The 140,468-nt window shown below is 33.4% G+C and overlaps 2 protein-coding genes across 2 annotated transcripts; both read right to left on the bottom strand.

The window, feature by feature from the left end:
- Window positions 1-19,672: 19,672 nt before the first annotated feature.
- LOC129218992 (zinc transporter ZIP3-like) lies at window positions 19,673-20,752 on the bottom strand. Its single transcript, XM_054853311.1, has one exon. It carries the CDS (start codon window positions 20,750-20,752, stop codon window positions 19,673-19,675), a length of 1,080 nt encoding a protein of 359 aa, XP_054709286.1.
- A 15,316-nt stretch (window positions 20,753-36,068) lies between these two features.
- On the bottom strand, window positions 36,069-100,630 carry LOC129218476 (battenin-like). Its single transcript, XM_054852758.1, has 15 exons — window positions 100,412-100,630; window positions 90,765-90,816; window positions 84,799-84,889; window positions 78,888-78,950; window positions 72,924-72,997; window positions 70,948-71,033; window positions 70,780-70,852; window positions 66,605-66,636; window positions 60,572-60,680; window positions 52,763-52,901; window positions 49,133-49,201; window positions 47,899-47,960; window positions 46,330-46,423; window positions 39,412-39,552; window positions 36,069-36,802 (listed from the first exon to the last, which is right to left on the bottom strand). Exons 1-15 carry the CDS (start codon window positions 100,557-100,559, stop codon window positions 36,665-36,667), a joined length of 1,371 nt encoding a protein of 456 aa, XP_054708733.1. The 5' UTR covers window positions 100,560-100,630; the 3' UTR covers window positions 36,069-36,664.
- Between the last annotated feature and the right edge of the window lie 39,838 nt (window positions 100,631-140,468).

The following is a 140,468-nucleotide window of genomic DNA, read 5'->3' as shown; positions in this document are numbered from 1 at the left end:
TTTTTGAAATCTACATTTCTTTCCTTACAAATTTTATTCTAGCTTTTTAACTACACAGGGGAACAAAAAAAAAAACTTTTTCTTTGACGCCCAGAGTTTGAGAACGGCTTTTAGATAGTTTTGAGGCTCTGAATCAAAATATGGAAGTAGTTTTTTTCTAGTAGCTCTACTTTTTCAGATAAGTGCTGCTGTTATACCCAAAATATGCATGCAATTTTATGCACTTCTAAAGCAAGTATAGGCTTCTGAAACTAGAATTAGTTCCAGCATATTTGCCCTATTGTCAGTCTGCAGTCCAGTTACTTTCAGGAAAATTCACTACATGGAGTAAATGTCTGGCAAGTTTAGTAACAATGCTTAAACGAAATTAGGTCAATTTGCAAGTTCTTGTTTTGCATACATTCGCTTCTTGTGATGTGTGACAAGTTGTATCTTTGCATATAATATTTTCAGGGCCCGATTAATATAGTGGGTGACCCGAAACAGAAATTTTTTTGGGGGTCCTCTTCAGTCAAACCTTATAAACATAAGCATTAATGGAGAACCAGGGGTGGTGGTTTAAAGGGTGTTGAGGTGTTGAACCATTCATTCAAAATACTTGCTGATGGGGAGCAGAGCATCCCATACTTCTTGTACACTTAAAAAGGTAAATAAAGAAGAGTACCTTAATTTTCTTGACTTCTAAAATTTTAGTCTTTTTGGGGCCCTTAAAAATCAGGGACCCATGGCCAACAGCCTAATTAGTCTGTTTGGTAATTGAGCTCTGATTTATTTGTGTAATACAATAAGATTAAAAATTCCATGTTTCGTTTTTTATTTGATCTTTGCATGTAACTCAAACCAATGTCACATATACAGGGTGTGGCGCAGGAACTTCCTTTTTCGAATTTGGAGCACAAAAAGTGTGGAGCATCACCGAATGCTAAGGAGAGGCTCAACCAAAAGATCTGAATGGGAAATATTGTTAAATTATGCTTTCAGTTGCCATCATGCTTGGGTGGAGACAGTATCATGCTTTTACTGTGAAAGCATATTTTTCTAACAGCTGCTCGATTGGAATAGGGACTTAAACTGGCTTGCACGCTGGCATGATTTAGCGCCCTGTGACTATTTCCCGTGGGGTTATCTAAAGTCGCGGGTTTATAACGATCGTCCATGGGCCCTGGAGGATCTGAAGAACTGCATCCAAGCTGAAATTGCCATATACCGGTCGACATGCTCCAAAAAGTTGACCAAAACTTCCGAGTTCTGCTGAATCAGTGTATTGACAATGGAAGGTAACACAATATATTGTTTTCAAAACAATGTAAAGCATAATCTCCCATTATGTGTGACAGGGAAAAGATAACAATCAAGAGTTTTTATGTAAGTAAAATGTTTTATTTCATTTTCAAAAACAGAAGTTCCCGCGCAATTCCTTCAATATGAATTCCTATTGGTTGGCCCTCTTTGGTATAAATACCGGTGTCCACTTGGTTGTTGTCAGTTCTCTCGCGACTTTTGGTTGTGTTGGTGAGCTTTTTGCACTGATGAAGAGGCTCCATAGTAGCCTTGAAATAGCTATATGCTGTAAATTCTTCAAAATTTGTGCTATATTTATGTTGGTTTTTCACTTTAATCAAAATGTATTTTATGCTAAGGTTCATGACTACAGCACAGTGCAGTCTAATAAAATGAAACTATTTATTCAAAGAATTTCTAAATTGTTAAAGCTTAAATATTTGGTGCTACCCAGGTAGCACATAGATTGTTTTAATGTTTTTAAATGATTGTGATGTTAATAACCACTTTACAATGTTAATGACATGAAGTGTGTAGCCTGGGTAATTTCTTTCAATATAATTACTGATTAGAAAGTAAATTAAATAACAGTACATTCCTAATTTTATTTTTAAATTTAAACTTGAAATTTCCTGAACAAAAACTTTTGTCAGATGCATCATTTGAGTTTTGGCTCATACACAAAGCCTAACAAAAATTTAAAAATTGAGCCAGGAAAAATTTTTAGGTGCCACAACAAATTACATCAGTGTTTTTAAAATAATTCAGTGTAACATGACTTCTGAAAAGTTCTTGCTCTGAAATAACTAGTCTCCTACATAGTTTTTTAGTTGCCTGCGCATCCTGGTGCGGGAGATTTGTAGGATCCAGCTCATGCATGAAAATTAATAAAATCAAAATTTCATCACATTAATGCATAAAAATACTTAATTTTTGTTAAACTTTGTATGCATTAGAATTTTGCCTTTAGATTTTTCAAAATGCAATAATGTTGTTGCTAATACTCATACAGGAATTGTTAGTGAAAAAGAAAAATATTTTAGAGCATTTATGCTATAGTATATAATACTGATTGGTTCCGCTTGATACACAAGAGATTTAGTTGATTATGAAAAAAGGGACGGTGAAGTTGGGAAATTATCAATCCCTATTAAAGTATAAAAGTAAAAAATATGTCATACTTCAGGAAAATGTATAATAAATTAAATTATGAATCTTGGTTAACATTTCTAATGCTATTAAGTTACAAAAGAATTGGCTTGTAGGAATAAATTTAAAAATATACTTCAAAATTGAGTATATACCCACAACCAGGGCCATGCCAAGAGAAGATCGCGTCCATTGCGAATATTTTCTGACGTTCCCTTCCCACTCACAGAATGGTGGGTGTTTTTTGGAAAAGTATTGACCATTTTAAATCAATTATTAAATAATTGAACGTAAGTAATCTTGAATCTAATGTGTTAGATTTTAAAAACTATTTTTAAAAAAAAGAATAATACTAAAAAGAATTTGAAACGTAGTAAAAGCTTATAGTTTATGGTGCCTGTGGTGATTGCCCTGCTTGCTTTCCTCTTCGGATGGCCCTGCCAACAACAGAAAACATCTTTTCATCGAAGAGAAATTTCAAGAATTATTTTACAAAAATATCGAACATTTTAACATAATACTGATCATTAGCTGCAAATACAAAACTTCTACAAAATATCTTATGCATCTTTTTAACACCATCACTGTTTTATTCACATTAAAACATACACTCACTAAAAGGTAGCAATAATTACAAGTTATTTTTTTATTGTATAACTAAAACCAAGTTGTAGATTTGTTTCGTAACGAATAAAATGTTCTATGAAAATTTAAAATGTTCAAAAGTGATCAAGTTACTCTTCCTGTTAAAAATATTACACAGTGTACTAAATATATTCCAAGGAACATGAAGACATTTTTTTACACTCGTATTTAAGCAAATTTTATAGAATGTTGTGAGGGAAAAAAGGGCAAAATAATCTTTTAAGTAATTAAGAATCAGTACATAGTAGGCTGTTGAAATACTACTAGGGAACTGCTTCAAGGGAATTTTGAAGTGGAGCAATCATCAAGAATACTTGATGTATGTTCTTAACGAAAATGTAGAAAATATTGGAAGCAAGCATTTAACTTCTTAGAGGAAAATAATATTTCTTTAAGCAAATAAAATGCTATTCCTTCAATAATTTCTAATGGAAAATTTTGAATACAATGGTATAAAAATCATTCTATACAAGCTTATATAAGAACCGTAGTAAAGTAACAAAACATTTTATCAGCATTAAAGTAAGAAAACACAACGTCAGATACTTTACTGTTCAGCACAAAGGTATTTATTTATCTTATTTTATCAGCATTTCTGAAAAATTGAAATCACTGAGGAGGCTTATAAAAAAAATACTTTTAAAAAATATATTTTAAGTTTTATTAAATTATTTATTCCATTTATGAAAAAGATTCAACTTTTTTATTTCTGTTTCTGCCTTTCATTGAGCATTTAATTTTTGAGCTTGTACCTTTTTTGTTAAATTATATAAAATTTTCACCCGCTATTGAATATTTATGTATTGTTTGATACATAAACATACACATTAGTTGCAGTTTAGTGTTTTAATTCGTGTTAGAGTAATCAACTTTGTAAAAATATTGCTTTGCATAATGATACTTGAAGTTTTCAGAGCACCTTCCCTACAATTCTGACTAAAAAAACCGAAACATTCTTAATTATTCAGTCCCACCTGCACTAGAAAAGCAAGTGAGATATCAATCAACATCGATTAGGTGTAGTTCTATAAATTATTGAAATAAAATTAACGTAATATGGCTTCATTCATATTAAAATGTACACAACTTCAAGATTCTGATTGGAATGTCCTTTTTTATTATTATTAAATGGATTCAGAATGCTTAAATTGCCCTAAGTACTCAAGTGTTAAATAGTATTGAAGTAAGAATGAGTGTTTTGGTTTCTTTTTTTTCTCCACTACTTTACATTGAGTGCTATGCATGAAGCACTTTATATGCAGAAAATAACATTGTTTTCCTCAGGCATTTTTAGAAGGGCCGTGCCCCCTTTCAGGCAACATTCGTGGCACCCTGTACTTTTTGCATTTCTTAATGTGCTCACTCTGCCCCTTCAAATTTTATCAGTATTTGAACTGAAAAGCAAATTTTCTTGCTCAAAAGGTAAAAATTCACTCTAGCATAGCTTTGAAATGCAACTCTTGTTCTCCTTATCCACTAGAATGAGCATGGGAAGATTATGCAGCATATATTTGTACTTTTTTACTGCATAATTATTTTGATAAAGTGTCCTTTTAATTGAAGGAGTGCTCTTTCATTAGAAAGCACCCTCCCCCTTTTTAGATCTAGGGGAAACGCTATAATACATTACATACAATGTATAAAGCATACAGCATAAGCATAAAATATATTTATAGAAGCTAAAAAATTAGTTTAAGTCACTGTATGCACAAATAAAATGAAATTATTTCCCACAGTATTTATAAATATACATATGCTATCAAACTATATTGAAAAATTATGCTATGCAAATGTGCTTCATGGAGAAAAAAATATATCTATGAACTTTAACAATTTATAAAAAGTATAATTGAGAAAATATCCCAAAACGGCATGCCTATTAGATCGGGATATGAAGGGGGTTGAGCATGCATGGAAAGGATGACGCAATATTATCTCTGATTATTGTTACAGGCATGATGGTGATTATGAAACCACATGTCGTCGCCCCCCTGGGTGGTCGACAACCCCGGGCGAGGGGGGAAAGCAGTGGGGGTGCCGTTTACTAAAACACTCATAACTCGCGAACTATTTGAGATAAAACACTGAAAAAAGTGGCAATCGACGCAACAAAACAAGGGCTCTATAAAAGCTAAATATGATTATGGACCTATCTTTGTTGGTTTCTGAGTAAAATTCCATTTTTCGCAAACAAGCAAAATTTTTGAATAAAATGCGCAAAACAAACCTTTTTTGACCAAAATAAATTCCAAATCGAAATTGTTTGATTTTTTTTCCAAATAAAGTCATAAATATCATTATTCAGTTTGTTAAAACTATTTAAGTACTGTTAACGCGTTGAAAAACAAAATGACAGTAGCAAGCTCGAACACGATTTGCAGTATAGTTCAGGATCTGAAGGGGGGTTTTGAGCATGCATGGAGACCTGACGCAAAATTATTTCTGATTAATGTCACAGGCACTATAGTGATTATGAAACCTTATGTCGTCGCCCCCCTGGGTGGTCGACAACCCCGGCGGAGGAGGGAAAGCAGTGGGGGGAGCCGTTTGCTAAAACAATCATAACTCGCGAACTATTTGAAATAAAACACTGAAAATAGTGGCAATCGATGCACCAAAACAAGGACTTCATAAAAGCTAAATATGACTATGATCATATCTTTGTTAGTTTCTGAGTAAAATTCAATTTTCCACAAACAAGCAAAAATTTTGAATAAAATACGCATTTTTTTTTTCAAATTATCAAAGTTATTTAACTGTTTAGGGAACCAATAAAATCTGAGATATCATTATCCAGTTTGTTTAAAATTATTTAATTATTATCAAAGCGTTGAAAAGTGAAATAAAAGTAAGCTCAAAAAGCATTTGAGGTAATTCACAAAAAAAAAAAAAAATGCGGAATATACCTCGTAAGACTCGACATAAACCAAAGAAAATTTTGTGGCTCTCCTGTTTTGGCGGTTTTATTTCTTAATATTATTAAAACAATGTCCCAGTTAAGTAATTACTTAATTATTTAACATTTAACGCATTATAGCTGCTTATTATGAGTCACAATGGCACTTTTTAAAAAATTAAAACATGCAAGTTTGCAAGTACGAAGTAATTACGGAAAGGATAAACTATCAGGATAACCCTTTTGCAGATTTTACACCCGAATTATGAAACATAGTGAGCGAGGCTATTGCCACATAAGAAGCATCAAAATTTCAGTGGAACGTTAAAGAAAATGTGAATAGTCTCTTATCCAGAGAAGTTTTGCAATGGCAATGTCTTCAATAGCGACTGCAAAACAGCAAAAGAAAACCAAAAAAAACATTTAACCGGGGAAACATTAGCTCAAAAGTCATGTTAGTACAACTAAAAATCATTCCCATACAATAAGCCCAATGCTAGGTTAGGTTCATCAGAATGGTTCACTGAAGCAAAGCGAGAGGTCCGATTTCGTGAATGTAATTGAAAATGATACTTCTTGCAGCAAAGCTCTAGAAGAAGCACCCTATTTTAAGAACAAAGTTCAAGTTATCGATGGAATGACTGGTCCATAATGTCCCAAACACTACTTTCAAATGCAGCAAAGATTTTGTAGGTCTCCAAATAAAAAATAAAATTTTCTCTCCAATAGTCAAACTACACGAGTGGACCTTAAACACGATCGGTACATCTCATTGTCGTTTTCATAACTTAAAAACCAGAAGTTCAGGAAAGTCTCCTTCGCTTATAAAAAAAATCACTAGGTACCAAACCAGTGGTTTCGTGTCATAGCCATTCCTGAAAATAAAAAGAACCTTTAAAAGTACATTTCAGAGTATGTAATATGTAACATATCCGTTCCTGCATCCAATCAGCTTCTGGTGTCTGGTAACTCTAAAAACGAAAATGAATATTATTTAAAATCTGAGAACCAAGTAATAAATTTCTCTGAAATGCCCGAGTCCAACCAGGACGAAGCATGCAACAGAATCTATCTTCCTGCATATGATTCAATAATTTCTTGTCGTTTCCATCAGAAATAAATATAATATCAGCTCTCTACCATGCTCTTGCAATTCTTTCCAACATGTGCTAAGAAGTATTGCTCAACTGTACTATTGAATCAATTTGCCTGTACCTTAGCAGTGCCTTTAGATGTAACCAAGTTTGGGTTTCACTTGAATGAAAATAAAACAATAAAGTCCCACACCTTATGATGCAGCCAGTGTTACCAGAGAGTTTAATTCCACCCTGCGCAGGCAAGAACTGTAAATAATCTTGTAAATGTTTTACTAATAATTCATCTTGCTGTAAATACTGTGCTATTAAAGCTAAAGCAAAAACCCATAAACTACAAAATACTCGGAAGGGAACGATTCAACAGAACAATTACAAGTCAACAAAAAAGAGTATGATCCAGCTTTCAGAATTTCTGATATATATTAATGCTTTATGTATGCATATTGATATTCTGCAATTATTTTTTAATACGCACTATTTTACTAATTTTATTTAATTAGTTCTTTTAGAACTCTAGTGTATAATTTTATATTTATATTCGTTTCCATAAAAGCTCAAAGATGCTTCTCATTTTTTATATTTATTTAGAACATATTATTTCTTGTATCAGTGTTCTTTGTTGGGTAAATTATAAAAAACAATATCCGCAAAACAACACCCACAATATTCTTTTGTGCAAATTGAAATTATAAATTAATAGAAATAAATAAAAATTATATTTGAATTGAAACTACTGTGGGCCTGGTGTCCTAGTTCCTCTCAAATTTAAAGCAGTATATAACAAAATTAAAGCCATAATTGAATACTTTGCAATTAGAATAAGTTTGTAAACTGAAGAATGAATAGTTCGTCATAAGGGTAATAAGGCTATTTTTTTCTCCTTAGCATACTGCCGTTTTATTCAATGCGCTAACTTAGGCAGTGCTTGCATTTTCTATTTCGCTTTTTAACTTTCATGTTGGTAATAATTAAGTAGTTTTAAAGAAACTGAATGATGAAGTTTCAGATTTTATTGATTCCGTAAACGGTTAAGTAATTTTAAAAAAGAACTTAACTTTGGAAAATAAGCTTTTTGTATTTTATTCAAAATTTTTGCATGGCTGCTAAAAAAGGAATTTTACTTATAAACCAACAAAGATAGAACTATAAACATATTTAGGTTTTTCAAGCCCTTGTTCTGTTGCATCTTTTGCCACATTTTTAGTGCGTTACCTCTACGGTTCCCGAGTTATGAGTGTTTTAGTAAACGGCGTCCCCCTACTACCTTCCCCCTCCCCCGGGGATGTCGACCGCCGAGGGGGGGGGGGACGACGACATGTGTTTCCATAATCACTATAGTGCCTGTTACAATAATCAAAAATAATTTTTCGTCAGGTCTTCCATGCTTCTCAAAACCCCTCTTCAGATCCTGAACTATACTACGAATAGTGTTCGAGCTTGCTACTGTCATTTTGTTTTTCAATGCGTTAACAGTACTTAAATAGTTTTAACAAACTAAAAAATGATATTTAGGACTTTATTTGAAAAAAAAAAATCAAACAATTTTGATTCGGAAATTATTTTGGTCAAAAAAGGTGTTTTGCGCATTTTATTCAAAAATTTTGCTTGTTCGCGAAAAATGGAATTTTACTCAGAAACCAACAAAGATAGGTCCATAATCATATTTAGCTTTTATGAAGCCCTTGTTTTGTTGCATCGATTGCCACTTTTTTCAGTGTTTTATCTCAAATAGTTCGCGCGTTATGAGTGTTTCAGCAAACGGCTCCCCCCACTGCTTTCCCCCTCCCCCGGGGTTGTCGACCACCCAGGGGGCGACGACATGTGGTTTCATAATCACCATCGTGCCTGTAACAATAATCAGAAATAATATTGCGTCAGCCTTTCCATGTATGCTCAACCCCCTTCAGATCCTGGACTATATAAGGGCGTGAATAGTTTTGTAATTTAAATAGAATGTATTGAATTACTCTAGTAGTGTAAATTAAAGTTATTCACAAAAGTTCTACGTTGGAAAATTTTGATAATTAGTGAAATTCTTTTACTAAGAAAAATATTTAGATATCTTGTTTGTTCATATTATCTTTCAGAAAATGCTTTAAAAAATTTTAATTCGTACATAATTTTAAATTTTACGGGATAAATAACATAAAATAACTTTTGAAAAAGAACTCAACATTTAAAAACATCTTCCATCAACTTGTAAAAAAAAAAAAGATGTCCCCTCTAAAACACTCTGAAAGTAAAAAAATTGGTTACCAGAAGATTTGCCACTTTTGAGCATTTTCACTGAAATAAAAAAAATAAACCAAAATATGCAGTTTGCTTGGCAGTAATTTATTATTGTCTATTCCAAACCTGTGTTTGGTGCTGCCAAATAGCTTACTTTTTAATTTACATCTAGTCTATCCTTTCTGTGAGCACAGCATAGATGTATTTCTGTTAAAATAATTTAAATATTCTCCCCCCCTCCCTCCACAGTCAAATAAAAATAAGTATATTTTGAATCACTTTCTACAAACATTTACAAGTTTTCACACATATCACACTCCAGTAAGAAAAGTGACACAACTCAAAAAAAAAAAATAATAATAATAATAGTAGTGGAGGAAATCAAGGTTTTCTGCAACAGTAGTTAAAAGTGATTTGTCTCAAACATTATATTATGTGGGAAAAAGTTATGATGTGATGTTTACTGGTTAGTACTTGTTGTCTAAATTAATAATGCATACTACTTAAAGTGCAAAAATTGTTCTTCTAAATTATGAAATTTTAATGATGCGTCACTATTGATTGTATCGTTTTGTGCGATTTTTGTAGCAAGAAAGAGTATTAAATTTGTATTGTAAATCAATAGTTAGTACGTTTTTCCAAAATTTTGAGTTGTGTCACTTTCTTTGCTTAGTGAGATATATATATCAATCATGATCAGAAATGAACTAATTCAGAATACATGAAGAAAAGTTCACATTTGTATCAATTGTAATAACCTTCATGTACATTTTGCAGTTACTGCACATATCTTAACAAACACATCATAAGTACAAAAGCAAATACAGTTATTTGATAACATGATTTCAAAACATCAACAATAATTTTGAAGTAATCGTTTCCTTTTTTCCAAGCATTTTTTAGACATTGGTTTCAATGTTGTAATCATCTTAATTGCATAAAATTCAAAGGTGCAAAATGTACAATGTTTTAGAAAACAATCAGTTTTATACATTTCTGAAATGATTTTAACATTTTTAAGCTCCTAGACAGAGCCGGCCTTAAGCCAATTAGAGCAAAAGAGCCCAATGGGGCCCCGCGCCAGCAGGGGCCCCGCTCTAAAAAAAAAAAAAAAATTCCTCTTAAAAATAAACAAGAAAATAAAGGAAATAAAAAGTTCAAATGAACTTAATTCATATTAATCATAATATGCATAACTGAAATTTAATTTGGGAGCATGAAGCTACTTTCAGTGCGATTGAGGGAGTAGGGAGAATTTCCTGAGGCTTTTAGCATCCCTATTAAAGTTAGCAAATATATGTCCAAAACTACTAGTCTCCAATAAATTTCCAAAAGAAAAAAATAAAACATATACCCAGTTGAACATTTTTAAATCAATATGTAAGGCCGTACCCTCTGTACCCTAAAGCTTCCGGTCAAGAGAAAGGAACTAGGTAGTGGGGAACCAAAATACAAATTTTTAATGATTAACAGCAGTTAATACGGTCCGCTATAACGTAAGGGTCAAGGGCCCCCTATCCCAGGAACTCACTATCACATGAAAAATGCGGAAATTTACCCGAGACTCCGAAATTTCAGGAATTTCCGAAGTTGACTTTTTAATTTATTTCTTTTATACATTTACTTTTACTATTTTTTACTTTCTTTATTTGTGTTGATAAAAAATCTTAAAATTCATCAGCAATGACAATTTTTTAATACACAATTAACGCTAACGTAGGTGCAATTCTGAAAAATAAATGAATAAATGATAAACTTCAAATACTGCGTGCTTAATAAGCGTAAAACATCTCCAAAACAATTTTAAAGAAAGCATATTGCCATTCATCTTCTAACGTTTATACACATAGCCCGGAATTTGGTTTTTATATCTTCAAGGCCAAAAAATTTCTCGGGGCAGCCACCAAATCCTGACATATATCTCCTAACGTAACTAAAGATGCGTTTTTAAGACTTCAATTTCAAAAAAATCAAGAGAAGGCTACTCATTACTCAAACATCCACTCTTACCTCTACTTTATCACAAAAAACTGACTAAGATTACATCATTCACTATTCAATTTCAAAGGATTTCCAAGGAAGGAAGATTCATAAATTTCACGACCCTCCTCCCCTTCTTCTCCTCTAACGTCTCCAAAGGTAGCCTAAAACAGTGTTTTTAAGATTTAAATTTTTAAATATTTCATGGGGAAGGTCTCTGAAACATTTTCCTAACTAATGACCCCTTTATTTAGCATCAGCACAATAGCTTACAATTTCCCTTTTAGAAAATACTACCACGACAAATCCCTAAAATTGATTTCAGTTCCGAAAAATTTCCGGGAGGATTCTCCTCCCTTTTCCTCTATTGCTACCAAATAGGGCCTAAAATTGAGTTTTTAACACTTCAATTTTGAAAAAATTTTCAAGAGTCAATGAATTCATTAACGTCACCCTGATAGTCTAAAATTGCGACTTAAAGCTCTCGATTATGAAAGTTTTCCGCAGAAGATCACTAAATTCCCTCCTTCTCCATTTTCTTCAAACATCACCTAGTTGAGACTAAAATTTTGGACAAAGTTTCTGAGAAGAGCCCCCAATTCCCTATCGATACCAAAATTCATATAAACTTATTTTAAGTTTTAAAAATAATTCGGTAGGCAGGGAAACTCTGCCTCTTCCCATTTCCCTTCATTTTACACAATATTGTCCAAATTTACAATTTTAGATTTCAGCTTTGAAGATTCTTCCGGGGACCTTGGGTAGTTTATCTGACCTATTACCTAGTTCTCCCCCTCCATCCCCTAAAACCTCATTTCCGTACCAAAACTGCTTTTTTAAACTTCAATTTCGAAAAATTTCCAATAAGAGCTCTCCCGTTCCCTGCAATTCCGTTCCGCTTCCGACATCCCAAAGCAAAGACGTCTGGTTTTTTGCATGTGTAGTCTAAAATTGATTTTTCAGAACTGATAGATTTTGGTGCATTTTCCTTTTCCGTCTACGCTATAAATTGCTCACATAGACGGCTCGTACGAAAGGGGGGGGGGCAAGCGCCCGCTCACTTCCAACGGTGAAGGGGCTTGCCCCCTCTCCTTGAAATTGTACAAAAATGATCGATAAAAAATGATTTTTTACTGGATGGGTTGAGTTATTCAACGAAAATAAAAACTAAAAATTCCAACTAGACTTTTCTCAAGTTATTTCACGACAATCGAACTTTGAATTGGAAGAGCGAAGTCTACGGTGGCCATTTGGAGAGGTTTTGGTTTTGGAGGCCATATTTCACATGTTTTGAAGGTAATTTAATCAGTCATGTTAAAATTTCATAATATCGTCCAATTTTAGAAAAAAAAAGGAAGAAAAAATCAGTATCAGGGGCGCCATTCCCTAACCTCCACACTTCGTTTGACCCCCTAATTTTCTCGTGCACCAACCGCATGTGATTGGGCACCAAGCTTCACAGAGCTACTTTTCTTACGTTCTTAGAATTTACACTTATTTTTGTGGCCATTCATTCATATCTTAAGAAAAAAAAGAAGCAAAAACCAAAAGTAGAAATTTGAAGGAAGACGGATAATTGCGGCAGTTTCGAAAAATTGACCGAATCAGAAAAATCGGTCGGCACTTCTCAAATTTGGACAACAATTCTGCAAAGGGCCCCGCCAGATTTCTCCAATCGGGCCCCTCATGTGCTAAGGCCGGCTCTGCTCCTAGAACCAGTAATAGTTTTATCATCCACACTTTAACATGAAAGCCAAGTATTTTTTTACTAAATCAATTTTTATGAAGCATAATTATTGATCACACTAGAAATATAATCTGATACATGTAGAACAAAATATTTATTGCTAAATTTAAAGCAAAGTTTCAACTCTAATTTAATTTAACACGTTGATTGCATAACAATTCGTAACATGAGAGTCAGTTTAGATTGCTTAAGCTAGCTTTAATTTTAAAAGCAGCCTTTTTTTTAAATGATGTTTAAAACCAATTAACATTTAATTTGCATAATTTTTACAGTATTAAACCAATAATATCAGGGAACAGCTTACTTACTACAGCACCAACCTCCTTACTACAGCACCAACAATGACATTTAAGAGTTGATAAACATGTTTGGAAACATGTATACTTCCCACAGACTTGGAAGGGCTAGTTAATCAAAGCCTCTAAACTTCCTTGATTGAAAACACATAAATTATATTTATTTTATTCTCAAAAAGGGTGTGTAATTGAGGAGTTTACTTTCAAAATGGATTACATCCACTTTTGGATTTCTCCCCCCCCCCACCCCGTTTTCAGAATTTTAAATATAAGCCCTATCAACCTATGAATTTCTTTCTTCTTGAAGTGGTTTCTAGCTACTGTTAAAAAAGGCGTAAACATTGGTTTTACCACCTAAATGGTGTATATCCATCGCCTTATTCCTCACCAAGTCTTTGGCAAAGTGGAACCTATCTCTTATTTGCCGTTAACATGGCTGGGTTTTTGACATCAAAAACCTGACGAAAACTGCCGAAAACTCAAATATACAGCTTTTATTGACATTTTTTGTAAACATGAGATTCCTCATCCTCAAACATGATTTTATCATAATTTATTTTTCTTATCACTTAAGTAAAATAAAAATTAAATTAAAAAATTTCATTAAAATAAATTCCTTAAAATTAATTTGTATGCTACAAAAATAGTTACAAACATTAAAACTTACATCCAGTTTTTAAAGTGGTTCTCTGTTTAAATTTTTTAATAACTATTACTTATAAGTAATTTTATCTGTCTAAAAATCTTTCTATGTAATTACTTATGTAATATCCTTTTTCTTTTGAGTAACAGCAAAACTAGAGTGATGGGCAGGCAATGATTAATTATAAGTCAGCTAAATATTTTTTATGATTTTTTTTTCTTTTGTAAATCTAGAATAGAAAAAATATCTCTTTTATTGAAGAAAATGAATGTCTTCCACCAAAAGGTGCGGGTCTTAAGAGAGTTCGTCTCCAGCAAAATTATATAGATAACTATGTAATATAAACTACTCTTTAACACAAAAATGATAGCTTTTTAATCTGATTTTTTCTGCATCATATCCAGGAAATTAGTTCTCGGTTCAGAATGTCTCTACAACAATAAGGTTGGAAAGGTCTGAGAAAACCCAATATTTCTGTCAAATTTGTGCATCTCATGGTGCATTTACATTCAAGTCCATGTTGTTCAGCATTTATTGAGAGGATCTTCTCTTCTTTTAGACTGATCCATTCTAAACTTAGTAATAAACTCGGTATGCAAAAGGGTACAAAACTGCTATTTTTCTACCGCATGCTCCAAGGGCAAAAATATTTAGAATGAGACTAAATAAAATAAGTGACAGTTAAACATATCTATTTTATTAAATCTGTTTGAAAGTATACTAGATAAATGATCAATCTTCTTACAGCGTTGGAAAATTTAAGGAATTAATAGTCATTAAGTTTAATTTTAGCTATTTATAATTATTTTCTATTCTATAACTATAATAGCTCTTTCATATATCTATTTTGTTTTCTACAGACGAGCAGCCTGTTGAATTGAAATTATGAATGAGACTGTTTACTGCACATCATTTTATAATTCTAAAACTCCAAAAATGAATTGTAGTGTCTGAAATCAAAAACCATAAAACTGTAATTAATTTTTTTTTATGTATTTTTGTAATAAAAATCAAACTTAGGCAGGTTTTGGACAGAAATTTAAGATTTTGACAATTTAATCAAAAACCATGTCAAAAAAGGTTTTTTGACACAACGGTAAAAAACCATGGTTAAAACTGGATAAAACCTCAGACTGTCAAAAACTTGCCAACCCTGGCCGGTACCATTAATTCGCTTCCATTTCAAAAGGGCATATATCCAAATTTGAATGTACCACTTCTAATTCAAAAATAGTCTATACATATAATAAAACAAGATGTTTGTGTGTGTGTGTGTTTGTGGCGCGCATCCTAGGAAAACGGTAAGGCCTAGAAAGATGAAATTTAGTACACAGGTGCAGTTTTTGCTGAAATTGTGCACCTCGGGCTTCGATTTTTGATATTTTAATTAGAAAAAGAGTTATTTAATGTTTTATGTTATTTTTAGCACTTTTTAGTACTTTTGGCCTCACAGATCCCGTACCAATCGCGCCAGACGGATATTTTTTGTACTATTGTGTAGGAAATTTAATTTTAAATATGATGAATGAAAAAATTTTGAAGATAGAGCAATTTTTGTATTTTTTATAGATTTTTGAAAAAACCTTTATTTTACATTTTTTTCTGGGTTTAGTTTTTTTCGAAACCCATCCTGCGACAAGTATTGAACCCTCAATTCTAAAATTTTAGTTGGTAATAGTAAAAACATTCCGCCCCCTTCAGAAGAAAAAAGTTTTGAAAAATACGCAATAGTTTTTTTTTTTTTTTACAATTTTTTTAATGGCAGAACACAACGCGAGCTGTTCGCTTGCCGGCTGAGTTCCGAGCTTACCTCATCACGTGATCGAACTGAAATCGTTTGCCTTATCTTCACCTTTTTTTTTTTTTGCAAGCGCTACTTTTTGAAAACTACGGGGAACATAGAGCCTTTATTTTTGAGGGCTATTTTGATTAAATAAATAAAGCCCGCGTTTTTTTGCATGATCTTCGTTTCTGTTACGAATTGGCGGTAGGTTAGGTAGATACAGAGATAGATAAAGGTTGAGTGGACAAAAAATTTTTTTGTTTTCGAATTAATACTTATATAAATAAAAAAAGAGTGTACTGTCAGGAGGTAGATATGCGCAGATCGTATAGATTGATAGATAGACAAATATAGAGTTCGATATAGCAGATGGACAGCAAGAAAGAGGCAGGCCCGTTATTTAAGGAATTTCAACGGGGTGTCAGTGCCCCCCCCCCCACACACACACACCATGACTTTGAAAAAACAATACTTTCACATAAAAGTGGAAGTGCTTTTTGTTATTTTTCGACAAAATTTGCATGAAGAGTACGTCGTTTGTGTCTCCCCCTCCTTTAAAAATATTCTAAACGACGGAACTGGAGATAGATCTAGAAAATATTTTATTCAAACTACTAATGATATACATAGATATAGATTGATTGATACCGCCACGAAATTTGTTTAAGCAGCCGCCGAAGGCGGCAACATCGGTGTAAAAAGGCGAATGATAATATTGAGAAAAAAGAGAAAAACATTGATTAATGCCGTCACTAAATTGTCTAAGCAGCCCCCGAAGGCGGCAACTCAGGCGTAAATAGGCGGACCAGCTGGTCGCCGCAAGCGGCTAGTTCACAAATAAAATAGCGGAGCAAAGCACTGGCTGAGCATTTCCAATTAAGCATGATACCCGTCCATATTAAGAGATCGTAGCACCTTGCGCAAGTCTGTTATCAGTTAGGCAAGCACAACCTCAAAAATTGCAATTAATAAATTAAATAATATTATTATTAAATTATGATAAATTAATGATTCAATTGTGATAAAAATTGTGATCTATTAATACCTATATATACAACATTGTTATTTGAATTGGCTTGGGTGGTTTTATTGTTTATACTTAATTGGATCGAAGTTCTTTTTTTATTTTTGAAAAGTTCAATGAAAGGAATAAAGTAAGTAGGATGGAATAAAGTAAAGTAAAAAAAAATGTTGAATTTTGTTTCAATCTAATAAAGTTCATTTCTAAAGAAAAAAGGTTTTTTTTTTTTTTTTGCAAAAGGAATGATATTCAGTTTTACACCTAAAAAAACATGGTATCCAAAAAAAATTGGCAATTTAGGTCTGGTAAAATTGAGGACAAATTCCTAGACTTATGCAAATAGTCACTTGTTATTCTACAAAAACATTGTGAGAAATTCTAACAGTTAGTGTTTGTGCATAAAACTCTTTTTTCGTTTTGCCAAAAAAATTTAAAACTGTAAAAATTCATTTTGAAAGAAAACTCCTCAATTAAGGAATATACTTAGTATCTTTCAAAAAGTATTATCACAGATTTTTGAAATTTTTTTCAAGTGTTTGCCATATGCATTCAATTGAATTATATATTTATGATTTGGCACATAGTTCTTGCTCTAGGAAGTTATACATTTAACTCTGTAATAGTTAAACCTCGACTAGTTAGTGACAGCTTAATAAATAAGTATGAAGTTTGTTAATTTTGTTGCTGTGCAAATGGCAATAAAATAAATTACAGTATAACTTCGATTTAACGATACCCGATTTAAAGATTTCCTCAATTTAATGTGATGCATTTCACTAGCCTGTATTAAACTGCATTAAATGTATATGCTCCTCGATTTAACAATAACTTTTTCCAGTACCTTGACAATCGTTAAATTGAGGTTATACTGTATAATGGAATAATATGATTTGCACTCTTTTGTTAAAAATAGTAATTTTATTCTCAGACTTTATAAGCTTATCCAAAACTGGTAACATTCTTAAAATGTATCATATTTGAACATTAAGTATTTTTTTTTTTTTTTTTTTGCATAAGTTACAGGGTTGCTGCTGAGTTTTGTTTCATCTCAGTCAAAAAAAAAAAAAAAAAAACAGGCATCCTGTAAACTTGGGCTCTTTCAAGAGAAAATAGTCTTATTCATGAACTGAGGTTTTTACATTTCCTTTTGTAACTTCAGGGTGTTAGATTAGGTGTATCATTGTACACTAGGAGTACCCCCCCCCCCTCTTCTGACCACACATGCAAAGTTAGCACATTACTTCAAGTCATCATGACTATAATGTTAAATTGAATGATAATGTATTCTGCTTTTGTTATATCTGTATTTCTACCTGTGAAAGAGTTTGTAATGTGAGCAAATTATTTTTATATATTTGAGCTTTAAAACATTAGATACAAATATTGTTAGGCAATACTGCCATGCTTAGCACAAAATGTCATACCTAAAGATAGGAACGGTCAGAAAAAAATTATATACAAAACCTGCCGACCTAATATCCGCCAACTAAATTGTAATTGGTTAATATTTCGAAATTTTTATTGTTTTATTTCTTCAAATTTAAGATACCTCTCAAAGTTAGTTTCTTTGTGGCCTGAAATCTGCGAAATCCTAAAAGCAGCACAATCATTTCTCCTAAGTTGCTTGGATTTTCAATCCTCCACTACTTAGGGAGAAAAAAAATTTCTTTGAATGGTTTATTTCCACTTTAGAAAAATTGAAAATTTCGAAATTTCTAGCACAAAATTACGTGTTCAGAAATTTATTATTCTCACGTTTCAATGCTTTTTTTGTTTAAATATTTCTATGTGCAATATCCGACATGAAAATACTAATTTTAATAATGAGAACTGTAAGACAATTTACTTTTCCTGCATGCCAAAATATTACTTGCTACTCTTCTTTTTTTTTTTTGTTATCACAGGCTCCAAATTCAAATCTTTTAGTGGTAATCCAACTAAGATAATTATCATTATGTTAAAAGTATTTTTTTCTACTGTCAATTTTTTTCTTTTCACTGATCAAATTGTATTCATTACATTGAAGCTTCTTTTAGCTTCAGCAGAACTTACAGGGGTGGTTTGAGGAAATTTCTGGCTTCTCGGTTAATTTTAGGGATAATAATATAGATTTTGAAATTTTTATTATTTTTTTTATTGCTAAGTTTTGATTTTTCAAACAATTTGTATCTCTATATACTGATTTGCAGAACTTAAGAAACTTTAACAACTGGGTCACGGAACTTCGAGAATTTTTAAGAATTGGTTCGCATAAACGGGTGCATAACGACTGAATCCTATTTCTGGTACAATAGTGATAGGATTCAACCCCATTGTGTAAACTTATGCTTTGATGTGCTGTGAAGATTCAAATATACAACATTTGGCATAATTTTGTAATGTAAATATCTTCAATTAGTATTTTGAAAATGCTAACCATTGTGCGGTTTTGAAGCCAAATTCTGATATTTAGAAAACCCCAATTAAATTCAAGGAATCTGGATAGAATGAAGCATATTGTTCTTAAAACGTTATGAAACCATTAGCTTATAATTATTTTCTTTTTCACCAAATTAAAAAGTATAGCTCCACATAGTTTCATCTAATTTAAAAGTACATAATTTTTTTAAAGGCATACAAATGTATGCCCCTTTCCCCCTAAGAAAGAAGGAAAAAGGTTTAAAAAACAAAAAGCTGTCACTAACCTGCAGCTGAATACACATACATAAACATTCAAATTATACAATCTTATGTAACACATTGCTCTTTAAAATTAATTACTTAAGCTCTAAAACATAAATAGCTTGTATTTAAAAGCACATAAACCTGCATATGCTGCATGATATTTTAAAAAAATCATTAAGTCCAACTTATACATAACTAGCAACATATATCTAAAATAAAATGAATGTTTCATATAGTAAATCTAATGAATGAAGTAAGTTACTGAGGCTATAATCGTAAAACCTATAATTAAAAAAGATACTTTTAATATTCTGTCCTGTCTATTAGAGAATTCAGATGGAAGAAAATCTTGAAAAGTGACATGAAGAAATATCCCAGCGGATAGTCCTTGCAAAACTGCAGAAGCAACTTCACCAGCAGTACCAGGAGCATGTCCAATGAGAATTCCGATAATTACTCCAGCAGGAATTGCTGCTGAAAACACGATGGCAAATTTAAAATAGGACAGAAAAGAATATTTCAATCGAGTTGAATTGATTCCCAGTGCAGCTGCAACCAGACATTCATGAATGATTATTGCGACAAACAAGTGAACTGCTTTAGTCACATTAGTCTGCAGACCTAAAGTAACACCCTCAAAAATAGAATGTAATCCTGTAGCCAAAGCAAGAATGAAAAATGGAAATCCTTTCTCTCTGTGCAACAATATTTTAAAATGATTGTGGCCATGATCATGATCAATATTATTGGACATAGATATAACATCAACATTCGAGTCATTTTCACCCGACTCGTGAAAAGATTTATGCTGTAATTCCTCAACTAGTCTTTGTTCATGATCATCACGCAATCCAGATGTGTCGTCAGATAAATCTTGCATTTCGCATTCCTCTAGAAGACCTTGGTTTTGTTCCATATCCTCCTGCAAACAAGATTCTTTTTGCTCCTGCCAGTTTAAAATAGACTGTTCTAACAGAAGAGTAAGAATGAACCCTAATACAATTATGCATTCTGTCAATGGAAATTTTGTATCATATCCTGCATTTTTAAGAATTGAATGAAACAATTCTTGAACATTGGGGAGTAAACCTAAAAAACACATGGCTAAAAATATTCCAGTAGCTGTGCAATTGCACCAACTTATCAACCTATAGAAAAACTGTTTATTCTTCATGGCTCTACTGGGAGAGGAAATAAGCTGTGTCTTTGATCCCCAATATTTAGTTATCAACACAGGTGCTAGGTAACAAGCAAGAGTTAAGAAGTACAAGCAAAATATAAATGCAGCTCTCAACCCCTGCATTAATAATGAATTTTCCATTTTTAACTTTGTATTGATTTTAAGTACCAAATAAAAATGCTAAATTGATTATCAAATTCCATTGCCTGTTGTAAACCAATGCGATCGCCCGACACATTTTTAAGCATCTTTACACATTTTGGTACCTTGAATTACCACATCAATCATACTCTCGAATAATACAAATAGTTCGGATGAAAATTTAGATATTGACATGGCTGTCGAAGATTAAGTATCACAGATCGGAGAATGAAAACACAATCGTTGTTAAAACTTTACAGAAATATATATCCATTCAGTATCTGTTATCACAATGTTTGAACCTTACAGTTAGCAAATTGCCATAACTTTAAAGTCTAATTTTCTTGTTTGACAATCCAGACGGCAGTAAATTTCGGTTTCAGTATGTCAGTAAGGTTCAGTCACAGTGAAGTAGTGCATTTGGAGATGAATAGTATAAGATAAATAAATACCTTTGTGCTGAACAGTAAAGTAAGACAAAACAACGTAAGCAGAAGTACAAATTTGTAAATTACAGCAGACACGTGTTTCGGCGTTACAGGGAACGCCTTTTTCAATGCAAAAAATAATGAGCTTATGGATGAAAAGACATCCGACAAAAGCCGCTTTTGTCAGATGTCTTTTCATCCATAAGCTCATTATTTTTTGCATTGAAAAAGGCGTTCCCTGTAACGCCGACAACACGTGTCTGCTGTAATTTACAAATTTGTGCTTCTGCTTACGTTGTTTTGTCTTACTTTAATGAATAGTATAACTTCAAAGGTTGCGTTCGCATACGTCTACCGGTAACTAACGCTGTGTTCTATCAGAACTACCGGTTAACTGGTTGCTACCGATGTCGTTCTATAACAGCCTTACCGGGGTAGATCTATAGGTCGACCGCAATTTAAGCTAATTAATTGAACGAAAAATGACATTTTTTACCAATAATTTTCACCTGCGTGGTATTCGTCTGCGCAAGTAACCGGTAATCAACCGAAAGCGTTCGATGAAGCATTGGTTGGTAAACAACGATTCTTCCAGGAACAGGAAAAATGGGCGTGGTAGCCTGATCGGTAAGGCATTGGACTCGGGGCCGGAGGGTCTCGGGTTCGATCCTCGCTGGTCGAAGACCCTCCGTCGTCATTAAAGGGGACTGGGCGACGTTAAATATGCTCGTGGTCTCAATGTCCTCCAAGTGAAACGATACCTCTGGGGGTGCTAGCACCAGGTAGCTATTAGCTCTTGGACTAGTTCTAAATTCTCATTAACTGTTCGATCCGGTGATGGTGCTGCCATCTATCGGTATATAAATTAATGGAGGCAAGGCACTTAGTATGCAGTCTCGACATAAATACAGTTGAAGTCAGTTGTGACTCTGAATAGGAATAGGAACAGGAAACATGCCAAAACGTTCACACCGGAAACATTAGGCGCCGAGAAGTATTTAATATTTCAACATTATCATTGCCCAAAATATTCCCGGCTTCCAGTGTTCCAGGCGCCCAATCTTCCCATTTCGTTCTGAACACCACAGCATTGTCTGGTGCCTTCTAACGCAGGGTTTCCAAACTTTAACGATTCGCAGCACCTTTTGAAGAATTGAAATTTTCTCACGTCATCCTAGTCTAGTTTTATATACATAATTATTGTGGCTATGGACACTTCGGGGTCGAAATGGGAAGATTGGGCGCCGGGAACTTTGGGCGCCGAGCACTTTGGGCGCCGGGAAGCGAATTTTGAAACCCTCATTACAGTGCATTGGCGAAATTCGAATTCCAAAAGCTTCCAAAATGGTTGGCGAGAATTTCGCAGTGCAGCTTTTTGCGGAGCGCAATGCTGCTTATGCTCTGCCCGAGGCCGCTGCTTGCAACCTGTGTTTGAAAACAAAAGTTCATTATAATAGTCGCGATTGTCATTGTCATAAAGTTCGGTATTTTTTAATCTCTGAACGATATTCTTGGTCTAATTAAACAATTATTTGAACACAAGATGAATCAAATTTTTAAATGTTGCAAGTCGTGGAATTAGTTAAATTTTGTATTGAGACTTATAAATTTTGTTTACAAATGCTCCGTGTGCAGTCGTGAAAGCTTGGCTTCATCTTCATACGTTATGGCTTTCATATTTTAACTCGTATTATATTTAGTATTTTGCACAATTAATTTGTGAAAAATCCTTGAAACTTATGTTTTGTCACATACATCTTATTTTGTGAAACAACCACGAATTTTGTTAGCCGTACATACTAAAAAGTTGTTATATTGTTGACTAATATAATGTAAAAAATATATGAATTTTTTTGGGATATGTTTGACATTTCTTTTAATTCAGTATTGATTCAATGTATTTTAATTCGCAAATATACTTCAGTTTGATTTTTCTGTGTGTTGAAGTTATGCATAATTCAAATTGCAGACGATATTCCATTTATATTTTCCGAAAAATATGAAAATGCATTTTACTTATGAGTTAAAAACTAGTTGGGTTGTGGAACAGTCGAAAAATGTTAAGAATTGTTCCTCCTTTCCAGCAATCCTGCTGGTGATTAAAAAGTTAAAGTTGAAAATAAAGAATGATAACGGAATATCCATTCAATTTATTTTAAATACTAATAAAATCTCGGTTGTGTTTCTTTAAAAAAACCCTATATTGTCCCCTCAAAGCAGCAGTAAGATATCTTAGTGTTATATCTGGGATTAGATATCTTAATGTTGTTCTGAAGCTACGATGTATTTTGGTTTTGCATTAAAAAAATCCGAATTTAGACCAGAATATCTAGGACAGCATCAAGACAAAAAAAAAATTCTAAAGATGCAGTGGCAGATCTACCATGTTGCAAAATTGTAAGGGGCTCCCAGGACCATAATTCTATAAAGATGATTCAAAATTGCAGCCTTTTTTTATTTTATTTTTTAACTTAGTTCTATGATAGACAAAGGCTTAATAAACTTTTTAGAGATATCAATATTTTGAAATTTACCAAACTAAACAATGAGATGGGCTGGTCATCTCTGGAGAATGGAAAATGATAGAGCTTCGTTGACGGTCTTCGATGCAGTCCCTTTTGGACAGCGATCAAGGGGAAGACCAAAAACGAGATGGGTCAACTGTGTGGACACTGATTTTGATTTCATTAAAATCAAAAAATGGAGGTCAATGACAAAGAGGAGAGCAGCCTGGCGGGATCTCTTGAAGAAGGTCAAGGCTCGCAATGGGCTATCCAGCCAATTATGATGATAATTATAGACAAAAGGGTTCCCAAAAATATTTTTCAACTGGCCCCTTAAGCCCATAATACAGCCACTTAGAAACTGATCTTCTGGTAACTTTGAAGTAATTTGAAGTGAATATTTACCAAATACTTGAACTACCTATAATGTGAAAAGGTAATTGTTTCTTATTCACAGTAATTATTACAACTGGCTAAAATCACATTGGTTTGTTCAAGACATGAATACAGGGCCGGGATTAAGGATTTGGAGGCCCATAGGCAATGAAAGTGATGGGGGGCCCCCTCACATATGCATTTCAGCATTTCCTAATAACAAGTCTAAATAACTAAAATAAGGGGATCATGAGGAAAATATGAGCCCACAAATCACAACGGAATAACTTTATATATCCTTAAAAAGAGGCTTTGCAATGCAAACTTAGAAGTCCATGTAAGATTCCATTTCAAGCAGGGAGTATGGGTGTCCTTCCCCAATTTTTTTTTTGAAATTACAGTTCAAAAATTGTAATCTCAGACGGTCCTCTGTGATGTTTCGGCCTTTTTTCGTTACGTTAGGGCAATTGATAATTAAGTAAATAGTTTTTCTTTTAATTTAAGTAAAACTTAGTTGCCAAGTATAGTTCTGCAATATATCTCACCCTTCTGCAGCTAAATATGTATAACTATGCATTGAGAAATTTAATGACGGAAAGAACGGTTAAATCAATCTGACAAAGCTAAACATCTACGGTAATATCAGTATTTCTTGTGTAAGGAGATTTTTGATGAATTTTATCTTATCGCTTCACTATAGTAGTAGAATATTGCTGGATTACAGAATAGTCTTCCTTTAATATATAATTAAAATATGTAATTCTTTGGTACACACACACACACAATTTGTACATTTTGAAGAAAAGTCTTTGTTCATTGAGTGTGATCTTGTTGAACAAACCTTTTAAAATACCATATGAAAAGATCTTGCACTTTTTTCCGCATTTTATGAAATTCAAAAATTGCGCAGAAAATAAAGGTCATTATTGAAAAAAAGAAAGTCTGTAAAAGAGATAAATTTCCTCAATTATTTTATTTTACTCATTTATATAAATTTTGCCCGCCCCCCCCCCCCCATTTATTTGTTCTTCGGGGACGGATAGTTATTTAGAACCCCTCCCTTCTCCGTGTATAAGGTAAATGTAAATAAATAGTATCTTGTTGGGTTTCTCCATTTTTAACTTTACTTCTGAATAAAGGAAGATGTTCAGACACTTTTTTTAACAGCCGAAGGAAAAAAAAAAATGTCAATTTATTGCCAAAACTGTGGACAATTGTTAAGGGCGGAAAAACACATGTGGTAGATTTCAAATACTAACTAATTAAGCAAGATGATTTTGTTCAAAGTATGACTTCATGTTTTAACTACCCACTTGAATAAAACTGATGTTGCTCTGATTTTTCAGATTGCCATTACGACGAGAATAATCTACCTCGTTGTTTTTAATATTTATTAAGAGGATAAATTTTCGTCGTCATGGTTGAAAATCGTTTGCGTTCATTCAATGCTTAACTTAAGCAGATTTAACTTTTAAAAGGGGCAAGGGTGTAAAATTACGTTTCATTCAGGAAAAATGCCATTATAGATGAGCTTTAAAAAAATCTAAATATTCATCTAAATACAAAATATCCAGATTACTGTTTCCCATCATTTAAGATTGATAAGAAGTAAAATACATAATGTTATACGCTGTAATTAATCTTTATGATAAGTGTTCTAGTGGATATCGGTCATAAAATCTTTATCTTTATTACCGAATCCTAACCATCATTTTTTTTTAATGGATATGCCTTGTATTACCTATTCTAGAAAACCATCAGTTTTATGAGGGTGCAAAATTTCTTCACCTTTTGCATTCCATTTGTAGAAACAAGAAACCCACATGTAGGGTTTTATTGCAATTTACGATTGCGAAAAGCGCAATTTAAATTTTAAGTCGTAAAAAATTAAAATGAATGCTCTATGTTAATTACTTCTACTTATTTTCCCATTATTTCACCTAAACGTAGCGACATTTAAAAGGTGAGAAAAAGTAATTCTGCTTGTGAGAGAAAAGAAAACGTTATGACTCAAACTTGAAAAGGAAAAGTACCTGAGCAGAAGGGGAGGGGGAGAAATAAGTAAAAAAAAATACTTTGAAAATACGGTCGATGTTCGTTATATCGACTCGTCCATATAACGTCGTCCAAACAAAATTGGAAGTTGTTACGAGAAGTCACTATAACGTAAATGTACTACAAGATACAGAGAAAATGGTTAGCCATATCTTTAGAATTACTGGAGTAACTTTTACTTATTATACTTCATTTTAAAAGATAACCAAAAAACTAACAAAGTAATAAATAATTGCACTTAAAACTAATTTTTAATTTTAGGTTTGAATACTATCTCACATTTGTTCGAATACATTTAGCAAAATGTACACTGAAAATAATTGACAGTAATTTGTAACTTAGAGACCATGGTTTCCTTCTGCTTTGTATGAGATTGTTTTCAAAACCATAGTTAATTCTTTTTTGAGAAATTTTAGCTGCTTTCCGTTTTTTGACTTTTTCAACAACAAAAAAATAAAGAAAGAAAAAAATATAATTTCATACTGTTGATACTGTGTGCAATTCTTATCAACTCTTTGAACACTTCATTATCAAGTAACTCCGTTCAATCAAAACATTTAATCTTTAGAATTTAGGAATATAAAATTGTTAATTATCAGTTTTCTAATTGATAGTCTTGAGAATCACAAAATAGTCCGAATTTAATTTTTACGTTATACTTGGACTTAACTGTTCAGTTTGGACTTACTAATGGACGTTAAAATAACATTATATCTATGGATTAGTAAACAGGACTTCATGCATCGGTCGTTGTAACGGAAGGGTTGTAGTAATGGAAGGTCGATCTAAAGAGCATTGACTGTATTACATACAAATTATCCTACCTTCATCTTTTTAGCATTTTGTCCCAATGTATTTTTCTTTTACTCGCCATAATAAAAATTAGTTTGCTTGAGTGCAAGTAAAGTACAGACCTTCAACTATCTTACTATAATGCAGTTTAGATTGCAGAATAGAAAAAACCCTTGTGGAATAGTTTTATGACCAAAATCCGGTAGTTAAGACCGACCACATCGGAAGTGTTTCCAGTGCATTCAATTTTCGAGAATAGGGAACTAAAACAATCTACATAATGGTCCAAGTCATAAAGTTTGATTTCTACTCCTAATTTTACACCTGCATTTTTCTTTTATCCGATTTTTTTTCCACACGGCCATCCGCTCATCCGCTCCGAAATGCCAGTTCCTATCTCTTCTCATTGATTCTAGGAAACCGGCTTCGGCTGCTGGATCAAAAAGCTGACCACTTCACCACTTGTGAACTCTTGAGTCTTGAGGGATCCTGGGGTTTTAAGCCGTTTGGCAGCAGTAGCAATGGAGAGAGCGGGTTGGGAAAGAAAGAAAGAAAGAAAACAGTTGGAGCCTAAAACAATTTTTTGTTGGAATTTGGAAAAAGAACTTTTTTCAATTTTAAGATCGCTTGGGGCCCATCAAAAGTCTCGGGGCCCTTAGACACCAGCCTAAGTTGCCTATTTGGTAATCCGGCCCAGCATGAATAAGTACAGAAATTCTTAATTTCTTAGAATTCCTGAACTGCTAACACTTCGTCTAAGCAGGCTTGTCATTTCGAATTTTTCCAGGGTTTGAGGGGTGGGGGAGGGTGTTTACTCAATGCAAATTTTATTGCAAAAACTACAACACCTTATATGTAACATTAATTTTTCAAAGCTAGGGGTGAGGCAATTGACCCTCCTAAATGACAGGACTGCTTATAGGAAGTTTAAATTTCGACAGGGTCAACAAGAGGCCATGTCTGCCTGGGGTAAACCTCTGTAATGCTGTGATTAGGATTTGTGTAGCCTTCACAATATTCCCACGTTAGGTTTGCCCCAACTATAGTGGGCCAAACTTGGAATCTAAATGTTTATGGAGGGCTGGCAACCCCTAGCTGACAAGGGTTCTACAGTGACTCCCAAAGGTCCTTGAATTTAAATAGTAAAAATTAATGCCATTCAAATTGAAATCTGTTTCTTATTTAATAATTTTAAAAATTTTATATCATTGGCAACCTAATTATAATTGAATCAAATTTATTAATTTTGAAAAAGGCATAATGAGTTGTCAAAATTTTCAACTTCAGTTCATTACTTCATAAAAAAGGGTAAAAAACAATGTGCACTATTATTTATTTAAGCTTACAAGAGGTTTAAAAAGTTGAATTGAATTCTAAGAAAATACTCAGCAGACAATGAAAAAAGATTTAAAATATACACTTTTCTTATACGACATAGGAAAATAAGAATATTTTTGTACAAAAAAGATTTTTGGGCTCACAAAGGCCCTTTCATGTCAATGAAGTTTCAATGCCATCAGAATATAAACATGCAAGATCTATATAAATTTAATAAATAAAATTGGACTGGTTTTCGACAAACTTAAGCTTTTGTAATCAAGGATAGTAATGAAGTGATAGTGTTTCTAATGTTATCCTTATGCATAAAATTTAGTCCTCTTTTCAGAATTGCTACATAATACTAAATATCGTGCATAAAGACTTGGGCACATCCAGATGGTATCGAGAAAGAGCAGATGTGTCCCCTTTCAAAAATAAAAAACATTAAAAAAAAACAAGATATTTCTAAAAATTAATTGATTGATGGTTGTTTCGATTTCAAGTTTTTACTGACGAGTTTGGCACTAGTAAAAATCAGTGCACCTTCAGACATTTATACTGCAGTGGGCAGGTAAATGGCAGTATCTGCAGAAAGTAGTTTTTGAGATTGATTTGAAGCAACTTGTTTTATATTCAATACTAACAATAGGGAAATGTTGGAATAAGACATTTTTTTTTTGTTTTTTTTTTGCACTTTTTTTCAGCATGAAACAAATATGCAAGCTTGTAAATTAAAGCTAACCTATAACAGGCGACAAAAATGCATAAACATCAAAAATTTTCAGATACTTCTCCTTTGGGAGTTCATTGAAAAGGGAAAGTTAATGGTCTTTTGTTAAGTTGAAACCGCCATGGATGTAATACAGCATCAAGAACATTTCCCTTTTGCAAATTCTCCATAAAAAAAGTCATTTCTTTTGCAAAAGTGTGTTCTCAAAGCCGGATTTAAGGGAGGGCAGGCGGGGCTACTGCCCCGGGGCCTCCACAACAAAGGGACCCCCACAATAAAATTTTTACAAACTTTCACGGGTCAGCAAATTTTACGTTTTTTTCTCCCAGATTTCTTTTTTTTTTTCTTTTTTTTTGTATTTCTACAAAGAATGCTTGCCCAAAAATATTATTATTGAAATATAAGAAAGCCCTGATTACAAGTATCCATTTACTATCAATTTTTTATTTGATCGACCATTTAAGTGGCAATATATTTTTTTTATTCATTTAATTTGTAATTTGTACGTATGAGTTAAAGAGAAATAAAGTTAAGTAAAAAAAAAAAAAACGAAAATGGTTAACTTTGCTGGTCATCCTTACAACTTTTCTTTTCTTGAGCTCAAAAATTAAAAATTATTTGACCAAATGACTTGAACGGAAATTATTTAAATCGAAAATATCGGATATATACATACATATCAAAATATTTGGATATATATCAAAGTATCGGATATTTTCAAAAATATGATCTTTTATTTTGAACCCTGATTAGGGGCCTCCACTCCTTCGTTGCCCCGAGGCCTCCACACTTCTAAATCCGGCCCTGTGTGTTCTAATGTGACCTTTGTTTTGGGAAAAGTTTTATCAAATGTATATCTAGTGAAATCTAAATAATGAATAAAGTTCTATATCATTCATATATTTTAATGATAGTTAATTTAATTGAAAAAGTTGCGCTTTAAGCGCTCCTCCTCATGAGCAAATGTAAAAAATGACATTAATTAAATTAAAAAAAAATCCAATTGGTACTATACCCCAGCAAAATCAAAAGAATAGATGCGTGTAACTCATGCATGCACATTCAAATATACGCACCTATTAAATTAATATTTTTTGACACTTTTAAAATGTTTTACAAAAGTTTGGTACTTTCAAATTCGAAAAAAAAAAAAAAAAAAAGATGTTTTGTATGTAACATTTGTAGGGAACTCTGATTGTTTTGAAACAAATGATGTTCGCAATAACTACAATAAAAATAAATACTGCAGTTAAAGCACCAAGGTGGTACGATTCTTCAAAAATAATACAGCGTTTACATATGATACCAGTGGCGTAGCCAGGATCCTGATTCGGGGGGGGGGGGGGGGGGGCAGGCAATTTTATCAATGTACTACCAAATTAACTATTTTTCGTTAAATCGCGAATTACGTTATTAAAAATAGATTTCATCATGCATTATGTGCATTATAAATTATTACTAATAATTCATTAAAAATCAATAAAAATTAATTGCACCCATATTTGTGGTGCTGGATATTTTCGATGATAAATAACATCAAGATTAATGCACCAGTAATATGCTAAAAAATGTAAATGCTTTTAATTTGTAATCAAAATAATGAAATGTATTTACCATAATGTTAATTAGCTATTTAAAAGTACATAAAAATTATCTTGTATTGAAAATTTAGTTGTCGTCTTATTTTTTAAAAATTCTTCCGCTATTTCTTCATCTGAAATTTTGAGTTCTCTGTGTATTGACATCAGGGCAAGTCCATTTAGACGTTCTTCGCCAGTAGTGCTCCTTAGATAGGTTTTTACTCTTTTAAGGGTCGAAAATGTCCTTTCTACTGCTGCAGGAGACGGGAAGAGTGGGCAGTATTAAAAGAAGAATATGGACATTTGGGAAAACTGTTTTCTCACAGTGTGCTAGTGCCTCCACCAGGGCTGTGAAGTCGGAGTCAGACTGATTTTGGGGTAAAGAAGTCGGAGTCGTTAGAAAACATGCCGACTCCGACTCCGGGCTTCTTTTTATCTTTCCTTTTCACTGACTCTCCTTGCATTTTTTAAAAACTGACTACCAATTGGTTCGATTACATTTATAAAAAGATACCAATGAGAATATAACTGCCATTATGGCAATCAGCTAGCTTGAATGCTTATCGCTGTAGCCGTACCCTAGTTTACTTGCTTTTTAACTTTACTAATAGCAACTGTCAGCAAACGGTTTTGTTGCCTAACATTTTCAAGTAATCACTTTCAAATAAAAATAGAAATATAGTGTTTTGTTCGATCTCAGTTATAAAATAGTAAAAGAAACGTAACAAATTAGTAAGTCGAGGCCCGTAGCTAAGGTTAAAACGTTTGAGGGTGATCGGCAAATTCAAAGAAGTTCTGGCGCGAAAGCACGAATCCAAAAGATTCGATGAAATAATCTAATGTTTTTATCTTTATTAAGACTATTTCTATAAGCTTGGTTCTCACTAAAAAGTATGGAACAAAATAAGTGTAAATGATTTCTTGATTACACCAGTCAATAATTGCAGTTAATCTTAAAATCTTCATATTAAGGTTAATTCTAAAGCATCCAATAAAATTTAAATTAAAAATTTAGTGAACAAGAAATATAGGTATAGTAAAAGCTATTAGTGCAAATTTGTATGCCGCCGCATTTTGTGTAAAATTAGCTCCTGACGTATATGTGCCCTATTTTCAACGAAATTCAATTTATGAAATACTAGCAGTACCCGAACAGCGATGCCCGTGCTAAAAATTTAATGGTAGTCCGTTGAATTAAAAAAATTGACGCCCCCTCCACGTCTGATGTGAAATGATCGTTTTTCTTTGTATAAAATGCGTACACACCTTTTCAAAAAAAAAAAAAACTATTTAAGTTTCTTTGTAATTTAAAACTTTTCGTCAAATCATTAAATTAGATTTACAGTTGCTTTAAAACTCTATTTAGCGAGTGAAGCGGTTTTTACTGCAATTTAAAATATTTCGCCAAATAAACAAAAAAAAAAAAAAAAAGACATCAAATAATATGTTTCAAATGTAAAAATAAAATGGTTGACAACCTGAATCGAAATGACATATTTCGAAACTGACTTAAAAACGCTTGTAACTTTTTTTTCTTTGAAGATAGAAGCTAATTTTTTCGACCATGGGTCGAGATATTTCTGGCGTAAAAAATGTCGCTTTTTTCAATGGTGTCAAAAAGAAAACTGTGGGACAATTCCTTCACTTTTTATTGATAGATTTAATGAAGAAATTAGTGCCTAAATTTCAGCTAAGCCTAAAAAAGTTTGAGCTAAAAACACAAATTGCTCCCGTCGTAATGAAGTTAGAGCATAGAAAGAAATTGCTTAGAACGCGGAAAATTCTACCCTTTTCAACGATATATAATATCAATATGTGCAAGTAATTTTTCACCCCCTTTAATAGCCAATAATAAGCAATTTACGTGAAATTTGGGCCTACATTAGTATAAAAAAAGAAATATTTATCTGTTTTTTTTTCGAATTATAGCCTATGTTACTCAGTAAGAAAGTACCTTTCATACAGTGAAAGAATTTTTCAAATTGGTGCAGTGGTTCCGGAGATTACCTCGAACATATAAACACACAAAAATCCGTCCTTTCTCTTTATAATATTAGTAAAGATAATTTAAAATATAGTCGCAAAAATTTTCAGAATTAAAATATTTATATTTTTTTATAAACTCTGAAATTAATTTTGAGTGTCATCTATCAGATGGGTGTAACCCGGGGCAAACCACCCCCTCTCAAGAACTTGGATTTAGAAAAAAAGCTTTTTTCCTCTCAAGTTACAGCTTTCTAAAATTTAAAGTACACGATTTGATCAATATCTATCTGTTAAACATTAAAGGGGGGAAAAATTACAGATAATCCTTTTCAAATTTTTAAAATGGATTTTTAAGTCATCTCACTTTTTAGCTCGTAACTATTGTAAAATTTGATTTTTAAATTGAATTTCCAACGTTGTATGTGTCTTGGGTTTACAATAAAAAACAAAATTCGAAATTTTCATAAAAAGAAATTAATATTTCCATCTCTGTTTAGAGGTTTTCCCCCTTTCCCTGAAAGGAGAGAGGGAGTTGAAAAAATACAATTTAAAAAAATTAAAAAAAATTCGGGGTCGGAGTCGGCCATTTTCCTTCCGACTCCGCAGCCCTGGCCACCACGGCATATTATATATATATATATATATATATATATATATATATATATATATATACAATATATATATATATATATATATATATATATATATATTGTGTGTGTGTGTTCCATAAAATTGTTCAATCATTTTTCATGATTAGTATGTACCCTTGATCAATTGAAACAAGATTCGGATCAAAATTAAATAGTTTAGTTCACTAAGGAAATATCGAGAAGGCTTCATTCAGAAGTTCAAGTTTTTTTAAATTATATATATATATATATATATACATATATATATTCTTAGAATCCCGTAAGAGATCTAAAGAAAACTTTAGATTTGATATCTAAATTGAAATCTTAAGAAACTAATCTTTTTAATTATCTCATTAGTTAGAAGAGAGCTGATGAAGAAGGAAGCTACTTAAAATAATATTTGTTTAAAAACTAAAATAAACAGAACAGGAGCTATTATGTACCATTAATTACTTCACTGTTAGTGTAGAATTGGTAAAATATATTTCGAAGAATTTCATGATGCTTAAGAAAAATATTTAGACGTATTTAAATAAAATTTAGGGAAAAGAAACTCACATTAAACTGAATTATAAATATTATGTAATACGTTAATCAATTCTTTTGTTCGTCACTACATTGTTTTGTCTGAAGTTTTCTCACTCCACTTCCCCAGTAAAACAAATAATTGTTTGGTCAAATGTGCAGCTCTATTCATTTTTATTTGAATTGTCATATGGTTTGTAAAAAAAAAAAAATTCTATTTGTTTTTAAATCTGAAAGGTAATTCAATTATTGAATAGTAAAGCTAACTAGAATTATTAGCTAAACCTAATTATCATTTTTGGTACGTGAAACTATTGTATGGCTTCACATCTGCCAGAAAATAAATTTTGTGTCAATCAACCAAATTTTTTTACTTATTCTTTTTTTTTTATTTATATAAATTTCGAATAATGCTGTATCGGCAGTAGCAAAATTCGTTACTTGTTAAAACGATACTTAAAAAAAAAAAGTCATTTCGTCGACTATTTGCAAATAAGGAGTACAAAAATTGGGAACTTAGAGGGACAAAACCAAACTCTCATTCTTAAGAATGAAATATCATAAAATAATTAAATTCGAAATAAATAAATAAGAAGCTTAATAATTATAAACAGTCGTTTTTTTTTTAAATTAAAGAATCTCTTTCCTTATCCTCAAGCATAAGTACAAAATGTTTTATTCGTGACAATCTTGATGGGATATGCATTTTTCAATGTAAAAGTAGCTCCTGTAGTAAATCTCCTCTCGAAATTTAACATATGCTTTTTTCTTGAAACCAAATCCCCCCTACCCCCTTCTCTTTTAAGAATAACAGCAATGAAATATGAAATAAAAAGTTAGCAGTTCATAAAATATTGCAGGATAATTTACCTCATTTATTTGTAGAATCCATCAAAAATTTCTCTTTGTGCACTCTTCCTTCTGAACTGAAAGAGAACTTTAACGTACAGCGGAATCAAAAAATAAAACTTGTGTTTGGGTAGAGAACTGAAAACGACTGATTCTTATCCCACTGCATCCAAATAAATTTCTCCCTTCCGTTATTGTAAAGTGATTTAACTAATGTTTTCTGAAAAACGATCCCTCTCCACTGGATACTTTTTTGTAGATGCTTCAGGACAAAAAGACCGAGCACCGAGCCAAGAAGGAACAATTTGGAAGTTGTATTAGGCATCAATCTTCAAGGGAAAGTGTCAGTGGATTTCTGTGACAAGTTGTTGTCGATTTGGGTAATTTGCGCTTTCATACGAGCCGAAAGCACTTCTGTGGCAGGGGCAGGGTCCGTATTGTGGTCTGGTGATTAGTGCAATCTGTTTAGTATTGTCCAGCTCGAGGACAGTGCGGGTGGCGCAGACTATCTATCTGACAGATAACTGGGCAGTAAAACTGGGCCATTATCAATTTAGATGCTGTCATTCCTGGAGCATACATTGCATAAAGGGCCCCGTTGTTTACAATAGAAGACTGAAGAATCTGCTTTAGGGCCCTTCTACACTCGACTGGTAGTACGCCCAGACCAGACCGGTTAAGAATCCCCATCATTAGATGGGGCGGGGGGGGGGGGGGGTCAACGAGTCATCCGACAAGATTCAGTACGGATAGCTCAGGGGACTTGAAGCGGTGATATCAAAGGCGTAACACTTAAAATTTTGCCCCATCCTAGCCTTGGTTTCTCGGAGATTCGAGAGAGAGGACTTTAGGTGGGAATAATTGCCTCCTCTCTCCTTGACTTACAGAAACATACTGTACTTTGTTCGTGTTTGGTATTAGTTTTTTTTTTTTTTTGCATCCTCCCCCCCCCCCCCCCCCCCCCCCCCCGTCTACACCACCGCTGTCATACAACCAATTTTTTTTAAACCAACTTTTTCGCCACGAAAAAGTTGGTTAAAAAAATCATTTTTACATGAAATATTATTATGTCGATAACGAAAATTTCGGGGGGGGGGGGGGGGTACTTTTCTGAACATACATTTTTTGTACACTAAAATCAAGATAAATCTTTTTATTTTTGAGACAGAAGAAATGATAGTTCTGTATGCATGTAATTTAAATGTGAGATGCTTTATAGAGGTTTTACAAGCCTGATTCAAACCTAGTTTGTTTTTTAAAACATCCCAAAACTTAAAGGGGGGGGGGGGTGTACTCAGTAGGTACTTACATAAACCTAAAGAAAATTTAACACCAGTCCAACTCTCAAGAGATGCCTATTTGAATGATTCAATAGACAGATGTTCTAAATGGAAACATTATTACCTGCATTTATTTGAAAATAAAGTTAAAATAGCACATACAGAAAATTTAATGTGCTCTTAAAATTCAGGCAAATATTACAATTAAATATTAAATTAACAAAGTTTTAAAATTTTTATTAAAACAAGTTTTAGCATAGTACAAAATGAAGAGAAAAATGATAATGAATTGCTTGAGTACAAAGATTTTACATGTTGCTGTAAAGGCATTTATAATATGTTATACAAAAATACTAGCAACAATTAACATGGTAAACTGCTTGAACATACATCAAAATTTTTATGACTAGGAACGCATCACATAAAAATATATCTTAATAAGAAAGTCAGAAAAGGCACTTAAAAAACATGTTTAAGTTACAAACTAAGTAAATTGAGCCAAAACTTTCACATGGCAATTGCTTGAGTACAAAAAATTTTACATGTCGCTGTAAAGGCATTTATAATATGTTATACCAAAAATAATAGCAACCAGTAACATGGTAAACTGTTTGAACATACATCAAAATTTTTATGACTAGGAATGCATCACATAAAAAGATCCTGCGTTTCCGCTCGTCATAAGATAATATAGAGAATACCAGAAAGGGCACTTAAATATGTATAGTTACAAACTATATAAATTCAATCAAAACTTCAACATGGTGAATAGTTCATTGCTGTATAAAAATAAACAAAACATCACATATACTATCACTGTCTGCATATTTCAAGTCTCTATATAAGTGAGGGGAAATCAGACTGGTTTAGTATAAGCAGGTAGTTTACACAATGCATCATGGGTATATACTGCCACAGCTCCAGCAAAAGCTATGCCCATTGTATCTGCCAGGGATGTCACGCCCATTGAAAACTCCCTATCTTTTTCAGGTATCTATAAGAATGAAATACTTTGATTATACTCACAATGTCTCAAAAAAACAAATAAAGTAGTCTCTGCTCAATGTGATAGTGGTTTTCACTCGTTTACTGTTATCAAAATCCATCAGCCCTAAATTTTCTGCTTGTATGCTAAAATTATTGCTTTCTACCATCATTATATCATTTGATGTCATCAGTTCTCGAACCACATCTTAACTACCAAAGTAATATTAACTATGCATTAAGAAAGAATCCATTTTTCTTTTCCATATGCTATTGTATGAATTTCCAAGAATTCTTCCTTTCACTCTAGGGACGGATTCATTTTAAGAATTCATAGAGATATTCACATCTGCAGGTGGTCAACAGTTCCTTTTAAAAACATTTGTTAGATAAGTAGAAGGCAACATAACAGTTGGACTGAAAAGTTCGTAGGCTAGTATAGTAAAACATTATTTTGGTAAGATTCGATTATGTTATTTAATATGGTTGCCTTTGAGGGCAATACAGCGAATATAGCGTTCATGCAGTTCTCAATATTAGTTTTATTGTATGATTTTTCTTTTGCCTCAGTTTCGGCTATTCCCTCTACAGAAGTGCTTAATTTCTTTCCAGCGAGCATTCTTTTAAGGTTTGCAAAAAGGAAAAAGTCACTGATGGGCTAAATCTGGAGAATACAGTGGTTGGGGAAGCAATTTGTAGCCAAATTCATGCAATTTTGCCAGTTTTCATTGATTTGTGACATGATGCATTGCCTTGATGAAACAGAACTTTTTCTTCTTCAGATGAGGTCGTTGTTTCGTGATTTTATCGTCCAAACGCTCCAAAAACCTTATATAATAAATGCTGTTGATGGTCTGACTATTTTCGAGGTAATTTAGTAATATAATACCATATGCATCCCAGAATACTGATGCCATAGCCTTGCCACCTGACTGTTGCGTCTTTCCACGCTTTGGATTCGATTAAATCATGTTCAGTCCATTTGGCTGACTGTCGATTGGATTTAGAGTGTAGTGATGGAGTCATGTTTCATTCCATAGTGATATACCGACGGAAAAATTCGATTTTATCTCAGTTGAATATCGATAAACACTGTTCTGAATCGTCATTACGTTGCTGTTTTTGGTTGATTGTGAGCACTCGCGGCACTCACTTTGCACACAGCTTACGCATGTCAAAATATTCATGCATGACATTGCATGACATGCCCAACACATTTCTTTATCTTAAAGGTCTTGACAACCTCAGTCAACTTCACTTTACGATCATTCAAAATTATTTTGAGGACTTTTTTGATGTTTTCGTCGGTAACCTGCTCTTTTGGGGGCATTCACTGCGTGCATCATCTGCGACGTTCCTTTCCTCCCGTTTAAATGTAACAAACCACTTTTCAATAGTTAAGTTACCTTGTTCAGAGTTCAAATAATGTATATCAAGCCAAACCTTAGCTTTAACGGTATTTCTTTTCGCCAAAAAACATTGCTTCATTAACACATGAAATTCTTTGTTACTCATTTTTTACACAATAACCAAAGTTGCTTCACTTTCAACACTATGTCTCACAAACCAGATGTCCAACAACTATGAAATAAATAAGTATCTCTATTGAAGGTTGGTACTAATTAAAAACATCATGAAGTTAACTCTATTAACATCCTCTATATGTCACCCTATGAGCTTTTCAGCCCACCTGTTATTATTATCTAAACTGTGAATGAAAGAGTTGATGTTATATGCCCTGCTTGCTTACATACAGTTTGATGAAATGGATAGCAGAAAGCAAAGGACTTAACATTAAAATATAAGATCAGTATTTTGAATCAATATGACAGATTTCTAAAAATGAGTCAACACAATGTTACAGCATTATGAGCCATTTCTCAGCCTCTATAAAGCAAAATTTTGGAAATCTCGATGGATAAACAAAAGTGCAAACAAAATAAAACTGATAAGTGGCAAAAATGATTTAAGTTGAAGAAGCTCCAAAACTGTGGTATGAAAAAAGCGGAAGAAATCATACTTCAGTCAACAGACCATTTGTGCAACAAAAAGAAGAAAATTTGGCTGTTCAAAAGGATAAAATATTTTACTGAAGTAGATGGTTGGTACCAGCATTGGATGAAAAATGAAAACATAATTCTTTGTGGACAAAATGCAGCCAACCAATTATCAGCGGGAAATTGGTAACCGATTTATTGTTATCAAATTATTGTGTCTCGAAGTGAAGCAGAGACTACTGTACATTCAAACTACTGAGATTCAAACAATTAACCAAAGAAGTAATCATGAATCGTAAGAACAATGTAACATTCAAGATTGTTTTAAAATCATTTACATAGCATTAGTTGAATTGCATTAAATTGCTTAAATTAATCCACACATAAGATCAAATATCTATTCTAAAGTAATTAACTTTTGTTTTGTTGCTTAAAATGATAGGTGCATTATACCATTTAAAGAGTATGAAGTTTCAACACAGCATTTATAATTTCAAACAAATTATTTCACATCCTCGAAAAATCCTTGAATGAAAGAATTTAAGTGATATACAAAAGAATGAATTGCACATAAGTTAAGCATCAAAATTCTTCGAATTCTAAAAGTAATTTTATACATTACCTCTGTAGTAACTGCAAAAAAAGAATTCACGTAAGTTGCTCCACCAACAAGTCCTTCCCACAGAACAACAGCTAATACTATCCAGATAACAGGAATAAATGGAAAGAATACTTGAAATAACAACACAACAAGATTTATAACCTGCAAATAAAAGAACATAATTTAATGAATTAAAAATACAAATTTATAAAATCAAAAACAAAAGCCACTGAAATATGAAGTTGAACTTTCAACTTGAGAATTATAGATGCAACAAATAAATACCCTTGTGCTAAAAAGTAAAAATATATACAGTATGCTCACGATGTCTCAAACTTCGACATCTTAAAAACCTTTATATGATGCAAAATTATTTTCCCCCTTGATTTTGCTATTTTGTCTAATGTTAATTTTCATTCTTATTCGAAGAGTTTTTCATAAAAACCTCGTTATGTCAAATATTTTTTAAAGTAAAATATAGTTTTTTCCAGAAAGAACACAGTTTAGTGTCTCAAAGCAACTTGAGGAATGTTTTCAAAAATTTTTCACACCCTTCAATATTTCTCTCAGGGGTTAGAATAGGAATGATTCGGAGAAGCTCATCTACCGACAGTTTCATTTTAGAGCCGGGGGGCGGGGGTGTCAGAAAATGTAGCTCCTGAGAAGCCTAAAAAACCTATGTTAAACTTTTCATCCCCTTCTCACTGCATTTTGTTGGACCTTTTGATGACTTCCTCTTGCATAAAAATAGGAGATGAACGGAAAACCCATTTAGAGACACAGGGAATGGTGCAATCCTTTGTCCAACTTCTTATGTTTGCTCGCAACTCGTTTGAAACCACTTTGCAACTAAGTAATCCATATCTTCGATAAGTTTAGCTGTGGTAAATCACTACATTTCGCTACTTCACAAAGAGCATTCATTTTTACTCTTTATTCTCTATCATTTTTGGCTCAGTTCAGAAATTAAAATGTTTTTTATTGTATTAATAATTTTTTTCAATTTTCTTTACATGTTTCCACTTATTTTCAACTATCATGACTAATTTTTAGAATATCTTTTCATTATGATTATAACCTTGTTATCTCGATATCTCGAATTTTTTTCACGGTCCCTTTGACTTTGTGATATTGAGAGTATACTGTACAATAAAGAAGCACACATTTTTGAAATTATTATTTTTATTATTCACGTGTTTCAGGTTTACAAGGAGCTCCTATTGCAATTATTTATTCATTGAATTTAATTCAATGCAAAAAGATATGAGCTTATGCACGTTAAGAGATCTGAGACAAAACCCAGAAATTTGGCCCTTTCATCAGATATCTTTACACATATACAGTTCCAGATCTACAAATTTTCCCTTGGGACAATTGTGGAAACTGCTACCCTTACCCATCTTCCTTCAAGTTTTTACATCAAGTTTCTTTGAAAAAAATACACAGAAATAATGTAAAATTGGTGCCAGAAGTCCCGCATGCTCCCCCTAGATCTGGGATTGCATGCATAGCTTACATTTTTTAGCCCTGAAAAAAGATTGTAACTATGAAACAAGTGACTGCAGTTTTTTTTTTAATGTTGCATAGATTTTAACCATAAATGTATTGGAAAAAATTGTGCTAATGATTTTGAGAAAGACAATTCATAATATTAAGAAATACCATTGAATAAATCTTGAACTCTAAATTTATAGCAACAAAACCTTTTTTTTTTCTATGTTTAATTTACCCCAATTACTTTTTAACATTAGATTCATCCTGTAAATTAGCCTCAAAAGTGTTCAGTTGTTTTACCCCATGACTGTAGTAGATTGACTACCCATGGGGTAAAATAGGGCATACTTCAACAATGATGTTACTATAAAATGTTGGCAGATCTATTTTTTAAGAAAATAACTACAATAAACAAATGCAAAAATATGACTTTAGGAAAGCTTATTTTCATATAATACTAGCTACGTGCCCAGAGTGCATGGGCTACCTCAAAAATGATAGATGTCAAGTTGATGTTTTTGTAACACTCTGACATTAGTTTCTGACATGTTAAGGATTAAATAAATGCGTGCAACACAGGTTTTGCAAAACACCATTAAAACATTTTTCGCAAATATCTCATTAACGTTAGTAATGGTTGTTGTAACATGGTTGTAATAACAATAAGCTTTTTACATAAAACGACAGATATTGCTTGGTTGATTACATGAAATGAAAGCATCAAGACTTATTAAATAGAAATAATTCCCTTTTTTGAATATCAAGCAATCAGCTTCCAATTAAGATTTAGTTAAAATCCTTAAAAGCAAACTTTTTTAATTCTGGAACTTCTGTTTCATTCAAATAAATCTAAACAATCTTAGTTAACATGTTCTTTTAACAATACAAAATGTATTTCAAATGTTTTTGAAAAATGAGAGAAAAAGAGTAATTATAAATTCAAAAACTGGAGAAATGTAAAGGGAAAAAGTTCAGCAAAATAAACATAACTACTCGCCGTTCTGATTTACAAAAATATGAAGCTGGTAAGGGTAAACTTTTACTGCAAAAACATATGTAAATAAAGAAATAACTTTCATATGCTGAAAAGAGTTAAAAGCTTAAAGTTGCATTTTTGAAACTTGAATGTCAAAAAATTTCTGGAACAGCTCCTGAATTCTGACCATTCTATCTAACATCATCAAAAGTATCCTGAATTGTGTTGTTGAGGCTTCATTCACAAAAAGTTTCCGAAGAGAGCATCTGAGCCTTTCTCAGTTCTTTGACATCACAATTGATTGAAATTGAATCTAAAATTGTAGTTTCCAAACTGTAATTTGTAAGGGGAAAAGCATTTGAAGTCATCAAAGATAACCTTAAATTGATTTCATTACAAAAAATAATTTAAGTGAGAGAATTGCAACCCTTCTTTCCCTTAATTTTAGTAATATTTCTTGCAAATTTTGATAAGGATTTTGAAAATTTCTCTGAAGATGGACTTGAAAACCTGTCACTCCAACATATCTAACACCACCAAAGATTGACTAAAACGGTTTTTAAGACTTCTGTTTGGAAAATTATGGGGATATCACTCAATCCCTATATTTCCATCCTCCTCCTATTTTACAGACAGTCAAAAACTTTTAAGGACTTGTAGTTTTTGGTATCTATATTTTTTTAAAAGCAAAAGTTTTTATAAACTCACTCATTTTCTTTATAAATTAAATGTTGATATAGATTGTCTTGCCCCTTCCTAACGTTAATCCTGGCTATGATCATGCTACTTAGCACTTATTCAGAAAAAAAACCCATCATGGGGGGGGGGGGGGTCATGTCAACTTACCCATCATATGCCAACAATCTCACCAACTTAACCATCAATACAACCTGAAGTATTGTTGGATTGTTGGCCTGCTTCGCCTCCAAAAATTTACAATCTAGCTCTTGAGTAAAAAAGTTAGGAGAGCCCTGGATTATCAGATTCAGACACTAATGCTTCAAATAATTAAGAAAAAGTGAAAGGATAATCTTCAGACTTTTCTACATTTTCTGGGAAACCTTCAGAATCTTTAAATGAGTCATCTTTCAACTTTTGTGTTTCTAAAGCATCCAGAAAATCCACTTTTCTATTAGGGAAATTAAGTCATTTTTCTGAATTTTTATTTTGAATCTTAGATCAAGTAATGAAGCAAGGCGGAGTGCTTTATTTTCTATGTATCAAGATAATCTTGTCATAACTGAAGATAGTTTTTCAACTGTAGTATGATAAGGGTAAATGACTACTTATGGGCACCCAATCAGTAATGGGCAGGTTTCTCTTGTATTGTCAATATTAAGTTTGTAATGGATATTCCAAGATAACCATTAGTGGGTTCTCAAAGTAGCATCAACTCAAGAACACACACACATGCACAACCCAACCACATTTTTTTCAAACATAAGATTTTATCTTTAGTGTAATCTATTACCTTACTGCTTCTCAGTGACCAATAGTGAAATTTCTTAGCATTTTAGTTTTCAAAGGTGTTCTCCCTTAAGGACCCAACACTGCTGTTTTTTTTTTAAATGGCAGTTATATTGGTACATACTCATTCCTTAGCTTGTTTCTATCATATACATACATTTCCCCCGATTTATTACTTAAGATTCTATCAAGCTAATGAGCCCGTACGACCATAATTGATATTTTGGCGATTCTTACTCAAAATTATTTAAAATTAATGCATGAAACATAAGCTAAATTTGGCAAACAATAAACAAAAAATGCAGCAGCAGAACAGCTCATTTTGTTATATTCATTTATTTATTTTTGTTGTTTAGAGAAACTTTTCAAAAGTGCTTTGTCAGCTATCTACCCATTTTTTAAAAAAAATTTTAATGTTTGAATTGGCAAGTGGAAATTTGATTATATTGTAAGAAAAATAAGTATTTTTATATGGTGAATACATTTGTGTATTTCCTGAAAATAATTAAATTCAGCTACCAAGACTATTACTAGTTTTTAGTATGCCCAACAATTAAGCGAGTGTGACCATAACTGGCAAACCAATGTATTTCAATTTATTTCTGAAAATAATATATAAATCAGATTTTTACAGCCATAAAAGTGTAATTTTTAAGTTCTAACACTGAGAATTAATTTTTTCCATGAAATCGAGCTGCAACATCAGTTTAACAACGATAAAAAATGCCCATAACTAGTCATTTTCCCGATCTTATAATTTTCATAACTAGTAATATGTTTGAATTTAGTATCCACCAAAACCAAACCCTATGGCACGACAGAATGCGAGGGTCAAGGCCTACTGTACCTAACTCAGTTGTCTCGACAAGGGGCTCTAGGATGCAAGACAGATGTTCTGGCTAGGTGGTCAGCCTAACGTGGAACCCCCCAGTGTTTGGTTTCCAAGTACGCTTGGTACTCGTTTTATCGACCCACTCAAAGGCTGTACGGCTGAGTCAACCACGCTGAACCTGGGAATAGAACCCAGGCCTGGAGCGTGGAAGCGCTACGACTGAGCCACTGGGCTTCTCTTAGTGTCCTCTAATATTAATTTTTTAAAAAAAGTTTGCTCAATCCTTTTGCAGTGTTTTCTTTATGCATATATTTGCACTTAATTCCAGGAATTTAGGCTTTAGTTTTTATTTTAATATATAGTAAACTCTCAATGATTGGTCAGATTATCCACAGGTCTTTTCACATTTCTTTCTTTTTTACTTCCTTTTAGAAAAAAGAAAGTATTGTATTCGCAAAAAAAAATTTCACTCAAAAATTGACCTTAATTTCCATTTTGCTCACCCCCGAATGAATGTTGAGTTTATTTTTCAACCCGACCACACGTGGATAAGTGCTTAAGAACGTATAGACACGCGAAATATCCATTTTTGACGATTCTCGAATTAACGAGTTTTCTTGTGACATCTGCATGTACGTATATATGTGCAGATGTATGTCACATAACTCAAGAACGGTATGTCCTAGAAAGTTGAAATTTGGTACGTAGACTCCAAGTGGGCTCTAGTTGTGCACCTCCCCTTTTGGTTGCACTTGGGTGTTTCTAAGGGGGTCTTTGGCCCCTTTTTAAGGGGAAATCATTGTTAATTTCGATATAAACTCAAGTATTGTTACAATTTGGCGGACACTTGACGATGTATTGCCAGTCTTTTAGTCGCCAACTTGGCGATAGATTTGGCAATTTTTTTTTTTAAAATCTGGTTTCAATTTGGCCACTGTTGGTGATATTTAGAGTAAACTATTGAATCACATTAAAATTACCAATAATGGGAAAATGACAAACTGGAGTAAAAGGAAGTCATGTGAGGCACACATCAGCTCATTTTAAAAATCATCATTAAATGTTTCTTAAACTTATAGTTGTGTTATTGTTCGTTTTCAGCTTTTACATATGTAATTTTTTTACATTCAATGTTAGTAGATATAATGCAGCAATGTTTTTAGAAATAATTGAAATGTCTGTATGAGTGCTATTCATAATTTTAGCTATTGTATACAGTAGTATCATTTTTTACCTATTATTCAAATTAACTGCGGTTACTGTGCCACGCTATACCGCAGATAATTGGGAGTTTACTGTACTTGAATGAAAGAAATCATTATGTATCTTACTACAAAGTGTAAGTCTTCTGAAGATTACTGGAATAAAATTCAAATGTTCAGTAAAACTCCTCCTAACGGACACCCTTCTTATGCGGACGATTTTTAATTCCCTGATTCTAAGGCAAAAAACATTGTTAAACCCAGTACTGCAGACATCCCTCTATTGCAGACAAAAAAATTTGTCCTGTTAGTGTCCGCATTAGAGGGTTTTCACTGTATATGTAAAGATGTCACACCTGCAACAAAGGATTGAGCAAGTTTTTAAATGTCTGTATCTAACTAATAACACAATGAAACGTCAAACAATGATATGGAAATTGGCTCAAATTGAATGAAATTTTGAAAATAAATAAATAAAAAATAATAAATAAATGAATAAAAGTCTCAGAAATATTCAATAATTAATGATTTAGAAATATTTAATAATTGATTATTTAGAAATTGTCAAAAATTGTAAAACAAATGGAGATATTTTAGTATTAAAAATCATTATCATCATAATTAATCATATGCGCTGATTAACCGGCCAATTAAGTGGTAATGGACCATTTTGCTTATCTGAGCATCACTAGATTGAATTATATTGAAGTTCTTAAGTTACTTTAAGCATTCATATGCCCTCATCCTGTATTAATGCCATTTAAATACTTGTATTTTGACATAACATTCAATAAAACACCACGGCATAGCATTGAAATGAATATAAATGAGACTACCACTCCAATATATATATATAATTTAAGGTCCATTTGCAGTTATTATATAAGAAACAACAGCATCTAGTACCATTCTTAAATCCAGCAAAGAAATTAATAAGACAATATTGGAAGAGAAATATTAATTCATACCTGAAGTATTGGAAACACCCATACGGTCTTAATTCTGAATAAATTTACTGATGAGCGAGAAACAAGGACACCGAATTGATAAGTTGTCATATACCTGAAAGGAATTTTTTTTACATAATTAAACAAAGACTTTTGGGTAATTAAATACATTAAACTAAACTATGAGAGATACAAATAAATGAAATTATAAAGACACATAAAAATGATATACACAAAAGGCAAAAAAAAAAAGAGTCGGAAATAAAAACTATGACAACTATATTGTTAGTTGCCGAGTTTTAAGGCTCCTACTTATGGCAAAAGCTGTCATAAGTAGTCAAGGCCTAGACATCTCTCCATTGCTATTACATAATGTTTGAAAAGGGCCTATTGATCAAGCCATTTTCACCCTGATACTTTCAGAATATTTTGTATTTCACCACAAAGTTGGATTATTGGATTCTATACAAACTCATTGCAGATCAGTGAAACTTATAAATACATTTGCATGCTTTCCTTTAACAAATATGAGATAATTTTGATACAGTTTGCAACAGGAAATGATAAGTGGGATACTCAGGGGTGGAAAATCAAAAATTCATTTTTTATCAGCTTTGTTGAAAATGCCAATTTTGTATCAGAATGATCAGTTTTATATCAGATGAGCTTACACTTTTGTTACAAAATCTTTAATTCTTTGTAAGATTTCTGCAGAATTTGAAGCAAATACAAAACATTTGCAGCAAAAAATACATAAATAATTTTTAAAACCCTATTTGGGAGCAGTACTTAAAAAAAGTGTGTTGAGAAAAGATTTTTAGTAAGTATATGATTCATCATAATACACATACTTAACACTTTAATTCAGTTCTTCTATAGCGTTTATTACAAACATTTATCATATTTTATTTATAGCATTACACGACAGAGGCAATGTATATTCAATCTATTTGCACGTGTGTGGTTTTTTTACGCATGTATTTGCACTTAATATTCAGAATTTTAAACTTGGGTTTTAAATTTTATATACTTGATTGAATATAAGAAGCATTATGTCTCATAATATGAACTATCAACTTTTCAGCATGATAGAAAAATCAATTCCAAAATAGCGTTAAAATGTTAAAGATGTTTTCAAAGTAGGAGCTCAACTTATACGCCATATACAGCAATAGTTTTTAAGGTAGAATCAAAATTAATCCAAAACTATTGACTTCTTGAAATTGCGATTATAGTATGCTAATTATATAAAAACAAAAGAGCTAACAGTCTAGTCTAGTGCAGCTGGAGACTGTTTCTTCATTGACAATAGAGCTGTTTATTTGACACAGCTTGAATCGCATAAGAGGAAAATTTGAGCTATGTAAAATAAACAACCATACAGGCAATGAAACAGTCCTAATTGGTGAATCCTGTTCTAAATTGAGGTTCAATGCATTAGGGTTGAGAAAAGAAAAAGCACAGGCAATCTGCGGCAGCGTATAATCCACATTTCATTACTTTTACTTTATTAGCAGATAATATGTGGATCATATGCAGGAAACTTTGTAAGACATAACTTTTAAATGAAAATGATACTAAGAAAATTACCAGCGATATTGTTGTTTATGATTCAGCCACTGATTCGCATTTCTGAAGTAGAGCAGTTCCAGCTAAAAGATATAAGTTATAAAGGTAACATAATCAGTGTTTTATGAAATTATTAAATATGTAAGAACAGTAAACTCCCGATTATCCGCCGAATAGGATGGCATAGCAACCGCAGATAAATAAATTCGCGGAAAATCCCCAAAGTACATAAAAAACGATGTTAGTGCACGCAATAGCTTTAAAAAGATCAATCAAACTCGCATAAATTTAAACTACTGCCAAAATGATAACGGTGTGTAAAAAAATGTAAGTGAAAGTTTAAAAAAGGATCGCTCGTTATTACAAATGAATTACACACATAAGAGAGCATATTAACTGAAACAAATCAAACAAGGTTACACAAAAAATTCTTATGGGAGGGGAATTTTTTCAGAACAAGACTGGTCCAGTCACTCGACTATGCGAGTAAGTAATGTATATCTAAAAATCAGTAAATAGTATAGATTTAAAGCACTTGGTAGTGTACATTTAGAAATCAGTAGGTAAATAGTATCGATTTGAAACAGTAAATTTAAAAATCAGGTTTTAAGTAATCGAGTTTCCGTGACCAAGGTTTGATGTCAGTGGAAGGGACAGAGAAGTTTAGAAAGATTTTGCACTTGTTCAGTCAAAATGTTGCCTTTATCTATGTTCGGTTTGACTTAACCACAATTATCGGGAGCAAACTGTATTAAAATATAAAAGTAAGCAATTTCGTCAATGATTGTACTGCACATTTAAAATTGCTAAAATGAAGATTATTCTAATATCAGTTTACAAATTCAAGCTAAAATCAAGTTTTATTCTAATTTCAGCTTTTTGAATCCAAAATCTTGCACACTAGAAAAATGAAATAAAAACTTATGACAGATATAAGGGGTTTTAGTAGATGCTTACTTTTAAGAGAAAAGAAAGCATAATTTTTTTTTTAAAAGTACAAACAAGTGCAAACAATGACATTATTAAAAAGTAAAGCTAAACCAAACATGTATGAAAGGCCAAAAGTCTTTAGTTAGAAATTTGTCTTCAAATGCAAATAGGAAAAATATGAAAAGTCATACAAAATATGGCCCAGAAAAAATAACAAAACTAGTAAATAAACACAGAACTTTCCTCAGAAAAAAGGAATATTTTTACTGTTAATTAAGCTTTTAGTAATTTACTAAACAAAAACTGAAGACTTTTCAATACTCACTAAGCCTTGGTTGATGAAATACTCTGCAAAGTACACTATGAATAAGGGTACCATGTACTTAAGCAGTGGCTACAATAGGAATGAGAAAAATATTGTTACTTTAATTTTCATTTAGTTTTAATGATACATTTTAAGCACAACAAAACAAAACGGCAACATGAACTTTGTAGAAGTAACATGCAGCTAAACTTGGTTTCACTGCCCACTGAATTTATTACCAAACTTACACATATTAATGAGATGACATATTTATGACATGAATGATTATGGCATATTTATGATATTTTTATAAGAACACATCTACCATATAGGAAGCATTTGGCTTTTTTTAGCCACAATTTTGATTGATATTTTTACGATCACAGCTTTCTCTTCAAATATAATCTATAAATCACACATCAATATTTTACTTCAGCTTTCTCTTCAAATATAATCTATAAATCACACAAATATTTTACTTATTCTTTATCATGTTTGAAAAAAATAAAAATAACAACCTGGATCCGTAAGTAATAATGGTTAAATTAAAGTCACCATTAAGTATTAGCACCAACTAATAACATTATTATATGATGCAGATTCTTTCTTTCTTAGTTAGTAGAGAGACAGTACTCGCCTTTACAAAACCCATTTTGAGTATGGTGGCTGGACAGCGAAAAACATTGGTATACCAATTTTCACACACTAAATTAGATGCAGATTAAGATTGCTTAAAGCCAGAAATTTCTTAATGTTGATGATTTTATAACAATAGGAACACAATGTTGAAGTCTAACTGAAACATGAATAAGAAGTTGATAAGGTAAAGTATGAGATGTAAGTTAATAATAGCAAGGTTATGAAATATCTCACATGAAGTGAATAAATGTCTACTAATAGGGAAGTTATGATCAATTTTATTAAAACGTCCTTTATCAAAAAGATTCATAATTAATCTCACATTCACACTAAATCTGTTTATTTTGGTCGGATTGACTGTCATAAAAAGAATGAAGAAGCTTTTTTGTTTGCAAATATCTCGTTATTGTAGAGAAATAATAATAATAATAAAAAACACTACATACATACAATTAGGAGATTTATTACTTTCTTCTTCATGCCAAAGGTTGATTTTTGATTAATTTATTTTTCAGACATGAAAAATAAAAACCGTTCTCACACTGCTGTCTTATACAAAAAAATGTCATTGATTGGAATGTAGCAATCCAAAAAAGCAGTGGTAGCTGAATAGAAGTTGCACCATGGAAAAAAAACCCATTTTAAAGCAGAAATCAGACATACACGGTCCTTTTACTAGTTCAGTACTAAAGCTAAAATTTAGATGTTGCCTTCTTACTATGGAAATGCCCTTCTTGACAAATTTTGGAATTCGCAACTCTAACGAACTATAGGGGGCACTGCAGTCACTGTCTAATGGCGGAATTGAAAACTAAAACAAACGCATGTGGTAACGAAGAAAATGCTAAAAGTGTTGTGATTTTTGTTCGTATGTATGATTTTTTCGCTTTATTCATTTGAAAAGATTTTTCAAAGTCTTTTGGTTATTCTGACCCATATAGAGAGAGATTAGAAACCAAAAAGTATTACGAAAGTAAACAATTAATGCAGAACACACAGTAAGTTGTTCTGAAGCAGCCATTTTCACGATGTTGAATTCGGAATTCATAAATTTTTGGTTCGCTTCGAACGGCATTTTCATTTTGTACCGTTTTTTCTATACATTAGTACATATTAAGTTCAGTTTCGTGACATTTCCAGCATTTGTTGACATTTTTGTCACATAGTGCACATACGTGGCAGACTGTCAAGAGTAACGTTTAACACTAGATAATTTATTTCTATGACTATATGATTGGATATCCAAAGAAATCATGCATTTAATTCATTCGTCATGGAAATGATTTACCTGATATGCGAAATCTTGTCAAGATACATTATTCTTTCACATAATTTTAAAACCATAAGCCTATAAACAGATTTTTGGCGAACTTTTATTTTTTATTGTTCAAATTCTTAACGTTCTTTCTGGATTTTTCAATCTGTTCTGCGATAAATATTTTCAAGAAAATTTATTTGCATACTGTCTATTTCAGTAGGATACTGTAGTAACAAAGGTTATTTAAATCATTTATGTGGAATTAGGTTAAGGAAAAGTGTCCAGTCAATGTTGTTAAGTTCGTTTTTTTTTCCATCGAATTGAAAAACTGATTCAAATTCACTCAGAACAAAATAAATAAAATGTGTACTCACAGTTTATATATGGTGGTAGTTTTCTTTTCAGTTGATTGACCATTATTTCTTTTTGCTTATCGAATTCTGTAATCTTACTATCATTTTATTCCACTCATGATAAAAATTAAAAATGGTTTAACTAAAAATGCGAAAACTCGCCAAGGCTACTTTGCTTGCACAATACTAAAACTACTATAACCCTAAACAAATTTGGCGAAACCTTTCAGCTGAGAATAAAAGGAATAAAGTAAATTCTTTCTCGGTTAAACATTTTTCATTTTGTTCTACGATAATAAATTCAAGAAAATATTTTGCATACTGTCCATTCCAACTAAATGCTGCTGTAAAATATGATTAGTTAAATTAATTTAAGATTAAAAGAAACTCATATTCTTACAAATTCATACAAAACAATAAAAAATTTTACCTGGTATTACGTTATCCAATTTTGTTAATCCAGACTTTTCTTGTTTACGCTTCCACCATTTAATACTTTTTTGAAAGAAATAAGAAAAACTAACATTATTTTGAGAAGCTCGAGAATACTACTAAGGGACGAATTAATTTCTGTAGCTGAAAGCAAACTAAGACACATCGATTGCGTTAATAAATACTCAAAACAAACTGCCTGTGTTTACGTCAACAGACACACGTGATGCGCAACGTGGCAATGTTTTAGGTGCAGACGCAGTTTTATAAATCACCGCAAGGTAGCGTATTCGAGCGCTGGAGTTCCGAATAGAGAGTGTGTTCCATGCGAAAGCACTCTCGCACGAAGTATGTGCCATGATTATCAATAATTCAATTTTGGGGGAAAAAATGTAGTTTGACTGGTTTCTGAAATAAATGGTTCAAATACATTGGTAATACAGGTAATAAGGAAGTTTTAATTAAAAATAAGGATTATTACAGAGAAACTAGGAGCAGAGTGAGAGGGGTCTATTTCCCCACCTCATTATTCATTTTAAGCCATACTGCCAATCCTAGTATGGTAGTATATATTCTTTTAGGACTGTCATGACCAAAAAACCTCCCTCAAGAGAAAATTCTGGTTTCTTATGAACCACTCGAGAGAAAATTCTGACTGTATTAGTGAAAGAAACAAAATGCGTTTTAATAGAATAGAAAAAAAAAAAAAACCATAATTTAAAATATTAAATAAATCAGAAAACACTCTCAGATTTTCAAACAAATGCTTGTCAAAATAATTTTCATAACATTTGATTTTAAAACATTTTGCTTAACTTTCATTCATATTGTTTTGTTGATTTTTTTTGGTAAATAAGGCATTTATTCCTCCATATTTAGCTATAATTACTAAAGTATGTAATTGCCAAGATCATAATGATTCAGAATTTTCAAGACTACTACAGCAAAAAAACAAATGCAGAAGATTACCTTTATCAGATTAATCTGTTCTCGGAATGTATGCTTCAGTTTCACAGCTTTGTTGGATTTTTTTGTAGGCTTATCTGACTTGCATATTGTGGAACATTTAACTCTCATTGAAGGTGGAGGGTCCAAAATAAAAATATATCTAAAAACATAAGCAAAAGAGATATGATGAATAAAGTTTAGCATATATGTTTATTTATTTTAGATTATTATTAAGACTATGATTTGCAAATTGTAATATACAACTTAAAAAATAAGATAAAGGAAAAACGTTTAAATACAGTCGAACCTGTCTATCTCAAAAAACTGCATATCACAATTTTTTGAGCAATCACAATTGTTAATTGTTTTCACTTGACCGTCCTTGATGTTTGGTTCCTTTTTCAACCCCACCATCCTCTGCAGGCACGACTCCTCCGGTAGTCGCTTCTCCTGGTCGGTGGCATCCATGTTCTACACACACGCACACTTATACACACAGGTCCACACACACACACACAAGCCTACACATACACAACTGTACACACGTAACCACCCAAGAGGAGGGACAGGAGCCGTTTCTAGAAACAAGTGAGTAGGGTAGTAACCAATAAGTAGGCTCCTGTCGCAACTCGTGATTGCGAAAAACATAATTTGAATTTGAAATTTCAGAATTCTAATTATAAACATAAACAGTTTTTTATATTTTAAAGCAATATTAATTAATTTCTCCTACTTTTCTCAAATACTTCATGCGTAAAACTTCTATTTCTCGAAGTTCAAAATTCGCTGCTACAGAAATTTGATGTACTATTTTGCTCTTTTTTTTCAGTTTAAAGAACAAAAGTAGTCAGGAAATTAGCCTTAAAATAAGAAATAAGAGGATAATACCCAGCCTCGGTTAGAGAAAGGGGAGGGACAGAGTGAATGCAAGGTGCAAACACTGAATAGTTCACAATATGAGGAGAGAGAGACCTGTCACTTCAAAATGACATACTGGACACATTGTGCTATTATTTCTAATGTAAAGCAAAAAAGGGTATGTGAAAGAGTAGGGTGCGGGTAGTAGAAGAAAGAATCAAAAGAATTATTGCAGTACCTCATGCATGTTCATAGAAGAAGACCAGTTCTTTAATGTGAAATTGTTTATTTTATTTATTTATCTTATATCATGTATATATGTTTTTTTTTCAGTTCATTGACAGTGTACATATTGCTTGAACAAATCATAGTCACTAGATTTAAATGCAGAAATCAAAACCTCCATGTCTCAAAATATGTCTTTCTCGAATATTTTTTCTGAACCTTCAACATTCGATACAGACAGGTTGAACTGTATGAGGGAGGACCCAAAAGAAACCGAACTAATGGTGCAATGCCAATCCTAGATGTAGTAGAGTGTTCTCCAGCTAGATGGCTCAAGTAGAGACCTTCACAAACCAGCTGTGCAAGTGGCGTCAGTTTAATTGATACAGTCTGATCGTAGGGTTGGTTTTCTCAGGTGCTGTTTCTTTCCGTCTGTGAACTCATTACATGGCAGATTTAAAAGAACAAACTAAACTTGAAATTTTGCTTTTCCTGCTTGAAAAGTCGGCAATGGATTAGCTTACCAAATGTTTCAACAAGCTTTCCAGACCGATGCTATGAACCGTACATAAGTTTTTGAGTGGTTTGGGTGCTTTAAACACGGTAGCATGAATGTTGAAGATCATGCTCGCTCTGAGCGCCTTTCAACGTCTTGAAATGATGAAAACGTTGAAAAAATCTGCCAAAAAATCAATGAGAGTGGTAGTTTTATGATTGACGAAAATTTAGAAGAAACAAGCGAGTTGGAGCTCGCTAGGGCGATTGGAAGGATGGTTCCTTCAAAATGATAATGTTCCCGTACACACAACCTTTACTATTAACCGCTAATTGGCCTCTCAGGGGTGGCCAGTCGTTTTCCGACCCCCGTATTCGCCAGATCTAGCCCCCTGTGATCTTTTTCTGTTCCTAAGGATGAAAAAAAATCTGAAAATGAAGATTTTGATTATGTAGAGGCTGTAAAAACTACTTCGCAACGGGCACTGGACATGGTCAAAGTTAGAGAGTTCCAGGGGAGCTTCTAACAGTGAGAAAAAAGAATTAATAAGTGTATTGCATCTAAGGGTTAACACTTTAAAGGAGACAAAACAAATTTTGTGAATAAACTAGTATATAAATATTTTAGAACAAAAATCCGGTTATTTTTGGGTCCCCCTCGTATACAGCAACCCTTCATTATAGCGCTAATTCAAATATATCACCTGTTTCCTCTATCCTCTGAAAAATTAAACGTAATCAAACTTTGTTCAAAGTTTGAGATCACTTTACATAGTAAAAACATGGTATTTCTCAGAAAAATTCTCGACTTCCCTTTTTAGCTGATAAATAAAACAGGGATATACAATAGGGTGGGCCGAAAAAAACTAATTTTTTTATTTTGAAGTTGTAATAATACGGAAAAGTTGTGAATTATAAAGACAAAAAAAAGGAAAGAAAAGAATTATATAAGTCCATGGACATCTTCTGGTAGCGCATAGGCCCGAAAGTTTCACAAAATATGAAAAAAAAAAAAAAAAACCAGTCCCGTTATTTTGCCATCCCAGAGCTCAAACATGTGGCGGAATGGCAACTTATTGAAAGGTAGAAGACAAACTGCCCAATGCACAGGCATATACAGTGGCTCCCAAAAGCGTTCTTATACTTATGACTTTCAATGCAATAGGAGCCTATCCATTGGTTACAATTAATATTTTGGAATTGGTATTTAATTATAAAATCTAAGATCCATTTTCAACAAAACTACATAAATTTTTTTTAAAAATATTAAAACTTAATTTTTTAAAAATAAAAAACCAAAAAGTGCCAGAAATTTTATCTCACAAAAGTCTTTGTACACTTTAAAAAATGTCTATTTTTTGTTGAATAATCTAACTTTTTATTAAGTTATTATTGAGTAGAATATCATGCAGTATCAAAAACACCTTTTAAACGCCTGGGAATAGATTCTATTCTTTTTTCTTTCTTTTTGCATTATTTCTGAGTAAGTGTTCAACCACACTTCGAGTCTTACTGTTTCTAGCTCTATTTTCGTTTCAAAGCCATATTTTCATAACCTAGCTTCCAGATATCTCTAAATATGGTACATTAAGTTCAAATCTTGAGATTGGGAGATTTCTAAACTTTAGAACAATTTTTGAGGCACTAGACGCAAACGTTGAAAACCGTGTGCTTCTTATCGTTATCTTAATAAAAAAACATAGTTGTTTCCGATAACCAAATTTGTGGCTAAGAGTTTAAAATTGGTGTTTAAAATGTTTAAATGAACAGCATGATTCATTATTTCATCAAAAAATTCCAAACTACGAAGTCCTGATGCTGATATGCACCCTCACACAAGAATACCTTCACCGTCCTGATTAACTGCTCCAACTAAGTTTTTAAGATTAAGTTCCTAATTTTTTCTTCTATTTACAATTATACAACAATTTAACCAAAAATGTTGAATTCATTTTTATCTGTAAGTAAGACATAACTCCAAAATGTTTTCAGCTTATTTATCATTGATTTTGCGACGAAAAGCGTAAGCTTTCTGTTTTTCACACTGCCAAGAAAATTTCTGTGGGAAGAGGTCCCATTTAATCCAGCTAATCAGAGAACTTGGCTAAAAATTTTAGGTGAAAATTAAATGTAGAAATTTTCATTTAACTCTGCAGAAACTTTTACAGCACTCAAATGTGTGTTTTTCATAAATTTTTTAACTGTAAATCTCCAATCACGCTTTGTCAACTTTGCCGGTTGACCTATTCTTACCTTTTTGCGGTCCGATTCTTTTCTTTAAAGCATTTTAGCAAGCTCTTTACTATAGAATAAAATAAATTAACTAATTTAGAGACATTTGAAACCAATTTACCTCCACTGTGAGGAAAAAATTCAAATTTCGAATGGTGTTTGTGGTTTTTTACGAATACCAGCCATTTTAAAGTAATAAGCACAATATTAAGGAATAAATAAACAAGAAATTAAAGCCAAATAACTTTTAAGGGTCAACACAATGCAAAAATAATAAAAAAACGACATATGATAAATTTTAATCATGAATTTATTCGAAAATGTTTGAGCATACGATGACTTTTGTGGCATATTATTTCTCTGTCTCTTCGTTTTTTGACCCATTTCAAAAAGAAGATCCGTCAGTATTTTGAAATAACTACAGGGTTTTATTTGAAGGAATGATGTGAAAAAATATTGGACTTCATATTCGAATTCAGTATCGCGTTATTTTGGCTTTATTAAAAAATTTCAAAGTGCACAAACACTTTTGGGAGTCACTGTACGAGTTATCATGACCCAAACCTACAAGAGTTGCAGAAAGAAAACAGCTAGATCAAACTAAATAATAGTGCACTGTGATCACTTCTGAGAGATGCAGACTGAAAAAATAACACAGGGAAATGGCTGGTGTGATCCTAAGAAGGCGGGGATGGAGTGAAGGTGAGGGCCCCAGTCAGGTGAGTGACGTTGTGTGTATTACTGTCCGATGTCTGCGCACGAGAGTTTCTAAGGTTTTGCGCTGAGTTTTTTTTCCTATCTCATTTTCAGTTTGACTGAAAAAATACTTTGTCTTTTACATTTAAATACTGATTATTCATCAAATACCAAAAATTCATAAAAATGTAACTTTTTCATTATTTTGGGAAATTTCGGCTTCACACGTTTTGTACGATCGTACGGTCTTTATGGCAGATTTGTACGATTTTCATGTTTTTGGTTTTAATAATACGATAAATTGCGAATGGTTGAAGTTTCCTTTTGTGAGAAAGACCTGAACACAGCTGCGCACTTCTTTTTCAGACAACAGCGTGATGAACATTTTAATCTGTAAGAACTTACAGAAAAACTATTGTTTTGAACAAGTTTTTGATAGACAATTTTTGAAAGCTGCAAATTCAGCAACTTTTCAAAATTTTAAGTTCAAAAAAGTTTTTTACATTTTTTTAAATTTATCATTATTATTATTATTTTTTTTTTTTTTTGCTTATAAAAGCACAGGTCAAATGGTCAAAAAAAGCATAGTAATATAGCTGCCGCATACATTGTAAGATATTTTAAGGTTGCATATTGGCAGCTATGAACTTTTATGTGCTATTATAACTTTGAAATAAAAAAATGAGTTTTTTTGGCCCACCCTAATGTACACTCAAGTCTGTTTTTGTATGGTCTTTTTTGTGCGGTATAGGAAAATTTCAATCAGATTGGGACTCCAGTTGACAAAACTATTAATAATACGAGTGTGAGGTTATCTTCAAGTGACAACAGGAATATATATTGAATCAGCTTTTTTTGAAATGAAATTTAGTGCATTTCTAAGTGAAATCTAAATTATTTCCTTCCGTACCAGGAACTACAAGGTACAAGGTTGTAATTGCCAACTGTCAAAGTCTTAAGTAATATTCCCCTTTATGGGTAAATTATTGTTAAGTGTGTAAGAAATTAAGAGAATTTTCAGATATGGTCAATTATCTCCAGAACTACTGGGCCGATTTTAATGAAATTTAGTATGTACAAACATTGAAACAATGCAAAACAAATGCACAAGATATAAAATACACACACATGATCATAAATAACACTTGTTCGAGTTAGATTGTATGAAACAGCGGTTGCAAAATTGAACAACAAATTGGGTTTAATGGGGGTATGGTCCCCTCTAACAAACCTATGGACCTTGCAGTGTGGCTCCATACTTGAAATGAAGTAGTTTATGGGATCCTGAGGCAATTATTTCCACTCGTTCAACAATGCTGTTCTCAGACTATGGATGGTCATCAGAGAGGTGTTGCAAGTTGCTATTTTTCTCGAGAACGTCCGAGACATGCCCTATAGGATTGGAGTTTAGAGATCTGCTTGGCTAAACCCTCCTGTGAATATCCTCTGCATCCAGAAATTCGTTGACCAGAAAAGTTCTATGGGGCCTTGCATTAACATTCATTAAAACTACCTAAGGACTAACAGTACCTCTTAAGAGGTGATCATAGGGCTCCAAAACTACATCTCTATTTCTCGCAACTGTAAAAGAGCCTCTCTCAAAAACATTGGGGGGGGGGGTGCGGCCACCCAACATGATGCTTCTTCTGACCGTCAAACCACCACCATCATAATGGTCGATTTCACGCATATTGGAGGGAAGGTAGTGGGTTCATACTTCTATCCAATGAACATAGGACGATAATAGTCGGCTAAGCTGAACCAGGAGCCACTACCTGCCCTCCAATAACCACAAAATCAACCATTATGGATGAGGAGGTTTGACGGTCTGGGCAGGCATCATGTTATGGCTGCATGCACCTCCATGTCTTTGAGAGAGGCTCTGTTACAGTTGTGAGGTATAGGGATGTAGTCTTGGAGCCCTAGGCCCACCTCTTGAGGGGTGCCCTTTTAGTTTATTTTGGGTATTAAATATCTCGCCAGTTTTATGACAAACCCTAGTTTAAATTGAAAGAATCTCAATTCAGATTCAGATTAGATTTAGGAATTTAGATTTGATTGATGCTGAATTACAAAGGGAGACGCTGGCCCTATAATACCAGCAAGAACCATTCTTATGGTTATAATTCCACTTGTTTTATGTTAATAAATGTCAGTTTTGTTAAATTGATAGTTGTTTTGTGACTTGTCTACAATTGTGAACTAAGGAACAGATTTAGGAATATAATTTGAAACCTGCAAAAAATTGGAGCTGCTGGGTTGCTTCAGGGCACTTTTAGTCTTGAGTTAATTTTAATGGATGTTTACACAAGACCACATAGAATTCTTGTGGTAGACGAATTTCCTAAATGGGAGAATATTTACAGGATAGATTGGCAAAGCATATCTCTAGACCCCAATCCTATAGAGCATGTCTGGGACGCTCTTGGGAGGGCAATAGCTATTCGCAACACCACTCCTGGGACCCTCTACAGCCTGAGTATAGTGTTGTTGAACGAATGGAAAAAATTGCCCCAGGATCCCATAAACTGCTTCATTTCAAGTAAGGAGTCACACTGCGAGGCCTATATGTCTATTACAGGGGATCATATCCCCTACTAACCCAAATTTGTTTTGGTCAATTTTGCAACCGCTGTTTTATACCATCCAACTATGACGAGTGTTTTTTATGACCATGAGAGTGTGTTTTAAATTTTAGAGGACTATTTAGTTTGTATTGTTTCAATGTATGTACATACCAAATTTCATTGAAATCGGACCAGTAGTTCTGGAAATAATTGACCAAATCTGAAAATTCTCTTAATTTCTTACACCAGTGTATTATAGGCAAGAAATATGCATCAGGTGCTCAATGGGGCCAGAAGAAAAAAAAGGGGGGGGGGTTTACTCATTCTTGGTGATAAATAGTGACTCTTCACGTAATTTGGCAGAACTGAGTGAGTTGGAAATTTAAAAAGTTTGGCCAATGATACTTGAAGTTGAAGCTTTTTTTTTCTTTTTTTCCATTTTTTTTACATCCATCATATTTTATATATTTTAGACAGTTTAAGGATGAAATAGCAGTTTTTTTTTTTTTTTTTACAAAATAGTCAATTTTGTCTTAATTTAGGCAAAAATAGTCTGCATAGTTTGCAACTCATCAAAATAGGTGTAACCGTTGCTTTTTTAGTTGCCAGTGGCAGTCCTGCATTCATCATTTTTAAACTTTTAGAGTTTTAATTTTCCAATAAACTTATTTTTTTACAATTTTATTCTATTAGACAATCAGTAAATAAAAACCATTACATAATTTGTGCATGTTCTAGATATTTCAAAATTACTTACGTTATAAACATTAAAAGCGGAACTACCAGCATCACTTGCAAAGTACGCGCTGGTGATAAAACATAGCTTAGACTGGCATAGGATAAAGCTCCAGCAACGCCAGCACCACCTATATTTGCACAATATATTTATGTATTGAATCATACAGCAATGAAAGTGGGATCATTTATAAATGAATAATTTGAGGAAATTTGAAATTATACAGTAAAAATACAAAGCAAAGCTTTGACGTTAAAAATAATGAATATGAAACAATAGGATGCTCTGAAAGTTTATGACCTGTATCATAGAAATGACCTAACAAAACATTTTCAGCTCCCCAAAAAGTGTAATTACAAACCACCGTCAAAAAATCCAATTATTCTATACTTTTAGTACAATCAGAGCCCTAAGAGTTACCTCTTCGGGCTCTGATTGTAAGCAGAGGAGGGGCAGTTTGAAGCACCCTCAATGATTTTTTATTATCTAAATATACATATGCACAAGTATACTTAAACAAGACTTGAAGATATTTCAGTAAGTGTGAGCGTGAAGAATGAAAATCACTGGCTGCCACATATTGTGCCTTTGTTTGCTGCTGAAGTTTCATCAAGTCTTGTTTTCTTCGTCTTTGACTTTTTAAAATTAACCCCTGCTTTCTACTTTAATTAGTTTCTATCCAGTATATATATATATATATATATATACACAGCAAACTCCCGATTATCCATGGAATAGGGTGGCACAGTAACCGCGGATAAGCGAAAACCACGGATAACCCGAAAAAAATATGAATAACACTCACACATTGCATCTACAAACATACAATGTAAAAATGTATATATGTAAATGATAAAAAAACAATAACACAATAAACCATTTGCGATTCTACAAAAACATTTTTTTGCTTTTTCAAATGCACGCAAAATTTTAAAAAATCGGAGCCCGAGTGTCAAAAAACGAATAAATAAAAGAAAAACAATATAAAACAAAACGAAAAAAAAATGAAATAAAAGATCCAGCAGAAGAAAAAAAGGGTTTCAGTGATATTCTTTCCACCTTCTCTAGATGCAAGGGTGCCTTTTTTTTATTTATGTGTTTTATAAATACGATTGTACTTCTCTTTATTTATTTTGGAACAGACATTTTCCTCTTCTAACTGGAGAAAATGGACAATCTACAACGCGGCGCCATTTTGAAAACGGGGGACGCCATTTTGAAAATTTATCGTTTTTATCTTGTCTTGATGCATTTCGACTCAAAGGCGCCATTTCTGTTTATTCATATGTAAACCAAATGTACTAATCCTTTTCATTTAATTTGGAAAGGTCTTAACTGGTAAAAATGAACAATCTAACAACGAGACACCATTTTGAAAATGCGTAGTTTTAAAATACTGCAAAACGAAGATATAGCCATTTGTTAAGGAGAATTAAAGTTGAAAAATGAATTTAAGATAAAAAAAGCATAATTTACTAAATTGGTGTATGAAATTTGTCTATTTTTACGATTGCGTGTAAAGAAAGCCGATTTTTCGAAATAGCAATTTTTGTAACGAATTTGCCGTCATGATTGTGATTTTTGTTTCTATTCAGAACAAGAACACATAGCACAATTAGCCACAACTGCACATAAATATAATAATATATAAAATACATTAAACTACTAGCATTTCGTGGTAAAATAATTCTTAATGCTGGACTTAGAGACATCAGAAAGAAGTTTCCTCAGTTTGCCTCCTCCACGGGAATTCATTTTAGTCGAAAATCTTGTCAAGGCAAAATGATTTGTTTCCTGAACAGATAACTTCAGCTTCAGAGCAGCAAATGTGCGGGCAAAAAAATACTTTGGGTGTCGTTAACAGTACCTCCCATCCTTTCTCCTCCATTATCCGATGGCCGAAAGTTTAGTGAACAAGAGGACAATACTCCCCCCCCCCTTCATCCCCAGTGATCCGAAAGCCAAACTTTTAGTGGACAAAAGAATTTGGGGAAAGGTCACACGTCAAGACTATAGGTTTGGGAAGGTTGCATTGGCGAAAGGTATCCACATTGGCGACTAAGGTGAAAATAATGGTCGCCAAAATTTGAAAATTGGTCGCATTTGGCGACCGTGAATTTTGAGCTTTATGTATATACTTATATATATACAAAGGCAAATCAAATATAAACCAGAATTTAAAAAAAAAAATTGTATCAACCAAGAAAAAAAAAACAATTACATACACAATTCTTCCTTTGATACACATTTTCTCTACTAGATTGCCAAGTTCCTGATGCTGTTGTGATAGAAAGGAGAGAGACATGTGCAGATAAAGTTACACACAAAACTCTTCTACACTTGCATCATCATCAAATTGTTAGCCTCCTATGTCTTTCTTGAGAGGTCTAAACAAATTGCAGTCACAGAGTGAAAATCTGGACTGTACGAAACGATTTCTAGACATGGCTGATGAAATTTTTTCCCCACTTTAAAGCAGAAGCATGCGCCCTTGCATTTTCATGGAGAAGAATGAAGTTACCACTTGTTGTTGTTTTTTGTTAGGATATGCAGCTTGTGCTTTATACAAAAGGCTACAGTAATAGCTTGCATTAGTTTTTCTTCAATAATGTCACAAATGGCAAAAATGTTGTCTACAGTGATGCTCTTCTGCAGTTTCTTTTCATTAGGTTAATTTTCTACAGCTTCTCCTCCTGCCATAAATTTTTTTAGCTTACTCTTACACTTGAGTGTGCAAAGTGTTTCTTTTATAAACTGTGCATTATGCTGTCTCAAAATTTCAGAGGGTTTGGTGCCTTCTTTTGTGAGAAAATTTAACAATGATGCATAGCTCAACAGACGTGCAAACCTCTTGCTTATTCATGGCATACTGAATCAGCCCAGATCTTCAATGTGTATGCGAACACAAAAGCCCTTGTTCAGACATCCCGAATAATATATTGGAAAGGGACCACCTCAGATTTATTACTAACAGTAGCATTAGAGTCAAGTTTTGATTTATATTTGATCTGCCCTTGTATATATATAGCTATCTATACATTTATCTATATCTTTTTTATATGATCCAGCTTCTAGTTTAGGAAGCAGTCATTACCAGAATATAAAAGCACAAATGGGAATTTGTCATACAAGAGGAGAAAAACAATCAGCAATATGGATGTATTACGCGCACAAAGCAACACAACAAACTCTAAAATGCAACTTTAGATGATCTTTGCTGATGCAAGGGAGAGGAAAAATTTAGCGCCATCCCTCAAAATCTATCAAAACTTTCGAAATTGAAGTACTAAAAACACAAAGATAAATCATCTTTGGTAACATAAGGGCAAGGGATCAGTGATAAACTTTAAAAGTCTATTTAGTGAAGACTGATTGTCATTGTTATGTTCATTGAATAGGTAAGGTAAGTTTTCATATTATTTAACCTTTAACTTAGTTGTTCTATTCTTAAGTTACTGATGTTCTTAATGAACACTGGTTCTGTTGCAAAACATTGTTTGAAAAGCAAATTGCACCAGTAAGGGGCATTATTTATGGCATTATCTTTCTCATGATATCGAGAACACTCGATATCACTCACACACACATGCTGGTTTCGACCTATGAGGCAGACCGATTAGGTAGAGGCAGTATGCAAAATTATTTGGAAATATAAGTGTGCAGTTGACAGTCGATGCTCACTTGTACAGCCATAGTAACTTTGCTAATAATTTTGGCAAGCCAACTCACTTATGGTTGAGCGGGTTAGGCTGTTTGCCTTTTTAGGGCCATTTCTCCAATGTTGTTAACTTGTTAGTTAAAACCTTGTTTTTCTAATGAACAAATGACAGGTCAATTTAAACGTAACTTAACTATATGAAAGCTAGGTGAAAAGGGCTGAATGCAATGTAAATTATGTTTTTGCTTATTTATTTTAATGTGTTTTAATGGCCATTTTAACTTTGTTACTAAATTATTGTTATTTATGTCTTTAAACGTTCTTATAACTCACCAGCTATAACTGTTGATTGGTTGGGTAAGATTTATTTTTCATGATTAATCACATGTTCCCTCCCATCCAACAGTCAGGAACGTCTTTTAAGCGATTTTTCGATACTGAATTCCAAAAATGTAATTTTAGACAGTTTAAAATGATATTCGAGGAAAGGGGTTCAAGGGCTCTACAAGAGATTCTCTTTGAAATTGAAATTCCTAAAATGCAACTGTACTCCATTCTTACAGACAGGAAGGGTAGAGGCTCAGAATATTCCCAATGAATTTTCTGAAGTTCAGATTCCAAAAAAAAGTGGTTTTAGACAATCTCTAGGGATACAAGGGAGGGTAGGGTTAGACATTCTTTCAAGAAATTTTTCTGAAATTAAAGTTCTAAAATAATTCTAGGCTACCTTTGGTGGTGGAAAAAGTGAGTACGCTCTGGGACTCCCTCCACCCCTCCTCCTTGGGTATGCCTTATCTTTTAATTATTTTAAGTAAAATTATTGTGGGAAACCTTTCATCAGTTTTTTTCCCCAAAAGCATTTGATTGCTTTAATTTTCAATAATGAAATTTTAAAATCTCGATCTAATCCTTTTTTTCGTGGGAAATATAAAGGCCAGAGAAATCACTTAAAAACTTTGAATATCATGAACTGGTGAATATTTTGCAATGATACTTTGGGTTATTTTTCCCACTTTTTAAATTTAATTTCAACTTACACTTAATTTTATTCTGAGTTCTATTTCTCTTGATAAACTTTAAGGTTGCTTACTTTTATTTTTTACCATCAAACATTTAGATAGTACTACCGGTGTGATTTTTCATAATGATATTTGAAATATATCTCTTACTCTCTATTTTAGGTTTTCATATTTCTGAAACATATGGTTGCCCATGAATTTTTCTCCATTTTGCAGCATGAAGATACTTTTTTTAAAAAAACTGAGTTTGCCACAAGTTTCTATAATGTACTGCAAACTTTTTTTTTTTCAAAACATGTTTGATGCATGCATTTTGGAACCATTAGTTAAGGCAATTTATTAAAACATTTTAAGATTTCATTTTCACTTTAAACTCTACTGGGAATAAAAATAGTTCCTTTGTTCATTCTTTTTTGTAATTATTATTTTTACTTATAACACTAGAAAGGTTTTCTCATTTTTTTGTACCCCCAAAACTAAGTTGCCGCCCCTTTTTTGGAAAACTCTGTGGTTATTTTGTGAGTATAAATCTCAATGGTATAGGTGAAAACTTTCTTAATAATACATGACATGCAAGAATCCTCCCAACTTCTAATCAAAAACCTCTCCTCTCGGCTGCTCTTTCCTGGATCCTTCATAGGGTTGGGACTTTTGAATTTTCCCCCAGCTGCAAACCCCAAACAACAGCTATTGATGAGACCGAAGAAATGTAGGGAGTGTGATAAGGTATTACTGAGTTTGAACAAATTATATACTATGCCGTAAAAAATGTAACAAATTTGTAATAGTTGTATGTGAAACATTATATGGGAGTTCCAAAAGTTAACAATCTGCATGTTAGTTAAAATTTGAAGCGAAAATTTATCTTGAACTTGAAGCATAGTGCTACATTAATTTTTCTTCTTCACGATGCGAAGGCTCGGCACCGCGCCTGTGCATCAGGAAGTCGGCAACTAGGGGCCTGGGCCTTGGGGAGAGGGAGCCATCAACAGACGCAAAAAAAAAAAAAAAAAAAAAAGAAAGAAAAGAAGGAAAGAAAAAAAGGGGGGGGGGACTCAGAATAAGAGAAAACGTAAGAATTAAGTAAAATTGACTCTTTTATATTTACTGTTGTGGAGCTTAAAATAGAGTTAATTTAGTAAACAGTTTTTGATTTTTTTCTCCCCCTTCTTTTTCTTCCCACTTTTCGTTTCATTTTTGGAGGGGGGCGAAGACATCTCTGCGGCCCTGCCTGTGCACTAATTAGTCCATATTACATATTTTAACAACAATTTAAATACATAAACAAAATTTTAAAAATCTTCTAATTTGAAAAATCATTGCTTATTTCATTCTTGCTTAAAATTTTGTAATGCAAAAAGGGGGAAAAAATCCTACCTGTACCAGATGCCCAAGCGGAAACAACATTTCTGAAAAGAGAAATAACTTCATATATATATATATATATATGTAAGACAATAGTAAGATCAAAAATCCAAGTTGCATTTCTTGAACTTAAGCCAAGTTCCTGTGATCCAAATTTTATGCAAAATTTTAATGACATTGATTACTTGGTTGCATGTACTTTTCTTTTAGCTTCACATTTTTTAAATGGCTTACAACAGTTGTACACGTCCTAAGTCACTGTGGACAAAATTTTACTACAAAGTTTAGTTTGCAATCTTTTTCTTTGGCAATTTCTCCAGTCATGAACTAAAGCAAAGTTCAGCTAACCATTCATTTTGGGAAAAAGCTTTCTTTGACATCTTTACTCCATACAAATGCAAAAAAAAAAAAAAAAAAAAAGAGAAGAAAAAGAAAAGGAAACCTTAGCAATAATTTGAACTTTGTTCCAAAATCATAAGATAAGATGGATGCATGATGATGTCACTGAATGTATAGAAAAAAGCAAGGTCATGGAGTTATCTGCTAGCCGCATTAATTTTCAGGTTGATGAAGCAAAACCAAGTGACAAAAGGATGAATCATTTTTCAGGTTTTATGACAATCAATCATATTTTTTTCTTGAGATGTTCTTCACTTACTCGTTAAAGCTCTTATCAGTTTTGATTGAAAATTTTACTTTAGAATGCCTTCTTCTCCCCCCCCCCCCACTCCAAATTTTTTTTTTAACATATATCATGACTGGTAGGAAATTACCAAGAATTTTCCGAAATTAAGAAATTCCATGACATAAGATGGCTTTTCAAACTGCTTGCCACCCTACCAATGTAAAGATAAAAATCCATACAGACTATTGATTAGAAAAGAGCAAAGAGTCGATTAAGATAGATAAATACCTTTGTGCTGAGCAGTAAAGTAAGAAAAAACAAAGTCAGAAAAGCACAAATTCGCAGATTGCTGCAGACACGTGTTTCGGCTTTACGGGGAATGCCTTGTTCAATGCAAAAAGTAATAAGCATATGGATGAAAAGACATCAGACAAAGCTTGGCTTTTGTCGGATGTCTTTTCACCCATTGCTCATTACTTTTTGAATTGAAAAAGGCATTCCCTGTAACACCAAAACACGTGTCTGCAGCAATCTGCAAATTTGTGCTTTTCTGACGTTTTTTCTTACTTTAAAGAGTCAATTATTTAAGAATTTTCATAATTTTGAATGAACATTGCACAGCATACATTTTCATCACTTACTGCAAAAATTTTTGCACTAAATATAAAGTTATCTTTTTAAAGTTTTATTTCCATAGGCAAAAAAAAGAATCTTGCTATACTTTTCATAATCTTTCTTCAAAATCTCCCATGCTATAAACTTCTGTATTGATTATTTGAAATTACATTTCATCAAGCTTGTTTTTTTATCTAGTATTAGTTATCATAACAAAACGCTGTTGACATATGCACTTGTAAAATTAAGTTTTCTTCATTATGGCAATATATATGTATGTATATATATATATATATATATATATATATATATATATATATATATATATATATATATATATACAGGGTGGTCCCGAATTCATGGTGCAAACTTTAATGGTAGGTACAGGACATTGTAACAAGGATTTATTGTATAGGAATGTATAGTCGCAAGTGACGTGGTTAGGCGTAAACAGGGGAAATAACGGCCGAAGGGAAAAACAAAGATTTTATTGAAATCGTTGCTGACAAGTGTCTTGTTAGCAGTAAGTGTTCAAAATTGCGTCCACCATTAGCGATAGATGCTTGACAGCATCGGTGCAGCGATTGGCGTACACGTTTAAAGATGCCTGGTATTTCACGCACACCTGCAGCAGCTACAAATATGCGTGCGACGAGATCCTCATTTGAGTCAACTGAAGTTTCATAAACAAAACTCTTTAGATGTCCCCATAAAAAGTAATCGAGGCTCGAGAAATCGGGAGATCGGAATGGCCAAGGGACTGGTTCACCACACCCAATCCATCTAGCACCAAACGTGGCATTTAGGTAATTCTGTACATCAATGCTGAAGTGTGCTGGCGCCCCATCGTGCTGAAACCACATGCGGTTACGAATGGCGATCGGAACATCATGCAGCAGTTGTGGTAACACTTCTTGCAGAAAAATAAGATAGCTTCCGCCACTGAGTCGCGTGGGTAGTAAGTATGGGCCAATCAAAAGTCGTTCACAATACCAGCACACACATTAATACTGAAACGTTGTTGAAATGCATGTGGACGCGTTGCATGTGGATTATCGGTTGTCCACACATGGGAATTGTGCGCATTAAAGACACCCTCGTGTGAAAATGTCGCTTCATCTGTAAATAGCACATGACCTACGAAATCCGGCTGCAACGCACATTGCTGCAACACCCACTGGCAGAAGTTCACGCGAAGAGGATAATCTGCCGGATTCAATGCTTGTACTTTCTGAAAATGGAAGGGGTGTAAGCGATTTTCCTTTAACACGCTGCATACAGTCTGATGACTCACACCTACGTCACGCGCAACAGTTCTTGTGCTTGACTCGGGTCTATCAGCCACAATGTTCAAGATGCTTTCTTCCAGCCTTGGAGTGCGTACAGCTCTTAATCGACCAGCGTCATGTCTGTTGACGTCGAACGCACCTGTTTCACAAAGTTGACGATCTAACCATTAAAAAATTCTATGATCCGCCATTCGTCGATTAGGATACTCCACGCGATGCATTCGTAACGCAGCTCTGGCGTTACCATTTGCACGGCCGTACATGTAATGCATGTCTGCTTTTTCTGCATACGTAAAGTCACCCATTGTCTACGGCAGCGCAATTGTGAATGGCGCTTTTCCCTACTGCGATGCATCATGTTCAACGGCGGCTAGAGATCTACTGCCCTCTACTAGCAGTGATACCAACCGATCACTCCATTTCTCTTTCCTTTTATTTCCCCTGTTTACGCCTTACCGCGTCACTTGTGACTATACATTCCTATACAATAAATCGTTGTTACAATGTCCTGTACCTACCATTAAAGTTTGTACCATGAATTCGGGACCACCCTGTATATATATATTAAGGATAAAAAATGTATCATCTTTGCACTTGTACATGAAAATGGCTAATTTTTGGAGATTGCAATAATTGAAAAAGGTCATCTTTGAGATCGCAATGTTTGTTAAGTGCTTGCTTTTGCAATTGCTATTTTTGATTCCTTAATTTCTTGACACGTTATTACATTCAATATTTTAAAAAGAACTAGAACTTTCAGCATTGAGAATGTTTGAAAATACATAATTAAGAGTTTTCCATTCCAGATAGTCAAACTTTTATTGTAGCACTATTATTTTCAGCTAATTTAAATATATACCTTCACAGCAGGCTTGAGTTTTGTATTATTTAACTTTTTAAAGCAATTTTACTTAAAAGAAATGGTTACTAGTATTGCCTTTAAGATCCAGTCAATATCAAGACAATCCAAATTTCAAACGACTCTAGATTTTTGAGGTTGTAATGTATATTGTATTGTTCAAAAAGGAACATGATTCAGGCTGAAATACAGTTGGTTCTCTTTTTAAAGACTTTTAAGGGACCACAAAAAATCATCCTTAAGTAGAATCTGTCCTTAAATAGAAGGCTTCTAAAACTACAGTGGAGCACCTGGGTCTGCGGAAAGTCATCTTTAAATAGAGAAAGTCGTTAAATAGAGCGTTACTAAACAAAGAACCAACTGTAGTCATAATTTGAATTTTCTCAGAAGAACAATTATTTTGCAGAAATATATCACAGGTTTTAAATAAAATGTACTACTTTCCTGTTCAGAGGTCTCTCAGATTAGAAACCACTTCAAGATTCCTGAAGTATTTCTTATTTTGTTTGAGGAACACATTTTGCTTCCTACCATTTGTGCTAATGATTTTTAGCCTGGACAACTTTAAGGGTTCTAGTTTTCTTCAAAAGACTTGTTGGGGCATAGTATACAGAATATCTACTGAAGTACAATACAATAAGTTTCCAAAAAAACTTCATCAAATCTTAAACCAGTTTAAAACGTTATATTTCTTTAGCTTTGCGAAAAAGGTGTTTTTTTTATTTGAAAATCACAATTAATAGTGAACAAAAAAACTGAATCAATACCTTTTCTCACGAAATATGAGGATAGTACTTACCTGTGATAATATGAAGAATATGATAAAAACGTAACTTCTCCTAAACCACTTGATAAAGAACAAAGAACTACACCTAAGCAAAAAAAAAAAAAATTTGCTAATTAGAACTTCAAGTCTCTAAATGACAGTTAAAATGTAATAGACAGACCAGTTAAAAGACTAACTTACCAGCAAAAGTCATCCCATGGTTTACAGAAACTGATGTGACAATAAGACTTAGAAAACTAAGACAAATTGCAACTATAATTCTAAAACTGAAAGAAAATAAAAATGATTTACAAGAAAAATAGTACTTGTTGTGTAGCAAAACTGAATTTGGGAATAGAACTCGCCAAAATATTAAACAAAGACTATTTTAGTGAAAATAAATAGAAAATATTCATTTATTCAGTTTGAAGATGTACTAATTAAATCCCAAAAACTTTTAACTGCCATTTTTTTAATTTAGCTTAAATATAATCAAAATTTAAACTGATATTCGGTAGAAAAATTATGATAAAAGTAAATTTAGTACACCGGAAAAGTTTTGGAAATCCTAGTATTACACCTCCCTCCCTTTTTTATGAAAACTACAAACTCAAACAGAACACAATGCACTAAAGATGTAAACCAACAACTATGCCTGAAAAAATTGAGAAAATGATTGCAATTAAACCCCTATAAATGCAATTTTAAGCAATCTCTGTTGACATTAGGGAGGGGAATGGAGAGAGCTGGCTCCCTCCAGAAATGTTTCTGAAATGAAAAGACTAAAAATGCATTTAATGGGTCTCATTTATCTTGTCAAGGAGGTAGGGGTTATGACCTTCTCTTGTAGCTTTTGTGTTATCCTTGAACTTGACACCAGGCATGGGCTTTGGATTGCCTCCATCGGGCACTGCACTCACATTGCTTTGCTGGTAGAATCAAAAACCTGTGATTCCCAGAATGGCATAGCTTTAAGGAGGAAATTAGCCAGTGAAAGGTTATTGCTTCGACTTAAATCCTTTTTCTTAATTCATGATTTCTTTTTTCATAAAAAGGAATTTCTTATTGAATTACAGATCATTTATTCAAATTTTTTATTTATGTTTTTTATCACAGTATGAGCTTAAGAATTCTTGGCAAACTTGAGTATCTATTTAAATATATTAAAATAATAATGTTACTTTTATTTATCAATAGCATTTTTGCATTCTACCTTATATTTAAATTAGCAATTATATTTTAAATTTTAAGTGATTATTTTCTCTTGCTATTTTAAAATTGAGAACAAAGAAATACAAGATTATTTTTATTTGAAAGTAATAACTTTAAATTAAAAAAGTACCTATAATTAGAAAATACCAGGCAATAAAACTGTTTGCTGATATATGCTAGCTACACAAAGGTTGCTGGAAAAAGTTTTATAAACAATCAAGTCAGCTGGTTGCTAGTAATAATTTTCCTCTATTAGTGGGTAGAGTTATACAAGTACAGTTTAACCTCGATTTAACGATTGTCAAGGAACTGGAAAAAGTTATCATTAAATCGAGGAGCATGGACATTTGATGCAGTCAAATCCGGACCAGCGAAGTGTATCATTAAATTGAGGAAATCGGTAAATCAGGTATCGTTAAATTGAAGTTATACTGTAATTGAATCAACTGGTCATCAGACTAAAAAATTAAAAAATATAAAATTGAAGAGTCAGTAAAAATTAAAAAAAAAAAAAAAGCCTTGAGTCCTGTTTTGCATTTTCAAGTTGAATAGGAGAAGACCTTTATTCATAAGAGTTAGGCACAGTGCCAAAAAATTCATCAATATTGGAGCCCAGGACCTTCTTGCTTGGAACCAAATGCATTGCTTCTAAGCTATGAGTGTAATAATCTCTTATTTATTTTTGTAGAAATGAATGGAGTGAGGATGTTTTTTGGCTACTGTGAATGCAGCCCTAATTTGCATGAGCTGCTAAAGAAACCGATCATTTTCAAAATCTTTTTTTTTTTTCAGAAAAGATTAAAAGCTGTTAACCAAGTGAATCTTTTAATAAACAAAGTTGTTTTCAAAGCTTTCATATTTCAATGAAGACACTTTAAGCAAGTGTAATATTGAACAGTTTATGCATAAATTACGAAATAAAAAGACAAATCATAATCGAAAAATTAGTACAAAAAATTACTTACAATATTGAAACAACAATGAATGGAGCTATCATTTTAATAAGCAGAGAAGGAATTATGTCGGCAAGTAGTATTGCCTGAAACACATATTTTTTTTTTTTTTAAGTAAAAATAATACATACATATGACAACTAGAAAATCATGAATGCAAATATTTTCAATGGGCAAAAGAACAGGTTCTAAAAAATGTCTTATAAAATTCTCCAAAGTATTAACTTCTCTTTTTTGACTTAATTTTATGTACATTAAAATATTCCTGCCAACAGTTAAAGAAAAAAAATAACAGAGATAGTATTAGCAGCACATTTGGATCGCATTTTGCTTAAACTCTCAGTAATAAAACAATTCAATTAATTTTGTTCATTAGAAAATTTGCATTTTAAGAAATAGAAGAGGCAGATTTGACTATAGGTAGAATTTTGCATCTAAGTTCTGACTCTACCAGATTCTACGAAAATTACTGTTCATCAACAGCAAAAGTTCAAGCTTTTCATCAGAAAGTGAGAGAAATGCAGCAATACAATGAGAGAAATGCAGCAATTTTTCTTTCTTTCTTTAACTTCAATCTTTTAAATATTTTTTTTCCCCCTTTTTTTACTAGAATTCTACATTACTATGAGGAAAGCACAGGATTTCGAACATTACATAGGTTATATTTTGGAAGTTTTAAATATAACTCATTTAAAAGTAACCTGACTGACACCCACAATGAGTCAGTTCTCTCTTCCATTGGAACAGTTTCTAAAACTCCAGCTACCCAAAGTGCATCAAAATTAAGATTGAAGTATGTTGATTTCTTCATGAAAAGTCATCAGATTGCAAAGAAAAATAACATTAAAAAAAAAAAAAAATCCCATTAAATCGATTCTACTTCTTTTTTTCTGGGACTGGTACAATTTTCTCCTTTACTGCTTTTGTTGCAAGTGTTTTTTCTACTTCCGCATTCCTTTGCAACATTCACCAGCTAACCAGTACTGATAAGGAAGAAGATTAACATTCCTCTTTTTCTCCTGATACAGAAGCAAGTCAAATACAGAGCCTTTGGTCTATCTCCTTAATAAAAAGAACAAAGGGGTTTAGAGAGAGAGGGTGATGATTCCAAGAAGAGGGTGGGAGTGAGTGCCCATGTGACAAACAGGTGCAATGAATTTCAGTTTCTTGCATGGTGTTGAAGCTCATTCTTCATTCAGATAGACATTTTAGTTGCTGCATTTATGCTGAAAATTATGTCGTGCAAAAAAAGCAGTTTTAGGGCTTAGAAAAAAAAAGAGATTATTGATGCAGAAAAAGAAAGTTAGCATAAGAAAAATTTCTGAGCATTTTGGGTTTGGAAAGACAAATTGGAACATTATTTAACAAGAAGAATAAAAGTAAACAACTTACTGGTTTTGCTTAGCTAAAGCAAGCAATTTACTGGGAAAGGGCCCCATCCTTTACGAAAAAGTCCATGAAATAGCAGAAGAGTTGGGCCAAACACATTTTTAACCATTGGATGGCTCGTTTAAAAAATGTTTGACCCACAATTTTTGAAACTCAAGTCAACTTGGGGTAAAGTTCAATCAGTCATTTGAACTATTGTTTAAGAAAGGACAGAGAAGCTAGAAAGTTTATGCACAGAATATGAAGCAAAAGATATTTACAATTTAAATGAAACAGGGTTGTTTTATTGACTTTTGCTAAACAAGACAATGTGCCCTATAGACGATAAATGCATAAGGGGTAAAGCTTTGAAAGAGAGACTACAAATATGTAACTTTGAAAAATCTCTCATGATTGAGAAATTCCAGAAGACAAGAAGCTTCAAAAACCTTGCAATTAGGACAAAATGGCTTACAAATCTGAATGAAAAATGAAGAAAAGCAAGACAGACAACTCAAAATCACATGCTAGCAAGCTAAACACAAAAAAAAGGGAGTATGATATTTTTTTCCACTGAACAAAACACCTGTTAGCCAACCCCTGGATCGGGGAATCATTTTTGGCATTTAAATTTGCAAACTAAAATCTTTTGCTAAGAAGCATTATGTCTAAAATATCTGACAGCAAAGATATTCAAAAAGCTAAAAAAAATCAGTCACAGTTTTTGACAAGACACAGACAGACAAAGATTGCAGATGCAGTAGAAAGTGTAAACAGTATTTGTATCCAGAACTGTTTCAAGCAAGCTGGTTTTTGAAAAGTGAAGAGAAGCATCCTTTAATTGATGCAAGCAAAACAAAATGAAGAAAATGAATTAGTTAGGCCCTTGCTTTTTTTTTTTTGCTGGTATTGAAGAGCAGATAGCAATTTAGTTACCGAAGGCGTGAAACCATAGACATCACCAGTCTTTTGAAATAAGACAAAAGTGAAGCTAATGAAGAAGATTACGATAAAGTAGAGGAAACATTTTTCTATGCAGTAGCAAATAATAAAGATGCCTTAGATCACACTCAAGCCTCAAAGCGATTTTTTATGAAGAGGGATGATCATGAAGGATAGGAATTAGCAAATAGACTGAAAATTCATGGCTGACTGAAAAAAAAAATCCTTTACATAAAAAAAAAATTACTTATTTTTTATCCAGTAAGATACAGCGGTTTATTTACTTTTTGGGTAAATACATTTATGTTAAGCCCTCCTCATTAATTTAAATTAGAATTATGCACCCATATGTTTAGTTTTCAAATGTAAGATTAAATTTTATAGGTTATTACTGGACTTCTTTATTGAAGACACTCCCCACGAACTGACCTTGATCTTAACACTGTCAGCCATTTGGAGGTTTGACTAAATTATAAAATAACAGAAGAGAAGGGAAGAAAAAAAAAACTTTTTAGGATCCATATTGTTGTTTTAAAATACTAACATAATAAATGCAGGATTTGCTACAATTACATTTGTTGTTCATAACTTCAATTAAAAAAAAAGAGATTTCCAACAGGAAAATCAAATTTTGTAGTTTACTGTGTTTTTAAATATCTTAATAACAACATTAAAAAATGAAGCAAATTTCTAAAAAATTTTTGCATGTAACATACAGAAATTAGCTGCAATATTTTTTTATTTCATTGGTCACAAGTAAGGGTTAAATTTATCATACAAAAATGAACTAAGACACTAAATAGTAACAAATCATAGGTTCAAAAAATCTTTATTTATGAAAATGCATTCTTCTAAAACTCATATGATTATATCACAAAGAGCAATTCCATATATACACTACAACACAACAGAACAGAAGGTTATACAAAAGGATACAATTATTTTTAGCTATTTTATAGAAAGATAAAATGCATCCCTTCACTTTTTGCTAGCAATATAACAGTAAAAGTATTTCCCTTGATTTTTTTAATGCTAAATCATAATTAATAGCGAGTAGTCATTATGATCCTATCATAAATGACTCATCTGAAGGATATAATTGGCCTATAGGAAGAATAAAAATATGCATAACATTCAAAATTTACCTATGAGGCATTCACTTAAAACTTTTGTCAAAGAATATGCATATTTTAAAGATTGAAAAACATTTCATTCTGACTGCAATTCTAAATGGGGAAAAAAAAAAGAACTACGCTCACAAGTAGTAAATTTTTGAGATAAATTAAATTGAATTTTTTGAGCACAGTAAAAACAATAAAGCAGAAACAATAGACAAAACTCATAAATTAAAGAATGAGAATTTGCTCCAAAATTTCATATTTAGTAAGTGAGAAGTGAAGTACATGAAGCCTTTACTTTTGAAAAGTTGTTGGTGACATTGTGATGAATAAATGTTATTCCTCAGAGTGATTACCACTACAATGAAGCAGCAACTTGTACAAAGTGAATAATTTTTGGTTCCAGAATTTTTTCCCCAATTAAAACTACTTTGGTAAGCTTCATTCTGTTAGGTGTATTTTGCACACATCACAGAACTAAGTAAGGATAAAACTAAAATGAAATTCAATCGGTAATTCAGCATTTAACTTGATAACATTTGAAATTTTAAATTTTAAACAGTTGGGGAATTTTTTAAAGAATTTTTCAAATTTAGGATTTAAGAAAAATAAAGGGCTGTTTTACAGCTTATTGAGAAAGCTTGATAATTGACAAAATAAATCCAATTTTCATAATGGATGCAAAAAAGAAGGAAAAGAAAAAAAAAGCATTTTAAAAAATGTAGTCAATATCAGATTCTCTGATACATCAAAAATGTCAAATAATTTTTTTTTAATTGTTAAATAATTTTAAAACTTCGTATGAATACATTTGTATTAAAACTTCGTATTTAATAGGACAAGGATAATGATCAATATTAAAGATTCATGTCTCATTGAAGGTAGAGGGAGACGGAGCACGTTAGACTGGTCTCAATTGTTTCAATACAATTAATATTTTTCATTTTAATTTATGACTAACGAATTACATCCATGGCCATACAAATCTTAAAATTAAATCATATGGTATTGTTACAATGAGTAAATTTTGTCCAGAAAGTGTTATTTCAATAGTGCTGAGTAATTTTCTAATGGGTTTCATCAAGATTTCAGAAAAAATTGAACTTCCTTTATTAAAGTAAGTTTGCTTAGTTTGAAACTATTTATTTTTTTTTTTTGTTTTCATTTTTGTCACAAAAAAGGAAAAAAAAAATGACATTTTTTCTGACCAACAACATGAGGCACCTTGGTCCACCTCATTGTGGGACATGTTGGAATAGACTAACCAACCCCAAGAAATTTAAAAACTTTTTTTTTCTCTCAAATCTCAGTAATTATAACAATATTATAAGTGTTTGGATATTATACATTCATTTCATGATACACATGTTAGGAAATAATAAAAACTTAGGAAAGGGGGGGGGGGGAGGAAGCAAAGATATATTTCATAATTATTTTACAAAAATTATGCTAAATTAATTTTACCAAAAGATTTGTTTCATATTTGCACTTTTTAATGATTTATATTTTCAAATATTCTTCTAAATTTTGGAAGAACAATTCTTTTTAAAGAATAAAGTACACATGCAATAATAAAGTTTCTGTATGAACATAAATTTTTGCCAAACAAGCATTTTACATAGAAGCAAAATAAATAAAACAAGTAATTGATTGAAAAAAGTAAAAGGTAAGCTTTTTCTTAAGATTATCTAATTTCATTTTCTATATTTGATTTTAGAACAAAGATACTAACTTAAAGATTTCAATTTCATTGTATGTTTTCTTTGAAATTTATGGTATTAGTTTGATAGGATTCTTTTCTTTTTGGAATTTTTTCATGCGATGCACAGAAGGAAAAAAAATCTCCAGCCATTTTTTCCCTTGCAAATATTGATGTAACCCTGCAGAAACATATGACTCTTTTTTCCAGAACTCAAAGTCTGCTGATGAAGTAGAATTTTTCTTTTCTTAGATATCATTTAATGCATCTTTTGTTAACATTAATTTTCTCATAAATATTCAATAATTAACTTTTGCTTTGATCTTAAAAAATAATTTTGTAGTATCGGTGAATGCTTATTGCTGTTTTTTTTTTATTAATGATGATCTATCAATAAAAATGAATTTAATATGTTATATTGACCTTTAAACTTTGTTTTTCATTCTGCACATAAAAGAATAAGTTAGAGCATTGGATAACATTGTTACCTAAAATTATAACAAAAGTTGTTTGCGCAATGCAGTCCAACAAACCCCACGCTTGGGGCACGTTGGTCTACTTTACAAGGTTCTGTTAAAAAACTAATGCAAAAAAACTTAATTCGACGTTTTCAAAAAAATCTAAAATGATGAGAAATGTTTTGTGAAACTTGCTGTAGTTTTCTACACTAAGTTTCGCTAAACATTTGTCATTAAAATTTAAACTGCTCATTAAAATTTGATGAGATAAAAAATTAAACTTAGAAAAGCAGACCAAGGTGTCTTATCTCCCTCTACCTGATAAATTATGGTCACATAAAACACAAATAAATCTAAGGACTTTGATAAAGTAATAAAATGCATGACATACTCCAGTCGAAATCGGGTTACAAACAGTTTCATTAGTACTATTCATTACGGTGTAATAATCCACCTGCCAAAAAACAAAATGTTTAAGATTATACAAGACACATTGACTCAGTGACAAATAAGTAAATACATCATTAAATAATATTTTTTAACAAGATATAGATGAACAGTACACACACATACAATATATGAGTCATTCTCCAGAATGTGTAACTTTTGAACATAAATATTTTTCTATTTCAAAACCTTTCATCTCTTTTTCCTTTTCATTCTTACATGAAAGTGTTATCTACTAGAAGTAACCATAAAGAATGGCCCAGCTAAGTTCCAATTGTTTTACTCATAAATAATAACAAAAAAAAAAAGAAAAATTAAAAAATGCCTTGTTCATTCAAATAAAAAACATTTAATTTTTCAATTAAAAATCAAAATCTTACCTATGTGCCCTTAGACTTTTGCTGGCAGTACCGTGGAGGGTCATTATTGATAGCCTTTGGCTTCTAATGACCAAGACGAAACCCCAGTGTAGAGATTTAGGTCTCAATTCCAGAAATCTGCATTCATTTTTCACATATGGTGTTTTTAGCTCAATGTATTCCTGAATGCTAGTTTTTTGGAACTGGACATCTTACATTTAGTTTCAGTATAAATTTTTGGTTTTTTGACCATAGGATGAAGCTTCCACTGCTGAGGAGTTCTGGCTTCATCTATGTCATTTATCCGTTTTGTAACCTTGTCTGCTTGTTATTTATTGATGTTCTATATATATAGTAGCAGCTATTTTCTTATCTTGAATAGAAATTAATAAATTTCCAATGCACCTCAAGTCTTCAACACTAGAATGGCCAGACGGTCATTTTAATTCAGATTTTATCTAATCCCTTTGATGTGTTTTGGTTTTGTTTAAATATTGATTTACATCTTCCACCAAACACTTCATCCATTTATCTTATTTTGTTTTTTTATACATTTTTTGAATATACTTAGAACGGTTGACAACGGTCAAAATGAGTTACTTTTGTTTAGATTTTTGTTGAAAAACTACATACAAAAGGTAGGAAAAGTGGCTATTTTAAATTGATGATGATATCATGTCTATGATAATGTGAATTTATATGGCTCCGAAGCTGTCATAGACAGCCTTTGCAACTTCAACAGCCTTATCTGTATAGAGTAGGTCCACTGGGTCTTCTAAGCTGATGTTTCTGGATTGCTGGACAGCTGAAGATGTGTTGACAAGACAGTGGGATGTCATCTGGACAATGTGGACAAAAGTTGGTGTAACTATGCTGTCCGTCCGCAGAAATCCTCATCCCCTTTAAGTTATTTGTCCTAAGTCTGGTTATAGCAGTCAACATGGCTCTGTCACAGTTTGAATCCGGAATGGAGTTTCTTTTAGCTTGTTGACCGATTAGTCTTCGGCCAGCAACAGCGTTGGCGTCAACGAGGGTTAGGGAGTTGGATGGTTAAGGAGCATTACTGGACGCCTTTGCGAGCTCATCGGCCTTCTCGTTACCAAAAATATTTACATGAGCCCGTATCCATTGTAAAATGCAGGATCTTTGGGCCACAATGATTTTGTTTATGAGCTCAATGATCTGATGGCTAAGTTGACTTGTGCCCTTCTGCATCGCCTGCAATGCTGATCTTCAATCAGAGAAAATGATGATGCCTCTGGAAATCTGGTCCTCCCTAGAAAGATAAATCTCCAGAGCGCTTTTGATGGCGACGAGTTCGCATGTGCAGTTTGAGGTGATTTTCCCAACAGGAATACCGTGGCATTTCTGCGCTCCATCTGGTTCGATGAAAAAGACTCCTGCTCCTCCTCTATCCAGATTAACGGTCATTTATTCCTCTTTCAGTGAAAAGTTCAAACTCGGAGAAATTTTTTAAAAAATAACTAATAAATTCATTAGAAATACTGAATTTATTGCAATTCAAGGTTCACTTTTTGTCAAGAGTTAACTGCCAAAAGTTTGTCACATTAAAATGCAAAGAAAGAATATTTTTCCTAAAAATCTAGCTGAAACTTACATTCACACTGCCCTCTCATTAATTTGACACTTGCTCAGCTCCGATGGCTAATTCACAAGTTTTGCACTTCAAATTTGAATTGTGAACACAGCAATTTATATTGTACTGCATTGTAAATTTTATGCCAAACAAATTACTTCAAAATAATTTCTATAAAATATAAAATTTTAATGCTATAAAATTTTTTATTAAGTTTTTATGTTTAAATATATATATATTTTTAAATTTGAATAATTCTTAATTCTATTTAGTATATATGAAACATTTTAAATATTCAACCTAAATGTTAATACATTTATTGTGAAATTGTACTGAGTATGAGTACAATTGTAAAGCACATGGCATGCACCCCTTCATGCTCCTCCAAAGAAGGGACAACTCTAAGAGAAAAAATTTCTTGTCCCCTTAGCATCCCATACTGAGTGTTCTATGGTACTAAGGATTTTATGTACCTAAAGTATATATTAAAGCAATGGACTTGAAAAGGTTCTCCTTTCTTCTAGTGCCATTTTGTTTTATTTGTTGTAAGTTTAAGGTGGACTAAATACAGGGTGGTTAAAATTAAACGCACAGTACTCAGAAGCTCATAGCTCCGGTTCTACTGAACGGATCCGAATGAAATTTATAATATACGTTAATGTAGAAAATGCGCTCGAGGTTTTTGCAAAAAAAAAAAGTTTAAATTTTTCGCCAATAGATGGCGCTGTAATGACGTAAGAAGAAAGATAACACTAAAACTTCAAAGAATAAAAGAAGGTTTATTGAGTTACACACACGTATGCTCTACGTGCATACTCTGCCGGTCAACAATATGCTGAAAGCGTACGATCGCGTGTTCAACGACCGCATGCAACATATCGGGATGAATTAGTGAGACGTGGCGTACGATAGACGCTTTCAACTCTGCTTCATTAGTTACACTTCCTTGATAGACGCGATCTTTGAGAAAACCCCACAGCCAGAAGTCGCAAGGGTTTAGATCTGGTGACCTTGCTGGCCAAACAATTGGAAAAGTCCGCGAGATGACGCGTTCATCAGGGAAGTGAGCTTGAATCAGTCTTCGCACGTCGCGCCGTATGAGCAGTTGCTCCATCTTGCATGAAGACCGTGGTAGCCAAGCCATCTTGTTGCCTTAACGCCGGGACAACATGTTCTTCCAAGAGTCTAGCGTAGCGGTCACTGGTGAGGGTACACCGAACAAACTCGTTCCCTCTAACTTCCTCGAAGAAGTACGGACCCAAAATGAAGTTTGCCGTGAAGCCACACCATGCGGTGACCTATGGGGAATGTAGCGGCTCGGCTGTTGTTGTACTGCATGAGGATTGGTGGAACCCCATATGCGGCAGTTGAGTTTGACAGTACCATCTAAATGAAAATGAGCCTCGTCTGGCCATAAGATATACGACGGCCAGTTGTCATCCACTTCCATCCTCGCCAGAAAACACAAGGCAGAATCCAGACGTACAGAGGGGTTGTGAGGTTTCAACTGTTGCACGAAATGCATCTTGTACGGGTAGAGCTTCAAAATTTTGCATAAAATCATACGCACAGTTGCCCATGGAATATTCAGTGTTTGTTCTATTGAGCGACCACTTACAGACGCATTGGAAGACCTTGCAGCTGCAGCAGCTGTTGCAACTTCATCTGCAGTTGCCGGCTATGTTGCACCTCCTCTTCCTGGAGCAGCATCTAGGGAACCGGTTTCTTCAAATTTCTGAATCATGCGTTTAGCGGCACTGCTGGACATGGAGCCTCTTAAGTTTTTCATCCGCCGATAAGAACGGAGAGCTGTCGAAGCATTGCTCTCATTCTGATAAAAGAGTTTTACGATCAGTGTGCATTCCTTCTTGTTAAGAGGCATGTTAACTGCGGACGAATGATTCCTTTCAATCATGCATCTCCGTTTTATACACAGAATACAGCCGCGATTCATTTGCATATGGTTTTCGCAGTACAGCACCATCTATTGGTGATAAATTTAAACTTTTTTTTTTGCAAAAACCTCGAGCGCATGTTCTACGTAACGTATATTTTAAATTTCATCCGGATCCATTCAGTAGAACCGGAGTTATGAGCCTATGAGTACTGTGCGTTTAATTTTAACCACCCTGTACTTTTTGACAATATTTAGTAGACTTCTTCCTCTAAAGCTAAGATATACTTTTTCAGGAAGAAAGTATGGACATTTGAGTAAAGCTAGTCTAGCTAAAATTACACATTCAGAGTTCTAATATGTCTATAAACTGTTTCTTAGATTAGGCCTATCAAGGCCACATTTTCTGCATTGTCTCCATCAAAACAGTAAGAGAGATAACAGCCTCACACTTGCTATGCATTGTTGTAAAATCATTCGGTATCTTTCTTGCTTTTATCCACATTTATCCTGTTAAGTCTGCATACATTTTCTTTCTGTAGCAAAATCTAAGTTATTTCCGACACATTTTATCATAAATCCATTGTTTGTTTTAGCAAAACACTGACATCACGAGTAGCTCTGCTGTTAGCAGACAATTGAAAAACATTGTCTACACTGTATGCAGCTATATGAGGGGCTGACGTAGGAAGACCGTAAGTCCCAAAATTTTAAAGTTTTAAATTTTTTTTCACAGAAAAACCGTAAACACTCAATTCAATAGCATGGAATAAACAGTAAGCCAATCAGCAAAATGGTTTAGTTTCTATTAGCCATGGAAGATGACATTTGCATGTAGTCCACAATACTTGGCCTGGATTTTTTTGCTTCCCCTGTAAAATTTACTTTTTGTGACTTACTGTCTTCCCCATGTTAGCCCCTCATTTAAAGATATAATCTACACTAAGTCTACGGTTAAAGAACTTTTTCTAAAGACATTGAAAGTAACTGCTGATGCTTACGACAATCTTACAGAAAAATGCAATGAGTATTTGTCAAGGCTGTAGCTGCTGATTCTATAAATAATACTCTAGTTACGATGTATTGACAAGCAAACCCGTTACAGACTTGGATGGATTTTAATAAGAGAGTGTCATACACCAAAAATATCCAAAGGTTTTATGATAGATGTGAATATATAACACTCACAAACCTAAGGTGCCATATCGGGGCTCTTGTGTTGATTGATTACGTATAATTCAAAATGTTGGGGTAAATTTCAGACTTGAAGTATCTATATCTTTCATAAACTCTTAAATCCATTCTGGTGTCACTTCCAGGAGGGATGTCCCCCAGGACCACCATCCTTCCTCTGTGATGATGCTGTTAATGTAACTTAAAATAGTGGGGAAATTTTTCAAAATTGAAGCTTTAATATTTAAAAAAACATTTACATCTATATTAAGTGTCACCCACCAGGCATATGACACCTGTGGTAGTGTCGTCACACGTCTGCCCTCCCTCCCTCCCTTGTGATCACGCTACTGGTATACACATACATTAACTGATAATAATAAAAAGACTGATAATAAATGCAATGCAACACTTTAGCTTTCATTGGCAAGCCTAAGCATATAAATGAAATATTAATTTTTGTAAGTGCTTTTATCAATGGAATGAATATTTATTAAAAAAATTTCTTTTATGTTTCTCAATTAACTAACATGCTTTGCATACTTTTTAAATGGTAAGCTGTATCATTTAGATTTAACATTTTTTCAATTAAGATAATTTTTGACTCGCTACATTTAAAAGCATTCAAGTTTACAATCAAATACTATCTAGAAAATAAGAATAAAACTTATTCTTTATAAGGTGATAAAACTAAAATGTTTTTAATTTTATTTTAAAATATAACATAAAACTAAATTTTTCAGTTCAGTATGCAACAGCAAAATAACTTTGGATTTAAGAAAAATATCCAATAACAATTTGTTTCATGACACATAGAAGAAAAAAAAATTACCTGCTTTTCACCATGGTGATCTGGGTGCAACAAATCAAATGCTGCACTTAACATAATAACATATCCAAAGTTATTGCATACTCCCAATATCCTGAAGGGAAACAAACAATTACTTTCCTGGCTATATTTTTCGAGATTAAATACAACGGAATTCATGAAGTTATACAACAATCATTATATAACATAATTAATATAGTACTGAATTTCATCAGTATGAACTTAACAAGACTGGGCTCTTTTGTAATTTACATTTTCTTCACTTTGTAAACATGAGCCTATTAAATGTGAATCCTTTCTTATTATGAGTCCTTCATTGATTGTTATAGGACAATTACTGAATTTAATATAAATGTACTATAGATCTTTCAAAGCATTAACTAACAAATCTTGATAATCCAGATCTCAAGTACTGGGTTCCTTAAAATCTATTTTTATCAGTGTTTGCTCCACTTAAAAAATTGTAAGTCAGGCTGAATTACAATCAACCAAAGAAAGAGTAGATTTTTGAAAAATGAAATGAATTTTTTAACGAAGTCAAAAGTTGAAATCTCTTTGTGTTGATAATGAGGATTATTCTTCTGCTGTTTTCCCTACGGTGAATCAGACTGCAGATCCTAATCTTTCTTGTTCACACAGATCAGCTTAATGCTCTCAAACTGAAAAACAATTTTGCTTCTTCTTCAAAACCTTCATATCCTAAGTTGGTTGTTCTAATTGAGAAAATCTTTTTAGAGTTAGTGCCCTGACTGTTTCAGCTCTCAAAAGGACTCGATTAGGCATCTCATTGCCAATACTGGATTTTAAATTCCGATTGTCTTCAAATACTTTTAGCAAGTTTTCTAATTTTATCGTCAAAAGTTAGTTTTGATCCTGATTTAGCTATTACTAAAGGCTGACAAAGGAGGCCAAATAGCTATAATTGAAGAAAGTTTATCTTTCGATAAATACAATAATTGAATTAAGATTATTCTTGATGTGACACTTCACAAACGCCCTAGCACTGGGGAGGTAAACTTGATTACAAACATTGTAAAGTCTTCTACTATCAAAAAGTAAACAGTTTTTTTTTTTTACTTTCTTCACAATATCTATTGACCACAGACACAAAAACCCTAGCACTGGGGAAGTAAACTTGATTACAAACATTGTAAAGTCTTCTATTATCAAAGTTAACAGTTTTTTTTTTACTTTCTTCATAATATCTATTGAATAATATAATTTAATAGTTTGTACTCACAACAACCCCTCCAAGATTGCTGACTTTGGGAACCCTTTGTTTATTACTACATCACCTGGTATAATAAGGTAAATTCACTGGAATTACCTCTTTATTGTACTCAATTGAGTTTTGTTCTAATTTTAGAGCAATTCAGATACCTATGATTCAGTGCACAGCTAGGTAATATATGTAAGAAAGCTAATATATATGTGTAAAAAAGCTATTTTTTTTCTATTTTTATTAACGTAGTAATTACAAAACATATGAAGTGAACTTCAATGGAAAGGAAAAAAAACCGATTAAAATAGTACATTAAATAATCTATATGGAAATATTATTGATAATTTAAAACAAATCCTTTACTTCCAGTAACCACACAGCATTAGAATTCTAAGAAAATATTAAAATCATTCCAAAAGACATATGTCTAATTATGATAACACAAAAATGTTTATAAACTGCTTGACATTGAAAATGCAACACTAAGGAGTAATCCGGAAGGGATGAAATTTAGCAAAAGACAGAGACAACAAGGAACAATAAGTGATCTTTACTTCAAACTGATATTCAGATTATAGAAAAAGAAAGGCGTTGACTTAAGATGTAGGACCACTTCGAACGGCGATGCACAAAAAACACATATATGTAGAGTCAATAGGAGTGCGGATGGCGTTCTGAGGAATGGCTCTCCATTCTCTGTCAACCACTTGCCAATGTTCGTCCTCTGAACAAGGTCGGGACAGATTTTGAAAATGCCGTCCAATCACTTCCCACACACGTTCAATTGGAGACAGATATGGAAAGTACAGTGGCTGCGGAAGCCCCAGTTACACCATATAGAGCATGTAGGGAAATGCAAGCACTGTGTGGTAGGGCATTACCCTGCTGAAAACTTTCATTGGGCACCCCCTGAAGGTAAGAGATTGAAACCGGCAGCAGCACATTATGCATGCATCGTTCAGTCATCATAGTGCCCTATATATGAACTATAGGTGCCATGGTATCATATGCAACAGAATCCCAAACCTTGACGGCCTATTCTCGGACGGTGGAGCGCTCCACAGTTGTTGTCGTATTAAACCTGTCTCCACGTCAACGCCACACTTGTATGAGACGACTATCAATAGAATAGAAGCCTGACTCATTTGAGAACATGATGTTTTGCCATTCTGTTATCTAAGTCACTCTAATACGACACTATTCCAAGCATTGACGTCTTCTTAACGGATGCCATGAGTGCAGGCCACTTGCAATCAATGAACGGGAAATGGTTCTGGTCGAAATGGGAACATCCAGGGTGTCTTGCACGTGCATCAGAATGAAGATACATGTGGCTTGTGGGGCTGTCATCGCTTGTTGGGCATTGATCCACATGAGTTGACCTCACTCTGACTGCACCTGCACCCCTCAAACTAGCCACAACCTTGCACCAACCAACTTTGCCATGGCTGATGAACCGTGGACACATTCATGTTGGTATGAGCTGCAATTTGATGTAAGGACCAATCTGCCCTTCTCAGCCTGACCACCAGACCCCTCATAAGATAATCTGTCTGCTGGAAGTGCCTCCGTTGACGGCGACCTGATATTGCCTCCTATTACACATATCCTCCGAGACAAAAACAAAATTTCTTCAATAATTTGTCTGGCAAAAATAATGGCATGAATATTGCTCATTCTATCCATTCCATCTTGAGCATTCCGTCATGTGCGTTGGAGAGCAATGCATTTCATTTGCGTAACTTGGTGACGTGTGTCTAGTGATGTAAAATACCTAGGCATTTATTTTTAGGGATAAATACACAGGGTATTTACCCAGGTATTTATTTCAAAAATTTATATTCAACTAAAATACTTTGCTGTCTGTATTCTACTATGTATATATATATATAATCAACCATATACAAAACAATAAATTTTTGCCCAAAAATTATATTTTGATCACATATTTAAAGAATTATTGTGTGAAACAACTTAGCAATCTAATATTTGATTCACATTAAATGTGTTGGATATGCCTAAACAATGTCCCCATCTTAATTTTTGTTTTTCACTTTTCAAAGCAAAATTTAAAGTTTTACCAGTACAAATACAAAGTGAGTGACAACTAACGCCTCCTAAATACTAAATGCCTATCGCGTTCTCCCTTTTAACATAGAGCAAAATGATTCCAGTAAGCATAATTTCAGTCTTCTGGCTACTGCCAACTATTGAAGGTCGAAAGCATTAGAAATTAAAAGCGGAGAAAACAATTGGTTAGCTTCTAAATTTAAATTTTAAAATTAACCAATTAATGATTTGCTTTGAATTGTTTGGATCCATTGTCATAGCAACACCATCCATGTATTGCCGTCAGGTAACGTTGTTTGTGTACCGGTGGAGGATCACTTTTAAAGCAAATGTGACAGGCATTTAGTATTTAGGAGGCTTTGGACAAACTGACCACAAATGAAAGCCAAAACTAACTAGTAGCATGATATTATGAAAAATCAAAGATAAGTTGTGCTAGCGCCATCTATGTGACAAAATTAAACTTAAATCCCTTTGATTTACCCTATAAAAAAATTAAATTATCCTACCATCCTATTTAAGTTTTAGAATAGTTCATTCTAAAGTCTGACAGTTTTTTTGTTTTTTTTTTGATACGATTTCGTTAAGCATTTAATTAAAAAAAATATAATATATAAATTTTTATATTTTTATATAATCTTTCATTTTACAGTTTATGTTTTAAAAAGAAAATCATCACCTTTTGATACCACCTAAATTTTTTTGGCAAAATGCGCAATTACTAGAGTATTTACCCTGTGGGAAATACCCAAAAAAATATTTACCTTCCCACCCTACATCACTAATTGCGTGTATTAAAAATAGTTCGAATAAATTTTCATCATGAAGTACTGGGGAGCAAATACAAATGAGCAAGGCAACAGAAAACAATATTTTGATTTTTTTTTTGCTTATTAATGTGAAAACTGTTTCTATATTTGCCACGTTATTGCTTAAACAGCAATAAAATAAATAAATAACATCATAGTCTTAATATTTAAGTTAGTTAATTAGTTCTTAATATTTCTTTTTTCATTTTGGCTATGACTAATCTAGTTTGTGATTTTGAAATCCTGAAGTTAATCATTAAATAGCTTATTTTTGTCCAATTATGACACTAAAAAGAAAGATTCTTTGGTTCACAATATGTTTCTTTCATAAGTTCATCAAGGCTTCTAATAAAAAATATTATAAACTGTGTAATACATATGTATGTATCAGTTTTACCAATTATTTCATATTTAGATTGAAAAAAAAAAAACTTACGACTGACTTTTTGCATTTTTTTGTAAAATACCTAGTTTTTGGGTATTTATCCAGGCCTTGGGCAAATACCCGGGTAAATATCCAAAACATATTTACCCACCCACTGGGTATTTACCCGATCCACATCACTACGTGTGTCTAACCTGAAATTTGCATTAATTTCTGACCACGCCTTCTTGGTGTAGCATTGTCAATGTCAAAGTGTATATAAACAATTTTGAAATAAATTTTAAAACAGTATAATAGTTGTAAGAATGATATGTAATGGTAAAATTATAGAACCAATGTAATTAAGTTTTTGCGTAGTCAAACCTTATTATCGCGACACCCGGACGTCACGTCATTTTTTCAAAGTTCTGAATTTATGCCATATAATTTTACAACAGTTTTTTCGAGCAACTCCGGTTACGACGACGCTTTAAGCTGCGCAGACTGGATCAAATATTTCTTTGCAATTGAAAAATTTTCAGTAAAATAATGAAGACATCTGGAAATGTTTGTTGTAGGAACTTCGGACTCTGACAAGAGATTTGACCAATCATGACGCCTCGAGAATGGTGGGGGGCAAGTAGATAAGTTCTGAAAGGTACAGGTTTCAGACTTTGACAAGAGGGACAATAGAAAGGAATTCAAAGCAGGTGGATTGTAATACTGGACGTTAAGCTGTAGGTGGTCACGACAAGCTTCTCCTATGAGAGAAAAAGAGGTAAGGGGCTCCTCATTAGATTGAAAAGGGACACTACTCTTAAAGCGGATAAAAAGATTAGAAAGGGTTTTTTCTATGTATACAAGGTAACTCAATTTCAAATGATTTCATTTTTTATGGAAAAAAATATTAGATCATGTTTGTAACAAATAACTGAAAAATGCAAAAAATAAATAAATAAAACAAATATATAAATAATTAATATGTAAATAAATAGCAATCAATTAACTTAAAAAATAAATAATAACTTCATATAAAAATACATGTTTAAAGTGTAATCTAAAAAATAGATTTCTTCTTGAAGTCATTATGATACACTAATTACTTTTAGATAATGAGAAAAGACAAGCAGGCTAAGTCAGTAATCAGTAGAAACGGTTAGTGGGAATGAAGATGACTCCTTCTTTGCCCGTTGGGTAGTTTATTTTATGTAGCAAGAGCCACCATAATAGGAAAACTGTAATTATGTAAAATCAACAACCCTACAGTCTTTGTAAGTTAATTCAGCTGTAAATTAAAGTTCAATACTCTGAAGTTGAGGGGAAAAAGCACATAATCCGTAGCATCAATTTTCCTAGATTTTTGTGTTTTTTTTTTTTTTTTAATTTCCTGATTGATAAAATATCCTGACTATTCCCCGATTTTCAGGTTCTGTTGCCACCTTGTAATAAAACAAATTAAAATTTTCACTTCTTCTTTCAAAGAGTATTTTAAAATAATACATACCAAAAGGCAAGAAGATTTCTATACTTTTCTGGAGTTTCCTCTGGTGGAGGTTCTAAGAATAAGAAATGTAGGTATAAAAATATGACTAAAATATCACTGACACAAAACATTCGTGCATAAAAAGATTTTTTAAAGACGAAACGTTTTTAACAACATAAACATTTTAAAAGACATTAACAAATGTATCCTTCTCGTCATAGTCGCAATGAGTCCATCAAAAAAAAAAAAGCTTCAATGTGATCCAACACTCTAAGCATCAAATTCAGTGCCTTGGCTTGGAAATCTAGGAGTCGAATCGAAAATTTGGTTGCAAAACGGGAATAACCACTGCTTATTTCTAACACTGGCTGGAATAAAACCCGGAAAATAATAATCTGTTTGAATATTTTTGCCTAAGAAATGTTCAGGGAAAATTTTCGACAATTCTACCCTACATATCACTCACTCCTTTCAACAACGCCATATCTCAAAAAAACTGATTTTTCAGGAGAGCAAGTTTAAAGTTTAAAAGTAAGATATGATGTAGTAAAAATAAATTTCAAGCCACTGATTGAACTTTTTTTACGCATGAGGTCTTTTTAAAGAAAATCTGGAGTTTCTTCTCTGTTTCATGAAGAAGTGTAAAAAGTTGTGTTTCATATATGATGTTCTTGCACTAAATTTCAAAGATACAATGTGAAATTTTGTAAAATATGTCATTATTGTTAATAATTGTACCATACCGACATGAATGCAAATAGTGAGTTCTTGATTAAACGAGCTGATGTGTGCATCACATGACCAATTTAATGTCTTTTTCTCCTTATTGGCAGTTTTAATATGATTCAATAGTTTACTCACTAAATATCACTAACAGTGGCCAAATTAAAACCAGATTTTAAAAAAAAAAATATATTAAAAAAAAAAAAAAAGAGCCAAGCCAAAAAAAAAAATTGTTGCCAAGTTGGCGACAAAACTTGGCGACCAAAAGACTAGCGATATATCAACAAGTAAGATGAATAAATACCTTTGTGCTGAACAGTAAAGTAAGACAAACAACGTTAGGAGAATCCATAAGCTCATTATTTTTTTGCATTGAAAAATGCGTTCCCTGTAATGCCGAAACACGTGTCTGCTGTTATTGGCAAATCTGTGCTTCTTCTAACGTTGTTTGTCTTACTTTATCAACAAGTGTTCGCCAAATTATAACACCACTTGAGTTTACATCGAAATTAACAATGATTTCCCCCAAAAAAAGGGGAAAAGACCTCCTTTGGAGCATACGAATGCAACCAAAAAAGAAGGTGCACAACTAGACCCCACTGGGAGTTTACGTACCAAATTTCAACTTTCTAGGACATTCCGTTCTTGAGTTATGCGACATACATACATACATACATACATACATACAGACGTCAAAAGAAAACTTGTTGTAATTAACTCGGAGATCGTCAAAATGGATATTTCAGGTGTCTGTTCGTTCCTAGACACATATCCACGTGTGGTCGGGTTGAAAATGTTTATGTTTTCTTTAAGCATGCTGTACATAAAAGTCGATATAAGTACACATTAAACTTGTTATACAATTAGTCATCACTAGAATGAAGTATTTTGTTATCTACGGAACCAAACTCCTATTTTAACACTATTATTAGGTCTCAATTTACACGGTTTTGATTTACGCGGCATTTCCGTGGAACATAACCCAAGCATAAAACCAGGGTTTACTGTATTTAAGGTATCTTGAATGAATGTAGTAGAGTTGATTAAGATCAATTTTGGCAAATTAGCCAAAACTATAAGTTGAAAAAGAAATTGGAAGCACTAAATGACTGTGTCTATGTAAAGTTGGCAAAGGAAGAACAATTATCAACATTAGTCCTACACAAATCTTAATGGGTTTCTTTGACATAAGTTTCCCAAATAACTAATGACCTGTTTTAGCAGTTTTTGTAGCTGAACTATCAATTTCTACTAAGTCATCATAGTTGTCTTGTATTTTACTAATACAAATATTTCATCAGAGTTGCTTTTGATTTCAAAATCCTCATTATTATAAGGGGAACCACTTAACCCATAGTGAGGGGACCTCTTATAGTGAAATTTTATGAAGTAAGTGGGACCCCTCCACTTAAACAGTTATTAATAATATTTTATTTAAAAATTTTGGTTGCAGTATGCACTTTAAGTTAAACTGTACATGAAGGTTTAATGATCATAAAAAAAAATAATAAAAGGTAACTGGGAAACACTTCTTTGAAACATGTTGCTTGAACTCGTCAAAAAATATTTTTCAGATTTTTTTTGGACTTAGTTCTCTGACCTAGAAAAAAAGTCTATGAAATCCAAATATATGCAAAACCAATCACTGTGATGAACCATGACATGATCAATGTAAAAACCATATACATATTTCAGTTTTAGGAAGGTGACCCACTTCCCCCAACCAACCCTATTTCTGAATTTACTCGGTAAATTTTATTTCAGCGTAACCTATAATTTACATATTTTTAACTGCAATCATTGTTACATATTTACATTTAAGAGCAATAGTTTAAATCCAATATGAACAATTTACGTCTGACACCAAGTTAAAATATTTTTTTAATAATTTTATTATTTATAATATTATTTGAAAAGTGAAATATGCTTCAATCATAAGTATACATAAGAATTAAGCTGTTTTTAAAATTAAAATGTAAGCCAATCCACAGACTTTTAATAATTCTTAAGAACCATCAATGTAACTATTTGTGTGTTTATGTACGACAACAACGCTTAAATTTTTTAAATTTATACTTTAGGGATCTACTGTGAAAAATTAACATGATTCTTATTCAGTGGGATGTAGTAAATATCTTGTAAATAAATTGAATCATTTGGATCAATTTATATTTGGTAAATGAAATTAAAACTTAAAAATTTTTCTTAATTTTTTACGTCCGACACCATGGAATTTCCCATATGTAAGTAGTCTAATTTTACTTTATATGCCAAAATGTACATGAGATCGAAAAGTGCAGGAACTTCTGACATGCAAATTAAGCCCTGCTATCTATAAGAGGAAAAAATTGATATGATATAAAATTAGAAAGATTTTTCCAAATGCCAAGAATGGTCTACGAAAAACAGGCCCTTGACTTTCAGAATAAATCAACTAACTTTTTTAGTTATTTCACCTTTGGTCATCTTTTGCTCAGAAAAATATTTTGTTAAAAAAAAAGGATTACAAAATTGAATGAATGTGGTTCTTAGTGTAAATTATTAGCGTAATTTTGATCAAAGCTGTATTTTGAAATAGAATCTGTATAGTTGGGGTAAACCTAATCCGGCAGCATTCTGAAGGCTATGCAGGTCCTAATCACAGCATTGCGATGGTGATGCAGTCAGGTTAGGTTTGCCTCAACTATAGTTTATTGTTTTCATAACCATAAAATTGGAAATTTGTTCACCACTGAACTTCAGTGTTTTATGCATTATCAATTTTATCATGAAGCTCTCCTCTTTATCCCCCACCCCACCCTTTTTTAATCCTCAATTTGAACTTCTTCTGTGTAATTGCTTGTTTTACTCATTTTAGTTTCCTTCAATCTCTTATCTTTTTCTGCGATTTCATTTGTAACTGGATTAGATTCCAAAGAGTAATAAGTTTTCCCTACTAAAACTTCTCCTTTTTGAAAGATGTATCATTTAAAAGATTTTTTCTTTTTGTTCGATTTTTAATATTAGTATGTTACTTGTATTTAGAGCCACTTAGACTCCAAAACCTTAGCACGAAAGCAAAATTTTAAGTATAAGACATGCAGCAGTCATTCAAGAAGACACAGTTGAACAAATTTAAAAGTGCTAAGCCACAGAAAATCTCAAGTCAAATCCTTGTTGCGACTCGTCACCCCTTCTAGTTTTCAAAAGCTGTCACTCGATGGGAGCATTTGCAGTTATCCTTGTCTAATTTATTATTGTGCTTGAAAAATAATGTAGTTACAAAGGATGTATGATGAAAGTATAAATGTTATCTATTTTATAAAAAAATGAAGTTGATAAAAAAATTAAAAAACACTCATATTTAATTTTATAAGAACTGTAAAAAAATATGATTAAAGTAAAATTTTGCCGTCTCCAAAAATTCGACACCATTCGCAGATGCCTACTTTGCCCAGGGGTCTGTCCAGGATTTTGTAAAGTCCAATTTTTGTAAAAAATCAAATAATTTTGTGAAAAATCAATCAATTTTGTAAAAAAAAAACAATTAATTTTACAAAAAATTTATTTTTTGTAAAAACTAAATTTTAAAATTTCGAGATAGCACAAACTGCATAGTTGAAACTTTTAGTTGGAGTGCTTTCCTGTTTTCTGTTGAGAATATCATTCTTGAGATTTTTTCTCGTATTTGAGGGGGGGGGGAGGAGAGAACCAGCATCGTTCTCCGAGCGATGGGTGCCCTTCAAGTATCAATATTTACCATTCTACATTATGTTAAATTTTTCTACAAATGTTACGTGCAAAGTATTTTAAATAAATGACACAAAAAAATACAATTAAGGCTGGGGTTAAGCATTAAACTTTTTGACCTAAGACACTCCTACAGAGCTCAGAATTTCATTAAAAACCAATAAATTTCAAGATTTTAATAAAAAATAAAAAGATATTTCATTTATTTACCTCTTAATAAAGCGTACTAAACATTGAAACTTCGAAAAGTCTGATTTCCATAGCAGATGCAATGAGATCGCAATCCTCAAAATGAAGGAATTAAATGTATTGATATGGCTTGTAAAAGAATTTTTTTTAATAAAATTACTTTAGAATTACATTTTAGAGGCTTATGATAATTTTATCATTAATGTCTATGGACAGGACACAGTTGAAGCAAAAATAACCATCAATTCAGCATTTTAATTTTAGACTCCTAAAAAAAATGGAATTTCACTTAAAAAACTTGAAATATGCGATCTAACAAAAATAAAGAGACTTTTCATTTATTTGCATCCTAATAAAGCAAAGTTAGCTTGAAAAAAGAAAAGAATATAATTCTCATATTGGATGTCAACAGATTGCATTTTTCAAAATGAAAGCATAAAAGTATAAAAACAGTAAATAAAAATTATTAAAGTTAATCATCCTTGTTAGCATCAAAAATTAAAACCCATATCATTTTTTCTCTCAAAATAACGTTCAATCATCGCACAGTAAAAACGCAAACATTGCCATGCTGGTAAAATGATGGGAGTATTTTGTAATCAAATTACTATAAAAATTTAACGTCAGACGCTGCTGAATGGCGATAATTTTAAAGCTGGTAACCTTATCTTAAACGATCACATTTCTTCTCCCCTATCCGTTTGCAGTTTCAGCTTATTTTGCTGTTATATATTACTATTATTTTTATTATTGCTGTTTAAATCATGAGAGAGGAGAAAAGTTCTTACTCTGCCTTTTCAGAGAAGCTTATAACTACATCATGCAAAACAGTGGTGATAAAACAAACAAGGAACTATATTTAAAACAAAACTGGCTTTTAGCTGTTAATTTCATTTAAAGAAACAAATAACTAGTATTATATTTATTTGGCGATATTAGTTATTTATTGCTTGCAGGAGCATCACGGGAGCAGCAATTTTTAGGAGGGTTGTTTTCAGGGATATTTTTGACATTTTTTGGGCGGCTCTAGTTTTTAGGGGGGGGGGGCAGATCCTTTGCAATATTTAGGGGGAGATGGGCACCCTTGTTCTTAGGAGGAGTGGGCACCCCAGACAAGAGTGCCAATTTTTCATTTTCTTTTTGTAAAAAAAGCAGATCTCTCTAATTTAACTTTAAAAAAGGTTCCAAATATTATTGGTTTATACACGGAAATATGAGTTATTTTGATGTCCGTTAACGGACCCAAATTTCCTCAGGTCAGACACCTGCTGCCTATTGCGATATTTGACCGTGCATATTATACTTTTAAAGAGCCCTGAATTTGATTTAAAATTTTCATACCTTATGATTTCAATTTTAAAAAAAATCTTCGCTTTTTAACAAAGCGCAATAAACATCGAAAATGTCAGAAATCCGATTCTCGTAGCGGATGCAATGAGGTCGAAATTTTCAATTCAAAAGCATAAAAATAGTGTCTTAAAATAAGTAAAATTATTTTAGAAATGCATTCTACAGATCTAAGATAAACATATTATTAATATCAATCTACATAGTTGAAGCAAAAATAAAATTAAACCATCAATTCAGCATTTAACATTTTGGCTTATGTAAAAACCCAAAATTTCACTTTAAAGTCTTAAAATTACTATTTTAAAGAGAATAAAAAGGATTTTCATTTACTTCTCCCGTAACAAAGTGTAGTTAGCAAGAAAAATGAGTAAAATTTGTTTCTCATGTGGATGCAAAGAGACTTTTCAAAGTAAAGGAATTAAACATATACAAACGGCAACACAAGAGAATTTAGTAAAGTAAAATAATTTTTTGGCATTTTAACGCACACAGGATGAATATTATTAATATTTATCAACATTTGACGAAAATTTGGAGTTAGGAAAAAAAATCGGAGATGGGGAGATAAAAGCATAACGGACAATCCTAGACTTCCGATCCGGTATTAGCGACAGAAAAAATATGGGAATTTTGATAAAATAACTGGAACAAAATACCATTGTTAGCATCAAAAATTCAAAACCTAAATGATTTTATTCCAAAAAAAAACATTGAAACATCTCACTATAAAGGGGAAAATATTGCTAAGTTGGTGAAATGTTTGCAATATTTTCCAATCAAGTGCCTAAAATTTAACATCCAGGTGCTGAAAGGCAATAATTTAAGAGCTGGTAACCTATATAAAGCGATATCATTCTCCCCCCCCCCCCTTATCCATTAAAAGTTCTAAGTTCAATTTGCTTATGTATCCTATAATTATTTTTTGTGAAAATCATGAGCTGGAGGGGGAGGCCTTATGCGGCAATTTCAGGCTGCAGGTGATTGTATTTTTACAGAAATCTACATTAAGACCGGTGCTAGCTATGTTGACTCTGCTCTGATAAAACAAACAAGCAAAATTACAAAAACAAAACAACTGATTTAAGTTACCTTCTTTTAAAGAAACGAACTACAAAAACAAAAGATCTATAGTTAGCGCTACTAGCGATTTATTGCTTACCCAAGCACCATAGAAGTGTTTGTAAGCATCACAAAGGTGTTTGGACATTTTGTTTTGCAAAATTCGCAGATACATAAGCTGAACCCCCTAACTCAACTCGAAAAATGGTTTTATGCACAGAAAAAGAGCGTTATTTGGATTTCAGATTTGCCTTTTCATTAAAAATTTGGTTAAGGTGAGTTTTGGTTGATCAGAATTGGTTGAAAGTTCTGTTTTGGTTGATCAGAAGTTTTGAAAAGTCCGTTTTGGTTGATTGAACTTTTGTGAAGGGCCCGTTAACAAACCCAAATTTCCTCTGTCAAGACCCCTAGTAAGAAACTGACATATGATAACTACATTTAGTCATACCCGAACACTAGATAATAGATATGTGTAAACACAATCAGGAGTCTGGCCAGAGGATATTTGGGTCCGTTAACGGACCCTTCACAAAAATCCGATCAACCAAAACGGACCTTTCACAAAATCCCGATCAAACAAAACGGACCTTTCACAAAATCCCGATCAAACAAAACGGACCCTTCACAAAATTCTGATAAACAAGATCGGATCTGTCACAAATTGTTTATTGAAAGAGCAAATCTGAAAGCAAAATAACGCATATTTCTGTGTATTAAACCGATAATTTTTGGAACCTTTTTTTAAGTCAAATTAGAGGGATCAGCTTATACAAAATCGGCTAATTTTGAAAAAAAAAAAAAAAAATCGGCACTCTTGCGATGTTCCTGCAAGCGATAAATAATTGCTACTGCCAAATAAATATAATCGTTGTTTGTTTTATCACAGCTAATTAGCAGCGGTGTTGTTGTAATCTTTTCTGAAAAGGCATTGATCCGCTCATGATTTAATAAACGATAATAATATATATCTGCGAAATGAACTTAGAACTGCAAAGGGATACTACGGGTGAGGAAAAAATATGATCGCTTCAGATAGGGTTACCAACTTCAAAACTTTCACCACTTAGCGTCTGGCGTTGAACCTTTATAATGACTTGATTAGAAAATATTCTCATCATTTTGTCGGCTTGTCAATATTTGCGTTTTTACGGTGCAGTGCGAAGCGATGTTTAATTGTTATTTTGGGGAGAAAATTATATGGGTTTTGATTTTTCGATGTTAACAAGGATGATTAACTTTAAATAAACTCTTTTAATTACCGTTTTTTTTTCTTTAGATGTCTACATTTTGAAAAATGCAATCTTTTAACATCCGATATGAGAATCATATTTTGTTCTTTTTTCAAGCTAACTTCGCTTTATTAAGATTCAAAAATAAAAAGTCTATTTCAGTTAGAACTCTCATTTCAAGTTTTTAAAGCAAAATTCCATTTTCTGTTATGAGTCAAAAATTAAAATGCTGAATAGATGGTTTATTTTATTTTATTATTATTATTTTTTTGGGGGGTCAACTGTGTTCACAGATATTGATATGTTATCATAGGACTCTAAAATGCAATTTTAAAATAATTTTATCAAAAATATTTCTTTTACAAGCCGTTTTTATACTTTTGATGCCTTCACTTTGAGAATTGCGATCTCTCTGCATCCGCTATGGGAATCCGATTTTTCTAATTTTTGATGATTATTACGCTTTGTTAAGAGGTAAACAATTGAAATATCTTTTTATTTTTGTTAAAATCATGGAATTTATAAGTTTTAAACGAAATTCTGTGCTTTTTAAGAGTGTCTTGAGTCAAAAAGTTGAATGCGGAACCCTATTCTGAATTTTGTTTTATTTATTTATATTTTTGTTACAATTATTTTAAATACTGTACAGAAATATATCTAGTATAATTTAACATAATTCAGAATGGTAGATAAATATTGATACTTGAAAGAGTGATGCCCCCCCCCCAAATATCAGAAAAAAAAAACCCAGAATGATTTTCTCGTCATAGAAGAGGAAAACAATCAACTTAAACTTTAATTGATGCAGTTTGTGCCATCTCTTAATTCTAAAATTTCGTTTTAAAAACAAAAAAAAAATTTTTTTTTGCGAAATTCTTTGATTTTTCACAAAATTAATTCATTTTTCACAAAATTATTTGATTTTTCACAAAATTATTTGATTTTTCACAAAAAACGGACCCTGTGAAAAATCCTGGACAGACCCCTGACAATGGTACACAAAACAGAAGGATCATTTAAAAAATATAATACTCTGATATCCATATTTCATAAACTGGGAAGCAGTGCCTGATCTAGGGCTAGATATGTGTTTTAGGGGGGAGCAAGCCGGGCTCCTCTCCTGGGCGGCGACTTGTGGGGGACATCAAACGTACCTTATTTCTATACCTTTACTCTCTAACTCGAGATAAAATTTGAAGAAAGACAGGTATGGGGCGGCAGTTTCAAGATTTGTTTCGACTCGGAACAGCCGAAGAACAGGCACTGCTGTCAAGTAACACCAGTCGCATAGAAATACTTCAACTCCGAAGAATCAACAATACAGAGCATCAAATATTCTAATATGAAACATATTCTAATATAGCTATGAGCAAAAGATTTTACAAAAACCTGTTTCACTTATATCCTCTGAAGATGACTTATCAGGCTGTAGCTGTTCCGAGCTTCCACCAGATCTATCACTTCCACTTTCTTGAACAGGAGGTACATGATGAAACCTTGCTGAAGAAACAGAGTCCTCTCGTTTATTGTAACGCATCCTATAATGAAATCTCTTTTCACCGGTGTTCAATAAAATAAATTAGATCGAATTTCTAGGGAAAGTTTTGAAACTTCCCTCTCGTTGGTTCTGTGTTAAGTGCCTAAACAACCGAAAATGGTGTGCTATCACGTCACAGAATCGACCAATGAAAAGCGATATACAAAAGCTTGAACAAGCCGGCTGGTTAAAACGAAGCATGAACGTGATTCGCTAGCAGAGGAACCAGGGAGCCTTTCTTCTGCCTCGACTCGGAACTCACCACTGAACACTGAACTATTCACCAAATATCCTAAATAAACAAACAAACCACTGACGTAGACCGGAAGTAGCGAGTCTTATTTCCGGTTAAGCGCCAATCTCCATTGCTAGAGATAGGTGTTCATAGTGAAAGCGATTTTGTTGTGCTTCTTTAAAAAGCAGAATAATGTCTTCTCCGTATTTCAATGCATTAAATAAGAAAGACAAACTTAGTTATTGTTAAAAATTATCTTTCAAGGGCTGTGACCTTACCGATCCTTTAGCAGATGGATGGCGAATCTATTGCTAACGATTGATGTTTACAGTGTTCAGGCAATTTTGTTTTCTTTCAGTTCTAGGTAGAATCATGTCTTTTGCGTATTTTAATGCATGAAATGAGTAAAATAGGCTTTGCTATTCTCAAAAATTGTCGATCAACGGATCTGATTTTCCTGATCCTTTAAATACAGAAATAAGAAAAGGAAAAAAAAAAACGAGTCTTCGTTTGTCGATCATTACCGCGATTTCAATGATAAGCGTTTATAAATACCTCCTAAACAGATATAAAGTTGATACAAAGTCTGCTTTCAAGAATCACAAATCTACTATATTGCAAGTACGTTGCGAATTGTAATTCCTATTCTTAAGTTGAAGCTATTTTTTCAAAGATGGAAGCTTTTCTGCACTGTGTTCACACAGAATGGCTATGACAGGGAGTTTTGGTGTCATATTCAATCAATTCTCCTGTTGTAGCTTTTCAGTTCACACACACTTATTACAGTTGCTACCTAATTTTCAGGTTTGATATTTAATGTATTTTATTACATATTTATTCATCTTTTTTTTTTGTTTAATCAACTTGCTTCTGTAGCAAGATTGATAGGCATAAAAAAAATTGAAAGATAACAAAATTTAAATTTAATCTCCGAGTGCTTTCTCCTGCGTTAAAATTGCTTTGAATGTAATATACCAAAATAGCTGTACTATGATACTATACTATAACTTTAATTAATGTGTTTGTTTACCGATTGTCGAATATCTAAATTTGTTTACAATTAGAGCGCCTAATATTAAAGTACCGTCAAAAATTCGAAGTCCCAAGAGACGGGCTAAATGGTTCGAGTTATTGATAGTTCGAGCTATGGGAAGTTTTTCTCATGAGGTAATGAATAGTGGTTCTTTATTTTAATCACACAAATCAAACTGTTTGAAACCCGTCAAAACACTGGAAACTTTCAGCTTTGCAGGAAGCAAATAAAAAATTGTTCAGGTTGAGTTTTTCTAATAATCAATTTAATATAGATATATAGATCTTCACACATTACAGTAAAAATACAAAGCTGATGAAATTAAGGTGAATGTTTCCAGCTCGTAAATACCTCGCACAAAGTGTGTTTACTACATAATATTCATTAAGATTCAATCCTTTCGCTTTAAATTGGCTTTGATTCGACGATCAGGACCTTTAGAAATTTGAACATCTTTATTTCTGACATCTTATTTGCTCCTGTCCTCATGCTGTACCCGAAAGCAGAACAACATCCCCTCTTTTTACGAAAATTTTGCGCCTTTGAAATTCATGATTAATTTAAAAAATTCAATCAAATTACAGATACGTAAACAGAGCAATTCGTCGTAAGAAGCAATACAAATAAGACTTCCGCCGGAAGTTTTGAGTGACCCCGTGCAGCCCTGCCACCTAGTGTTCAAAAGAGTAAGCGTGGCTTGGAATTTGGTGAATTTTGACCAATCACGCAGTGTCAGTAGTGCTAAAAAAACTCGTTTTATTTAAGGATTACTTGACTTCATGCGCATAATGAACATGTTTAGAGCTTAAAAAGACCTACGAATGCATGGAAAATGCCGAGAAACGGAGAAAATAAAAAGAGAATTCGAGTTTTCACCATGTTTGGGATAAGGAACCAAAGAGGCTTAAACCCATGAAAATACGATAATAAAGAGAGTATTTCGTATCAAATGAATCGTACATCATTTTTTTACAGCGTTTCTTAGTTAAAAACGTAAAAAATCTCCCACTTTAAAATAGAAAGAAGAGTTTATAAGCCACACAAAAGCAAGTGTTATTATACATGCTGTAGTGCTGGATTTTCGTCTGCTACAGTTCCCACAATGCACTGCAGTGAGGGTTTTTACCCGCAGTGACGTCAGGTGAATACTGTCCATTTTGGGTGCAGATATCTTAGGGAGCCGAAAATGTGAAAAGGCATAGTCGTGTGCATCGCGACACCTCTTGTTTGTAGCAGAGAATGAGCTGATATCTTCCGCGTGTTGAAGAGTACGTTGTGCTGTTCGAGACCCCGGTAGCCAGTTTGTCTTTGACGCACTGTACCCCTCTGAATAATACGCAGCAGCTCCCTCCCCTCACAAAAACGAAATTTCCAAAAAAAAAAAAAAACGTAAAAATTTCAATTGCGCAGTCTAAGGCCGAATCCAGAAAATTTTTTTTGGGGGAGGGGCCCGGATTTGCACATTCCGGCATATTAACACATACACTGATGGGCCAAAACATTATGACCAACCAGTCAATAACGCGTTGTGCCATCTTTGGCCAGCAAAAAAGCTGCGACTCGCCTTGGCATGGGTGTCACAAGCACTTGGTAGACGTCTGGAGATATATTGTACCATCAAGTAAAAATACAGCGGTCACGCAAAGTTGAGATATCTTAACATGCAACATGGAGTGTTTCAGCTCTGGAGTTGCCTTTCCATGAAATCCCAAATGTGCGCTATAGGTTTTAAATCCGGTGAATTTGATGGCCAGGGCATTAATTGGAATTCATCATCATGCTTCTGGAACCACTCCAGCACAATTTTAGCCTCGTGGGGCATTATGTACTGCTGGAAGATGCAATTTCCAGTAGGAAAGACCGACACCATGTACGGGTGCACCTGATCTGCCACGATGTTCAGATAATCCACAGCCTTCATGGTATGTTCTACCACAACTAAGGGTCCCAGAGCCTGCCACGAAAAAGTCCTTCAAATCATAATACCGCCGCCACCGGCCTGTTTACGACCAACGGTATAAGACGGGAGCAACTGTTCACCTGTAAGACGTCGAATCCTGACACGACCATCCACGTGATGAACAAGAAATCGCGATTGGTCGGACCAGACAACTCTCTTCCAGTCATCCAAGGACCAATCTTGGTGTTCTCGGGCCCACTGTAGGCGTAGTTGGCGTTGATGATTGGTCAATAGAGGCACACGAGTGGGACGTCTGCTGCGCACGGTCTAGGAAGATTGGTCGCCGAAGATTGGGCGCCGATTATTGGGCGCCGCATATTGGGCGCCGGGAACGTTGGGCGCCGAGCGTTTTGGGCGCCAGGAACTTTGGGCGCCGATTGTGCCCAGTATTCCCGGGGCCTAAAATGCTCGGCGCCCAATGTTCTTGGCGGCGAATTTTGAAACGCTCTCAATGCTTACGTTACGGTAGCTACCGGTTAGTCAATCACGTGCTCTAATCAACTGCTTAGAATGTTAACCGATTGATCATATAACGCTGCGGTTAGTAACCGGTAGACCGGTGAGGTTCGTCGAACGCAAGAAATGCTTGCGTTCGACGAGCTCAACTGGTAGCTACCGGTGATTCGAGCACGTGACATCTAATGATCACGTGCTTCAATCGACTAATCAACATATTAATACGGTAACCGGTTGATGATAGAACGCAGCGGTTAGCCACCGGTTACTCAGTGGTCGACCGGTTAGGATCGCCGAACAAAACCAATTACAGTACATTGGCGTAATGAGAAATAAAAATGAGCGCGTTCTATTAAACAGCATGGTAACCTGGATACATTAAAGCAACCCCGAGTAAAATGTAAACAGAGCCGCCCCTTTAAATTGTGAGGTAGAAATTGCAATGCGAAATATTGCTGTTTAAAGTTTTAGTTCGTTTTAATTTCACGATTTACTGTTTTTTGTGTTGTGAAATATTTCCGTTTTCGTAGGGTTTCTTCTGAATCTTAATTTACATCTGTATTGTTGTTATGTTTGGAAAATTCTACTTGCTGTAAACATTCGCAATAAACTCACATTGAAAGAGACGCGGAACAGATTTTAACATGGTAGATAATACATGCTGTTTCAAAATGAGTTTCTTTGACTGTTGATTTTTTTTATATTCTTGAGAATAGTAACTGAAATACGATCTGAGTGTGCTTCTCTTATGTTGTTGATGTTTTAATTTATTGGTTTTCTTTGAACAATATGTTGAAGATTTTGGTTAGTTCATAAAGTTTTTTAACAATAAAAATGTCTTGAGAAAAATCTGTAAAAAATACTACCGTTTAATGATCTAAGAAATACATTTTATCTCAGGAAAGAAAATAATCCTTTTCATTTAATTTGTAATTTCACCTTCATCTGTCTCAGTTTTTAGTTTTATAAAAAAAAATAAAAAGGGGAAAGGATGGGTGGGAAGATGTTGAGTCACACTGCTCCTATGCTCTGTGGGGCTCGTGAGAATTTGAGCGACCTGTGTCAGCCTTTGCACACTCCCCCCCCCCCATTTCCTAGAAAAAATTGAAAGGACACGTTTGGCTACCACCAACTACTCGCAATCAGTAGTCATTGGCCCAAGGAACTGTAAGCTGTTCCATTTCGATTGTTTTATGCTCCGAGCTTGTGTCACTCCTTAACTGTACTAAATCATTATAGTCTAATAGGTGTGAGTTTCATTTGTATGCTAATGATAATAATATATTCAGAGCTGTAAAAAAATTTTTTTTTGACCTTGTTAATTTTGCCTGAATGAACTGATAATTGATAACAATCTGCAGATTGCACCAAAATGTTAATTATATTAAAATGTTCCCTATCAAAGGAGTTTACAGCAAATATTGTATAATTGACTTTGAATTCATAGCACCTGTGACAGTTAAGTTAGAGGGGGGAGGGGTGCCAAAGTGAGTGCCCTTGGCTAGTGCACTCTTGCACCCTTTGAACTTGTTCGTTTCCGTTTTTTTCCCTTACATTCATGGCATCTGAAGCAATCCGGAAAACTTGCAGAAGGGGTTGCTATTCATATTGTATTGTAATTAACTCTGAATTTGGAGCACTTCAGAAGTGATTGGTAGTCGGGGGGAAGGGGGGGAGGCTCTTGAGCCAAAGTAAGCATCCTACAACTTGTGAGCCACCCATGTTTTTCTTTTTTAGGTTCAAAGCAATCCATATAAGTTTGCAGAAGAAGCTTGCAGTTAATTATTCTTGCATTATAATTAATTTTGAATTCTTGGCACTGTGAAAGTAGAAGGAAAATTTGGGGAAGGGCCAGATCTGAAGCCTAAGTGAGGGCAAGATATGGCACGCTTCTCCATGACATTCAATCGTCTTCTCAACTTCATACTTTGCGCAGAATAGGGAACTGAATAAGATTCAGTGCAAATATATTTTTGGGGACCCCTTTGTCTGTAATTATCATCATAATTGGCTGCATAGCCCATTGCGAGCCTTGGCCTATTTCAGGAGATCCCGCCAGGCTGTCCTCTTCTTTGTCGTTGACCTCCAATTTTTGATTTTAATGAAATCAAAATCAGAGTTCATACAGTCCACCTATCTTGTTTTTGGTCTACCCATTGGTCGCTGTCCAAATGGGACCGCACTAAAGACCGTCAACGCAGCTCTGTCATTTTCCATTCTTGAGAAATGACCAGCCCATCTCATTGTTTAGTTTGGTAAATTTCAAAATATTGATATTTCGAAAAAGTTTATTAAGTCTTTGTCTATCATAGAACTAAGTAAAAAATTTTTTAAAAAAGGCTGCAATTTTGATTCATCTTTATAGCCTTATGGTCCTGGGAGCCCTTTACATTTGCAACATGGTAGATCTGCCATTCCAGCTTTAGAATTTTTTTTTTTTACTTGTCTTGATGCTGTCCTAGATATTTTGGTCTAAACTCGGATTTTTTTAATGCAAAACCAAAATACATCATAGTTTCAGAACAACAGTCACAGATATAACACTAAGATATCTTACTGTTGCTTTGAGGGGACAATATAGGTTTTTTTTTTAAAGAAACACAACCGAGATTTTATTAGTATTTAAAATAAATTGATATGATATTCCGTTATCATACTTTATTTTCAACTTTAACTTTTTAATCACCAGTAGGATTGCAGGAAAAGTAGGAAAAATTCTTAATATTTTTTGACTGTTCTACAACCCAACTAAGTTTTGAACTCATAAGTAAAATGCATTTTAATATTTTTCGGAAAATTTAAAAGGAATATCGTCTGCAATTTGAATTATGCGTAACTTCAACACACAGAAGAATCAAACTGAAGTATATTTACGAATTAAAATACATTGAATCAATACTGAATTAAAAGAAATGTCAAATATATACTAAAAAATTCATATATTTTTTACATTATATAAGTCAACAATATAACAACTTTTTAGTAACGCTAACAAAATTCGTGGTTGTTTCACAAAATAAGATTGTATGTGACAAAACATAAGTTTCAAGGATTTTAAATATAATACGAGTTAAAATATGAAAGCCATAACGTATGAAGATGAAGCCAAGCTTTCACGACTGCACAAGTAGCATTTGTAAAAAAAATTTATAAGTCTCAATACAAAATTTAATTAGCGTAATATCCATACACAACTTGCAACATTTAAAAACTTGATACATATTGTGTTCAAATAATTGTTTAATTAGACCAAGAATATCGTTCAGAGTTTTAAAAATACAGAACTTTATGACAATCGCGACTATTACAATGAACTTTGTTTTCAAAGGTAGCAAGCAGAGGCGCTTGAGCAGAGCATAAGCAGCATTGCGCTCCGCAAAGAGCAGCACTGCGAAATTCTCGCCAACCATTTTGGCAGCTTCCGAATTTCGCCAATGCACTGTAATTGAGAGGATTTCAAAATTCGCTTGCCGGCGCCGAAAGTTCCCGGCGCATAAAACGCTCGGCGCCCAAAGTTCCCGGCGCCCAAAGTTCCTGGCGCCCAAAATGCTCGGCGCCCAAAGTTCCCGGCGCCCAAAATGCGGCGCCCAATAGTCGGCGCCCAATCTTCGGCGCCCAATCTTCCCATTTCGTGCTGCGCAGTCCCATATCCAACAGTGTTCGCTGAACTGTGTGTTTGGAAATACTTCCACTCGCACCGGCATTGTATTGAACTGTTAGTTGATCAACTGTCTGCCTCTGATTTTGTTTTACCAAGCGGCCTAGTGTCCGACGTCCCTTATCTTTAATGACGCGTGGCCGTCCAACACCTTTACGCCTACTGTTGGTTTCACCGTCTTTTTTAAACTTTGCATAAGTACTAACAACTGCAAATCATGAACAACCTACCAGTCTTGCAGTTTCTGAGATACTCGTTTCGTGTCTTCTCGCATCACAATCTGCTCTCTATCAAATTCGCTAAGATTGTCACCCTTTTCCATAACTTGCGAAATAAAGTGCTTAAATAAAGCTTTACCTTCTCCGGCCACAGTTATATACCAATCCCACCTCATCATGTGGTTTCCACGTCATCCAGACGAGTTCTTTGAAAAAGTTAGGGGAGGTCATAATGTTGTGGCTCTTCAGTGTATATATATATAGTCAATTTTCGATAACTCGAATCTTTAAAGACCGATGGAAAACTTCGACTTTTCGGAAGTTCGACTTACCGCTTGTGTTTGGTTTTCAACATTTAATATTAAAAATCATCGAATATTTTAATTAATACGTACATATAACAGACAAAATTACAGAACTTAAAAAGTTTTTAAGCACAATATGCACGGTTTCTCCGTGAAGAGTTCTGAGGACGAAGTTTGCCTGGTCTTGCACTTCTCCAGCCCTCCAAGCAAAATTCGTTGCTTTCTCACGCAGCAAACATCTACTTATAGAAATGGCATGATCTTGAATTTGATACTGCTGGAACCACTTGAATAGAGCTGATTCTACTTCAGGAAAGGTGCACATTTTCATTCGTTTCAAATTCGGATTCATGGATTCGTACCGCTTTTGAAGTTTTTCTTTTAGTATCGTTGGCAGAGTATTTGGAGCCATATTTCAATGCATTATCTTTATTTTTGATTTTTAGATTCCTTTCAATGTTATAAATAAGATTTACTTTACTTTCTAAATCCAAGGTTGTCAAATTTCACTTTGACATCTAAAGAAAACTCTCTCGCTGTCGGGAACTTATCAGCAAAAGATTGAACTAAAGAATGAAGGAGAACGCATCTTAACTTAGGTCTGCCTTTGAATAAAGATACAATAAGTTGACTTGGCAACTCGACAGTTTAAAAGCACATTCGTTGTCCAGCAACATATCTAAGTGTAAACAGTACAGTACAACAAAAGAAAACAAGCTATACTTATTTCCGCACGTGTAACTCCTTTATCGCACATTGGCTCAACAGGTGTTCTCCTTGCTTTATAAGTCTATTAAGCAAGAATTGCAAGTGAAAGTGAATAAATTTTTCTCTCATAGTTACTTGAATTATATATTTTTTCTTTTTTTTTTCGTTCTTTCACAATAAATTTGAAGTCATCTTTGAAAAACTTCCAGTTAAAGGAAGTTAACTTCAAGATATTGAGCATAATTAGGATTGAACTGAAGACAAAGGGATCGGGAATTTCCAAAATATTGAATTCGGTCTTAAATAAATAGCAACGTGAAATGGAATAAAACACACCAGTCATAAAAATTTATTTTGAAAAATATGCTACAAAAACGCGAGAATCATGATTTTTGTATTTTTTAAGCAGGATGTATCAAAAGGAGCTGATTTTTTCACGTCTTGGTAACCAGATCCAGATACCAGCCTAATCGTAAACTAGGGGCCCCCGGCCCTTGGGGAGTCCCCGGCTCGAAATCGATGAAGTGTAAGTTTTATAAGAGTATTTTTTTTGGGGGGGGGGGAGGGTAAGTCTACTAGACTGACAAGGGGCCTGCCTAGTCCCTGAATTGAATTAGAAAAGAAAGCAGGAAGTCCTAATAAGTGTCCAAATTTCAAGTACGCTTTGCAGCTAATGACAACTAGAATTGCTTTTTCTGTATTTCTTTAAATAGTTCACTCGTTTAATAGATACAAAATTAGGGATAAAGACCTTTGTTACTTTCCTTTTCTGACATTAGTAACTAAAAAAACCTTTCTTTCATTTTACGTTACAATACATTTCGGGTTTCGGGGGGGGGGGGGAGCAGGCTCGTTGCCCCCCTCCCCTCTGGATACGACCTTGGTGCAGTCTACATCCTGATCCCCCTTCCTTCTCCTCCATGGGAACTCTAGATATACAAGAAATTCTTGCTGCCTAAGATGATGTTTATTTGAAAATTCAAGCATAAATATTAGTAGCGAATACAAAGGGCGCTATATGGCTGCAGCCGCCCCTAGAGACCAGAAATGAATTCTTTTTTTTTAGTCATTTTTTTAAAAAATGTGTATGTATTTTAATGTAAGTTTAATAGTTTTAATAAAAATGATATAATTTAGTACATCCATCCTATCTTTATAATTTAATTTGTTTTAAGAGAGGGGGGGGGGAGGTTGCAGTTTCAAAAAAGTGATTTTTTTTTGTTTCGTCTCGTAGTTAAACATTACAAAAATATATTTCCAAAATTTCAAGCAAAGTCGTTTCGAGCAAAGTTCTCAAAGTTATCAAGTCTCCGCTCCTTTAAATTGTAGCTCCGATAGCTGCCGAAGTATGCAACAGTTTTGACAGCTGCAGATGCTCATAATGTTTGTGCTGCTTGCTTGGGGTAAGTTAAACATACTATAAATTTTATTGGGTATTTTTTTGGATGGAAGAGCTTCATAAATTTTAGCGCTCTTGGTTGGGGGGGGGGGGAGTAAGCCATCACTTTTTTTTGGGATGGGGGCACTCGTGGCATTTTAAAGATCTGCAGTTTTGAAAAGCTATCGGTCACCTCGATAAACCAGCGATTCCAGAAATTTATTCTAATAGCTGCAGGGGTGCCAAAGAGCTGCGGGGCTGGTTATGGCGCAGGCTACATCATTGAAATTTTTATAAGGAATTCAAGAGTTCCATTCCTTAAGTTTTTCCTCTTCGGGAGCATTGAAAAGCGAAACGTTTTCTTTGCCTGATCCGTACCCACTTTTGCACCCAGATAAAAATCAATTCTTCTCTTAAAGTTCAACTTTGGTGAGTTCATTGAAGAGCTTTTAAATCTCTTTCATAAATTTTTCACGAAATGCGTCAAAAGTAGCGTGCTCCCTGGCCGCACTGATCTCTAGCGGATTTCCACAGCTTTGACTAGTAACTACTCTCGTAACAGAAGCTAGAGACTTAAGCTACTTCCTTCACAAAAAGATGTCACTAAATTTTTTGCCATCAATATCCTTTTTTATCTTACTACCCCAATGTTAAAGGACTCATCACAGTTCACCTTATTATCAGTGACCGACTAGTATCAGCGAGGAATACCACTACCAACTTGCGTCAATACCCGTAGAGAGGAAAGAAACTTCTGGTGACTTTAAAACTGATTTTGATCTACAAATTGAGAGACAAAAAGTTGTAAATATTTAGTATTCCATTGTTGCTTTGCTGATTGCTGTCATCAAGACTTGTTCTATCGATGAATCACTACAGATTCTGGACCACCAAAATTTGTCACTGCGTTGGATCGTTGGGTAGCCTAATGTAACACCTTTATCAAACTTTTTTTTATCGCATAATGTACTCAAAAATTTCAGTTTTGCAAGTATGTGTGTTTATATTTAGCATAATTCACATAACCAGCTGCGTAAAAGAGCAAGGCTGCTTGGTGTTTGCAAACGAGAACTCCCACCGACTTAGAGGGTGCAGAATTACAGGATTGCCCGTCTCACTATCTGCGATTTCGGTTTATCCCCCTTACGGCGATGGCAAAAGATTCTAGAAAAGCTGAAGTTCATTAGTTAAGAAGAAGGAGGGAAACTTAAATCAATTTGAACTTTTTTTTTGTGCTGCACCGGGATTAAGTTTTATGCTGAAGTTCTTTAAATTTTGAATTCGTATCAAATGTTCTTGATCTGATTGTTATTTACTGTGAAAACCTTCTCGGTTTTCACGCTTGTGACATTTACTATCATCCTCCGTCACAAGTTTTGCTCACCTCTCTACCGATTGAGTGTGGTATCAAATATTCAAGTTATGACAGGGCTTTGCCTTTTAATAAATATTAAATAACCGTTTGAATGCTTTACTTATTTCTCCATTATCTTAAAATGACTGAAGACTCACCGCGTGGATTTAGCAGCAAGTCGAGTTCTCTATCCCCCCCCCCTCCACAAACACCCTACCCAACCAACCACTTTGTGCGTGATTTTTCTGTTTAAGTTAAGAAAAACTTGACTTAGTATCAAGTTTTTCAAAGATTTTCATCTAAATGTTGTTTACTTCTATCTTCTTCTATCCAATGAGCCATCAGCTCAAAAATTCATAAGAGGACTGCGTACTTTGCACCTAGCCTCTATCGTTTATAAAAGTTGTTAAAATTGGTCACTAGATGGTGCGGTGTTGAGACGGAGGAGGGATAAGAAGTTGTCTACTTAATAAAACCATCTGGGTTTTCATGTACGTACACTGTTAAAACTACAGGTTGCATTCGGCACCTTTCAGGGGTGAAACGCTTGTTCAACAGCGGCACCTAATACGGAGCCGAAATTGCACCTCTAACCAGGGTGAAAAACAGGCACCTTTTAAAAAATAGGCAGCAGGGGTGAAGAGAATGAACCTTCGGAGAGAGAAATGGCACCCTTAATGTAGATCCTCCTCCCCTCCCTCCCCCGTATTGTGTGCGTTTTTGAATACAGTTGTGTATTTTTTTTAAAAATAGTTTCGTTTTGGTTCATGATAGTCTACGTTTTGCACACTTTTCACATTGCATGAATTCAGTACTGGAAATGATTAAAACTTGTAATTACAGCATTTGATCATATTTCAGAGTTTTCAACATAGTTAAGAAGTGCTCATTGCTTTAATTCATCTGATCGTTCTCTACATCAGTGTTTCTCAACCTCTTTTGACCCACGGGTCGGTAAAAGCAAATGAAAAACATTGCGGACCTGTGAAATGTTTATCCTTTTCTTAAAAATAAATAAAATAAATAATAATAATTATTTATTAATTATGTATAATAATGTCTCGTGGCGGTAAAAAACATGAGTTGTCACAAATATATTTAAAGTTAAAGACGAGTAATTATTTGAATAATCATAGTTAAGTTAATGATTATTTGTGAGAAATAACCGCACCGAAAGTAAAGTGTAGAGGTACTTATGAATTATTTACATGAAGAGTCAAAAATATTCTGGGATATTAAAGTTACGGAAAAACAAATTCGTTTCTCAAACGTTCAAAATTTCAATCAAAATAACAATAAAATAAAATGCGCATGAAATTTTTTGACAGTTTAAAAATTTAAAGAAATTCCTAACGCTATCGAAATATTAACCGCTAACAGGAAATGATTCAAACACTTGAACGAAAAAGCAAAAGAAAAAGCTAGACGGAGAGAGATTTCTTTTTTATTTTTTGCGCTCGCTGTTGTGTCGCTACGAAGCACAAGAATAATTTTTATTTGGGTTCTCACTTGTTGATTATTGATAATCTTATTGCGGTTATTATTTTGGTGATTAAATGTTGCTTATCGAGTACTGAAGAAAATAATGATATATATATATATTTAGTAACGTTTTGAATGATGGAAATTTCACGACAGTAACGGTAAACTGGAAATCAACAACTAACGGTACTACGGTATCGTAACGGACTAACGGTAGGGGTAACTAGGGAGCCTTGACCATAAGGGAGACTTGACCCACCCTTCAATTTTTGTATTTAAAAGTATTTTAGCTGTTTCTCACTAGATGGTAATCAAAGCTAGTGATGTGATCAGGCATCCATCTTAGTTTTATTCATCTAGCTATCAGGTGTGTGGAGATATTCAGAAAAGAGAGTTTTTCAACCTAAAACGTAAGAATTTTGAACATAATTTGTAAGACCTTTTCAGCAAATGTAATTAATTTATATTTTTGCAAATGGGATTTTCTAAATACTATAACATTGAGCTTTTATTATAACTATAAAGTTTGTTCCTTGAATAAGGCTTAACCTCACCATGTGCTATTCTGCACAAAATGGGTAGGTGGGGAGGCTTGACCCACTCTATGTAGGGGAGGCTTGACCCACTGGGTCAAGGCTCCGTTACTTAAACAGTTTAGGAATTCTAGAAATACTGTTTAGCAAAAACAATTTATAATTACAATAGTTACTTTATGGGGATAATATGTGTGATTATTATATATTTTGTATGTTTACAAATGATGAGTATGAAGTCACCTTCTTACGACGATGTAAACAATCATTTAGTTTTATTTTATCCTGAAAACAATGATTCATAAGTTGTATATTTTACAGATATGGCTAAACTGCCATGTCCTATATCTTCTGGTTATACAATAAGAGTAGTCATGAACGTTCAATTTAATTTTGATTTTTTCCAATTTATGCCATTAAGATAATGTCCCATCTTGTACATTTTGATGTATGCACCAATTAAATAAAATATATTAAAAATAAATAGGAGGTAAGTCTGTTTACTTGATTCTATGGACAGTATTCTTTATTATTTTTTAAATATAATTGGTAAAATATTATAAATGTCATATTCTAAATATTAATATATACATGATCTTAAAAATAATTTCTGAACAGTCAATTATCATGCTAAAACATGTATACTTAATATTTACATAATTAATAAAAGATAATTTTCTATTTCTCATTTTATAATTATATATCATTGCCCGGGTCAAGCCTCCCATAGCATGGGTCAAGCCTCCCTTAATAAGGGAGGCTTGACCCGCTAACCTAAGTTCTAAAAAATATTAGTTTTAGAAAAGAAAAAATGTATTATTTACATTATCGCAAATATATTCCTGTTGCCAATAGAATGTCCCTCAATATGTGCTATCATATGATATTTAAATTTTCAATATAAAATTTACAAAAATGTTTATCTGAAAACGTGGTCAAGGCTCCCCAGGTTCCCCTAACTGAAAAGCATTAAACGTACTTTCAACTATGTTTGAAAGCCTTAAAAGTTACAAAGTGAACAAAAGCTGTACAAAGAATTATCCTAGAAAAGTTGAGATTTAATCCAATAGTGTACTTCATTCAATGTGAAGCCACGCATAGACGCAACCTATCATTCGTCCGCCATATTGAAGTGGTTGAATGGTGAATGTATGCCGGAAGCGCATGCGCCAGCAAGTCATTTTGCGATTGCTTGCTGTTTTGGCACCCCTGTCTACGATTGTCTGCTGTTTTCGCACCCCTGCTCTACTTCCTGGCTAGTATGGCAGCCTTGGGCACCATGCTTTCACCTTAGGGGGAATATATTCACTCGTCTGGAACCTCTGGTTATAACAGTGTAAACGTTTCCACTGGTCTCTGTCACAAGTTTTATATATCTCTCTACTGACTGTGTATGGCATGGAAATTTCACATTTTCGTTGAAATATTCATATTCCCGGGAACAGAAATTTCAACAAGTGATCCAGAATTATCTGTAAAGAACCTCAGACTCCTCAGTTAGTCCCAACGGTTAACTGTGTTAACTGGGTGTTAGGACATTAATGTTTCCCAAATTAGTCCAACAAGCGTAATGCAGATACTGAAAAAAATATAGTAAAGCTCTACGCTCCTATTTGGTTTGATATAGGGATGCATTACACCGTGAAAGACGGTTTGAAGCATATACTAAAGATCATTCAAACAACAAGACATTTACCGAATAACATTAAAAGAAGTTCCCGTCATTCATAGAAACTCGTTCTTTTGACATCCAGAGACTTTGATGTTGCGATGATATTGGACTACACACAGCACATTCGAGAATTAGGTTACTGGAGAATACCGAAAGCACGAAATGAGCCGCCAGGATTCTTTAAGCTTTCATTAATTAACTATCAAGCCGCAGATTATTCTGAACTTATTGATCGGCTCAAGTGTAAGCTGATACCACTAACATTGTTGTCAAATATGGCAGCAGAATATTTTGAACTTTATTGAAAGTCAAAGCCTTGCCATAGCTTGAATATTTGATACCACACTCAAACGGTCGAGGTGCAAAACTTGTGACAAAGGCTGCAAAAAACTATTGCAAGCATGAAAACCCAGAATGTTTTCATAGTAAATTTAGCAATCAGATCAAGACCATTTTATACGCAGTCAGAATTTAAAGAACTTCAGCATAATGAATCACACCCAAATTGGTTGGTTGATTGGGTAGGGTGGCGAGCTGGACTCGACTGGCTACCATCGCTGCCTGATTAGGCCCGTCATTTAGGGGTTCAAAGGTGTGGTTCGTAGCTCCCCCCCCCCCAGCACGACTTTGAAAAATAAATAAATTTACATTTGGGTGGGCTCGAGTTTTGCTGTTTTCCGTTGAAACTTCCATTGAATTTGCACCCTTTGACCCCACCTCCTGGAAAAATTTGAAATGACGGGCCTGCACGTGGTGAGTCCTCAGTCATTTCATCATAAGAGAAATGTATTTAAAACATTAGAACGGATGTTTAATAGTATATTTTTATAGCTTTATGTCAGCTTAAGAATTTTTGAAATAATCTGACTTTTACTTTAAAAAAATGGTATTTTAAGGTTTTCTGCACGAATTCAAATGATCGACAATGTACCCCCAAGTTTTTTCTATACATTTCGGTAACTACAAAGTGTATTTTTTATTCTATTAGAAATGAAGTAAATTATTTTTTGAATAAAATATACGTCTTTAAAAATTGCCGATTTTTTCTCAAATTGAGGGCTCTTGCGCGATTTCAATTTTTTAAAATAATTAATTGAATATTTTTGGCATTTACCACTTCATAAACTATTACAAGCTTAAAACTAGTATAAAACACAAAAAATATATATTGTTTAAAGTGTGTGAGTGAGTGAGTGAGTGCGTGCGTCAGTGAGTGATTTTTGATGAACAAAAATAATGATACTCGTAAAAAAATGTCCTAAATTTCACACCAGTGGCGCATCCAGACGACCCTGTTGGGAGGGGCGCTTGAGCATTATAGTAGGAGGTGGTGACTAATGAAAATAAAATTTAAAAAAAAGTTTAAGAAATGAAGCATGTTGATTTTTTTTTTTCGAATAATGTCTATCGTTCAAAGAGTTTGAATGAAAGTTATAAGTGTTTCGAGTGCCATACACACACACATTTCGATTCTGCCGATTTTGTCGAAATTGAACCTCTAAAAATTCAAAATTTTGGCGATCTTTGATAACATTGGAGAGAGGGGGTTGAGGAATGCTCCCCTGGAAAAATGTTTGGAATTAAAGTCGCAAAAATACAGTGTAGGTGATTTTTTGTGATATGTTTCGGGGGGGGGGTGGAGGGAAGGGGAGTTTGGTGACCTTTTCCTGGAAATTTTCGAATTTCCAAACCTTTGGGCGGAGGACGATCACCCCAATCGCCCCCTTGTGGATCCGTCACTGTTTCATACTCTATGTAACTGTAAATGCTTTAACTGCGGATGCTCTATTATTGGCACCAACATAAACTTAGATAAGATATAATATTCTAATAAGATTCCAGCAGTAGTCCCGAGCATATTAGGAGTAAACTGTCCTGGATATAACGCTTCAGTTACAGAAATATCCTGGTGAAAGCGCTTCCCATGCTCGTCGCTCACAGCCCCCATACTTTCATAGGAAAATAATTCAGCGACATTGTACATCCTTTTTTCTTTTTTTTTGTAACTTTTGAATATGTCTTTAGTTAATTTTTCGTAGTTAAGACTTCTATTATTTCCTAAGATCTGTGGCACAACATTTTTAAAAACAATCCATGCTGTTTTTCCTAAATCACTTAAACTATCTTCAAAATTTTGGTCCTTCACAATTTTTGCATAAATGAGTGATGGGAACTGTTTCTGCAAATTTTAAAACCCAGACCCTTTTTTATCCATTGCTTTAACGAAATTTTTCCTCAGTCCTAACTTTGTGCAAAGGTGGGGGTTCATTTTTTTAAAAAAAATCGATTAGAGGAACATTTTGCATATTTTTTTTTCACATTCAATATATTGTTTGCGCTCTGGCTATTTCTTTTTGATATAATGTTCATGTATTGCCCTGCTGTCCCACTCACACAGAAAATAGCAGTATATTGTATAATCAAGTTGCAAATTTATGAGAATGGCAATTACTTTAAAAACTGTCCATATGCTCCAATTAGGATGTGAGTTGTCAATTTCATGAATCAATATCTTCATATTTTTATAGGATTCTTTCAATGGCTATGGGATAACAAGCTATGGTAACCGATGGCAGAATTTTTCCACGCGCCGAAAGACAACCTCTACCGTGATCTTGCGTGAAACCGAAATGATACGGCATATGCTCAAGGTCGCACATATAAAACTTATCAAAGTGAATTCGGTTTTGACTCTCTTGTTACATGTTCTCTCGCTGTAATGAGTAAAAAAATATGTGTCTATGGATCAAATGTATCTAAAAGAAAAATGTAGTAAACTTGTAACTGCTATAAGATAGCCTATATACACTCTGTCGCAAAAAAATATATGCACCCAGAAGAAATTGAGCTACACTCACGAAACTTTCCAGGCATGTAGTGTATAAAGATGATTAAAAATTCTGAATGAAAGATAGTTTTACTAAGCAGTTACAGCATGAAAAGGTTACAAATCAGTAAGTAGTAAAGCCACCTCTGGCAGCTATACAAGCCGAAACACGACGTGGCATCGAATCAATCAGGTCACTCATGACCAGGGTGGCCAGATTTAAGAACAGTAAATACGGGACAGGCTTCTGGGAGCAAAAAGAGGGAGGGGGATGAACTAATTTTTGAGACGTTGCTGTGAACTCAATCTCAACAAAGTATTAAACATCACAAAATGTTGCCTATCAAGGTATAAAAATCGCTTTCATTGCGAATGACGACTCATGCGCAAAGGTATACTGTCAAACCTCTCTAAACGGACACTCCTAGATAGCGGACAGTTTCTGAATCCCCAGATTCTCGAGATATGCGTAAAATGTGTTTCACTCCTCGTTAGCGGATAGTAAATCAGCGGAGTTTCGTTTTATTTTTTTGTGTTTGGCAAGATTTTGCTCAGCACTGCTTTTGTGGTAAGCATGTTTTCTACTCCTTTTCGATGCTCTGGGACTAACCAGTACCGATTAACATCCCTTTTTCTCCGAAAAATCTCGTGCAACTTATAGGTATCCCCCCGCCGCCACTAGATTTTGGAAGACGAGCGTCGGCGCCGTGTCCTTAACCTTCGGACGCTGATGAGGAATAGGGAAGTTGCAACCTATTAAATGTTCATATTTTGGCTATTGGATATTGTTCATTGACCCTCAAAACTAAAAAATTCACCATCGCCGAATTTTAAAACACCGTGGATGATTTTTAATGAATTTTTAAAAATCCACGCGCAAAAGTGCGCTCTTCTGAAATGTCACGAGCCTACGTCACAGGGCGCGAATGGGCAGCCTTCCGCCGAAAATCCCTTGTTTTCGCTAGGGACATTTTGAGCGCGCTGATGTTTTTATTTTTTAGAAACTCAATAATCCTTTTGAACACACTATGGAGACCGGATTCGTTAAAGCACAATCTAAATAATCTTCCTCGTGTAACATCAATGCTGATATTCGAATATTTCCGAGAGGATGAGAGGTTTAATGTTCCAGACACGCGAGGAGTTAAATGCGAGGAGATAAGCCTTTTACGTTTCGTCTTCGAAGTCGAATGCGTGACCTTCGGCTTCTCCCCTATCGGATGAGCGCATGACGTCACTTCCTATGCCATTTGACTTCACAAGCGCTTGAACTTTAAAAATTAATTTAAAAAAAACTACTTATCGTATCGCAAAATTTTTTTCACCTATGATGTTCATACATGTTACTCTATCATATGAAAATAAAATTGAAAAATCGAAAACTTCCCTATTGGCACAGTATTGCCAGATTAAGTGAAAAGTAGCCGATTCGGCTACATTTTTGCTACGATCTGAAACAAGAAAGGCGGTGAAAACCAACGACATTGATTCTATTGTGTTTGAGTCGTTTTGTTCAGCTAGAGGAAACAATGTACAAATGCCTTCCTATTTTATTTTCTCGAGAGATTCAGCGGATTATTTTCTTATATTGTATATACACTTATATAAGCACTACTCATTAATTTCATTTAGAATCATACACTGTATGTGTAGTTTCAAAATACAAAATTAAAATGTCATTATAAATTCAGACTCCCAATAGCGAACACTCCCCGTTAGCGGATAAAAACTTTGGTCCCGACGGTGTCCGCTGTAGGGAGGTTTGACTGTATTTTCCAATATTAGTCACTGAACAAAGATAAGCAACCATTTGACTCCTCATGATCTGCCGCCATAACAAAAACATACAAACCTAATCAAAACGAAAACAAATTTTTTTGTTTGCTCCACATGATTTTCTTATTGCTCATTATTTCACATTTTTTGATTACTTTATTTTTTCCCTTAAAATAATGTCTCGTTTTGCAAAATATTGTGATCAACTAGAATACGGGACTTTAGCGGTCCCGTATGGAAGGTCTCCGGGACGCGGGACAATTTTTCAAAATACGGGACTGTCCCTTGAAATCCGGGACTTCAGGCAACCCTGCTCATGACCCCCTGCGGAAGATCATGCCATAATCTTTGCAACTGAGTCGTAAACTCTCCTGTATCCCGGGATGCCTGCAGTTGCCTTCCCAGCACGTCCCAGACATGCTGTATTGGCGAAAGGTCTGGTGACCTGGCAGGTTACGGGAGTACGTCATATCCCTGAAGACAATGTTGAGGGAGTCGCGTATTATGTGGACGGACATTGTCCTGCTGATAAATGGCACCTGGGCGACTTGATAGCATAAGCAGAACAATCGGCGTTAAAATGCTGTCCACGTATCTGCGAGCTGTCAAAGTGCCTTGGAGAACAACTAGAGGTGATCACGTGTCCCAAGAAATCGCTCCCCACACTGTCACACCTTGTGAAATGGCTGTATGCCGCTCGACAACAAATGCCGGATCGGAGCGCTGGCTGGTGCACCTCCACACATGTGTACGGTGATCATCAGCACTGAGAATGAATCGGGATTCATCGCTGAAGATCACACGCCTCCAGTCTGTTACACTCCGAGCTGCCCGAGGTCGGCAAAAATCCAGTCGACACTGCCTGTGATGTGGGGTTAGTGGCAAGCGTCTTAATAGACGTCGGCTTCTTAAGCCAACGTCGGTCAGTCGTCTCCAAATGGTTTCCCTTGATACCACTGGATGCCTGGAAGGAGGTAAGTGGCGTTGAATCGGTGCTAGCGACGTGGTCGGTGCCGACGTGGCCGCTCTTCTGATTGCGCGAACCTCGCGTTCATTTGTATTCTTGGGACGCCCTGACCCTCCGCGACGGTAGACTCTTCCTTCCGTGATCCACTGTTGCCAACACCGAGCAACTACCATATCACTCCAACCGAGGTGGCGACCGATACTCCTGTTTGACCAACTTCTCTGAGGCCAATTATACGACCCCTATCAAACTCCGTCAGCTGTTCGTACTGCCGCCGGTTACGTCTCAAAGGCATCTTAAGTCACAATACAGTCTACCGATGTCAACAGATTCGATTGAATAGTCCTACGGCACAAGTACTCATGCTTTTAAACTCTCCCACCTGTGCAACTCACATGCTCATAGGGCGCTTAGTCTTGTTCATTGGCGCTGAAATTTCAATCATTTGCATATCGGCTACCAAACTGCATTTGTGCCGAGTTTCATGATTGTGGCTCGAATTCTTCTAGGTGCATATATTTTTTTTTTTGCGACAGAGTGTAATCCAAAACTTATAAATGAAATTTCTTACAATTGGAGTGTGATAGAAAATTTTTGCAAATATATTCTTTTTCAGCACCTTAAAATCTTTAAGAAACACTAAAAGTACATTGAGGAACAGAAAATTCGTCACCATTTGTTTTTCAGTGTTATTGAAACTTCGAATAGCGACAACCCTATCATCGGACCACTTTTGCTAGCGGCAACTCTATACCATCGAGCATGTAATATTTTTACCTACATTTTTTATATAACTTATGTAGAACCTCGACGGGAGTAAATTAACTGCAGTTTTTGACAATAGTTTTTGGAAACTCGATGAGGTAAATTACTCACTTTTGGGCACCTTTTAGCCCCTGTCAACCCTGATTAGTTCACACGAAATAAGTAGCAATCTTACTTAAGTGTTTCGCTTACAACTTTTACTCTAAACTTATAGCAATTTTTGGAAACTAAATGAGGATAAATTACTCATTTTTGGGCAATTTTTAGCCTCTGCCAACACTGCTTATGGTCTGAAAAATGGTAAACAACCTTACTTTAGCGCTTTATTTACAGCTTTTACTCTTCATTTATGAAAACAGTTTTTGGAAAGTCGGTGAGGGTAAATTATGTCATCATAGGGTACCTTGTTGCCCCTGACAACCCTGGTTAGGGAGACCCGAAAAAGGAAGACAACCTTACTAAAGCATGTTATTTACACCTTTTACTCTTCATTCACGGTTACTATTTTCGGAAACTCGAAAAGGGAAAATTATTCATCTTTTGGGCACCTTTCAACCTCTGACAACCCTGATTAGTTCACGTGAAAGATTTAGAGATTCTTCTATTTTCTATTCAAGAGTCAGAACTGACTACAACTGTATTTATGTCGAGGACTGCATACTAGTGCCTTGCCTCCATTATTTTATATACCGATAGATGGCAGCACCATCACCGGATCGAACAGTTAATGAGAATTTAGAACTAGTCCAAGAGCTAATAGCTACCTGGTACTAGCACCCCCAGAGGTATCGTTTCACTTGGAGGACATTGAGACCACGAGCATATTTAACGTCGCCCAGTCCCCTTTAATGACGACGGTGGGTCTTCGACCAGCGGGGATCGAACCCGAGCCCCTCCGGCCCCGAGTCCAATGCCCTACCGATCAGGCTACCACTAGAGATTCTTACCTTCGCGTTTTATTTACAACTTTTACTCTTCATCTATAGTAACTATTTTTGGAAACTATTTTTGGCCTAGTGGGGAAAAGATTCTACTGAAATTCTTAAGGAAGAGGATCTTGATATATACATACACCTATGATATGGGTCGAAAATAATGGCTAGTAATCCATACCTTTAGCCTAAAATGAGTTGTGTGTTTTCTTCTTAGGATTTTCGCACTGTACATGTGAAAACATTTAAGTAGGCCCTCTGTAGTAGATTTGTAGTCTTTAACTGTGGTACGCATGTCTCTATTTCATGGTGTTGACATTCGCAATTTCATAAGTAATTTTTTTTTTATTCGCTGCGAAAATACAGTAAAACGTTACTTAATCAGATTAGTTGATACCCATGGCTTTTTTTACGTCCCTTTACAACAGGCTATTTAATCCTCAGTCAGACACCTGAATCATCAAGTTGAACATTATTTGATTTTCTTCTTCAGAAAGAAAACTCATTTTAACTTATTTTGTAAAATTGGCAATGCTGTAATTTTTTTTTTTTTAACTATGTCCGCTTTAGGAATAGTTTTTAGGGAGTTAAATATTTTTAAGGTAAAAGTGCTTTAAAGTTAACATTTATGTGGAAACAAAATATCCTAATATTTCACATAAAATGTTTTTCACCAGCTATTGAAAATTTGAAATTTTATTTTCAATGGTTCAAAGGGGGGTCGCAAATTATGCGTTTAAGTCCAAGTTAAAAAATATTACGAATACACGTTTGAACTCCTTAATTCATTTTTTTTGAAACATATTGAAATTTTTACAAAGTTTTCAGCATTTTAAAGTTCCAACTGTATAAGTTTTCAATGCAAATAAATTTGTTCATATTTATAATGGATATTAATCAATTTTGTACGTTATAGAGAACAACGGAATTACGGGTTTATTCATCCCTTATGCATCAAACATTAGGGGAAAAAAACCTTTCATTTTTTTTCCTCAGGTAGCTTAGTTTTTCAAGTGTTTTATTTAATCGCAAGAAGCTGGTTCACTTTAAAAAAAAATCTCTTTTCACGAGTTGGATTACATTATATTCCTCAAGCAATGAACGTTTATCATGGATCTAAAACTTAATTTCGAATTTGGTCTTATCATGAAAACACATTCCTTGTAATATCCACAGAAAATTTTCAGGTATCTGACATAATTCGTGGCTAAGCTGATTCTTACAGAGAATTAGCGTAAATAGCGATAACGTTTCCATAGTTAAAGTAGAAATTTCCTTGACCGAACCGATTAACAAGTTGGGACAACGTATTCATTTTTAAGGAGAATTTATCATATTTTCAAACTGGAACGAAAGAATGGGAATTGTGAACTGAATTCATTTCCCGTCTCCGTGGCCGAGCATTATTTAAGGACTTCTTTAAACTCTATTCTCGTTTTCCAATATTTATAGGAACTAGTTATCGAGAAACCCATTTCGAATCACATTCAGCTTTCAAGTTCGTTTTCTAAGATATTTCCGGGAAACTGTAGAGAAGTTTCTTAATGTCTTGTAAAAATTTACTTTTTATTTAAGAAAAACTTATTAGTAACGTAGTTTTGATTAAGACCCTGAGATTAAAATGTTCTTGAGAAATTAAAGAAATATTTAAAATATATTTAAGGATTTAAATGTCAGTAAGTTACGTATTTTCATTATTCTTTCAGATTTTACCTTATGTGGCTACTCATGAATCTTGAACATCTTAAAGGCTCTGTTTGAATATATCGCACATTGGCAAGGAAAGTGATAACTCAAAATATGAGGAAAACGTACTTAGCTACTGATTTAAAATTAAATTTATTGCTATTTCTAGCCACAAAGCACGAAAAGTTACCTTACATAACTGGTGCGTGGTGATGTAAAAACTATATAATCGTTAGCGATACATCTAATTTTCATAATTTAGAAGAAATATTTTCGAACTTTAAGTATGAATCATAAAATCAGCCAAAACCTAATTAGTAAACATCGTCATAAAAATATTTTGTGAAATAAATATTTTGCATCATTAATTTTTCAAACTACCTTTTGCGTAAAACCTTGATTTATTCTAATGCTGTTTTTTTTTTTTTTTTTGAGTTGTATCGCTTTCTTTGCTGGGGTGCAATATTTTCCAAGAAATCAATCACGCACTCCCATAGTAAACTATTTTAAAAAAATCCAGTTAGACAAAACATTTCTGAAACTGTAGGCCAAATAAATTCAAATAACACTGCCAAATAAATTTAGCAACTGATGTCAGTAGCATCAGAAGCTATTAAATCACCTCTGAATAAGTTGGGCACTTTAAAAACAGCGCAATACTCAAATTTTTGAATGCGGAATCTTATTTTTTCTAAATACGAAGGGAAGGAATCAAACGAAGTTAACTTTTTGAAGTGAAAACTTCTGTAGGCGCGTTGAGCTGTTTTGAGGTGTGGGAAAAACCATCCATTTCACGACACCGAAAAACCGTCACCTCACCAACATTGGGAATACAGCGCATGCACGGTTTCTCTCTGCTCCTTTACGTGCAATTTTTTCGTCAAGATTTTGAGGCTCAGTGGCACGATCGTCATCGCTTCAGTCTGAAGAATCGAACAAGCTGCCCATCGTGAGTTCGATCCTCACCCTCATACAATTTTTTTGAAGTATAAACATCTTAGGCGCTGGGTATTTTTTGAGATGAGAAAAAAAACAATGTGTCGATGAGACATTGTGTTGTTGCCACTTTGAAAATGGACAGCTAATTTTTATGGTTGGGGTTTATATTTCACCGGATAAATCTTCAAGCGCAATACGAGAATTTCTGTATGAAAATTTATTTATTCTAAAGACGCTTTTGCATTACTTCAAGATAAAATTGGGAAGAGCTTTAATGATTTGCCAATGATTTTGAGGGCGGATTTCAACATCAATTTTCTAGAAGATAAAATCTACCATTAATTGAATTTTTAAATAGAGAATTTAATTTAACGATGTGCAATGATTGCAACCTTAGCAGAACGAGATATAAAAGTGCAGTTGATGCAGTCTTTGAACGACATTTAAACAGATTCGAATCAAAGTTTTTATTTCTTATTCCGGTTACCATAAACCTATAGTAACACTTTTGGAATCTAATAATGATGATGATCATGGCGTAAAAAATCATGATATTGAATATAAATAAGAAAACAAAAATAAAAAAATTTGAATTTTTAAATCACATTTTTTAAAATTTAAATCAGATTTTTTTTTTGAAATGAACCGCGAATTATCTGGCATGCTTCAAAACTGGAATTTCCCGGCATGAATCGGCAAGTCCTTTAAAGAGGGTGAATGCAGTAAATTGATTGCGTGGAACGTTCAGTATGTGTATTTTTTTATGCATGGAAACTGAATAACACAAACTGAGATTTTCTATTATTTCATATAGTTGCATCAATATTTACTTTATAAACGAGCTGAAATAGTCCAACCAAAATGTATATAAGTGATGTTCGCATTGCTGATAAACGTAAAAACTAGTCTGTAGCTGATATTTTGATTCTACAAATTACAAAACTAGTAATTTTTGAAACTACAATTAATTTTAAATGGAAATTAAACACACTACACATGCGCGCGCACGCACCGAATTTCTTTTGTATTTTTAAGTTTTTAAGTTGTTAAGTTCTGTCGGCAGTCCCATGACTGCCTTTTTTTCTTACTTATCTCGAAACTGTCGAGCAGGGCTAGACAATCCCATGATTACAAATATATCTTTAAAAGTCTAAAATTGTGAATTGCAAAGGAACTCATCCTTTGCAAATCCCAAGCAAGCTAAGATGTGAGCAGGTGAGGTTTCACCAGTAGAACACTTGTGGCATTCTGAAAAGGTCTTATGACCATTACAAAACCTGAAGGCTCTCGTATATCCACTCAAAAATCTGGAGTAGGTGGACAAAGTTTACTTCATAACGTAATGACTTGGTTCTTAAATCAATTTTAACTAAGCATTTTTAAGTCAACTTCTTCCACGGAAAAATCCGATAAACGGGTAAAGTATTTAATTTATCACAAATAGATTACTTTTTTTATAACTTTATATTCAAAGCTGTATATTAAATTTTACGTTTTATTCTGTGATTTATCAATTTATGATGCATTAATGCAAACGAGTCGGTTTTGACCCTTCATAATTTTGAAACTGACGAAAAATTTGGAATTACAAATCTAGTGTTTTCTAAAACGTTTCCCACAAATGTTGATGGTTATCACTGCTTTTTAGACGATTGATAATTCGTAGGTTTTCAGGCATGGGGCAAAAGAGTAAACATATTTGTTGACTTTTGAGCTTGCCTCTTTGAGAGAACAAGTACAACGTTACTAGTACTTCTAAATAGCAGGTAAAGAACATCAATTTTTTTGTGCAATGTTGATGGATGAATTCTACAAAATCGCAAAAATCTTCGCAAAGAATGTACGTGATGTGTTTTTTTGGTAAACTCAATTGGCTACGTGCAGTCAAAAAATCTTTCTGCAGAGTAATTCAACTAAATTTAATGAAATCGGAATCGTCATCCAAACAATTGAAGTAAATACTTTGCTCTTAAGGCTTTCCTACAACTTCTCATCGGCATCGATCACCAGTTCTCATTAATTGGTGAAAGAGATTAATCAGCGCACTGCAGCCTTTCCCGCTTGCTTGTTCCAATTCGCTCTAATTCCCGCACCTTTTGAACAATTTCATGGAGAACAAAGTGGCTATTCCTTTTAATCTATTTTTTTTCATGCATTTTTTTAAAATGTCATTATGTATAGTTCATAACTGTCTTCTAGAATTCGGTTCATCAATGTAAAATGTAATTTCATGCAGCGGAATACCGCATTTGTTAAGTAGCTTTGGTTTGAGCCAAAGGCGGCTGATGCACCAAAAAAGAGGGGGGTCAAAAGTGTAGGAGTTAGGGGGCGTGGACCTTGAAGCTCATTTTTGTTTTTGCAAAATTGAGCTGTACTACTGGCTCTTACTACTGATTTAACAACTTCCAAAAATGTGGAAAATGGCATCAAAAATCGGACTGAATGGCCACCGCAAACTTTTCCCTTCAATTTTTAAGTCCAATTTTTATGAAATAAGACGAAAAAGTTCATTTATTTAGAGTTTTTACTTTCGTGAAATAAATCCACCCTCTGAAAAATTATTTTCTGCCGAACATTAATCCAACTCTGAAAAGTTAGGAGGCAATGCCCGTTCAATTTTGGAAGTGAAGAGGCAGTTGCCCCCTTGCCCCGTCAGTATGAAATATTTATGTGAGCCTAATGTGTATAACAAGAGAAAGAAATCGCAGGAGTGAATTGAAAAAATATAATAAAGAGTTTCAAATAATGCATACATATATTTATTAAAAATGAAACTCCTTAAATATTTTTAAATAATTACAATAAATAGTTACATTAAAATAATTACAATAAATATAATAGCAGTAATAGTTAAATGGTGAAACACGTCGTCTAATAATACACATTAAATGCGAAACACAAACTTATTAAAATCTCTTATATGACGCTCTTGTGCGTACACAAGGGGGAAGGTTAAACTTTCTTCTCAGTTTGGTAACAAAATTATCGCAACAAGAGCAACTCTGACTAGAGCCGATGGTTCTTTTTCCTTTGTAATCACTTTCTGACAGTAGTCTGTCAACGGTTGGTTTTTTGAAGCTATTCATCTGAGCATGAATGTAGCTAGGATTAAATACAGTTGTATTCCGTGGTGTTCGTCTGTTTCCTAAAATTCCAGTGAACATATTTTTTTCGAAACTCCAATTACACCACTTGTTTTTGTTAGTAGAGGTTTTCACGCTTGGTAAGAACACATTTTGTCCAGTTTCGCAATCTAAATTGATTCGCCTGGGCGTAACTTCTACTCTGCAAATCGGACTGACTTGAGATGTTACGATTCTTCGCTGTGGGTTACTATTTATGCTTTGACTACGGAAAGAGCTAACTTGAGCTATTCCTGAAGCACTTTTAGGAGTTATATCACTCATATTTTCAGATGTTGGGGACTTTATCGTTTTTTGGATGGACTGATCATTATTCCACCAGTTCAGTTCCAGGACATTTAATAGCCAAATAAATCGTTCTGATATTTTCCCGAATGCATAGATGCACATTTCTGCAATATCCTTCATAAAAACCAAATAAATTAATGTTGTTATCATCCCAAAACAAAAAGCCATGCTTCCGAAATCTACTATATCAGATAGAAATGTGACGAAATTATTTTGAAGAAGAGTCTTTCGGAATGAAGCTTTAGTTTCCTGCAAGAGAAGATTAGAATGAAAGTTCATGAATTTGTTTATCAACACAAAGTCAAATTTAGGTATTGTTTAATTATTTTTAAAACCTTTCAATATTTTTCAATTAGAATACCCATTTAGAAAAGTTTTACTTGCGATTGCTTAACTGTTAAGGCAATTTCGAAACCTGAAGTTAATTTCGTTAGACTAACTACAGCTTAAAAATCGGCCAAGATGGTAGTTTCAAATTATTGATACTTTTAGTTGCATGTAATTTTTTTTATGTCGACTATTTGTGCTGCTTCATTGTAAATGCATTGTGAGAACTTTTAAGGAGGAAGTTTCGGGATACGTTAGAAAAAGAGTTACTACAATTTTGGGAAAATCTACATTTTTGTAGTTTTAATTGTTTGATTTTTGAAGTATTTTCTTGTGTATAAATGTTAAAACTGATGAAAGAAGTACGTATTTTTTTTTGTTTAATAACAGAAACGGTTAAACTAAATATACAAAACTTAAATTTTTCCAAAAAAAATTTTTCATTATTCTCATCCATTACAAGAGTTTTGATGCACTAATTCCAAGATTTCACATTTATTCGTATAGCACAAATGAAGGATCGTTCACTTCAATTGCCGCCATGCTTACTGCATAGTAAAAACTAGGGAGACTAAACCCAATTTTTGGTTTTTTATTTTCCATTTTTTGTTGAATATTTAGAACAATATATATATATATATATATATATATATATATATATATATATATATATATATATATATATATATATATATATATATATATATATATATATATATATATATATTTATGTTATTTTGCACATTATTATGGTTGAAAATAATGGCATAAGTCTAAGTAGAAATGGTACAAAAAAAAATGTATTCCTCAAGTCTGCACGTTGGCAAGTGTCCCTAGATCTAGGGAGACTTGACCGAACACATAGGGAGACATGATCCCCCCCCCCGCCCCTCACGAATGTAAGACTCATCGGATATTGAAATAAAAAACGCAGGTTTGATGGTCTTGTTTTAATAAGTGATTTCTCTTTAATTTAAGCGTTACATTTTTTTTTAAAGTTTGATCTTACTCCACATCAGCAGAAAAGTAGAAGTCGAATTCAAACTATCAGCTCAGACCTATACAATATTTCAGTTATTTTATTAAGTATGAAATCATTGGGCTTAAAGCTCATTAATAATTTAGTTATTTGTCAAATAAAAACTATTTATTAGACCTAAATATATATTTTAGTTATTAAGTAAAAAAAACAGGTCTTCATAATCACAATATTAAAGTTATTGCTTAAATAAAATCCTTATACTAAAGTCACAATATTTTAGCTATCATAAATAAAAATTCATTGAAAGAACATCAAGTTAGTTTTTGGGTCAAGTCTCCTTTGTTTGCTTGGGTCAAAAAACGCTAGCCTTCGTTTGTTTACCTTAAATTTTTAGCAATTAAGATTGAAGTTATACTACATATCAATATAACTACTGCATATCAATATATAGCTAGAAAAATGACTGAAACATGTCTACTTTTAAAATTCATTTCTCTCAAAACTGGAGGTTAAAATTTAACAAATTTAAAAATCTTCAAACTTTGCCTGAAAGATGCAGTTTCATTTAACACTGAATTTCTAAAAAACACCTGATAATTCTGAAATGGCTTCGCCCTATAAAATATTGTTGCGCGATTGGTCAACCTATAATATGACTAAAATTTTCCCTAAATATCCTTTTCATTAAAAATATTCTAATGAGTTAAGTTTCCCTATGGGTAAAACCTCCTTAGTTTCCCCTACATCATACCAGTCCCAAATTTCACTCATAATTTTTCTAAAAAAAAACTATCGACAGCTTTTCCGTGGCTTTTGTTGTTGCTAACCCTTCCTTCTCTAAAGCATAAATTGAAAACCACGATTGATGTGAGCATAACTGCTCCCAGTATGAAAATTATAGGAAATAGCAAAAGGATGGTTCTTCTACGCATAGCATAGGAGAAACTAGAACGCTTCGTCACTCTTAAACCGTTACTACTAAAATTTCCCGAAAATGTTCAGGACACCTCATTGAAAGTTATTTGAATCGAAAGCATTTTTTTTTGGAAGATTGTACAGTAAACTCCAGATTATTTGCGGAATAGGGTGGTACAGTAACGACGGATAAGCAAAAACCGCAGATAATCTGAATAATTAATAGGAAACGATGCTAGTGTGTATAATAGTTAAAAAATATGAATAACATTCACATACTTAAAAATGATAACATTGAATGTAGAAAATATATGTATAAGCTAAAAACTAAGAATATCACAATCATAAGTTTAAAACACAGTTAATGATTATAGTATTGTTACATTTCTTTTTTTGCAAAAAATGTCGGTTAGTTGTAAGTCATTACCGTTAATAAATGTGAAAAGACCCGGGGACAATCCGAACCGCTAATAATCCGACCGCCGATAATCGGGAGTTGACTATATAATGAAACAATTTTCCACTGAAGTGACGTGTTTCAATCCAAAGATCGTCAAATGATTTGGGATCCAAATTCGATAGTTTGAAGGGTATCTAAATCGAATTCATTTGGTTAAACTCAGCAAGCCTGACCAAATATGTTAACCAAAATATATTTTGTGTTCTGACTGAAGTATTTTTTACAAAGCTAAATAAATGGTATCTTTGAAGTCTTGGGGGTATCAAATAAAATCTCGCTAAAAGTTAAGAGTAATGTTTGCTTGCCTGTCCTTGAACGTTTCCAATGTATCAATACTTTTTAATTGTTAATATTTTTATGCAGTTGAAATTTCCTATGAGCATCTGGGGGTCTAGAGCTAAAGCGTGGAGCAGATTAATGTCACAGAAAGTATTTGTATACATAAATTTTACTGCAAAAGTTCAGCAACACTACCACATTTTCGTTCACTATTCCAGTAGTTCTTTCTAGGCGAGAAATCGAAGAGAAATGTCTATTTCTGTCCATAAAATCTATATCGATATTTATTGCGTTCAATCAAATCTTCTTAGAAGAGAAGTATTGGCAAATGCCGACTATTGGATTTTGGGACGAAGTGCTAAATCCCCCCCCCCACTGACTTTAGTCTTCTCTCTGCAAAATAGTTGTGTAAAATTACAGGTACGATACAAATTTTTGAAACGTGGAAACAATTTATTGCATATTTTTATTCTATTCCTCGTATGATAATGAATATTTTCAGCGATATATTTAAAACTTGCACGTGTATAGCAGAGAAAATTGGAGTATGGGTGAATAGTTAGCGTAATGAGTTTTTTGCGCTCACAAAAAAAAGTTTTCTTGTTGGGTTTAATATTCATTATAATCACTGGTTGCTTTTTTTGTGTTTGTAAATTTGAAGACCAGAAGACGTTTGAATTTTTTGAGATTATAGGCTCCAGGGAAAATATGTTGACAGGGGAGTAATCATTGGCAAAGTCATGTATGTAGCACACTTAATTTCTGTCGCTTTTTCTTTAAGAAAATTTCTGTTTCTCTTTGAATTCCGAATTTTTATCCGGATCATTTTTAAATCTTTGGCAACGTAATTTTCCAGCTTAGCACTTTTTTTTTCAGTTTATGTCCCTGTGTACTTTTTTTCAATGTTTGTCATTACATACGAGTAATAACGAGCTACTGTAGGAATAAAATTAAGCGTTATAATAGTGACGAAATAAAATTTCTTCACTATATTGGCGAGTGTATTCCAATGACCCGAAAACTGCCAAAGGCATGACGCCAGTGAAGTAAAAAAAAGTCACACAACCTACAAAAACATCACGCGTTATTTTTACCAGAAATTTAACGTAATCCGTGATGTCTGCACACAACAAACATTGCAATGCACAAACGTACATTTAGGTAACGGTAAAAATTAAAAACCTATACTTACCTGGGAAAATACTGAAGCGGCTGGCAGAAGTACGCTTTGTGGCAGTGCTAAGAGAATTGATGCAATATTATTTGAATTTTGCTCAACGCCGTTAGCTTGCTTTTAACTTTAGTCTATATTACGCTGTTTATTCGCGGTCAAGGACATCCTTTAGCAGTTTTAATGTTGAATTACATTCTTAATTTCGCCAGGTGATGGTGACATTATTACGTGACGAGAATCTAAGTATTTATTCCTACATTAATAAATATTCTTACAATGTGTTCCGATAAAATATGTATTGACGTTCATTAAGGTGTATTGTTATGGTAAAAAAACATTGTGAAGGTAATTTTAAAAAGAACGTTGAACGAGACTATGAAAATGAAGAAAAAAAGTCAGTGGAGTAGATATTTATAACTATTTTCAGCTATTAATGCTAAAATTGAACAGTTACCAAGAATCGACTGTGTGGGCCAAATAAAGGACAACATTCTAGATTAATTAAGCATACGATAGCAATAATACAATTAGTTTTACCTAAAATTTTCTATGCGCCAATGGAATTCAAACAGCATATGTTCATTCGCATGCATTAATTGTTTATGTCTTTCAAAATAAATACCCTTGTCTGAACCCGGCTTCATTCATAATTAAATTATATTTCTTTCTATTCTGCTCTATAACTGCCATAATAAAATAAACATATCCTGCTGCCAAGACTGAGCAATATAACAGATTAAGATGTTTTAATGCAGTGGTTCTGAACCGTTTTACAGCTGTGGCCCCCTTAAGGGGAGAAATTTTTTAAAGCCCCCCATCTTTGGAAAAGGGAATGAGGCAGGGAGGGGTTTGTAAATAAAAAGAAAATTATATAATTTTGTTTGATATATTCAAGCTGAATTTGATCGGTTTAACCTTATAGTTTTGACCTGATAGGTAGATACAAAATGGCTAGCGGAGTAAAAAGTCCTTAAGAGCCAGTTTTTATAAAAACCGGGGTGTTCGGATATACACCATTTTTTATTTTGCTCAAATTTTTATGGTTCTTTTAAAGATTTTAGAAGACATATTTCCTTTTCCTCCAAAAAAATTTTTGGGGACCTGTAAAAATTAGTAAAGGTGAGCCCGACATAAAGGTTTTTCCATTTCATGTTTTTTAAAATTCGATTATTTGTGTATTCACAATCAGCCAAAAAAGTTCTTGTGTAACAATATGACATTTAGTACCTAAATTGAAATACACCCTACATTTTGTGGCTGACCTTCAGTACAGCCTTTCAGGGGTCGCTAAACATTATCGAAAAAAATGAAAAAGTGCCATGTTTGAGGCCCTCTGGTTCCCTGCATTTAATCTCAACCATGGTTTTTTACGTAATTTGTGTAATAATATAGATATAAATTGTTCACTACCCTCATTAGTTGCATGGCTAACCCTCTGCGCTGCCAAAAACAACTAGTTTTTGTATCGAAAAATGCTAAGTGCAGTTTTCCTAAGATTTTATCTCAGTGCACTGAGGGACAGTGTAGAACTGGATTACATTTCAAACTAGAATATTTGTATTTTCATAAACAAGTGACGGAACTCTGGCCAAATTCTTTTCAAGAATAACAACATGTGTTTCAAAACAGTAAAAATGAACTATTCAGTTTTCATTTCAATCAATATATCCGGGTTTAATCTTTCCCCCAGGGTTGGCATTATGGTGATTATTCAGATTTAATTTGATAAGAGTATAATAGAATACACGAAATTCATGCAAATTTGTATTATTTACATTATATTTTATTTCAGAAGTAGTTGTACAAGTAGTTGATTCGACTTATTTTAAAAACGTAAGTTATTTGTAACACTTTTTTGAAGGTGTTTTAAGTATACTTTTAAATATTTTAACTGAGATAGCTTTTTTCGTTTGATAATGACTTATTTTCTTCCATTTTAGGCTGTACATTATAGTGACAAAAAATATTTTCTTTGCACTAAACTACCATGATAGCAAACAATTACTAAGTCATATTTTATTACTTATGATAAAAGCAATATTATGACATTATAAAACAAGGGTATGGTTGCTTAACTGACTAGTGGGACAATAAAAAAATGTAAGACAAAGCATATAACTTGAGTACAACTAACTGTATGCGTCATTAACTCGTATGCAGTTTCCTCATCTTGAAGTGCATTTTATGAGCCTGCAGAACCATTGCCAATAGTTGTGTCACTTGTTTGTGAAAAGATACACTCTAGTTTGAAATGTAGGCATCAAGTTCTATACTGACCCTCAGTGCACTGCGATATAGGCCCCTAAAAAGTATTTGTAATTTTGATGAAAACTGCTATTTTTAGCAGCAGTGATTGCAATGCATTTCAGTGAGTGCCATGCATTTAATGAACCTATTTAATTTCAGATATATTGCTACACAAATAAGCTCACAAAAACTATGGTTGAACCTCAGTGCATGGAACCAAGAGGCCTCAAACATGACACATTTTCACTTTCTTCGGCACAGTTAAGCCACCCCTGCCAGGGTCCACTGAAGGTCAGACATATAATGTACGATATATTTCATTTGAGGCACTAAATATGTTGTAATCACGAAGACTACTTTTGATGGTACTCAATGCTCAGAGATAATTGAATATTAAGAAATGTCGATTTGAGAAAAACCCGAAGTCGGGACCAACTTTCGGAATTTTTGTGGGTCACAAAAATTTTTTTTGGAAGAAAAGAAAAAATGTGTCTTCTAAAATCATTCAAAGAAACGGCTGTAAAAATTTTTAGCGAAATCAAAAATGACTTGTATCTGACCTGCCCGACTCTTATAAAAACGGGCTCTTAAAAGTTTTTTTTTTTTTCAAAATATCTTAAAAATAAAACTAATGGAGTTTCTTTTCTAAAAACGTTGTGTGAAAGAAGCAATTAAGTATCCATGTTAGTGCATAAGTTTTGCTTGGATGTTAACAGTAAAATTAGAATAAACTAATAACTTATCACTAATGAATTAATTTTATTATAGAATATTGCATTGTCATCGGGTATGAGGTTGCATTCCAAATTTTAAAAGAATGCGATCACAAAAAGTGGGTGAAAATCAATTGCAAGATTATAAATTTAATTTCAGTGTAGACGGGATTAGAACGCACGCCCACTGATTCCCGGAAGTGGACGTCAGCGAAGACCCGCGCCTTAGACCGCTCGGCTACGAACGCTCATAAAGTGGTGGAATGTACAAACAGCCACTAGCTCTTAGTCCAAAGGAGAGTCACTCACAAACATGCAAATGAAACTAATAAAAGCGTGTTACAAAAAGTGCTTAACTGGTAAGATTGTCTTACACCCGGAAGAATTTGAATTTTGGATTCAAACTTTTTTTTTTACTTTTACATATGAGATATTCAGACCTAAAATGAATCAAGCCTATTCAAATTTCATTCAATTCAGTTCTGCAAGTAGCTGATTTCGGCAATGAAATGTTGCGTTCATAAGATGCGTTCAGAGCTAAAATGGATCAAGACCATTTCGATATGATCCACTTTAGCTCTGAACGCCTCATTTGACTTGATATAGATGTGATTGCAACTCACCGGTACTGTTTCAGTTTATTCATATAAACGCAAAAAAACATTGGATATTTTCCTATTTTAGCTAGCGAAATTTTGTGAAATGCTTAAGAAATATGTTGTGGTAACATACACCTCCCAACTGACGTAGCAAAAAGTCACGTTGTCAGATACGGGTTAAAGAGAAAATCTATCTGCATGAATCTAAAACTGGAATGAATACTTGAGGGAATATGAAATCGCCAAAACCTCCGTTAACATTCAGTTCCAAAGCAAGTGTACGCAATTTCGAAGCAAATTTGACTTTCCACGTTGATATGTTCTATCGTCTAGACGGCCCTACAGCAATCACTTACAATTTACTTCCGACCTTTATTTAAATTTAGATCTATGCGAGTTTCATTTCTGTTTATCTAGTCTCTTTTTATCTATTCTTTAACCCCTATGGATAGATATTGTCACATAAAGAAATAAAATCACTAAGAGTGGAAACCATTTTTCCTAGTCACGAAAGAAATTAAAATCATTACATACTTGAATTGTTGCTATCAAATCGATATCAAAATTTGTCAATGTTATGTTTGAAAAGAAAGTAGCTTTTTCTGAGTGCTTGTCACTAAATTGCCAATTACATGGAGTTGGTACAAAAAATGCCCTCACTCAGTATTGAAAATCGATTCTAAAAATACACTCAAATCTTTTTTTGCGGTGTATAGGGACCGCATAAAAAATAGTTTATTTTGAAAATAACTTCGTCCGTTTAAGAAATAATTTCGTCAATTAGGTCCCAATCTGATTGAAATTTTTATATACCGCACAAAAAAAGTTCGCACAAGAACAAAAAACGGCAAAAAACAGATTGAGTGTATTTGTTCAATTATTGGTGAATATTTGAATGTTTTTAGAAAAATAATTATCCAGAAAAAATGATTTGGTTGAAGTAGACGAAATTTATTCAAAATGTTTGAAAGTATCTCTGCTGCTGCATAAATGAGATTCTTGTTCGTATTTTTTAACGTAAGGAAATTTCAGAAAATATAAAAAAGTTCTCGTATTAAATGGTCTTTTCATCGTAAAATTTAGGAACTTTTTTGCTGAATTTATCGAGGTGCAGTTTTATTTTTAGAAAACATTAAAAAATCAGTATGTTGAAATTGTTTTGTGCCGCCTCACAATACTTGCTCAGTATTTCTGCTTTACCACTGTTATTTGCTAGTTCTTATCTATCCATAAATAAATCACAAGTTTTTTTTAAGTGACAGTCAGATTTTAGTTCTAAAAAATACTATTCGTTTTCCAGAATGTGTCTGCAAAGATATTTTTCAATTAAGTGAAGAATTATGTTTATACTGTGCTTTACTAAGATTCTGTTAAGTAAAAAGTTTGTAAAGATAAATAATGCTAAGTGAAGAACAAAAACAGTTGTAGTTCTCTTTAAAGTGCCAAAACCTCGTAAAGAGTAGAAAAAGGATGCAATCGCTCAACGAGCTGATGTGTGCATCGCATGACTTCCTTTTACTCCAATTTAATTAATTTACTCTCTAAATATCACCAACATTGGCCAAATTGAAACCAGTTTTAAAAAAAATGAAATTAAAAAAAAATGGCCAAATCTGTCGCCAAGTTGGCGACAAAACTATAACACCACTTGGGTTTACATCGAAATTAACAATGATTCCCCCCCCCAAAAGAGCAAAAGACCCCTTTAGAAACACCCGAATGCAACCAAAAGAGAAGGTGCACAACTAGACCCCACTAGGAGTCTACGTACAAAATTTCAACTTTCTAGGACATTCTGTTCTTGAGTTATGCGACATACACACATACGCACGTCCTAGGCATATATCCACGTGTGGTCGGGTTGGAAAAAAACTCAACATTCATTCGGGGGTGAGCAAAATGGAAATTAAAGCCGATTTTTGAGGGAAATTGCTATAAAAGTTAAAAGCAACAAAAATCATAACAAATTAGTTCTTGAAAAATCGGAAAGTTCATCGACACGCCTGGAATTTAAGACGTATTTTACTTTTAAAGCAGAAATGAGACAGTGAGAAGCAAAGGGATTTTAGTGGACATTTTCAAGTTGAGAGTAAAACGAGTTTGAAGTTTCTGTCCTAGGTAGGCTTCCATTGAAAAATTTGGGCTTTCATTGAAATGTTTTAAATCATGCCGTATAGCAGCACCTACCAGAGCTACTTATACTATCCCGTGCCCCAAGACAGAGGAGAGGTTCACATTACCATTTGTACTGGTCATCTCTAAAGTTTTAAATTTGACACTTACATCCTTTTGCTTCTCACTGAGTCAAATGCAAGAGAAGAGCTGCAGACATTTAGATGCTGATAACAGAAAAAAAATTATTGTAAATTTGTCAACTCTCTACCATGTTTTAAATGAAAATTAACTCGCTTAATAGACATGACTAAGATCTTATTTTTCATGTTTATTCTTAATTAACAATGATTTTTAGTCTGTTATCGTTAGTATAAAAACTGATATGTTTAAGAACCTTACAGTTTTGAAAGCCTCATTGAGTTTTCTTCAATCTTTCAGTCCGTATCTTTGCAACCCAATTGAAATTAGTGCTTGTGAGTGACGTAAGTACACCAAGTGACAGGTGCTGCAAATTAGTATATTTTGTCGCATAGTGACTTCTAAATTTCAAAATTAAAAGTCTTTGAGATTTTTAATTATTTTAAGTAACTTGAGCCCAGAAAAAGGATAAAAGTTCAACAATCCTGCTATGAAAATGACTTATGACAGAAAATAAGTAATACTTGTTTCGCAGTTGACATTACAAAATGCAAATTTTAAAATATTGGCTCAATTAGATATTTTCCTGTTTAAAAAACACTACTCAGAAGAAAATCTCTCTTCACACTGTTTTAGCATGCAAATTACTTTTTTTTTTTTTTCGTTCTTTTCCTTCCACATTTTAAAAATCAATGGGCATATTGAAATGATGCAAGAAATGGGAGAGTAAAGATAGCTAGCCATGTAAAAGGATTTAAAATGACGTACTTGCTATTTCTATTTCAAACAATTTTTGTTTCGTGTTTGAAAAACACCAGAAATGAAAAAGCTTTATTTCTATTCAGTTTTTCGTTTTCTCTTAAAACCATGAGCTCGAATATATTCATCTTTTCAACTTCTTTCTTAAAGATTTTTCTTTTCTCTTGTTCATGATATTTATCAATTACAGCGTCGACACTTCTTTTCAGGAATTTATTCAAATAACTTTGTAGATATCTCCTTTGTTTATTTACACGCTCTGCGACATTTAAAATCATTTTCTCTCTATTTTGATAAAACGTTTCTTGAGACAAAGTAATTTTCTTTGCGCAAAACCACCTGCAGTTAGAAGGATTAAGTTTCTGAAGCTGGTCGGGATTTGTGAAATAAAATTTACCAATCTTACATCAACTAAAGTAAAAAAAAAATTAGCTAATAAAATATTACCAATGTAGGAGAACAGATAAAAGCTTTCTTATTTCAAAATGTTTTTAATTGACTTCGTGAACATGTTGCGTCATGCTTATGTATTGGAGTAGAAGTATTTAAAAGTATGAAAACAAATCACTCACGCAAATACTATTCACTGTTACATTAGCAATTAAAATTTTTTTTTCAAGCCTTAGCACACTGCATACAAAACTATAAAAACAATTGAAAAATATTAAGAACTAAGACTAGTAATTGGGGCGAGGAAAAACCAAACCAGGCATTCAATATATTTAAAACTACCTAGGAAAGAGGTGCAGATTTGAGCAGGAGCATATATCATCGCAACAGTAAGACATCTAACCTCAGAAACAATAGTAAGATATCCTACTGTTGTTCTGAGGCGATTGTATGGGCTACTCATTTTTCTCGAACCTAAAAAAAGTGTACACTTATA

Source organism: Uloborus diversus, chromosome 3, assembly GCF_026930045.1.
Source record: "Uloborus diversus isolate 005 chromosome 3, Udiv.v.3.1, whole genome shotgun sequence".
NCBI classification, from domain to species: domain Eukaryota; kingdom Metazoa; phylum Arthropoda; class Arachnida; order Araneae; family Uloboridae; genus Uloborus; species Uloborus diversus.
Note: the sequence above shows the minus strand (reverse complement) of the source record. Positions and strands in the feature narration are given on the sequence as shown.

What these genes read in the sequence shown, in the direction of transcription:
- LOC129218992 (XM_054853311.1), bottom strand. Translation starts at nt 20,752, where the DNA reads ATGGAAAATTCATTATTAATGCAGGGGTTGAGAGCTGCATTTATATTT.
- LOC129218476 (XM_054852758.1), bottom strand. Translation starts at nt 100,559, where the DNA reads ATGCGTTACAATAAACGAGAGGACTCTGTTTCTTCAGCAAGGTTTCAT. An exon ending in GTAACCCGATTTCGACTGGA is followed by an intron (nt 72,998 to 78,887) that starts GTATGTCATGCA and finishes TATGTGTTTCAG; the next exon opens with GCAATACTACTTGCCGACAT. An exon ending in CATAAACAACAATATCGCTG is followed by an intron (nt 46,424 to 47,898) that starts GTAATTTTCTTA and finishes AATTCCTTTCAG; the next exon opens with GTATATGACAACTTATCAAT.